Genomic DNA, 104,278 nt, shown 5'->3' on the forward strand with positions numbered 1-104,278 from the left:
TCACGCGGATAATAACAACTGATCTCTATTTCCTAAAGAGATCAGTGGTAACGAACACGAGTAGGCCAACATGCACACCTTGAGATAATTAATTGACCCATTGATTTATCGATGCATTGGTTAATTAATTTAATCATGATTGATTGACGACGCTCTTTTTATCATCTTTAAAATATCATTTTGCTCTGCTTCACGTGGCAGTGTATATAATATCGATGAGAGTAGGCCCTACATCTTTCTGTTGTATAAATCTTCTCCATAATCATATACGCATAATGACATGAACATACAACACTCCATATCTTTCTTTTTTTTTCTGGAAATTGACATTGTGACCATTTTCTCAGATGCACAATTCCGATTGTTTTTGTTGTTGTTTTTTTGTTTGTAAATAGCTTACCAAAGGCTTTCCCCATCCTTGTTTTGCTCACAAGCTAGCCACTATTTTTGCTTTAAAATAACCATATTTTGATTTTCTCATATAGATCTAGGTCTAATATGCTTCTTTGTTTGATATGAGTAATTTGGGTAATAGGATCTTTGATTGACAATTTTGGACAAGTTAAAAGTTAGTCTGAAAAGAATAGCAGGTCCTAAATTATGACAACGGTGTAAGTTTCATCAAAGTCGGATAAAAATTAAGGAAGTTAAATATATGAAATTCTGCGAAGTTTCGCTAATTTTCACAAGGCAGTTCCTGGACAGTCATAGATATGCAAATAATGACATCGCCTCACATCTTGCAATTAAGTACTTGATTATGTAAAATCTTGAAAATTCCTTTTTTCATTTTGTTCAAACGCAATTATGTCACAGTCTCATATCTTAAGGTTATCTGACTGATCATTACTTTGAAGTTATTTATCCAGGAATAACATATGTTTCATACTTTTACAGCAGGGTTTTTTTGTTCACCTGTAATTAATAACAAATTTTGTGAGATGATATCATCGTCATAATCATCATCACCATCTTTTAAATATGATCTGATTTTTTAATTATTTACAAAATCTATCACTAAAATTAATTAAGATTAATGTTTTATAGATATAACATCATGAAATCGTAAAATTGTCTTGATCTTTTATAATGGTTGCAAAAGAACCGGAATATCCAAAAATTCATTTTCTCTTAAAAACAAGCAATTATTGCTGAGTGGCTCCACCCATTCATTAACTCTCGTCTTGTTACAATCCTCTATCTTTTTATCTTCATGGTATACCACGTATCAGCTTCTCTCACTCCCCCCCCCCCCCTTTCTCTCTCTCTCTCTCTCCCTCTCCTCCTTCTCTCTTACTGCATGGCGCGACTTATAGTGTAGGGATTTGTGGTGTTTAAAAATTGTTTCAGGTTTGTTATAGGTTTCCATAATATTTTTTATTTTAGTTTGTTTTGTAATTCCTCTTCTTATATATTACTGTATATACGCCTATATCAATCATATATTGTTGTGTTATATGGGGGGGGGGGATGCACCCTATAAAAGCATTGCTTTTTAGCTTTCCTCCCCATTTCTAGCATGTCCGTTTATACTTACAATATTGAGTAAACTTATCTTTTATCATGCATTTTGATATATATGACTTATTCGATTTCTGTGAAATATCTATATGTTTCTGCTGGAAATGAAAAATTAATTAATTAATTAATTAATTAATTAATCGATTAATTCATTAATTAGAATGTACATAGACCTTTATAACTGTTCGATAACTGTTTTGAAAACATTTATAACCAATCTGTAACATTTTCTCAACATCCTCATTTGTAATCCATTTTTGATATAATTTTCACTGTAAGATTCTGCACTTTCTTTTCAGACTAACTTTTATAGACTGGTCCGGATTAAGATATTTTGAAGACGCTCTTGTGATGGACTATCGAATAGTATAATTATACCTGCATCGATGTGTTCCGGAACAGACACCGCAGCGGCACGTATAGTCAGCTGTTCGTCACGCTCCAAAAAGCTATTTTATGTTATAGACCTACATGGACTTCAATAGGTCTTCGTTGGTTTCAGTTTTGTTTTTCCTTTCCTCAGAACTCAAAAGGGTTTCGGTCACATGAATTTCAAGGTTCCTACAGGCCTATAAATTAATTACATGCTAACTTTTGTTCCCATCATTCCTGTTCTATTCTATATTTCGTCCATTTTTTGTTTGTTTCTTTGATTATTCTTTTTTTTTTCAAACCAATAGTATCTGTTTATTCTGCGATAGAGACACAATGGACCAGTTATCCTTCATTGAGTAATCATTGGCGGGCTCATTCTGTTAATTGGAGTTTAATCTATTTCATTAAACTTAACGTAGAATGAAATTTCATTTGCCGCTTGATGTGCATATTACTGTCGTGTGTGTGTGTGTGTGTGTGTGTGTGTGTGTGTGTGTGTGTGTGTGTGTGTGAGTGTTTTTGATATGTGTCACGTGGAAGCAGAAGACTTGTGTATAAGCCCCATGTTAAATGTTTCAGGTGAACACTCATGCCGCGGAGGAAGCGGAGGAGCTGGGGAGGGTGTCGGAGCCTCGGAGAGGTATCCCCTCCCTCACTGACGAGGGAGCTTTGCATTCTTAAAAGTGAAATCTAATAATCTGGTTACTCACTTTTTCTTGTAAATGAATATGCAAGAAAAATTAAGATGAAAGGACAAGTCACGGTAGGCCTAACTATTATGGAATCTATCAACTCTTCTTTTCGTGTCTGCGTTTTCGCTGTGTAGGCCTATTACGGAAACGGACAGAAGGGGGGGGGGGAGGTGGGTGGGATGGGGTATAATCCCCCTCACAGACGAGGGGGATTTTGCAGTTTTAGAAGTGAAATTCAAAGATCTGGTGCACTTTTAGTGGAATATTTGGAAAGTTGTCAATCAAAAAGAAATATATTCGAGGACAAGTAAAATAGCTAATGTGGTATATTTATCACCTCTTTTTCTGTGTCTGCGTCTTCATAGTCTACGGAGATAGACCATATTGGAGGGGTGGGAGGGCCGGGTAGCCTATCTCCCTCCCACACGAGGGGGATTTTGCATTTTCAGAAGTGAAACCATGCATGCACAACGATTTTGGTGGAATATTCTGAAAACTGTTTTCGTGTCTGCGTTTTCGCTGTGTGTATACGGAGATAGACGTGTGAGAGGAGGTGGGAGTGGGTATCCCCATCCTAGGAGAGGGACGGGAATTTTGCATTTTTAAAAGTGAAATCCAGCGTTCGATCTGGTGAACACTTTTTGGGGGAACATTTACAAAATTGTCAATCCAAAAGTGAGAAAAAAATAACATTCGAGGACAATTAAAATATAGCTAATGTATCTATGATCTCTCTTTCTGGGTCTGTGCTTTCACTGTGTGTATATAGGTCCTATATATAGCTGTGCCCGGCGCCACGTTTTCAAAAGTGGGGGAGGGGGGCACTTCCGGGTTTCGTGGGCTAACAAGCAAAAAAACAAAAAAACAAACAAACAAACAAACAAAACAAAACAAAACAAAACAAAACAAAACAAAACAAAGCAAAACAAACCAAACAAAGCCTTACCGCCCTCACACTTGAAGGTTTCTATCTATTTCTTTCTAAAGTGCCACTTACGCACTTTCGGGGTTAAAAAGGGTGGGGGGCAAAGTGGTGACACCTTATAGGGCCCGTTGCATAAAAGTTACTATTATGGTAACTTTGCCATCCAATGGTGACTATACATGGCAACAATACTCAACAGCCAATCAAATTCCATGGAAGTTACCATTGGATGGCAAAGTTACCATAATAGTAACTTTTATGCAATGGGCCCCGTGGGCCCTTATGTATTCCTTAGGTGCAAAAAAGTGGGGTGGGGTGGGGGCCTACCACTTTTCACTCAAAAAGTGAAATCCAAATACAGTGCACCACATCGAAGGCATGAACGGGCACCATGTGAAAGCCTTAACAATAAAGGAAAGTAAATGTGCTGGGCCCTGTTTTATCAAGCGAGACTTGATTGATCCTGAAATCAATCATATTGCCCACTTAAAATCGAGTATAACTTTCGATCAAATCTCTGTTTTATGAAAAGACCACTAGCTGGTTTCGATGGAGGTATACATAGATCAGTGGAAGAGAACTGATTTCAACTCATACTCATACTAATAATTGATCGTCGTGACTCATATTGATCATTAGCAGGGCCGGCGGAGCGTTTTCAAAAGTGTGGGGGCCCACTTCCGGGTTTCATGAGCTAACAAGCAACAAAGGTCCTCAGCCCATCTCTCCCCTTCCACTTCCGGGTTTCTTCAGCTGACAAGCAAAAAAAAAAAAAAAAAAAAAAAAGGTCCCCAGCTCAAAAGAAAACAAAAACAAAGGTTAAAGGTAAGTCTTCTGTGGAAAAACATAACCTTACCACGCTCACACTTCAAGATCTCTATCTATTTCTATTTAGTGCCACTTACGTACTTCCGGGTTAAAAAAGAAAAGTGTGGGGGCCCAAAATGATGACACCTTATGCATTTCTTTGTATGGTGCACAAAAAGTGTGGGGACCCGAGCCCCCACGGCCCCCGCGGTTCCGCCGCCCATGACTAGGCTATGTTAGCGGACGTAGTAGATCGTAAAGTATTGAGCGAGGCCTATGGACTTTTGATTGATTGGGGATCATATAGATAATATATTTTTATTGTTGTTTCAGCTAATTTGTGATTTCATTTAAAAGTTAGTTTTTATACAGTTATAGACTTAGATGGTCTGATTGGGGATCTTTTTATTAATTTCATTATTAATTCTTTTTCTTTCTTTCTTTTTTGTTTGTCTTTTTTTTTATATGAAACAATGTCATGCCATTTTATTATCCATACCCTTGGAATTGTGATTGTACTCGTGAAGTTCGATACGTGGAAGATTGCGTAAGAATTTTCAATATTGCTGACTAACAACGAGACTGCATGCAGACGTACTAGACACCCTGCAACCGGCCGCCGGCCACCACCAAGCACTGCACTGTGGTGTAGATGGGGCGGATCAATCGCAAAAGACCGCGCGCATGAAGCCAAAGATCGTCGTCGGACTGATGTTTGCAGACAGAATACTACTGATTCTGTGAAAGAGATTATATTCTTCATGCTGAAAAGCTGAGCCGTGGTCAAGCAGATTATGTAAGTTTAGAGTTTGATATTTAAATAACGGGAACATGTGTGTTGCATAACATGTAATTGCATGAACTGTGTTTGCCGGCTTTCGTTCGATATATTAGTCCCACATGTTACTTATTTTGTAAGTGATGTAACCGCGGTCATGACGTACACTACTAGGTGGGATCAGCTGGCCGGCAGTATTTAGTGCAATACAATGTAGTGTGTGTGGGTGGACACGAGCTCGTCGAAGCCGTATTTCTCAGACACATCAAACAGATCCTACATATGCAGCTCATCGTTTCCCTCTCGACTCTGTAAACATGCCTCTCGAAACGTTAAAACGGAAAATGATGAAGAAGCAGCAGCAACTATTATCACAATCCGACTCAGAGTCATGTGGCGACTGCTTAACTTGTCTTTGAAAAGTAAATTAGTGTGGCTGTGGTTTCGGCTCACAAATGAGAAACTAAAAAAGTGTGAACATGGAGAACATTGCTAATGTTGTATGTAGAAGTAGTTTTAAAAGAACAGTATTTTTTACTTCTAATTGTAGTTAATGTTATTCTTAAATCTTTAATGTTATTAGTGCAGACCGTATGACCGTATTAAACGAACTTGTTAATTCAATTGTTTGTGTTACAATAGCGTCAATACAACATTACAAGGTACTAACCGCACCAGCGACCCCAACACATTGTCTGCCGACAAGTTACAGCTGCAGTGCCCCATGCCGGGGTTAACAAGATACATGTAGGCCCAAGGCCTAGTTTAAGATAAAATCAGGAAAGACAATGAGATTTGTTTGCTGTGAGTGTGACTGTGAGTGCTAATTTTGTAATTTTGTAATTGCCTTGGTACATTTTGTATTCTAATGCTGATTATTTCCCTCAGGACTCAGTCATATCTAATTCAGTTTGATCAATGATGGCTGTTTTTTTTCCCTGCCGTCATTAAGGCCAAGTAAAAAAAGAAACCAGTTTCTCGTCCTCGCGCGCATCGATTTTGGCCGCCGCGTCGATTTTTTTACTATTTACTATTTTCAAAATGGCGCTGAAAATACCAAGAAATTCATAATTCTCGTCTCAGCCCGCTCCCCGCCCGCATCGATTTTCAGTTGCCGCATCGACTTTTTTGATATTTTACTATTTTTTCGGTCGCCGAAAAAAAAAAATCGACAATTCACCTACCAATCGTGATGTCTCATTTCTAATTACGCCTTGCGTCCTCTACTTTATAGCTGTAGTACAGCTGTAGCTTCTGTAGTGCGTATGTAATAACGCATGCATTTCACACTGCGAGCTCGGAAAGAAGGAATGACCCACATAGCAGTTGAACTGTAATTGGATGGGCGCGGGCGGGCGCGGCCTGGGCTGTGATGTACAGCGCACTCGGTACGTCGTGGTGTAGACAGGACGTTGAGCACCTTCTGTACATTTTTCTCGTGCTGTTGCCCGCTTCATGTGCTGCTAGATTGATTGCGCAATGTAACCACATACTAGTCATAGAGGAGACCAGCCAGCCAGCATAGCATGCGCGCGTTCTGGAGCTGGAAAAAAAAAATCGTGGAGTGCAGTGATGGAGAGAACCGATCTCAAGCGCACGTGTGCACAGCGAACGGCTTTAATACCAGGGCCCCGTTTTATCAAAAGATAAAATCAATTTTAATTTTCCTTACTACACAGTCTGCCATAGACTTACAGTTGAAATCGACTTCATAATCAATTCTAACTCTTCATAAAACGGGGCCCAGAGCTGCCAACCTTTGGAAGCACAAATTAGTACTCAGCAGCTCCAAAATTCGTATTTTTCCACCAGAATTCGTATTTTTTCAATCTCCCTCTTTTTGCTATTTTGAATTAAACTCGTCGACTTATGAGGCCTACAGGCTCTAAACATAACGTTATGACACATGCCGAAGCATCGAGCTGGTCACCAGCACGATAAAGATGCCAAACTACGCAATGTTCAGCGTTGATTGATTGCTTTCTCGCAATGAATGTGTACAAGTGCAAGTATGTACCTCCAAAAACTTGCTGGGATGATTATGGAAGCTTCCACTATCTAGCAGGGGACGTGGAACGCTTTCATCTTCTCAAGAGAGCTTCTTTGTGAGCGGATGCGATACCGGTACTCTGTTCCGTGTTTCCAATTATCGTTTACTATGAAAACATAATCACGCGTTGTTTTCAGGCTTTTTTCATTTTATTGGATTTTAAACATCAGTCTTTTCCGAAGTATTCCAATTCCTTTTCCCCTGACTGGAATCGGAAAGTCTGCTATAACGATGATCGCAAAATGCCGCGCTGTGTGTGGAAGCGCCGATGTGCAAACACGTGGCTTCACTTTCAAGTTTAAAGGAATGCGCCATGTGCTCCTGCCTATAATAGTCCATGGGCCAAGACCCGAAAAATGGGTTGTTGGTACCATTTGAGGTGGCACAACCTTTTTGGTGTCATTTTGTTTGTCGGGCATAGATATACTTATCAAGCTATGATAGCATTTCCAAATGAGTAGCTTAGTCATAATAAATGAATTTTTAACCAATTTGGTCTCGTATTTATATCCCTATACTTCTGAATCGAAACTAAACCGATATACAAAGAAGAGCACTGCCTTCTGTATGTCCACAGGTGTTCTGTTGTAAACGCGGTGCGCTTAGTCTTTATTCAAGGCAGCGAAGGGAATATCCAAAGGGTTATGATGTCCACAGCTGTCACGCGGTGCGCTTAGTTCTTTATCTAGACCAATGTACCGTTATCATATCTAAAGTTCCTCATAAAAGGGATTATCTATACTGTTTTTATACCACCCTATCAACAAATACATCAGTTTTAAACAAAAATCACTCTGTTCATTTACAATGTTATTTATTATAATGTATTGTAGTGTACCGGTACATTGTTTTTGCATTATCTTTCATTGTTGGAGGGAAATAAAGCGACATTGGCGTGGTATCAGCGTTTTCACCGTAGCGTTTTCACCGAAAAATGATAAATAATTGAAAGATACGGTAAAAATCACGAGGAATTGCTTTTGTTGTTGTTGTTGTTCTTAGATAAAAGCATATACACTGTATCATACGCTTTGGACATTCCCTTCGCCGTCTAGAATAAAGACTAAGCGCTGTGGACATCATAACCTTTGGATATTCCCTTCGCTGCCTTGTATAAAGACTAAGCGCACCGCGTTTACAACAGAACACCTGTGAACATACCACAGAGCTGCATTTTACAGCTCTATGGAACATACAGAAGACAGTGCTCTTCTTTGTATGGCGGTTAGTTTCGATTCAGAAGTATAGGGATATAACAACGAGACCAAATTGGTTAAAAATTCATTTACTATGACTAAGCTACTCATTTGGAAATGCTATCATAGCTTGATAAGCATATCTATGCCCGACAAACAAAATGACACCAAAAAGGTGTTGCCACCTCAGATGGTACCAATATCTGGCCTGGCCCATGGACTATAAGAGGTTACTGCAAGTTCGATGAATCGAATGCGCCGTAGCTGAGCTGAGCTGAATGGCTTAAGTACGGTAAACATGCAGTTTACGTTCGATACGAAGAAATCATTACGTCTTTCACGAGGGAAAAACACACAAAACAAACAAACAAACAATATACACCCACAAACGAATGTTGATAGCCAAAACTTTGAAAAGTAATAAGCAGTTTTGATGAGCGTGAACTGAAATTGTCATTACACGTTGAGTTTTGCTGTTTATATCACTGCTGCTTCTTGGTAGCACTGTAATGATGGCCATGGAAGAAATGAAGGGAGAATGTGACTTACCTGCGCAGGTACATGTTTTACTACATTTATGTAGTTTTGGTATACAATCATTCATCATCCAAATGATGAGTGATTATCAAATGTCTTTTTAGAACATGAAGAAACATCTTTAAATGTTTAATGCTATAATGCCATATCAGTATCATTTTGACATCCATCTGCAATTGTACAAGCCAGTTTGCAGTTGAATGTGCTACAATTGTACTGTGAAGAACTATACATACCAGCTGTGTGGACTCAAAAAGTCACAAACACAAATGATAAATAAAGCAGTGTTTTGAATATCATGGAATTAATTTCAGTCGTACATTTGTTGAAAGACATGTTTTATACCTGTTTCAATTAATAGCACAATACATCAGAATTGCAAGTACACTGGTATCAGAAATGCCAGCATTAAGATGGTCATTTTCCCTTGACATCTGTAGTGGAAAGAAAAAGCAAATGTATTTCTGCATGCATGAAGTTTCGTTTCAAGTATGGTAGGCCTACATATATCTATTTGTTTGAAAATGCACAGAGTGCAGGCAAGACATACACTTGGGACCTGGTCTCTCATAACACAGCTACCAGAGTGATATTTCATTTCATAAATTGGATATAGAAAATAGTAAACCCCTCTCTCGTTACCTTTCTCAGAATTACCGGACGAGAAACACATATTACTTACATTTTGACAATCCTCGAAAAAATAGTAAGATATCAAATAGTAAAGACCTCCCTCATCGCCTTGCTCAAAAAACCCGGACGAGAAACTGCTTTCTTTTTTTACTTGGCCTAAGCATTTTTAACTAAATGTAATGAAAATATGTGTAATGATTTTGAATCTCACCTGGTGAACATTATAATTTTCAGGTTGGCATACATTACAATTGTTGATATGTCAATGTGCCACATTTACTTATATTGTCACAAGATGTAAGTCGTGAGACTTGCCTATCATGCAGATTATGGGAACGTAAGGCATTATGCAAGTCACAATTCCTTGCTTTGTGCTTTGTCGAATTATTGAAGTATTGTCTTCTCTCAGGCCTGGCCGTGTAGAATATACGGTAGCTGTGATATCAAAAGAAGAGGAAGGCAGGGCATTACAAAACATTTTTGCCCACATTGTCTGAATGGTCACAAGGTTTGTTAGTTTTCCTTTTCCATCTGACAAGATGGCTGGAAGCCATATTCAGCTTATTCAAAGAGCTCAAAGGCTTGACATCATTACACGTCATAGACAGAACTGCAGCCCCCTCTCATTTCTGTCAGCACCTGTTGTGTATCTTAGAGTTTTGAAAATTTATCAAAATCTGTGTGCAAGTAACAAAATGGTGGAAATGGTTACTAGATATCTCATGTTTATGGGATTTTCGTTTTATTTTGTCAACATTTTCCCACTAGTTTTTCTTCTCCACTCCCTGTCTGTTTATGTGCAGCATATTGTGTCGTCATTCTTTGTACTAATTGTGAAATAGTGCAAAGCAGTCTTATGAGTCCTTTTTTCCGGGGGGGTGGCTTTAAGTGTATTTTCACAGAGCGTCCTCTCTTTATAGTAATGGGGTTCGCTTTAGTATGCTATTGAGAGTGGTACAAAGTTTAAGTACATAGCCGATACTGCCAGTGAAGTAGGGTCAATGCACTATCAGGTATTTGTTTCAACAAAATGTCCACATGAATTATGTGTACAAGTGTGTGTGTGTGTGTGTGTGTGTGTGTGAGGGAGAGAGAGTACAGTAATACACTGTACATAATGTATATAATATTGCTATAAACAAGTACAAGTGTATGTGTTTGTGTGTGTTTCATGTGAATGTGTAAGCATGTGTATTTGAGTGTAAGTTTGAAATGAGTGCGTGAGTGCATGCATGTGCACACGTACATGTACAATTTTTGTTTTATGACTGAATTGACAGGATAATGTGCAAAGATGTTTGTTCAGAAAACCTTCACGCAGACAATGTCCACATACAGTGGACTTTGATAAGAAGCACACACAGATTAGCTGACCTGATGATGTCATCAACTCAGCTCTTCCATTGATTTGAGCTAAAAATGCATCAGTGCATTCATGTCTTTGGATGTTATTTCAGTAACTACCGGTACTAACCCTTTTCCTTTGAAAAATTAGAATTGGTAGGTACAATATGTAAAAGCCTGTTGTAATAAAAAAAAAAAAGTAAAATCTTCAACTCCTGTAAAAGTGGAAATTTTCGCGGTGTTGAAATTTTCGCGCATTTTGTGCAACCAGAAACTAGCGCGAAAATAAAAGCACGCAAATATTTTTGCATGCCATATGTTCCAGTGGTTGATGTGTTGATTCCGCAAAATTAAAATCACGCTAAAATCTTCTCACCCGGCCAAGCGCGAAAAATTAGTCGCGCAAAAATATCCACTTTTACAGTATCTTGTTTTGGGTGTGCTTTGAATGAAATTACTGTCATTTACTATTTCTTTGAACTCTTAACAGTATTTGTAGCTGAGTTAAATGTGGTGTAGAATTGTATTCAAAACCCTTTATGTGCCAATGGGCATTTAGCCTAACTTGTCATTTTTTTTTCATCGGCATTTTGTAATGTGCCCAAAATTAACCTAATTTTACAGTTAGCACTTCAACCCACTCCTGAAAGTATAGTAATTCCATGCAGGGCTGCCAATACTGGAAACTAGTTGAGAGTGAGACTCCCATAGGCCAATGCTATAATTTAGGAGTCAAAATGAGTGAGATCAATAGAAATGCATGCAAATGAAATAAAGTTTAAGAGTGAGAAAGGACCAAAATGCGTGAGTCCCACGCTCAATGCTTGAGAGTTGGCAGCCCTGGTAATGTGCCACAGTCAAACAAGAAGGCCATAGTTACACAGTAGGGATTAGGTGGATTATGTAATCTCTATTTATAGACAGTTTGTTTGCAGACATCTGTTTCAATCAGTGAAGAAAGTACTGAGAGTGTGTGACATACCATTTGGCTAACAAAGCACAGTAAGGGTTAGAGATGTTGTAACTTCAAATGTGTTACATCCTGTTATGTTGTTGTTTTTTAACAATGGATGAAATAGATTCTTGTAAAGGAAGGAATTTTGAGTGATTATGTATGTTCAATGAACAATGATGTGTACAGTAGTAGTACTTATCCTGTAGTTATTGCAAGTCCTTCATGTTCTACTAGCAGTCTTTTTTGAGTAGTCACTGTCTACTGTAAGTTTCATCCTTTCATAATTCAAGTGCTTGAATCTAGCATGCAAGCATTACCATTGATGAATCAACAATAGAGTCTAGCATTCACTTGAAAGCGAAGCATTTAATTTGTTTAATGAGGTATAGAGATGCACTTGCTGACTTTAATGTCCCCACAAGGGGAGTTCCTGTATTCTGTCAATTTTGTTTTGCTTCTAAAGAGGGACCCGACACCCACAAAAATAAAGAAAAAAACACACACATTTTATCGCCATTAAAATGTCCACTGCCTCCTTGCTCGCTTCCGGCTCTCTTTCTCATGTCAACATCCATCCTTATTCTGTCTGTTTAATCACTTATTGTACCATGGTGCATGGTAAAGGTACCATGTATGGGTCTTGAAGAATTGGTGAAAGCTATGGTACCAGTTTCTTCCCCTCTGTGTGCAGCAAGTGAACACACATAGCACAAGTTGTTGTAACTGTAAAATGTGTGACATTCTTATCATCTTAGTATATCTGTATCTTGAAGGATTTGTTGTTGTTGTTGTTGCAATGATTATCATCTTGTCATTGCTCAAATGGTACCTCTGAATTTTAGTGCTTTTTATCTTTTCTTCAAAATCAACTCTAAAGTAGACCTGGTTAAATCAATAAAATCTGCACTAGGTGAAAAATGTATTTTAAAAATGTATCACTTTGAGGGAGAAAGGTGATATTTACTCTTAAATGTGCACTAATAGCAGAATTTGTTTATACAGTCAAGATTCTGCAGATGAAACAAATAATTATGTGTGAACAAAGAGGGGCTCATATGAAAAAAAAAAATCATTCTTCGTAATGGAATTCTGGGAATGAATAGTAAAGAATGTGAAAGAAATAAAATCGGTAGAAATGGGGCGTCTCGATGTAGTGGATTGATTAAAACTAGCAACTAGGGTATGTTTGCCTGGAATTAACACTATGTTGAAGAAGGAATCTGTCCATTAACCCATGAATAATCAGCTGCAAAGGCTGTAACCCAGGACATCAAGAATCTTGGGAGGTTTATATTCATTCTTTTAAGGCCCCGTCACACTACAGCGAATGTCCAACGAATTTCCAATAAATTTGAAAATTTGAAGATATGTTCACATCTGTTGGTAATACTAGAATAGTTTGTAACATGCTTGGTGTTCTTTGTATTCATCAGCTATTTGTCGGGATTTGCAGAAATATGCTGGAGCTGATTTTTTTATTAAACATGTCCAAAATCTCCAGCGTATCTCTGCGAATCCCTACGAATAGTTAATGAATTCAAAGAACGTAAGACATGCAAACTGTCTTCACATTTTCGAATTCGTTGGGCTTTCGCTTGGCATTCGTTGGGCATTCGCTGTAGTGTGACGGGCCCTTATAGATGTTGTGTGAAAGGTTCTCTGTCAATTGGTCAATTACTGCCACAATTTGGTTGCTGGTTGAGCAGTCACACAAGCTTGGATTCAGCAAATCCAAAGATCAAATGAAAAGTGGAAGTTGTTGAGTGATTGATAGAAAGTAGAAATTATGGTGGATGTCTCTGACCCTTAAAACTTTTACGACTAAAAACAATGACTTGACAACATGAAAGAATTCATTGTGGCTTTTTGATGTACTCATACTTCTTCCTCTTTTTTCTCTCCTTTTGTATTTATGATGCTTCAATTAATCTTCCATTGATGTTGTTATTCTAGAGGGGCCCACATTCTACAAGCTCTGTCTTTTTAGTTGGTCTCTCCATTTTTTCACACTTTAAGCAAAGTTATACATGTACTTTATTTCGATCTCTTCTGTTTTTTTTTAAATTATAATGTATATTACTATAAGGTCCTCCTCAATTGTTTTACATTCTTTTCGATACATAAGGTTCTGTTTACCTTATTCTCTGTTGTCAAAAGAAGTGTAACTTATGTTTTGTCGAAAAATGAAATAAACTTTGAATTGAATTGAATTGAATAAGAATAGAGTAGTTAAATGATGACTCATGAAACTTTCCATTGTGTGTTAGAAGATGGAGAGATTTTTATGTGGTATTAGTTTGGATGAAGGAGGATGAATCTGGTACTTTTGTGGTGTTTTTGACTGCACGGAATCACAATATATGATCGCGACGTGAAATTTCTGCAAATGGGAGCCAATGGCCTTTTTCGCAGCATAAAATTTTGCGAGTTGTCTCCAACATTCAATGCATAATACAAAGTATAGTATAGACAAGATCTTTAGCGTGCATTTTAATTTGGCGAATCTTGGCTCTCGCGAAATTTGCGAAATTAAAGTGCACATGAACATTCCTTGTTTTACAGTCTACAGTATTACATATGTTGTATGTCTTTTGTATCTTTACCAGAGATTATCACGACACGACAGCGGCATGGCGAAGGTCCGCTATTCTATGCCATTCTGGCGCTTCAGCACTCTCATGCGCTTTTTCCTGCTCATCGACGGGACAACATGCCTGGTACTCTGGCTTACAGGTGAGTGAGTGGAAACTCTGTGGCAAAGGAGATGTTGAACCGATAGTGAACTGAATAATGGTGACATTATCATAATCATTCCTAAATAAATGAATGTTCCTCATCGCAACATTAAAGTAACCCCAAGCTAATGTTTAAAGCAAGAACCCAGTCGGTCTTCGGGTGTGGAAAAGAAATGGAGTAGTTTCAAATATTCATAAGGAGTGTACTATCTCATTTCAGCCTTTGCTAAATCAAATGTTCCTGGTGAAATTTATCCTAAGGTAATCTACGGCAATTGAAAACTGAATCCTATAGTGGTCTTGTTGGACCCTATCTGTTCAAATGTGCAGTAGTTCAATTCCTTTCCATCTTCACATGAGAGCTTTTAAGTTCAGGAAATGCACTTGATTTTACAGATGGCTAATAAATGTCTCCCGTATATAAAATGGTAAGAAATGTATAATGTCACAGCTCTCATTTCATTGTAAGGTGAGATATATTTGTTGTAGTATGACTGGAAGACCTTCTATTTAATTAAAAGAAAATCTGAAAGGAATATCTTTCTTTTCACACTGCAAAACCAAAATGCAGAATGTTGGAAAAAAATTGACATACAATCTGTGTTGTCTTGATGGCGATTTTGATGTCTAGCAGAAATGTGGTAGAAGAGTAGAAGGCTGACGAAAGAGAGCCGTGAACTTTAAGCTCATTACCCGATGCAATCCACAAAAGGTCTTGCACATCAGTGCTGTTAGTTTGTGCAATGTATGTTTAATCATTTCATGGTCTGTGTGGTGGTGCACGTGTTTGTCATGCACATCAGCTCTAGCTATACCGGCGCAAGGTGTGTTTGCCGAAGAGAGCTTTTTGTGTACCTGCTGTCTGTACAACGTACAGTTTCTGCACAGCAATGGTGTCCCCTTTTGGTGTAGTTTTGCCCATCAAGGCATAATTTGCATTAATCTGTTTTATCAATGTTAATAGTGAGTGTGAGATATATGCAAGCTAATATACAATCTGCCTGTCAAGCTACTGTATACGCTGAATCTTTCGTGAGGTTTTTATTTTAGTGAATTTCACAAGTTGGGTGCTATTTGTGAATTTAAAGGCATGCAAAAATATTAACTCTGCTCCCAACATGAATGTAAAATGCACTCATACATTTCTCAGTTCAGTAATGTGCTCCACAATCGTGAATTTAACCACTCGCGAAATTGTCGGAAAGTCCTGATTTGCGAAAAATTAGACATGCTAAATGTGTGGCGTATACAGTAAAACACAGGTTTGTAAAAGCTGGTTTACAAGGAAATATACTTTCAGAAAGATCCTCCTGATTGGAAAAACAACAACAACAACAAAACAAGCAAAATCTATTGACATGAAGTAATGTGACATAAAGTTCGCATGTTTTGCTTTTACTTGTTAAAGTAGAGATCGGTGGATTTAATGTAATATCTGCTGTTTACATTGTGAAATGACCTGGAAGAGTATGTTCAGTCAATGGGTTTGTGAGGGCCATTAAAATCATAATCAGAACCGTAAAGATTTGGAGGGGTTGGGTTCTACGAGCACTCATTGAGTACATAATAACTACATGGTATACTTAAGGCTTCAGTTATATCGAACATAAGATAATATTTCCCTATGGATTATTTATGCCACTTGAATGAGTTCATGTTTACCTGTTGCAATAGAGAGAGAGTAGACTTATCTAATCACATGAATTATCCATTTTGACTAGAGTCCCTTTTCACCTTCTACAAGTACCGGACTTTGATACCGTCCCAAAGTTCCTATATAAAGATTGGATTATGCAGAATAGATTCAAATTGTTCAGCTTGATAGTAGTTATCATGTATATTTACATGTTTAAGTAGGATTATCTGGTGACATATATTATGAACCAGTTCCTTCATACAGTACTAGCTCCAAAAGCAACTCAAAATCTAATCTGAAATATATAAAGACAGCCTGCTCATGGTATCAAGTTCCTATTAATCAGTAGGTGCATTCACAATAATGGTGAAATACTGCAGTATTTCATACAGTAATTCCTTCTGTGAATGCAACACCACAAAATACACCATGAAATACATTGCAAAATACTGTGGTATTTCGGGTGGTTACTTAAACTTCGTATGACATACGGTTGTGAGATTTGAGTGGGAACTGAATCATACATGCACCCGATGATATGTTTCATTTCTTGTGTTTATACCCAACACGCTTTCAGGCTTCTCCCTGTAAGAGATACACATGTGTGGTGCTAAAATCGTTAATGAGAATGGTACTAATATAATTACCATCATGGTATTCTGCCCATTAACCAGTACCATATGGGAACCTGGTGGCCTGTGTATTAACCCGTTCCTTCCGCAATTCTCTGAGTGCCTTTAATGCCCCCAAACGAGATTCTTTTCGCCCGTGGACAGAGAGGCACACAGGTTGGTAATCCAGCTGTGTGAAGGCAGTCAAACGGTTCATTGTGTCCCCCTTTCTACGGTCAACTACATGTGCCCGTGAACAATGGAAATATCGATCGGGTGCGAGGTATGAATAGAGCTTGCGCTGATGAGCTCTCAGAATCTTTTGTTCTACACAAAACCAGGTACCTTAATGAGGTGACTGGGGTCAGCGAACCCGCATTTTCTAACTGGTCTCAGCCTTGATCATTATGTACATGTTCATACGAGTTTACAGCAGAACAAGCAAAAAACTAAATCAGGAAAAGGTACATAATACTGTAAATCCCCCCTTTTTTAAACAGCAGGAGAACAAATCCTGATAGAATAAACTCTGATCTTTTTATCAAACCCACTTTTCTGAGCATTTTAACACAAAGAAACATGAATTTAGGCCACTGAAGCAGGCACCCTTGTCTTCATTTTGGGAACCTGGTAAACCAGGTTCCCGTATATCAGTTGCCCCCACGGGAACCTGGTAAACCAGGTTCCCGTAAAGAACGGGTTAAGTCTATGGAGATTTCAGAATTCAGTATGGAACGGGTTAAAGTGATGCCAACAAATTACTGTATAGTTTATAATACTACAGTAATTTCAATGAGAATGCACTTAGCACTACAGAACAGAATGAAAATGGAGTGTAGTTTTACATTCCTAGTGAATTAAAGTGATGACTGTTGAATGGGATGAATCACATGTAGAGTGCCAAAATGAATGAAGAATCAAAGACCATGTCTATCACAACTGTTTGACATCCCGACTGGTCGAAATGGCAGGAGGACACACTGCCTACCTGGAGTCCGAGGTGGTGCACTGGACGATCCTGGGGTCAGCCTTTGAGCTGGCCTGTCTGTCCCTGGTCCGGATGTTGCTCCTCTTCTACGCCTTCACCCAGATGGAGGACTACGCCCTGGCCATGCTTGAGCAACCCTTCAATGCCTCGCTGACCGCCTGGAAGCGCTGGACGCACATCTTTACCATCGTCTTCAGTCTTCTTGGTTTGGCCTATTCTGCCACCAAGGTCAGCAGCCACAATTTGTGCCAGTCAGATCTTTTATTTTTCACTCCATTTCACTTCTTTTCCTTGTATTTCTGTTCATTTGTTTTTATGTTGTTTACTTTCATTTTGTTTCAATTTACCTCACTTCATTTCATTTCATATTTCATTTCAGTTCAGTTCACATCACTTCATTTCATTTCATTGTGTTTTCTTTTTTATTTCAATTAATTGCTTTTTCAATTTCATTTTCATTTCAATCCATTTTCATATTGCATTTCATTTAAACACTATTTCATTCAATTTTTTTTTTTGTCATTTCATTTCATCTTCACAGTTCTAAAATAGAGAAACACCAATATGCTGATGCCACACAGCCGAATACACAAGTTGAACATAGAAATATAAATCATGCAAAACAGGAAAAAGAAATGAGGGATAAACATGGGATGTGTGAGAAGATCTTGATGTCTGATAAGCCTGTTTCTCCCATTTTCTCAACAATCTCCCCAGATGTTTTTTTTTTCGCCTGAATTCCCTGTTTGCTTGTTATTCCATCTTTATTTTCAATTTGTGAGATCAAACACCCCTGATACTGTAAATCATTTATCTGAATATTGTTTTAGAGACTTTAGTATGTTTCCAAGGAACACACCTGTTTGCCTACAGAGGATGCCAGTGAAAAGAGTTGTTTCATGTAGCTCCAACCAACCATAGCGTTTATATAACAGAAATGAAAATTAACCATGCATGTCATTTTGTACCAAAATATACATTTAGTATGTTATGGTATGAATGCATATAGTAATCTGAATCTAAACATCCAATCAAACCAAATGTCAAATCTGCAAATTAGCAACATATATAATGTTTAAAAGGACTTGTGTTATAGCTAGGGAGTTTTTTGACAGGTCAAAGTCATTAAAGGGACCATACCTGATCTTGTTGCTGTTTGCAGGGAGGGCTTGTACTCAATGCCATCCTGAACTTTACGGACTACACGCCGATGCACATCACCTACAACGTGCTGGTCATCGCATCCGTCGTCTTCACGCTGGTCGAGCTCATTGCCTCGCTGGCCGCGCCCCACTTCATGCGCCGCCTCCAGCTCATCCGCATCGAGCACCAGATCGACGAGGAGGAGGAAAAGGAGAAGGCGCCCAAACCGAAGGCCGACCTGGCCCGTGTGCTTGCCCTCGCCAAACCGGTAGGCAGAAAAGAGATTAGGCTTCTGGCCTCACGTTGCAGTGCAAAACAAATTGTGGCAGACAAAGTCTTGATGCGAGTCTAAGCCAATATCTTTTCTCGTCCTTGTCCTTGCCCTTGACCTATTCACCAATGTCAATCATTGTCACAAAAAAAGTTTCAAAAATTAAACGAACACTAACATGAACACTGCAGCACCCTGATTAGCACACGACATCCTGGGATTATTGCTACAAGTAAAAATTGACAATGCAATTGTTATTAAGCTGTTGAACACAAGAGCTGTATTCTGAATCTAAAATTTAGTTGGTCTCTTCCATCATTTCTGTCAATAAAAAAACAAATGTTGCTCATAATGACAGTGTATTCATACATCCAGTAGTTTTGCTTTTGTGATGGTAAAGTGGGCCACCCATTTTCTGGTATGAATTATATGTGGTTGGAATAACAATTGGACACACAGAATATTTGCCCTTCATGATGACATCTTACATTGCTCTTTCTCATTGTGTAGGAAACTGGTATTATCACTCTGGGCTTGGTAGCACTGATTGGATCCAGTGCATCGACCATGGCTGCTCCTCTCTTTTTCGGCAAAGTGGTGGACCAGGCCCTAAAAGCATCCAGCATGAGTAAGAATCTCCGAAAAACTGTGTGTGTGTGTGTGCTCACCGTGGGTACAATGTGGGGCCCGGTGCACGAACATGTACCAACAAACTCGGGACACTTTAAAAAGCGGGGACCGAATTTCCGTTCCCAAAATTGTTTATTTTTATTTTTGATGGCAGAGTGATCAATATGTGTCCCTCTTCACTATAATCAATTTTTGAGCTGGTCCTTGAATTGATGCCTGGATACATATGTGCGTGTGTGTGTGTTTGTGTGTGTTTGTCCAGAACTCTGTATCTTTGTTTATTTCCTTCTTAAACTGAATAGCATTAGCTTCTTTTACTTCATAAAAATAACTTGTTTCTATATTCAGTTTATATCACACAAAATACATCAATATGTTGTTTGAGTTTGTATTTGTGATGTAAATGAGGAAGAGAGGTTTGCGATAACACCATGTGTACAAGTTTTATGTAGCACATGGGTGTGTTCGAGCACTCTAAAGCGAACCAATGCAAACTGAACCAACATGTACCATACTGAACTGTGCCAGATTTGGAGCATTTTAGTGCTCTGTTGAGAAAGTGTGCCTCATGAGTTGTTCTTAGAGGGAGTCACCCATTTTGTACCAAAAGGGTCATTCTCCTGGCGCGCTTCAACTATTTACAGATGTCCCGAACAAAGAGAATAAATTCTTTGCATTATGATGTATGTGTATGTTACGCACATTCTTCACACGTGAACTTTGGGTACGCTTTTGGTATCCTTGTGGAGCACATCGGGAAGTGGTCCACGTTTGGCTCAGTTCAGTACAGTACAGTATGCTTTAGGAACGTTCAAGCGCCCCTCTGGTACGGATACGGTACAGTACAGTTCACTTTAGGAGAGCGCTCGAATGCACCCCATGAAAGCAATGTTGTTTTGAGAAAGAACCTTAGATAGAGGAGAGGAAAGAAGGGAAAACACATAGGGAGTGTGTAAGGAAGGCGAATAGTGATGGTAGCAGAGCAATGGTGAGCTGGAAGTTAAAGTTGTGCTGAGGGAAACGGGAGGATAGGAGACGGAGCTTGTAACAGAGAATAGAGTGAGGATCAGGTATAGGGTTTAGAAACCAGTGAGTGGAGAATGATGAACCAGAAAGGAGGAAGGAGGAGGTTAGAAAATCATGGATATAAGAGATAGAAGTGGTGAAGATGTGAAAATACATCTAATTGGACAATCTGTTTAAAGAGATAGTTTTTATTTACCATTTGCAGATGAAACAAATCCCCAGCATTAGTGCTTCAAAATAGTTCTAAAATGTGAGTTAGGGATAGAAACAACCAATGCAAAAATTTGCACCGGTGTAATCTACGTTAAGTATTGTTGAATATCCAAAATGTGAACAGTAGTTATTATAAAAAATTTTCCAGACTAAACCATCTACAGTTATGGTATAATGAGAAAAACATTGATATCTCCTTATTTTGTAGGTTTTATTGCAAATTTTGTATATGATAGGATGTTTTGTGATACAACTGGCCTACACATATGCATCAAATGTGATAACTCAAAAATTTTTAAAATCACTGCTCCCAAAGGTAAACTGTACCTTTAACAGCTATTATTTTTTATGCCTCCGCCACGAAGTGGTGCCGGAGGCATTATGTTTTCGGGTTGTCCGTCCGTCCGTCCGTCCGTCCGTCCGTCCGTAATGAATTTTGTGGACAAGGTAACTATCAAAAGCTGTTGAGGTATCCTAATGAAACTTGGCATGTATGTGTATTAGGAGGTGAAGTTGTGCCTATCAACTTTTGGGTGCACGTGCTCAAGGTCAAAGGTCAAAAGGTCATGGTCAAATACATAAAATATCACTATTTCCACCATATCTATGCAATGCCTGAAGATATTTTCTTGAAACTTAGTGCATACATGTATTACCCAATTTAGATTCTCTGGTGAAAGTTTGGGTCATGAGGTCAAAGGTCAAAGGTCAAAAGGTCGAGTGAAAGTATTGAAACTTCTTTTTTTTTCTCTGTAAATTGGAAAATTGTTCAAGGTATCTTCATGGAACATAGTATATACATGTACTGACTGGCAGTGATTATCTAGAGAATGTAGGGTTCATGGGGTCAAAGGTCAGGGGTCAAAGGTCAAGTGCAACACTTCAAAATTTTACTATTTCCCTCATGTTCATGCAATGCCAGCAGGATTATTATTTTTTTTTTACACTTGGTGTATGCATGTGTAACCTAATAGAAATTCTCTGGAGAGTCTTTTTTTTTCTTTCCTTTTTTTCGCTCAAAGGTCAAAAGGTCAAAGATCAAGTGAAAGTGCTGAACTAACTTTTTCCTCCATATCTCGGAAGTGGCTCAATTTATCGTGAAATTTACTGCATATTTATGCATGTTCTACCTGAAAGTGATTATCTTATGAATTTTAGGGTCAAAGGCCAGATGAACATGGTAACAATTTACTATTCAGTACAGAAATTGCACTTTTTCTCCATACCGGTACCATGAAAATTACTCAATGCATAAATGTATGAATGGGTCAAAGTCAAGTTAAAGTCCTTAAATCCCCAAATACATGCTCTCCTATTCATCCAATTAAATCAAGGTCAAGGCAGGTGAACATTCAACACATTTGTGACAAACTTGTCATTTCAATATTTTGCCAGTTTTGTGAAAATGTAATCACACATTGTCCACATGTACTATCTAGACCTATTAGGAGAATCATGCATTATGGCGGAGGCATACCAGTCGCCATAGCGACATTTCTAGTTTTGTTTGTTTGTATGTTTGTTTTGGTCAAATCCATGTGCCCTTATTGGTAGAGAAGATCCATAGGTGAATAATGTATAGAAAATGGAAAGAGAATGCTGCCGATATTTGAGTCTTGACATTTTACTTAACTCCTTCAAAAGGTAGGAGGGATCATGTTACCCCAATATTTTGAATAGCTATTAGGGGATGTGGACTGTTCGTGAAGGAAGTGAAATGATAATCACACTGGTATTTTTATACCCACCAGGCCTTTGCATGTACCTATCTAGTGTACAGGGCAACTCAAGAATGCTTTGTTCCAGCTAAATTGTGTGAAGAGATGGATTGAAAATAGGAAATGAACTAACAAAGAATGATATACATGGGACCAAAGAAAGTGTTTGCCTCACTTACTCTGACAGATGAAGTCAATAGGATGGTGCTCATTCTGTTCCTCATCTTTGCCGGGGGCGCTGTCTGCTCCATGATCCGCTCCTGGGCGTTCACCCTCGCCGGGATGCGAGTCGTCTGCCGCCTCCGCACAAACCTCTTCAGTGCCATCATCCGGCAAGAGGTGGCGTTCTTCGACACGAACCGGACCGGCGAGCTGACCAATCGCCTCTCGTCGGACACACAAGTCGTGCAGAATGCTGTCACGGTAGGTTCACATCACACAGACCCCAGATGCAATCTGTAGAATGAAGCATGCAGTATACTGCCTAGCATCTGTTGTGAATTATCTGTTAAATTTGAAATGGTACACCAATTTCCATTACATAAAGTTGGTTATGGTAAATCAGCCATTAGTTGATGCAAACTTGCTAGAGATTACATGAGAACTAAAGCCTAACCCAAATATATGTATGTGGGGCAATGTAATTATTGTGTTGCCACGCATTAGATTTCTTAGCACATTGGCTAGATGTGTGTGTTGCATAATGCCTTCTTTCAGCCTTTTTTGTTAGATGCAAGGGTCATCTTGCAGTAAGAAGCATTTTGATATTGCAACTGAATTAAATGTTGTAAAAAAGAATGAATTATATCTGCCCATCACTGAACGATGTACCGTATTCAAATCTATCCTCCATTTTTGGACGAAATTCACAGGTGAACATCTCGATGCTGGTGCGTTACAGTTTCCAAATCATCGGCTCTATCGCCATCATGTTCAGTCAGAGTGCAGCTCTTACGGGAGTGCTGCTCTCTGTAGTACCTATCATAGCAATTGGTGCAGTGCAATATGGTGAGTGCTTCTTCTTACCTTTTAATACAACCTCACAAGTACTTCTGTTGTTGTTTTCACCATGCAGATTGGCATTTCCACAGTAAAAGGGTAATTTTCTGGGATGTAGCTGTATCTATGCCAAAATGGAAAATTTTGGGTAAATGTATGTAACGCTGGACAGAAATCTATGTGCTAACATTGTTTTTCAACTGAATGGCCTAGTATTCATTAAAAAAGATAATAACAGCTCTAAAATTTTATTGAACGTTGTGTTTTGTGCCATTTTTAGACTTAATGGTGAACATATGTAACATGGACAGATCATGAGTTGATTTGAAGTGATATGCAACATATATATACACAACATAATGTATACATACCTGAGAAGAAGAAGAAGGAAAGAAGAAGAAAATAAATGTATCTATGCATGAAATGCAAAAACAAACAAACAGATGTTACAAATTTGTGCCTTGGCAGGGCGGTACGTGCAGCGTTTTCGAAAGAAGTTCCAGGATGCACTCGGTGATGCAGGAACAGCTGCCGAAGAGGCCATCTCTAGTATCCGTACGGTTCGATCCTTCAGCGGTGAGAGCAAGGCAAACTCCACCTATGGAAAGGAGATTGACAGCAGCTACTACTATGGCAAGAGTATTGCCATCGCCTCGGGGGTCTTCAACGGAATCGTTGGAATTGTCATGCAGGTGGGTTACACAAGAGGATGTATTGAAATGAGAGGATGAGGAAGGAAGGAAAGGTGAGCATGAGGGAAGGAGAGAACATGAATAATGGTGAACAAGGAAAGGAACGACAGAGAAAAGGTTAGAATGAGGAAGGAGAAATGAAAAGAGAGAATGAGGAAAGGAGAGAATGAGGAAAGGAGTGAACAAGGAAAGGTAAGAACGAGGAAAGAAAAGAATGAGGAAAGGAGAGAAAGAGGAAAGGAATGAACAAGGAAAGGAGAGAACAAGGAAAGGATTGAACGAGGAAAGGAGAGAACAAGGAAAGGAATGAACAAGGAAAGGAATGTATGAGGAAGGAAAAAATGAGGAAAGAAGAGAACAAGTAAAGGAGAGAATGAGTAAAGGAGAGAACAAGGAAAGAGAATGATGAAAGAGATGAATCAAAAAGTAAGGAGAAAAATTGCTACACATGCAGAGAAGGTAGTGAGATTGAGACAGAGAGAGAGGGGGGGAGAGAAAGCGGTAGAGAAGATGAGAATGAATAAGGGGTAGTTAATGGGAGGAAGAGAAACAGAAGGAGTGAAAATCTGATATATGCTTTGATTTGAAGATTGTTAAAGAGTTAAAAGTGAAAAAGACAGGTATATCAATAGAATTCCGGAATATGACTCAAGTGCCCATACAAGCAAGGTTCAGATGCCCAAAATCATCAAATGGTAATTGTGTAGTCGCTGCCATACCCATCCTGGCTTATGAAACTACAGTAGATGTCTTACAGAGATCATTGAGTACCTTATTGTTAAAAACTGAACTGTAAGAAAGATAAAGAAATGTTCCCTCTCTACAGTGCGTATCAAAAAAAAGGTAATCCAACTTTGGAGGGCTACTATTTCATTATTATCAGCTATTGAGAACACACTGCTATTTGTGAGGAAAGGGGAACTCTTCCTCTTTCCATTGATACCTATTTATGATGATAAATGTCATGCATGACTGAGCACATGAACTTTAAAGACAACAATGACAAATTGCACTTTTTCCAAGTTTGCGTGTTATTGTGAAGGAACAATGCATGTCTCACGACATGGATGAGATGTGTCAATGAAAGTGGCCAAAGAGGCCAGCCTGTACGAATGCAGATTTGTGTTTAGGGTTTGTGTTTAGGGTTTTTTCCTAACCTTTTATGGTTCATAACCTTTAAGATGGCCACCTGTAGGATAACTAAAGTCACTCCCACAGTGGTCAACCCACACAATCCATTTTCTCTGTTCATATTCAACACATAGCTTGCAGCGACAAACCATGTCTTAAATATGAAGAGAAAAAAATGGATAATGGTTTAGCCTTTATGGGAAGGACCAAGTTTACAACAACGTGGCCATGTTGAAGGCTATGAACCATAAATGGTTATTAACACGAACCTGCAGTCATGCAGGCTGGCCTGATGATTCGACCACCTCCATTGACAGATCTCATCCATGCAGTGAGATATGCATTGTTCCTTCACAGTAACATGCAAACTTGGAAAACGTGCAATTTGTCATCGTTGTCTTTAAAGTTCATGTGCTCAGTCATGCATGATATTTGTCAACATGAATAGGTACAATTTATATCAATGGAAAGAGGAAGAGTTCCCCTTTCCTCTCAACCAACATTGTACTCTCCATAGCTGATAATTATAAGATGGTAGCCCTCCAAAGTTGGATTACCTTTTTTTTGATACGCACTGTAGTACTAACCAAAATTTGTAACTGATTGACAAATTGCCCTACATCGATGTAAATAAGCGCTGACTTGATCAGTCAGTTGCAATGAAAACATCTCGATGGAAGAATTTCATGAATTTGAATAACCAAAATTTTCTAAACAAGAGATACTTCCTGTTTTGTGAAATATATTTTCCTAGGATGGTGAGAGTTTTCAGATTTTTTGAATTCTGTATTCTCTTTCTCTGAACCCCTTTAAATTGATCCTTATGTTCCAAAAATATTATTACAAGATTGTTGTATATAATATGTTGTTTCTTGTTGTAAGTTATGGGATTACTATCAAACCAAATGCAATGACCATTTGTATCTATGGCCGTGACCATAAGTATCTTTGCATTAGAATATAAAACATCATATATTATTTATATGTTGAGTAGTATTTCCACATTCTGCTAAATAGAATATGTATATTATGTAAGTAGGTTTCCTGGGTTGTCACGTGTTCAAGCATTTGTTTATAATGATAGTCCTTCTTCCGCATAATTTCTCAGGTAATTATTTGGAAATTTGGTAATACGATATATATATATCTTGTTAATGGAATTAGTCTACACATTTATTTTCCCTCTTTGAATCATGTTTATTGTAATCTCTATAGTGATGTTTTATGTGATATTACTGAAAAGAATCTTGATTTATGCATTGAAATTATGTTGGAAGAAAAATAAATCAAATCAAATCAAATTGTTTCGTTCCTGCTTGATCCCGGCAGGGAGCCATTGCTTTGGTCCTGTGGTACGGAGGGAAGCTGGTCTTCATGAACAAGTCTGATCCATCTCAGGGCATCTCCGTGGGACAACTTACCTGTAAGAATCTGTACCATCATGATTCCCAGCAATTAAGGTGCTAGACTGGTACAGCCAAAATTGCACCTTTCGTAGAAGTGAACACGAATAATGAGGGTACTATCATGTGTTATAATTGCAGGGCTAAAACATAAATTCACCGTCTTACTCTAGGTATATTAAAGGCAATCGGTCGTCGCAGGCGATTCGCAGCTCAGTAGAAAAGCACGACAAGCTGCTCCTCCCGTTATTGTACCCCCGTACGTACCGAATGCCGAACACGACGCTACGCAGCGCACCAGCGAAAACCAGATGGGGCACGAGAGCCGTGCGAGCCGTCCACTGTAATTTCAACATGGACGCCCGAATACCTACCGAATGGGGCCGAATGGGTGCACGCACAAAACCGCACAACAGCCATGTGCATGAAAATCTCTCCTACGGGTTCCCGTCGCGACACAACAGTAGAGCTGTGTGGTGTACGTACGTACGTATCTGGCTGCAGTCTCTGTTTATTTGCACTATGGTGCCAATTTCAGCAATCTAAGCAATAATATTTTAAAATGTCTGAAAATATTATATAACAATATTTTAAATCATTCATATATTACGTTGTTTAATATTTGGTATTTATAAATATGCTTTGATGAAGAAATATTAAAACTCTAAACTTCATGTATAGCAAGTTGCAATGCTCATGGCCATATGGTGGGTTGTTTTGATCTCATTGGCAATTGTCTGCTGCGTCAGCTGTGTTACAGTATGTTGGGCCGGATCGGAACATAACAAAGTTGGTATAAAGTCGTCGGTACCGGTATGTCAATATCAATAATGTGTGTGCAGGGCTCGTACGCGTCATGGAATTTCTGGAAAGTCAGGGAATTTCAAAATACTTTTTCCAGAAGCAAAAAGTCAGGGAAAGTCAGGGAATCCATCTATTTCTTCTGGAAAGTCAGGGAAAATCATTTTTTCAAGATATTTGTTAAAATGATATTTGATTTCTCTTATCAACAAAGGAAGAATAGTTTGTCAAATTTGTGGTTTCTCGTATTAAGACCGTTTTCGTAACAAACTCCACGCACATTGGTGTCTAATTGCGTCTTTCATGGGCATGTGCACGTGTACTTGTGTGTATGACTATCGACTGGCAGTGATGTAAGGTGCCGTGGTGCCTTTGTGTACACATATGTACATACGTGACATGAGCGCTGCTGATGATGTGATTGGCATTATTTTAAATTGCGTGCATGATCGAAGCGTCAGTCATCTAATACAGGGCTCGACACTAAGGGTGGGATTTCACGGAGCACGCGAACGATTTGCGAAGGACGCGAATGGCAAAATCCAGCATTCGTATTTTAGTCTGCAAAAGATCGCCAAACGAACGTGAGGGTTCGGAAGCGTCGTCAATTGTTCGCGAATGTCGTTTTTACTTCGGCGAGAATTTCAAAAAAGTTTGAAATTTTGGCGAACCTTTTCCACACACTTGGTCGTGATTTGCTCGTGAATTGTTCTCGAAAGTGTCTTTAAAGCCTCGTCATATGCGCAAGATCTTCGCAAGACACGCGCGATGTTCGCAAAATGTTCGTGAAACCCCAAACAGACTCCGAAACTTTGGAGAATGTCTCGCGTATGTTACGCGAAATCTGCGAAGTTTTTCCGATCATTTTACGACGTAATCGCAAACTGTTTGCATACCTTTTGAGATATTCTCGCGAACGTTTAGCGCACGTTTGGGGGATATATTACCTATACGTTTTCTACAAATAAAAGTCGTAGCATACATCTAAACATCAAACAATTATTAACAACTACAGTAACAAAAGAAATTAAAGACTAGCAAAGAGAAAGAAATGTTTGATATACAAAAAAAAATCGCAGAATACACTTAATATTAATCTAAAGTATGCAAAATTTCCTTTAAACTATAGAGATTATGTGTTGGAGGAATTGCTAAAAAAAAATCAAATGCTTTACTACTTGTAGTGGAGATAGGTCCTAGGGGAAAAAAATGTAGGCAAGCACAGGATAGAAAAATGAGAGAAAAAGAAAGGAGAAATAGAGGAAAGAAAAAAAAATCAACTCAAGACAGCTTCCACCTCTCCTTGGGTACATTTCCTCCCATGATTATTGAAAAATTTTTGTTGTTCGCATTTCCGTCGCGTGTTCTTCGTGAACGTAACATGCTGTACTTAAGCAATGATACACACGACATTCGCACAAACGTCGTGGAAACTTCGCACAAATTGCGCAAGAATAGTTTTCGGCTTCATTGTCGGAACGCATTCGGAGAAAAACTTTTCCGAATGTTGGATTTTGTCATTCGCGTCGTTCGCAAATCGTTCGCGTGCTCCGTGAAATCCCACCCTAACGGTGGCCCGGTAGCCCGTGGCCACAAAAAACGCACATCGGGCCACCAAAAAAAAAAAAGTTGGAGGATTGCCTTTACTTTTGGAAATGGACAGCGGTAACAATCGGCTCCGTAAGATGCTAAAATAAATGTCAGATGTTTGCTTTTAATTTTGGAAATGAATAACGGTAATATTCGACTCGGTATGATACTTAAATAAACGTCAGATGTCTGCTTATACTTTTGGAAATGAATAACGGAAATATTCAGCTCCGTAGGGAGCTAAAATTAATGTCAGATATTTGATTTTGCGTTCGGAAATGAATACGGATAACATTCGGCTCGGGAAGATGCTGAAATAAATGTCGAATGTTTGCTCTGACGTTCGGAAATGAATACTAATAATATTCAACTCCGTACGATGATAGAATAAATGCCGTATGTTTGCTTTTACGTTCGAAAGTAAATAGCAATAACATTCAGCTCCGGAAGATGCTAAAGTAAATGTCGAATGATCCCTGTGACGTTCGGAAATGAATAACAATAATATTCAACTCCGTACGATGATTAAATAAATGTTGGATGTTTGCTTTTACTTTCAAAAGTAAATAGCAATAACATTCGGCTCCGGAAGATGCTAAAATAACTGTCAGATGATTGCTTTTTCGTTCGGAAGTGAATAGCAGTAATATTCTGCTTCATACGATGCTAAAATAAATGTCGGATATTTACTATTATATTTCGAAATTAATAACAGTAATATTCAGCTGCATTTGATGGTAAAGTAATTGTCTGATGTCTGCCTTGACGTTCAAAAATGAAAAACAGTAACATTCGGCTCCGTACGATGCTGAAATAATTGTCAGATGATTCATTTCACTTTCGGAAGTGGACAGCAATAACATTCGGCTCCGTACGATAATAAAATAAATGTTAGATGTTTGCTTTCAAATTTGGAAATGAATAACGGTAATATTCTGCTCCGTACGATGCTAAAATAAATAATAGATTGTTGCTTTTACATTTGGAAATGATTAACGGTATCAATCGGCTCAGTTAGATGCTAGAATGAATAGCGGATGCTTGCTTTCACGTTCGGAAATGAATAAGGATAACATTCAGCTCCGTAAGATGCTAAAATGAATGTCAGTTGTTTGCTTTTAATTTTGGAAATTAATAACGGTAATATTCAACTCCGTATGATACTTAAATAAACGTCGGATGTCTGCTTGTACTTTTGGAAATGAATAACGGTAATATTCAGCTCCGTATGGGGAGCTAAAATTAATGTCAGATATTTGATTTTGCGTTCGGAAATGGATAAGGATAACATTCGGCTCCGGAAGATGCTGAAATAAATGTCGAATGTTTGCTTTGACGTTCGGAAATGAATACTAATAATATTCAACTCCGTACGATGATAAAATAAATGCCGGATGTTTGCTTTTGCGTTCGAAAGTAAATTGCACTGAAATTCAGCTCCGGAAGATGCTAAAGTAAATGTCGAATGATCCCTTTGACGTTCGGAAACGAATAACAATAATATTCAACTCCGTACAATGATTATGTCTGATGTTTGCTTTTATAATGTTCGAATGTAAATAGCAATAACATTCAGCTCCGGAAGATGCTGAAATAAATGTCGGATATTTGCTTTGACGTTCGGAAATGAATTAAAATAATATTCAACTCCGTACGATGGTAAAATAAATGCCGGATGTTCGCTTTCATGTTCGAAAGTAAATAGCAATAACATTCAGTTCCGGAAGATGCTAAAATAAATGTCGAATGATCCCTTTGACGTTCGGAAATGAATAACAATAATATTCAACTCCGTACGATGATTAAATAAATGTCGGATGTTTGCTTTTACGTTCGAAAGTAAATAGCAATAGAATTCAGCTCCGGAAGATGCTAAAGTAAATGTCGAATGATCCCTTTGACGTTCGGAAATGAATAACAATAATATTCAACTCCCTACGATGATTAAATAAATGTCGGATGTTTGCTTTTACTTTCAAAAGTAAATAGCAATAACATTCGGCTCCGGAAGATGCTAAAATAACTGTCAGATGATTGCTTTTACGTTCGGAAGTGAATAGCAGTAATATTCTGCTTCATACGATGCTAAAATAAATGTCGGATATTTGCTATTATATTTCCAAATTAATAACAGTAACTTTCATCTGCGTTTGATGGTAAAGTAAATGTCTGATGTCTGCCTTGACGTTCAAAAATGAAAAACAGTAACATTCGGCTCCGTACGATGCTGAAATAATTGTCAGATGATTCATTTCACTTTCGGAAGTGGGCAGCAATAACATTCGGCTCCGTACGACAATAAAATAAATGTCGGATGTTTGCTTTTAAATTTGGAAATGAATAACGGTAATATCCTGCTCCGTACGATGCTAAAATAAATAACAGATTGTTGCTTTTACATTTGGAAATGATTAACGGTATCAATCGGCTCAGTTAGATGCTAGAATAAATAGCGGATGCTTGCTTTCACGTTCGGAAATGAATAAGGATAACATTCAGCTCCGTAAGATGCTAAAATGAATGTCAGTTGTTTGCTTTTACTTTTGAAAATGATTAACGGTAACATTCGGCTCCGTAAGGTGTTAAAATACTAGTAAATGTTGAATGATTGCTTTCACAATCAGAAATGAGTAACGGTAACTTTCGGCTCTTTACAATGCCAAAACAAGTATCGGATGTTTAGAAATGTCTGTAAATGCTCCCACTTTATCATTTCAAACGTAAGTTTTGACCACCTACATGTAAATAGGCATCAACTTTTATGATAACTCTATTCATTTATTTTAGACATGGGTACCTGTATCACGTCAGTAATGCTTAATATTTATTTTTCTATGTTTAGTAGGACCGATTTAGTTTTTCTTGTGTTTTTCTTGGTTTTTTTTTGGCCACCAGATTTTACTTTCGGGCCACCAAAAAATAGAAATCAATGATTTCGGTGGCCGGATCGGGCCACCAAAAATAGAAGTTAGTGTGGCGCCCTGTCTAATAACACGAATGTATGATTACTTTTGGATTGAGATAGTGCTTTGATTTTGATATAGAATTTGAATTAAAGCATTTTACCACAGAATATTGACAACACAATCATTTCAATGTAAATAATAATCATCTTCCCTCTCCTTTATACTTGAGGATGTTAAGGCTTAGATAATTGTGCGTACATTTATTATTGAACTTGATCAACTGCATTATCGATATCCAAGAAAAAAACTAGAATTGTGAAATTCTATGTACAAATTCAAAGGAGAGTTGTCCTCTTGTGATATCACATATTCTGGCATAGTTCTGTCCAAAGAGGGCAACATACACACTTTTGCATAATTCTTGTTAACAGGTTATCCAAATTTGCTCAACATTTTACTGTTGGGTTTCTAAAATTGTTTTCTACTCACCTAATCCACGTTGTTGTTTGGGGGAAATTCCCCTTTAAGGTGCTTCCTTCAGAACAAAGCATAAGTGTGTATTACCGAATATACACACTTGTTTTGTGTTTTGCTTCCTAGTATTATGATGATGTATTTTTACACACTTTAGAATAAGATGTGTACATCGTGTAAAATAGTCATGGAAATTTACATTTTCTGCTCTGGAAAGTCATGGAAAGTCAGGGAATTTTGAAAATGTGGAAGCGTATGAACCCTGTGTGTGGTATGCGTGTACTGTTTCGGATTAGCCTTGGCTTTGGTTTAGTAATGAAACCTCACAATGGAGATCAAAACAGCCGTCCAACTCGAGTAAAACGTATCTACTTGTTTGACGCTATCGACGAGTGGAGAACGCAGAGAGACGTGTTCTTAGCATGCTTAGGACAGGGAGGTTTCCTCTCACCTCCCTGCTTAGGACAAGTACAGTAAGAGACCAGTGGCAGAGGGGGAAGCTTCAGCGTCAGCGTGCCGATGAAAAATTTGCTTTCCACTTGCTGGAGTTGCATGAACAGTTTTGCAGGAATTTAGAATGTGCAAATTCGTGTTACGGCATGCACGGTGGAATTGTAATGCCACGGCTTACGCCAATCAAGCAACCCCAGCTGACCAAGTCAACAACTTCAAGGAATCCAGATCCAGATGATGTGTAAGTAACGTTAGAAGTCTATTACATGAATCAATGATTGAAGTGGAATGACTTTTTCTAATCTATCTTTAACTGCTAGGGCCTTTGCGTTTCATCGACAAGTAGGCCTATTTTTCTATGTATAATTCCGCGAAAAACTTCTCTAAGTTCTCATTTATGTCAAATTATGATAACGCCGTAATCGAAATGACATTTGCTGGGTCAGTTTATCGCTTCTTAAAAACTGACCCAGCAGTAGGCAGCAAATGTCATTAGTCAGGGAATCGCAAGTAGTGGTAAGTTTTTTGTCATCACAGTATTGAGAATTTAAAGTATTTCATGTGCAAATGTAGAATCTAGATAGATACAGAGAGGTCACTTTCCTGAGCAGCTAGCGTCAACAATCCAGGTTAAATTTGCATAGCCAGATTTCATGGCTGCGATTCAAATACTGTTTGTCCCCATTGATTTAACTGTATAGCAAAGTCTCCTCTTTCATCATATTTAGGGGCCCTACATTTTAAGTTTGGTTAAGGAATTTCGATAAAGATTGTAATTTTCATAAGCTTGGCAAAAGTTTCAGGCATCTATGTTGCATTTATAGTCAAACTTCCAATGCATTTGGTCCAATAATTTGAAACCAAATTCAAGTGATCCAGTGAAGTGTACATCTTTTCATGTGAATTTCTACAAGTATGTTGAAATGTAAATTCTGAAGAAAAAAATTGATCCTTTACAGTTGAAATTCGTTAAAGTTTGGTTACACCGACAGTGTCAGGTCAGTGGTAGTAACTACAGAGTTACAGTAGTGTACGTACAATACCCTTGTACGTGAAAGTTACAGTTTTATTTACCTTCACATCTTCATATAGGAGTGTCTAATAGGGATGTTGATTGGTGTGGAAGTTGTTGATGAACAACAGTTCATAAGAATCCATTGTTTTAATTCTAATACAGATATTGGTCATAGGTCAAGGGGCAATATGAACCTATCAGTTTGTAACATGCTAATATGTACAGGTATGAGCTTCATCAAGTACGATTAATTGGTATCCGTGGCACATCCCTTATTTGTTGATCAAAGGTACGCCTCTGATTGGTATTTTAATCAGTGTTTGGTAGAAAGCTAACCCATTACAATGGCTTTGCGATGTTACACTGAGTTGACTATGGACAAAGGTCTACTGTCCGCGATTTTCATTAATTTGTAGGGCATTTTTCACACATAACCTCAAATACTGATACCTGTGATAGGTTTATTTATAATGGTTATCCTTCACACTGTATTGTTGAGACAATAGTGTTCTGTTTGTTTGTGTAAGAGGGAGATAGACAATAATTTCTTTATGCTCCTGTCTGAAGAAGGCATTACATCTTATTTGTCATGTACTTATCTATGAGTTTTAATGTTCACTTTGTGTGTGTGTGTGTCTTTTTTTTTTTGAAGATTATTCACACCAGGCTAAGCTGACAGAACTATAACTGTGAGTTTACCTAGTCAAATGAAAGGGTTTCGGCATTGCTTCTTACATGTAGTATATTCCAGGCAGGTGATACAACGCTCACCTTCTTCATATTAGTTAGTAAAACAATGAAGAGTGCAAAAATACTGCATAAATGTGCAGTGCAACTGTGGCCGTTGGCCGTTGGCCCTGCACGGGCACAGTCGCTTCCCCGTCCTGAATTTATGTACACAAGCCAGGGCAAGTACATGATACAGGCAGGGTCTCCGACCCAATCGTCCGCGTTCAGAATAGACAACTCGGCGGTAATATCCGCTACCCATGACGATGTGTCATCATCCATGATGGCCACCCTATCTATTATAATGTGGTCTGCACTCACTAATCTGATCTGATCTGATGATTACAGTATAGTTGACGAGTGACGACGATCGACGATGCGATGAAGAGAATGCGTAGTCGTACGAAGTATACGCAGCTAGCTACTAGCTCATGCGAACATCACTCACATTACACAAAACGTACTGTCCCGCGCTCAGCAAGCGATCGCGAGCAATCGAGATACTATAGCGCGATACATTGCTTTAGGGATGTCTTGCGCACACACACATTTCGCTTCGTAGCAACTTCGGAAGTGAGTTTACGTGCTGCCGCCCGCGGCTGAAATATGTCCATGTATCCTCGCGACTGGGTGTCTTTAAAGGAAGAGGTTCTTTGTCAGTAGTTTTGTGTGATCAATGATTGGTGATCAGTGATGAAGGTGATATGCTCCAGCATTTATTACCTCTGCCAAGGGAGGAGATTATGTTTTCATGGGCATTTGTTTGTTTGTTTGTTTGTTTGTTTTTCGTCTGTGTGCAAAATAACTAAAAAAGTTAGCGACGGATTTGAATGAAACTTGCAGGAAAAGTCGATAATGACACATGGAACAGATGATTAAATTCTGACAATGATTCAGGAATTTTGATGGTTTTTTGAAGGATCATCATTTTGTACCTTTTGGCATGCAAGGTCAACGAACTTGGGAGTTCGGGCTGCATGTACTGGAGGTTTACATACGCGCACTACAGTGCGTGCTCTGCTGGGGCAAGTCTGAAGGCTGATGACGTAAACAAAAGGCTTCTTGGGAAATTGCATGCGTGTCGGTGTAGTGGTGGAAATGAGCTGCTGGCTTGGCAGAGGACTGATTTTGAAAGTGATGATGGTCATGATGAAGAGGATGATAAATTATGAAGCAAAAATGATTACTAACACAGTTTAATATTTTTGCACCCGCTCCTATCCTCTGCAGCATTCATGCTGTACACCCTGAATGTTGCCATGGCGTTTGCTTTCCTCTCCGCCCTCTACGGAGACTTCATGCAGGCCGTGGGCGCCTCCATCCGCATCTTCGAGCTCATGGACCGCCTGCCGGAGATCAGCAACGAGGGCGGCGACCAGCTGATGGACTTCTCGGGCGAACTCAGCATGGAGGGAGTCAGCTTCACCTACCCGTCACGGCCGGACAATGCCGTCCTCACGGTGAGCTGGGTTTGTCATACGGGAATCTGATCTCTGTGTCTGTGACGATCTGGGGGGTGTTTCAGCAATGTTTGTCAGCGCTGACAACTTGAATCACCATAGTAACAGTCAGTGATCAGAGCATCTCAGCCAATCAAAACCAAGGATTTTGCTGAAATTGTCAGCGCTGACAAACGTTGATGAAACACCCCCAGAGCTTGATTACCTGTCGTGATGGCCATCTCATTGTGCCACTAACGTCGTTTCTTTAGTCATTAGTAATCATTAATGAGTAGGGGCAGTGATTTTCCGTTTCAAAAAATTGCCTTTTCCGTTTCAGAAAATCATGAATTCCGTTTCAACATGGTGAAAAAACGGAAATTCCGTTTTCCCATATGAATTGTACATACAAAAAATGCAAATTCCGTTTACATGTATTTGCATGCAAAAATGAACAAAAATTAAATGATTGCTATTTGAAGTTTGTATACCTGTGTAATCGTGTATACATTCATACATGTTATGCATAGTGTATACCTGATGATTTCCAACCTCTGTACCACACACCCATGAAGACAAATGAAATGAAACATCAGTATTATTATTTCGACTGTCAAAACATGCATGTCTTGTGCAGGGCTCTCACTTAACTTTTTTCCTTGGTTGCCAGCTGGGCAACCTATAGACTTTTTTTAGGTTGCCAAATGGCGGTTTAGGTTGCCACAGTGATAATGTTCGAAGAGTATTGCATAATGTGTAAATCTGCAAGGTTAATTTTGGCGATGATAAAGAGGGCTGTTTACACTGCTGTTTACACGACTGTTTACACTGCTGTCTACAAATAAGAAAAAAATAGAGTGAAATAAGTCTCTGAGTCTCAACTAGTGACTTTATGCTAGTCAAGTGTTTTTATTCCTTTAGAAGCTGCAAACAGAATACATGATAATCAGTTTAATAAGCAGTGTTGATAAAAACTTCAGCACTAAAAGAACGATCAATCTACCTATATCTTTCTTCAGTCAATGCATTGTAATCCAGTTAATCATGCCGTGGGACAGTACATATTTGTGTATCACTATCAAAGCCTGGCCTGCAGTATCAACAACTGTCATTATGTCCTCTTTCTTGACTTGCTAGTCAAGTGACTTACAGTGTACTACTGTCTAGTCAAGTCTTTTTATTCCTTCAGAAGGTCTAAACAGATAAAAGATTTCAGCACTAAAGGAACAATCAATTTATCTTTCTTTAGTCAATAATCCAGACAAGAAACTAGCACTCATTTCACTCTGATCTTTCCCCATTCTGGCCTCGGTCCCCCCCCCCCCCCCACCCAAACCAAACCAAAAAAAAAAACCAAAACAAAACAAAACCCGAGGAAAACACACACAAATTGCAACACAACAAAAACCTCTCCCCTACACCTTCCCGATATCCGTGTTTCTGTCAGTCGAAACGACATGCTCAAATACAAGAATAAAACAACAGTAGATATTGATTGAAACTCAACACCCATTCATGCCAGCCAGGCCAGGCTGCCATGTAACTTCAAAGCACATTCCGACAGCTGGCTGGTTGGCAGAAGAATTTGCGCGCGCGTGTCAATTTCTCGACTGGAGTGAGGGCCTGGGAACAGCCCCTTTCCCTGTTCATCTCCAACACCCCAGACAGTTCACGACCTCCAAGAATGCGCCAGTACGCGCGGTTTCTTCTGTTGATTGGTCTCTCTCTCTCTCCACCCTCTCTCTCCACCCCTCCCCATTCCCCAGTCTGGCACCTTGGTATCGTGGGAATTTTCTTTTTTCTGTGAATCATGCACTGTACTCTATTCTACACAGTCATGTGGAGCAGGCAGGCATAGCAAGTCACCACTCCACTCACCTGCTGACAGCTTACCGCGAGCAGAAAACAGTTAGACAGTTAGACAGTTTCTTCTGTTGCCGCTACTTTTACTGCCAAAATACTGGCTTTATCATCACACATTATTCGGCGAGACACACATTGTGTTTTGGAATATATATGTAAATGGACTTTCTTCTATGGTTATGATTGTTGGTGTTGGATTGAGTAAGTGTTCGACAGTTATTGAAATCGTGACATCGCTAGATCTAATGCCGTTAGACATCGCTAGAACTTGCAACTAACACAACTTGGCTTAGAAACTCAGTTTCCGCAGTCTGTGAATATCGTGGACATGTAATAATGATTAATTCACAGCTTCTGTTGGATTTATTTTTACTTTTATGTGTTTTATTTTGTTGAAAAGTGATTTTCCGTGATTTTCCGTGTGGAATATTTTTTTCCGTTTCAAAAGGCCGTTTCCGCGTTTTCCGTCCGTTTTCCGCGATCGCGGAAAATCACTGTCCCTAAATGAGTAACAGATTGATAGTCATACCATTTTACCCGTACCACTTCACATATTTGTGAATCATGCTGTTTTGCGTACAGTAAAATTTACACCGCATGTACTGTATGTTACAGCTATTTACAGACTCTTTAAAGTGGTAATGATTTCCTCAGGCAGATATGTGACTTTATTGCAACTGATTTACAAACTGCCCTTCATTGACGAAAGTGAGCACCAATTATTCAGTGTTTTTGTATTAGCCATGATAAAAAATCATTGTCATACATGGCACAAACTAGATCACTGAATAATCAGCGATCATTTACATCAATGAAGGGCAATTTGTCAATCAGTTGCAATAAAAACTACTTGACGCAAGAATTCAATAATTCAATAATTCAAAGATATTTGACTTGTCAGCAATAATTCTTATTAGGGAAGAATTTGGAAAGCACTGGCGCGTCGTAATCGACTTTTTAGCCAATACCAAGTACACTGGGCTATCTGTCAAACTTACTACGTCATGTGATGCTTTGAAAACATACTTGCAGTATTTGTGTAGTGTTTCCCACTTTAAATGTTCATCTATCGATGTGTTACAATAATGTTTATGTTTGTGATATGTTAATATACATAAATGAATTATGAGTGCAAATATATTAATTGTTGCTCTGCATCTGAATCTGGTTTGTTTCACAGGATGTGACCTTTGCGGTGCAGCCAGGTCAGATGGTAGCCCTGGTTGGTCCGTCGGGGGGTGGAAAATCCACCATCGTCAATCTCTTGGAGAGATTCTATGTGCCAAACTCTGGAGAAGTCAAGCTAAGTAAGTTTCCTGGTATTCACACTTACATGTTATGTCACTTATCAGTTTTCACAGAGGTCCTATTTTGTCAATTATGAAAAAATGTTTTACATTATATAAACTTGTATATTTCATCCCTTTCTTACTTCTACAAATAGTAGGTAAATATGAAAGATGAAGGTAAATTTGGTTACTTCTTTTTTGTCGAAATTAAGAGGATTTGATACGTCAGCTGCTAGATATTTTGACTGTAAGGGTAATGTTGTGATGCAATGACATTTAAAGGTACACACCAACCATTGAGATGTGCAAATGATGATGGTTACCTTTGAGGCCCTTTTCTTTTGTTTGGATTTTGGGCGGCTGTTATTTCTTCAGCTGCTAAGATATATTTTGTCATTAAGGGTAATATTATGATGTCATAACATTTAAAGGTACGCACCACTCATTGAGATGTAAAAATGAAGAAGGCTAACTTCAAGGCTTTTTACTCTCTCTCTATTCTCCTCCTCCTCTCTCTCAGGTGGCGTCGATCTTGCCAGTCTGGATCCCAAGTGGTTCCGACAGAAGATTTCCATCGTCAGCCAGGAACCGGTCCTCTTTGCCTGCTCCATCAAGGACAACATCTCATACGGGAGGGACGCCACTGATGAAGAGGTAAGAGAGAGAGAACTCTATTACCTTACTCGGCTGTGATCAAGTTCTGAGACAAAGGTCAAAGGGAACCTGTACTATGGTGTAAAATGCAATTTTTAGCCATAACTGCTGCTATCACTGTCTAATGCTGGTATTTGATAAAAATGATCTATCATTCATCATCCATCTTTGGTAGGTTTTGTCCCCGATACCGGGGGTGGCCAGACTTACCTCACTCTACCAGCAACCGCTCTCACACCTTCTCTCCACCTTGCTCGATTTGGGGCATCCTCCTTCCTCAAGCTAACCTTCCCAAGCTCCTCCTCCTCCTCCTTTACCTGTCTCTTCCAACGTCTTCTTTGGTCGTCCTTAACCAAAGAAGAAATGAATAAGAATAAGGTGTCAAGCAGTCACAGAAATCTAGCTGAAATTTTAATTTCCCACCCTTGACTTCCACTAGGAAAAATCAGTGAGTGTTGTGTGGTGTGTTTGGATAGAAGCAAAATGTGATATATTTTTTCTTCACTTGCCTATTGCCTATGAAACAACATTAGTGTTAGATTTAGTGTATTTTATTTCTGTAAAACTGCTGTGGAATGGATCAATGTTGTAATGAAAGCACATTTTGCGGTGTTTCCCCCAGATCTACGAGGCGGCCAAGATGGCAAACGCTCACGAGTTCATCACCTCCTTCGAGGAGGGCTACGACACCCTGGTGGGAGAGAGAGGGGTGAGGCTTTCTGGGGGCCAGAAGCAGAGAGTAGCCATTGCAAGAGCCCTCCTCATGGACCCAACCGTCCTCCTTTTGGATGAGGTAAGAGGGGAAAGATGATGAGGGGGGAGGGGCATGTTCACTCTTCATCTTAATCTCACATTAATCACACTTTCTGCACTTCATAAAATGAGCATGTACAAGCTCCCTTGATCTCAAATAGAATCACATGGATGATATACATGTAAGTTTATATAAGAGACAGAATGAGCATGTTCACACCACGTCAGATCATGCCTTGTACTGTATTACACAATATTTTCACGGCATTAAATTTTCACGAATTGGAGCCGACGGCCTTTTCCGCGACATGAAATTTTCGTGAGTTGCCTCTGACATTCAATGCATATAGTGTAGACAAGAACTTTCACGTGCATTTTAATTTCGTGAATCCTGGCTCTTGGGAAATTCACGAAACTAAAATGCACGCGAACATTCTTCATTTTAAAGCATGTGACATGAAAGTAATATTGCATAGGAATGAACATTCCATTTCCATGATGAAATTGCTCAGGATATCAGCGAGTTGGAGTGGAAATACATGACATATAAAAATAGATGAATGAATAAATAAATATTAGTTCAGTGCCTGTCTTGTTGTCTTCTATCCCACAGGCGACCAGTGCCTTGGATGCAGAGAGTGAACACCTGGTGCAGGAGGCTATAGACAGGGCCATGGTGGGACGGACAGTGCTGGTCATTGCACACAGGTTGTCTACTGTCAAACACGCATCACAGGTAGGCATGGCAGTTAGACGTATCTGTTTTTTGGTAGAAGCAAGTTGTGGTCATTAGACAAGACATTCATTGGTTTAAACAAAAAAATTATATTTGTATTTTTGTTGGTTACCTCAATTCTAAAAACACATGGGCAGAGTGTTTGAATGCCCTTGGTCAAGTCATCTCTGTATATCTCTCATTTCTTTCTATATTTCCCTGTTTCTGTATATCTGCCCATCTCTCCATCTATCTACAGTGTACTTACCCATTTATCTATCTCTCCATCTGTCTATCTGATTACTTATATATCCATTCACCTCTCTATCAAGTATGTTAATAAATCTATCTATCTGTATATCTTTATATCTATTTATGTGTTTACCCATCTAAACTAACTTCCTTGTTATCTTTCCATTTGTGTCTCTATTCCTCACAACTATTACATCTTCCTCTCCATTTCATTATATGTTTATCAGTCCCTATCTATTACTGTATAAATGTTGTTACTTCTACCATTTTCCACGTATCCCCAACCTTTTTTCCCCAGATGTCATAACTACTTGTAGAAAAGTTGATGAATCATGAAAGGTAGATTAAGATCATTCAATAAATAGTGAAGACAACAAAAAGGAGAAAAAAGGAGACTTATTGTGACATGTGTAATAAGTAATTTTTCAGTTTTACCTGATCATGTATTTGTGTTTTTATTTTCTCCTTTTTGTCCCTGTAGGTGATTGTGATCAACAAGGGCAAGATAGCTGAGAGGGGGACACACGAGGAGCTACTGAACAAGGGAGGGGTCTACAAGAAGTTGGTCCTGCGGCAGCTGAGCGCCGGAGGGGGCGCGGCCGGGTCCGCCACCGGTCCTCAGAATCTGGGCACCATCAACGGGGAGATGGACGACATCGAGGAGAACGGGGAGGATGACGATCTTGACATCAACGACGACGACGATGTGGCCTTAATTCAGTGATTTCAGTGAGAATGATGACGGGTATATGAGCATCGATGATGATGATGATGATGATGATGATGATGATTATACCAATGATGATGATAGTGGAGATGATGATGTGAGTGATTACATGATCTCGAGATAGTGATAATGATGATGATGAAGAAAATGAATGTTAATACTCTTTATGATGATGATGATGATGATGATGATGATGATGAAGTTGAGTGAAAGAACATAAGAGAATGATCATGGTTGTACTAATAATCAACATCAATCTAATGATCAGTGTGATGACGATGCAATTAAATGTGTAAATGAGCTTTCGTCTTTGCAGACCAGTATGAGAAAAATGAATGAAAATTGTGTAGTAGCTATAAAGCTGCCTGTAGTTATGCAATGTTGATGGAAAGAAGTGAAATTAATGCTATTAGGGTATTTGACATAGTTTTGATGTATATGTTTGCCATATTATACTGTGGTTGATATGTATTTCTTCCTTCAGAAACCTGTGTATGCTTTTTTTTGGTAATTCGCTTTGGGAAATGGCACTTGATGTCTGCGTTCGTAAAAAAGTGGAAATATAATTTGATGTCTTGTCACGTATGAATCTCCCATTGATTGAATAGAGTTTGTGGCAGATGCAGGTCCGTGAAGTTGTCATGAATGGTCCTGCAGGGTGAAATCCAGGTTAAAATGATGGGTGACTCGAACTTGAACCGACCCTGGTAAACTCCCGAGTGCCCCTTGGAATTCCTAGGTGATGCTGCAGTGTGAAAGACATCATGGGTAAACTCCCACCTGACAAGCGAAGTTGAAGGACAAGTCCACCTTCATAGACATGTGGGTTGAGTGAATGCAGCAATATTAGTAGAACACATCAGTGAGAGTTTGAGAAAAATTGGACAATCCGTTCAAAAATTACGAATATTTGAAGTGTCTGCTCAGTCACTGCTGGATGAGAAGACTACTACAGCTGATGATGTCACATGCGTACAACAGTATATAAAGGAAAATATAAAGAGAATTTCACAAAATGTTACTTATTGAAAAAAGTGCACATTTCCTTGACTTGTCACTGACGTATGTTAAGGGTAATATTATTCCCCCTGCCTTCTGAAAGAGGGAAGTCAAGCATTCTCATATTATGCGAGAAAAGTGAAAATATGTTGAATTTTCTTTATATTTTCTTAATATCGTTGTACGCATGTGACATCATCAGCTGTAGTAGTCTTCTCATCCAGCAGTGACTGAGCAGAAACTTCAAAAATTCATAACTTTTCAACGGATTGTCCGATTTTCCTCAAACTCTCACTGATGTGTTCTACTAATATTGCTGCATTCACTCAATAGACATGTCTATGAAGGTGAACTTGTCCTTTAAGTATACCAACAACGTCTTGCGAGCTGTTTCACGCATGAGCCATAAGGTGTGCTTGCACTCCACTGCAGAAGAGCAGATGAGATAAATCCATTTGCTAGTTTGACAGAAATTCCTTGTTGATGTTCCATGTATGATTCCCCATTGAAACTCCCAGGTGATCCCCATGTGGCTGGTGTGAAAGGGGTATTAGATACCTCTTCATATCCTGACCAGAGAATGTGATACTCTCCCTCATTCGGTTATGATTTCTACCCGTTGAGTTGCTTGTAACACAGTGGTATTCTCCTGATCAATTTTTGGAATCCTCCCGATTTTGATGTATAAATGTTGGCAGTCTTGTATCAAACCACCCCTCCGCACGTATATGCTCTAACAATCTGTTGTGTGTCACGATGAATAGATCATCTAAATTTCCAGCATTCATTATGCAGAAAAAGACAAAATTCTAAAAAGAAAATGCAAGTTTGGAGAGAGTTTGGTATATTTGCAATGGCCTTGAATAAACCTTATTTGCCTCTTACAAAAAAGAGAACACACATACACACAAATCTCTCATGTCTGTATTTGTATTGTAGTTGTAAAAATTGTTGATATTTAATTCCAGGAGTTTCTAATGAGAAACAAGCCAATATGAGGAATAATGACATGTTCAGAGATTATTTAGAAGTCGATACATTCCTTTTGTGATTTGGCAATCAGCTACACTCTTGTCAAAGTGGTGTATGAAGTGTCTATTAGACTGCATTCCTGCAAGGAATTTTACAGTAAATGCCACTCTGAGCATGCATCAACATAAGCCACAATACTTTTTGAAACTTCGAAGCTAGAATAGGTAAATAATGGTCAGTTTTGTCATATGTGAGAGAGGTTAAATTGATGTTCAAAAAAGGAAAATGAAAATGCATGAGAATTATGCTTTCTTGTGTATGAAATGTGTTCATTTTGTACAATGATAGTTAATTTAGCCTATGCTTCCTACGTTTACTGTAATTGTTATATTGTTTAAAGTGTGTACTCGTATTCACTGAATGTTAATAGAACCTTGTCTCTCTGCTCCTTTGCTGTTTTATCTGTAAGTATGAAGATCGTATGTATCTTTTTAAGTGTACAAATGAATATTTCTCTGATTTGAAAAAATAAGTGTAATTGTAGCTCATTGCTCATGTAGGGTAGCCTCTATGTTTAGTGGAAAGGAAACAGCCTTGTTGTTTTTTGATGATCTGTTGTATTTTGGAGAAGCTAATGTTGAAAGAAGTGGACTGGAATTCATGAAATTCTGGATGGCACTGTCACCAAAATGTGGCAGTTACTACTAGTAAATGATTATCACCAATAATATATCTTTGGTATTGATAACACTTCCGTGTTGATTATGTTTATGTATATAAAAATCCCTGAACACTTCACATAATCTTCACAGGAATTAATTAATGTTTGCCATGATTGTAGGTCTGTCATTTTTTTTAAAAATGATAATTTATTCATTTTAAAGATCATGATGAAGATGAGGGCATTAATGTTCTGTCAGATTGTTGTATCTGGCCAAGCTGTTTAAGAAGATGGATGTAAGGTAATAAATACTGTAATAGTGGACATTTTTACGTCAGCAGTTTTTTGTGCTTGACCGGGCAAGACCAACATATGAAATATCATTACATATAACAAGCAAAAAGTGTTTTAATTTAGGATTTAGTGAGTTCTGATTTGACCATGAGATCAACCCAGACTGGGTGATCCTAAATATCACAGCTTTGCCGTGATTGATTAAAATCTATTCAGTGCCTGTTTGCCTTATGCACTCTTTTGTGTATTTGCAGAGGAAAGAGATAGGTAGAGAGAGAGAAAGAGAGGGAGAGAGAGATGTGGAAATAGAGAGGGAGATGAAATATATCCTTGCTCTGATATTATCAGTTGCAGGTTTGGACAAATTTTCAGAAACTTTATCAAATACTTGCAATATTGATATTCTTGCAGCACAGAGAGTTAGAAATTATGGGTTGGTTTTATCTTTGTGTTTTTCGTTTTTCTAGGTACATGATTGAAGCTGTAGAGTAACAATGTGAAATCCTCTGTCATTAGCAATTCTTGATGTGACATGTGGTGATTCTATGCAATATGCAAATTATGTCCAAAGTTTAAAGACTGCTGCCGCTAACTGCCCACATCTCTTGCTGTTAGACACAAACCATAGCTTGCCAGTGCACATATTCTAGCTGTCGGGAGAGTTCACAGACATTTACTAATATTCACATCATGTGCAGTGACGTTTGATGCACATTGCACGTAACTCAGCAAAGATTGTGATCATTTCTCAATCCAAACAGACCAGGGCGTGAGTGAAAACATTTCCGCAAAGTTTCGTATGTGTCAATTTGCAGTGCAAAGGAATTGGTCATTGCACTATGTAATTTTTCTTTTATTTGCCGTCAAATGTGATGCCACCCTACTGAAGTTTGCACTTTACTAGATTCCCGAACGCATCATTATTGTAATTCATTACAGCTGCAAGGAGTTGAATATGATATCTTTAAATTATAATTTTATTTATTCACTAGCATAGATGAATGATAATTGCAAACTGTTATAAAAAACTGTTATAAATGAAGTTGCATATTGCTTCAAATGGATTTATCACTATCAGGTGTCAATTGGACATAATTTTCTGTCTATGTTTAGTATGTTTGCTCATCCTTGCATGGTACATGGTAGGTTGTTCTTGTGAAACCGAGTTCCTGATCTGCATAGGTTTGTCTATGCTGGTAAATGAAATTGTAAAGTCATTCAAATAGATGTTCCTATCACTGTCAGGTGTCAATTGTACCAATTTTTTCTGTCCATGTTTAAATGCGTTTGCTTATGCCTTGCATGGAACGTTGAAGGCTGTTCTTCTGGAGCCCAGTTCCTATTCTGCAAATCTCAAGTAAATCAACTCGTCATGTCTTGGGCTAATTATGCTACAGATGTTAAGCTTTTTGTCATCATCAAATTGGCAACTTTGAATCTTACTGTGTATCCAGCATTGATGAAAAGACTACTAGTAGATGGAACTGTCAAAATCACTGATCTCTGTGAGAAAGTGCCTGGATATCTCAGTGGCCCACTCAGTGCATCACTACCAATGAAACCACATAGAGTCTGCTTAAAAGATAGAGCCCCAAACCATAGAAATTTGGTTTCTTGGGACTAGAAAGGTCAAACTGCCATGGTTGGGGAGAAAATAAGTGGAAAAATAAACCTGCAAACCCTGCCTGTTTTTAATTCTGTGCAAATGAAACCAAAGTAATGTATCCGCTGGCTGCGTAAAAACATATTGCAATGAAAGTAGTTAGCTTTGTGAATGTTGCCCAGAAAATTGAATGTTTATTTGTGCCGTGTCGGAAATGTAAAATGCATTTGTGTACATTGTGCGCCATCTTCATTCATGCATTTTTGTGTTTTAAATCAGATATTTGTGTAGATGATTAAGCAAGAATTGGTCATGTTAATACTCAGGTGAATAATGTCTGTAGCATTTTGATGGGTAAAATTGTATCACATACTTTTTGTTTATCTTGATATTGGGTCAGAAATGGTAGAATCTGCAGGGTTTGGTGAAGGGTTCTACTGTTTAAGCTGATATCTTCGCGTACAGATATTTTCATGAATGAGGAGGTCACGGACATTTTCACATTGTGCATAGTGACATTTTTACATGTTGTAGAATTTGCGATTCAACAGTGATTCACAAAATACGCCATACGTGAAATAACATCTCATACTGTGTTCCAGGTTGGAAAATGTTCAGGGAGATGATGTTGCTGTGTGTTAGCTTATACCCCCTTGCTTTGTATGGAATGTGTTTGATTTATGCATAATACTGGTATCATTTACTTGAAGAAATAGATGCCACAAGAATATATTAAATGTGTTGAGTTGAAAGGTCAGTGTTGTGGTGTGATTGTAATCATAATTTGTCATTGATAATTTATGGCCAATGGGTAGTAGCTCTATGCTGTTGCATTTTATGGATTAAATCATATGTATATTTATCGATATAAAAGATGTTCAAATTTTAATAGATAAAGAAAGAATAAATTACAACTTTTTTTCCACTCTCTGTTTGGAATTTGCTCATTCTTTGTGATCTTGCTCTAAATGATATACTGTAAATGCCAAACATTTCGCGAGGTTTTGAATTTTGCGAATTTTGCGAGTCAGGTGCTTTTCGCAGACTTAAAGATACGCGAAAATAATGACTCTGATCCCAATATGAATGGGATGAACACGTATACATTTCTCCGTTCAGTACAGTACTCCACGATCGCAAGTTTAACTACTCGCGAAATTTTCGGGAAGTTCCAATTCGCGAAAATTTAGACTCGCTAAATATATGGCATATACAGTAATACAATTGTATTGCACAAATAAGGGCTGTTGCTTGTTTGTGTGTGTGTGTGTGTGTGTGACCATTGGACAGCAATGTATTAGCCAACTTGAAGATGACAACTCAAATGTGCAACGTGGATGACTGGATAGAAATAAGTCATCAATTCAATAAATCACATATTTCTGTACATAATAAAGTGAAAGCAGTATAATTATACAGCCTTTTGTATCATGAAAGTTAATTTTTACAAAGTGAAGATGTCATCGTCACAATGACAATTGCTTAGAATTCCATAACTCTCCAAATTTATGTCCAATTACACTGAAACTTCTACCACTCTGATTTCTGTCGATCTTGACAGAACTGAGGAGAATGCATCAGCTTCAGCAATAATCAACTTCTGATTGTAACAGAGGAATAACCCACACAAGACTATGAATGTGAATTGGGACTTTTTGTATTCATTGACTCAGCCGATTATTCAACATAAATGTGTCGTCGACGTATGCAGAGTTGACTGTTCAATGTAGGTTCCTGTGGACACAATGTAGCAAATTCAAATTTTGAGAAGTGATGTGCTGGCTGTAGCATGGTTGAAACCAGACTAAGGGTGGCAATGACATCTTCACCTCGTAAATATTAACTTACATGATGCAAAAGAATGAAATGAATAATTCCTATCAAACGATTGCAGTGTTGCAGTAAGTTATAGTGACTTGTAAGGGACAGTGGATTGTAGTGGCTAAATTACTTACCAAAACAAATTTCCCCCTTTTTAGCTCACCTGAGCCAAAGGCTCAAGTGAGCTATTGCGATCGCCCTTCGTCCGGCGTCCGTCGTGCGTCGTGCGTCGTGCGTAAACTTTTTACATTTTCATCTTCTTCTTGAAAACCCCAAGACCGATTTTCATCAAACTTGGCAGGTAGCATCCCTAGGGGGTTAGGAACTCAATTTGTTAAAATGGGCACCATGCCCCACCCAGGGGGCCCCCAGGGGGGCCCAAACCCCCAAAATTAAGGAATCTGTAAAAATCTTCTTCTCTAGAACCAGAAGTGATAGAGCTAAGTTAATACTATGAGTTAGTACATTGATGACTGTAGTTTCAAGTTTGTTCATGGCAAAATTAGGGGTGCCCCCCTTGGGACCCAGGGGAGGGGGGTGGGGAGGGGTTCTAATGGGGCCTAAATTGTACATTTTCATCTTCTTCTTGAGAACCCCATTACCCATTTTCACCAAACTTGGCAGGTAGCATCCCTAGGGGGTTAGGAACTCAATTTGTTAAAATGGGCACCATGCCCCACCCAGGGGGCCCCCAGGGGGCCCAAACGCCCCAAACTTAAGGAATCTGTAAAAATCTTCTTCTCCAGAACCAGAAGTGATAGAGCTAAGTTAATACTATGAGTTTGTACATTGATAACTGTAGTTTCAAGTTTGTTCATGGCAGAATCAGGGGTGCCCCCCTTGGGACCCAGGGGAGGGGGGTGAGGAGGGGTCCTAATGGGGCCTAAATTGTACATTTTTATCTTCTTCTTGAGAACCCCATTACCCATTTTCACCAAACTTGGCAGGTAGCATCCCTAGGGAGTTAGGATTCCAATTTCTTAAAATGGGCACCATTCCCCACCCAGGGGGCCCCAGGGGGGCCCCAAACCCCCAAAATGAAGGAATCTTTAAAAATCTTCTCTAGAATCAGAAGTTATAGAGGTAAGATAATACTATGAGTGAGTACATTAATGACTGTATTTTCAAGTTTGTTCATAGGAGATCAAGGGGTGCCCCTCTTGGGGGCAGGGGGGGTTGGTTGGGAAGGTCCAAATGGGGACCTGAATTGTACATTTTCATCTTCTTCCTGAAAACCTCATGATGTATTTTCATCAAACTTGGCAGGTAGCATCCCTAGGGGGTCAGGATCTCAATTTATAAAAATGGGCACCATGCCCCACCCAGAGGGCCCCAGGGGGCCCCAATCCCCCCCCCCCCCCCAAATTAAGGAATCTTAAAAAATTTGGGCCCTTATTGTACAGTTTCATCTTCTACTTGAGAATGCCTGGTCAAATTTTGGTAGAGCTGTGAATAATTTAGATTAGTGACTGCGTGAAAGGTGAACTTGCGATACTCAGGTGAGCGCTAGACCCGCGGGTCTCTTGTTCTATTTGAACAGTCCAATGTTTATCCTAAAGTTGTAGGGTAACGTTATCATTTATTGATACATTTTATTTGCAAATGTAGTCGTAACAGACATCATTTTTTCATGAAAATGTGAAACTTCAATGAAATTTCATATGTTCCTCATTTCATATGAGATTACACTGAAACTTCATGTCTTTTGTGTATGTGTGTGTGCATGTGTGAGCATGTGTGTGTGTTCGAACTTTATTTGAACGACAAATCTAATGTGGAGAAAAGTGTAACAAATCACACATCAACTCACTGCAACCAAGTAAGATCACAACACTAATGATGATTGGATATACAATGTTCATCTCGACACATCATTATATTCTTTATTCACAGTTTTCCAGATATAACAAATCCAGTAATTGTGTGCAATTTTTACATTTTTTTTTTCAGCTGTGTAACTTGACACACCATGTGTTAGACCCGCTCACCCCGAAGAGACCAAAACTACTTTATGCAAGAACCGAAGCTGTGTGCCCAGCAAAACCTGGCTTTACACATCTCTGTCACACCAATAAACAGGAAGCCATCTGGGCCAACATCTGTGTATCTTCTCTGATTCATCAGAATACTAAATACGCCATATATCTCGCAGGTTTTCTATTTTTGAGGAATTTTGCGAGTCGCGTGCCCTTTGCAAGTTTAACGACACACAAAAATATTAGCTCTCATCCCAACATGAATGTGACGTGCACGCATACATTTCGGCGTTCATTACGGTACTCCACGATTGTGAATTTATCCACTTGCAAATTTTTTGTCAGAAAGTCCCGATGTGCTAAAAAGAATCAGACTTGCTAGATATATGGCGTATACAGTATGCTGCTAATATTGGACATTCACTCTTGACTACCGATCTCTATGGGTTACTAACAAGATTCCACTATCACCCGTGGGCCGTATACTTACAACTGATCACATGACAGCTATCACATGATACTTCAACTGATCATATGACAGCCATCACATGATACTTACAACTGATCACATGACAGCTATCACATGATACTTCAACTGATCACATGACAGCCATCACATGATACTTACAACTGATCACATGACAGCCATCACATGATACTTACAACTGATCACATGATGCCATGTAGGTACTGCTCTAACTAATCAATCACCCACATCTCTCTTATGCTGCACCCAGTCCCATATAAACAGAAAACAGCAGTTAAAAATTCAGTACTGTATTTTCCCAGATAGTAGATAAGAACTTTAAAGTAAGGGAGTACTAAAAGATGAAGAAAAAACAATCTTACAAGGTATGAATCCTTCATGAGCAATCACAAGGAAAAAAAAACCCAAACAAACCTTAATCAACTATAGAAATCAAAGCATTGTTTTCACACGCACTTCAAAGTAATAAGTACTTAATTTGTATAATTATTTCATGCAGAACTGTCCTTTCTAATAGATGACCAATAAATAGCATTTATATAGATTATCTATAAATAGTCACATCAAATACTGGATTAAAGAACAAATGAGAAATCTATGAACTATGCATGGCAACATATTGTGGCCTAGCTAAGGTGTGTTCTGTTTATTCTTATTACGAGCAGAAACAAGCCTTTAAACATCAATGAAATTCTTCACTCAAAATTCACATTAGTAAAAGCTGAAGAAGGTAAAGTGAACATAGGTAGGAAAGGAAGACATGCAGGTGAATTCATTCCTGGCAACACATTACAGGCTGGCAGATGAACAACAAGTTTCTTAGGCTGCGTTCACATAGAAGTATAGACCGATTCTGTGACGCGCTATGTGTATTTTTGGCATGGGCAACACCGACCATTACTGCGGTGTCTTAGCCGACCCCCCCTCCCCTCTCCCCCACCCCCTTCTGCGCACGGAATGAAAAACTGATGCATGGTTGTTTTAGCCAATAGGCGTCTCGTACTGAGTGCGCGAATGCTTGCTTAGTGCGCGAACCTTTGTTACAAGTGCGCGATAAACATGTTGCCTGGGGGTGGGGGAGAGGAGGGGGGGGGGTCGGCTAAGACACCGCAAAATGAGCTCATGGCTGCGCCCAGTGCCACAAATTGTCTGCTGCCCTCAACGAACCCGAATCGGTCTATACTATTCGGGTATTCGGTGCTCGTTTTCAAGGGCACGCGAATAGCTTGAATCAAACGATAGGATTTCCTCACACCGGTTCACAGAAGAGGGCACTATTCGAAAGTACCGAATAGCTGCGAATAGCATAGCATAGTGGGAATCGAGCTTGTACGATTTTCTTGCAGCATATACCGTCTCTCGTTTATGAAATAATGACAATTTTGGTCTGGATTTGCCCTTCAGCAAAAATAAGCACGTAGACTGACATTATGATGCAGTTTAGAAATTGTTAATAAGATTTGCTGGTATGTAGGAGGAAGAAATCCTCACTGCATGGGATGGGGAGTTGATGGTGCGGGTGATGGTGTACTGGGTGCCCGAGTAGCGAATAGCGAGCAGCGAATAGCGAATAGCAAATAGCGAATACCGTATACTTCTATATGAACGCAGCCTTAGGAATAGACATGTGCGTAATATCTGTAGCAACAACTTTCCTTATTTAACACATGGTGCTACATCACAGGCTTGTCATCCTGTCAAGAGACACAAATATTGCAGACTTCAAATCTAAACCTTAAAAGAATTAAACGCCATTTTATCTCCAATCATCTTAGTTATTGCCACACAAATCCTCACAATGTCATGCAAATAAAAAAAAATGCTCGCCATTGATCTACTTGTATTTACTATTCAAAATAAATTTTCTTATGTACTGCCATCACAGAAGCAATTATTAAAGCAAGTATCAAAGCATCATGATTTCGGAATGCATAGATGAATTAGCACAGCACAAATTGAAAGCGAAAAGCCAGATGCGCAATTTACAAATACGGAAGAAACGATCAGCATTGACTGATACACAAGAAATTTTTCATGCGTATATTCTCTGTCAGAAAACAGCACAGTCATACATTCTCATAAATCGTCTATTTGATCAGAATTTGTACAAATGGACTCTTTTTCTGTCATGTCAAGTTGCCACTACATTCTCTGAAAACAAACTGCATGCATGATTTTCTTTTTAGTGTTCATCAATAGTCTCTACTCACACTTTCCCCATCTGTCGAGTCATTGCTGAAATGTCAACTAAAGAAAATTTCTGAACTTGAGTCTGTTTACAAAAGCATTAAAAAAGAAATAATATGTTCTTCACGCAAGGAAGATCACAGACAACAACATCCAAGGTTATTTTCCAACACCATTAACCCGTTGAGGACGGGCTGATTTTGCTACAACACGCATTTCCAATGAATAGACCCCTGCCCAAGTATACCCGGGACTCGTCCTCAATGGGTTAAGACAAACACGTCATTAAGAATGAAAGCAAGAGATTATTATGCGGAGGAGTGAAGATATGGGGTATAAGTCTTCTTCAATTTGCCTCCCTCTATGAAAATGAAATTTGTAAGATCGCAACTGCTGATCTACATTTTAACAAACATGTCGGAAAAAGGAACCAGCGGGACTTGAACCTGTCATCTACTGCTTTCCAGGCAGTGACAATACCACCAGGCTGTCCCTGGATGCCGGCAATGACATGATGAACTCGGAACAAATACCCAAGCTCTGAAATTCCCGCATTGTTATGCTAAAAATGCAGATGAGCAGTTGTGATCTCACAAATTTCATTTTTGTACTGAGGGCAGACAAATTGAGAGAGAGAGAGAGAAAGAAAAAACACTTATACCTCATGTCATCAAGAAGTTGGGAATTTCATTTTCCTGTAATGTACAGGAGCACATTACTCATGTACTCTAAATATCCTCATTTTATAAGTTTCAAAGACATTCATTTACAAAAGAAAAAATGTGACAAGTCCAATTAATGGCAAATAAGTCTGACAGACACTAAACAAATCAAAGATGAATAGATAAATAATTAAATAATTGATTAAAAAAATATATGTGATAAAAAGAAATACATACACTTGTATCTATCTACTATAGTATGAGACAACTGCTATCAAGTACAAATGACCGTATAAGTCATTGTTGCTACTTTATACGAAATATCAGAACTTTTCAATACCAAGCATGTCATGAACTGGAGAAGTATTAATTGGACTTTATGAGTGGAAACAAAATACCAAACCATGCCAGGATTGAGATAAAAGAAACAGATAAAACTGAATGAATACTGCAAACATGAGGACACAAACACAACTCAAAATGAGGAAACTTAATTTTTTTTTTCACCTCACATCACCAGCTTATCCGTACCATGGTCTGCTTTCATAGGCTATTACAAATTTTATACCGGAAAGGGTAAAATAAACTATACGTCAATCTACTGAGAAAAAGTAAATAACCCAGAAAGAAAATAAATATCAGATAGGCTTTCAGCATCTATATCCCTTACTCATAAAGGCACTTTCATATCTCGATACTGGTGAAAACAAACAATAAATCTAAAATGAATCTAAAGTGCAAGACCTATTGCACAAACAAAACTCAAAGTTATTTTTAAGTGGTGGATGTTTTGATTCCATGGAAACAGAAAGCAAGAGAGATAATTTGATTCTGCAAAGGGAGGCAATTTTGCACTTTCAAATGATCTCATAAGTTACAAATAGCATTTTCACGGACTACCTACAAATACAGCGTAGCAAAAACTATGACATAAATCAAGGTGAAATAAAAAAAACCATCAAAACCATGTACATGTAAGGTGAATGATTACATCTAGTTTAAAATGCAAATATGACATGAGGACAATAGTAGCAGAGATTGCTACAAGATACAGAGAAAGAAAAAAAACAACAACCACCCAACAATCTTCATTATAAAAGTAAGATGTGAAAATTTAAACAATGTTGTGAAATTTTTGGTGTCAATATTTTGAGTAAAGTTAGCTCCAAATAGTTGGTAATTTTAATGTCTCATAATCTTGACTGCATGGACTACCAAAAATTATAGCATAAGGTTGAAAATCTGTAAATGTTGAATATCACTACCTATATGTTGTTTTCCTGTTTGTTTGTGGTGGCACAAATGAAACACCTAACTTCATATCTCCCTTTCTGCATCTCTCTTTTCATGAATGATAAAACTTGGGTCCCTTTGCAAAATATGAAAAACTACAGACTACACTTTATGATAAAAACTAATCAATCAGCATTGAATGATATAAAGCAGATTGCTACAAGTGTAGGTTCACTCAGTGTATAAAGATTTGTTTTTCAGAAAGACACTCATTTTTCAGTTACAAAGATTACAAAATTCTTTCTTTGTATGTCAGTGAACTTAATTGAAATAAATCAAAGAAAATAGAAACGTAAACTGCTTATTGCGTAGCTTGAATTTGCAAATGTCTGAAGTGCAACTTCAGTAGTACTCTAGTCTATTATAAAACTAAAGCAGTGTTCTGAGACACTTTTATACCGACATCTTCCCAACCAAAGCATTATATTCATTCAGGCTAATGAGACAGATAAACCCCTAAAATCCCCTAAAATTCAAACAATGAAAGGTGAAATGGCAACCCTAGGACAGAGACTTACACTTGATTTAGATTGCATTATGTAATACACACTCATCCCAAATGCCCGATTTAAACAGAAGAGGAAAAAAATACTAATAGGATAAAGAGAATTGAAGAAAAAAATATACAGGTACCCCACTGCTAACAAACATGCAACTCTAGTGGACAACATTAACAACTATTTTAATAATATAACTGTACTATATCTTTAGTATATGTACTGTACATCACATTTTAGTACTGCCACGTAGTTTCTATACCCTTACACAAACTGGTCCTAGATGACAAATGACATAAGATTCAGTCTAACGTCATCTTATGAACACGTTGCTGCTGTTACAAGCACCTGATGCTGTAGTGAGGTTGACTATCGTCACACTCGGGGTAGAGTTGATGAGTCCTTTTTCAAACAGTTCGGAGCATCGCCATCACAGTCCACTTAAATAGCACTTACACTTGTCACATTTTCACCTCCCAAGCAATAGAGACATTTTTATCACGATAAAAATGAGCACGCTGCACTCCTGCGGCCCTCTTGGGACTGGGCGGGACTGGGACCTTGCGATGGACGTCCCTGACAATGTATTCCACAAGTCGGCAATGGTAATGACAACAGTTGCAAGCTCTCACGAGAAGCGTAAGTTTGTCGAGCGATCGCAGAATCACAATCATCCATTCCAGCAGCATGGGATTGCAGAGGCCGTGTCGAGCCAAACCGCTTGGGCATCTCGCGGCATATGGGAAAGCATCGCTTCCGGTCCTTGTCGCAGCATCACAGTCCAAAGGGTGGTAATCGAGATTCCAGATGATGGGAAACTTCCTCACTGTAGCGCAAATTTGTGCAAATGGTTTTGCCAACAACGAAAAAGAAAACATTTGTGAAAATTGATCCCTCTCTTCCCTGCTTTGAAGGAAACGGCTAATCCAGAAGGAAGAGAAGATGGAGAAGATTAAGTTGCCATGGTGATTTGAGAGGTTGACCCCCAGAGTTTGTAGACCCACTCGGTTGCCGTGGGTTACGGAGGGTCGGGGTTTCCTCCTCTCCAAAGCACCGACGGTAGCTGAGAGGAACTTGACCAGCAAGCGGTGAGCGAGGGCTCTCATCTCCAGGGCCATTCAGTTGCAGCAGGCTGCCTTTTTCCTCTTGCTCGACGACCGGCCGTCCACGTCATCTGGCTTCAACTCTAAATTGGCAACACACAAAATGACAGATGGAGAGAAGTGGGGTTTTCTTTGTGTTTTGTTCATCTCGGGTTTTATTGCATAAGACTTTGCAGGAAAATGTGAACAAAGTCCAATCAAGATTCCTCTCCTTTGACATTTCAGAACTGAGTAAGAGAGGATGAAAGATAATTGCTGTGAATATTAATCCACTGTTGATGTTTTTCTTTTACAAGGAACAAGTGGCTTTTGCTTGCCATGATAAACCATGGGCAAATTGTCAATTCCAAACGTCTAATTTGGCGAATGGAGAGGAAATTTTAATTTGGCGAATGGAGATATGGAACGTGTCTCCAACAGTTGAATTCAATCCATAGCAGTGTTGCCAAGAAACTAACCATGTCATACTCATCATTGCATTGGTAAATTAAATCCTGAAACCATGCAATGTTACATTCTGACTCCTCATTCAAGGGATAATTGGACTTCGTGGGTTCTGTGTGCAAATAGGCAGAGCCACGAGGGGCATACTATTCTTGCTGATTAGCACAGGTTTGATGAAACTGTCAAACTGACAAGGCAACTCGGTCCCTTTAATTCTCAGAGTATCTCGATGGCTGCTATACTGTACTGTTGCATTGCTGCACCTGAGTGGGTTTGTGTGACACTATAGTTTTCAAATTTCATCCTACATTTTTTCATTTTCATTTTCATTTTTAATCTAATCTTATTTCATTTGATATTACCTATTACTATCTTCTTCTTTTTTTTTTCTCTCTCTCAATTAAACAGCTTGGTAAATTGGGGCCAACTGACTTTCTATCCACACATATCACTTGGTGTAACAGCAGAGACTTTGACTGGGGAACGTAAAAGGGATATTTTGAGGGAAACTCAATTTTTAACAAAACCAGCAACAGTGCGCTCGAGCTTAGATGCCAAAGGAAAACTGAAAATATTCATAGACTGCATTTTCCTTGTTGCACATTCCATATTCCATAAAAGAAAAAATATACGAGAAGCCATAGGAAACACAAAAAAACTCACTTATCCTGTTGTTGCTGCTGTCTTCAATGGCAATCTGTCTGCTGGCTGACTTTGCATCCATGTCGTCCAGAACTTTGAGCACCGACGAGTTGAAGGTTATTGCTGCCAGCCGATTAAAGAACTCCTCCACATTCAATCCTACAGTATGGTGGGAGAGGACAGACATTCATAAACATTTCAGACCCTCGCTGTACCTCAGATTTGCTGATCAGAGAGTGTGCTGCAGAACTTACTGTCACAGCTAATCAAAAGAAGGTTACAGTGTTAAGAGTTACCTCAAATAAGTTTAGGCTCTCTGTAGAAATCCTATCAAAATGTGTGTCAAAGCTCTAGTTACCTTCCAGTAATGGACATAATATACGATCATGGAGATGACGACGATGATGGTAATGATGATGAATGATGACTATGATGATGGTGCTGGTAATGGTGATGATGATGATGGTGATGATGATGGTAATGATGATGGTGGTGGTGGTAATGAATATAATGATGATGATGATGAGAGTGATGAAGGTGATGACGATGATGATGATGGTGGTGATGATGGTGATGATGATACTGATGACGATGATGATAGTGAAGTGATGAGGATGGTGAAGATTGTGATTGTAGTGGTAGTAGAGAATACAATGATGATTATGACTGTAATTTTGATTATGGTGGTGCTAAAATGATGGTGATGACAACATCGACTGTAAAGGTGATAGCATTGATGATGATAAAGGGAAAAAAATGATTATAGTGATGATGAAAACAGGAAAATACAAGACAATGCTGATGGTTGGGGAGAAGATGACATGGCAGATGATTATAAGATGAACATTTTAATACCAGTGATGAGAATATCGGTAGCGGTGTACAGTAATTCATGATGGTGATGAAGAGTACGATAATGATTATGATGATGAAGACTTTAGGTACAAGATAATTAACCATCTCTGTGCCAGGGACTTTGGACAGCATGTACAATGCAAAGAGGATTTTCTGTGCCAATCAGCATTCAAAGCACACAGAGGGTTAAAGAGCTGCCCCGCCCACTTTGCGCTGCTCACCTGAGAGAGATGACACCGACCAGTATTCTGCCTTGATCTCCTCGGCAACCTGCATCGCTGCCGTCTCCACTTGCTCTATTTCCTTTGGTGTCTCCTGCCGGTGAAATTCAAAGAGGAGTTTCTTTCAACACCACAGAAATGGGTAAATCAATAATCTGTTTTTATACACCAGTTTGGGTAGTGCGAAGGGTTGGTGGTAACAGTAAAACTAAGCCCCGATATGATACATTTGCTAACACCCATTCTCTCACATCATTGCATTTTGTGGAAATGACACTGCAACGTTTCTTCATGCTGATGTATCAGTTTGCACTTACGAAACATAACTAGGCAGTAATGAAGTATGCTTCAAGTAATACCCTTTCTATGCAGAATCTTGAAAGCGTGTGCAATTGTTGAAATGAGCATTTTATGTCCCTTTAACCCATTGAAAGCGAGCTAATGAATCTTTCTATAACGCACATTTCCCACAGACACCTGCCTGAGTACACTCAAGACTAGTCTTTAGTGGGTTAACTTTAAATAGTGTGTATCATGACAGAATACCGACCTTCAGTCTGAGTTTATTACCTACCCATGCAAAGTTTATCGCCACTAGTACAGTGACAAAACACACAGGTGCCCTTGATGCACTAAACTTTACAATGTACTTCATGATGAATGAACTTTTATCACAGACCATGACCATGGAGTTTCTCCTTCCCAAATGTTAATCTTGAAAGCTGTCATCAAACTGAAATGTCCATTGCATATCACGCAAACATTGAATGTCAGATGTAATACATTAAAGTCTACAGTGTGTCTCTAAAAAAAGTAAACCCAACTTCAACAGCAAATTTTCAGAAAACTATAAAATATTTGCACATTATTTTTTCATGGTAAGATAGTCCAATAAGTCCTCTATCCAATGATACCACGTAGATTATGTAATTCTCATGCATGACTGAGCATGATTCTGTGCCCCTCATAGCAGTCATTATTTGTATACTAATGACCAGTCATTAGCAAATTTATGTATTAGACAAAATAAATACCTGGTCATGTGTATGCTCTCAACCAATCATTTGATTTAGATCTGCTTCATTAATCTATAATAGACATCATCAATGATTGAATCAGAGAGGCTTTTATGTTCTTTTGATAGGACGCAAAGAATTTTTTTTTTTTGAAAGGCGCTTCCTGCAGAATCAGGGAGACTTGACAGATCAGAGTATGGCACACTCACGCAAAGATCCCTCTTTGTGCCGACGAGGAAAATGTGAGGGTCGTGTTTGTTTTCCAGCAATGCCTCCTGGTGCCAGCGCTTGACGTGGTCTAACGTGTAGGCCTCCTTCATGTCAAATACTATCACCACAACTGCAGTCAAGATAGAGAGAAAAGAAATTCAATAAACAAGGCAAAGGACTGCTCAACATTGATACAAGATGTGTCTTGCGCATTTACAAAGTATGTCGGTCACAGGTGCCAAATTTCAAGGCAAATGCTCAAAAACTGAGGGAGTTAGCTCAATCCACAATACATTTGTATGTTTTGTATGATTTTCTTTCATACTGTTGCCATGGTAGTGCACTGTTTGACATTGATGAATGATATACATGGATCTTGCTCATCTACACACTACAGCAGTCTAAATTTGAAGTCAAATGTTCAATAATTGTGAGAGGAAGCCTATTCTACAATATTTTCATATGGTGTAGCAAAAGAAATATGCTGCTACCATGGCAACACATTGGCTAACCTTGACAGAAAACGTGTCTTGCACATCGAAATATCATTGTGGGCATGCGTGTGCCAATTTCAAGTCAATTGCCCCAAAACTGAAATCAAGAGTAGTTTGAGAAGGCAAAATTTTGCAAGAGTGACATACCAACCAACCAACCAACCACATAGTGATTTCTATACTACACCCTCTTTACACAATTTGTGTGGTCGAGGATACAAAGATAGTAATCAATCATCACTTTCGCTTTCTCTGGGCATCAAGACCAAGCAGAAGTACCATCTGGTGCCATCCACTGGATAAAACATGGACAACTTCAAGGACGATAAGTTTCACCCATGTGGCACTACACAATGTTAATGAACTTTCTGAGAAAACGAGCTAATCATTTGAAGAGACATACACTGTACAGTACAGCTGTATTCTCGGTAGGGTTTGAATGCTCTTCATTTTACAGAGTGCCCATGTGGTGATGTCACAATCTTTTGTTATAGCTCAGTGCTGGTTACAAACAATTGAAGGCATTGTTTACCATTTGCAGATGAAACAAAAACCCAGTGGTAGTGCTTCAAAAGAGTTCAAGAGTGTGAGTTAGAAACAACCAATGTAGAAATTTGAATCAGTATAATTAATGTTCAGTATTGTTAAACATACAAAATATGAACAATAGTTATAATAAAGATGTTTGTAGACTAAACCGTCTACAATTATGGTTTATTGGGAGAAATAGTGATATCTCCATATAAATTAGGCTTTATTGCAAAAATTTTACACGGTAGGATGTTTTGTGATACAATTGACCTACACATATGCATCAAATGTGATATTTCAAACATTTTTTAAATCACTGCTCCCAATGGTAAGCAGTACCTTTAAGTTTTCCTTGCATGGGGTTTCAGGCAGTGGGTTGGACCATGATACTAGCATGGTTAGCAACTACTGTGTTCACAGACATTCTGGACTACACAAAGTCGTTTACAAGCAATTTCAACGGAGGTGAAAGGCTACGACTTCGCGCTTCTGTACATTACAAATACATCGATGACCACTTTACCCCATCAAGCCCCAAGACAATTTCACTGATCACTACATTGGCAACTCTGAATTTTACTGCATATCTCTCAAAAGATTAACGTATGGATCTGGCCAGTTTAATAGTAATTCCAATAAAACTGCACAAATTCAGAAAGAAATTGACAAAACTTGTTATCTACAAATGCCAAAGACTCCAACTCTCCCGCTTTCGACAGGAGATCTCCCGCCGAAAGCCCATTTTTGCAGAATCTCCCGTTCTCCCGCTTGAGATTTGATTTCTCCCGCTTGAAATGATATCTTACTTAATTTCATTGCACATTGAAAAATAAGCCTTAGAAAGCGTGAGAGAGCATCTAGAACCCTAGACCGCAAGGAACTTCGCGCTCATGACGTGCCCTTCGCGCACATCAAGTTGAAGTCTCCCGTTTGCTAGGGGTTTCGGGCGGGAGAATCTCCAGATCAGAAGGTTCTTGGGGTTGGAGTCTCTGAAATGCACTAACTGGAACTCGACAAAAACTGATTATTCTATTTTCTCACATGTGAAGAGCTACAATGTGTTTAGGTATAATAATGGTTCAAATATAATTCATATAAAAGATATATATACAAATAACACAATGATTTTGGTCAGTGGGTTACCTTCATCAACCTCCTCCTTGTGATCATGGCCCATGCTACTGGTTTATGTACTAGCAATCTGTGACACTTTTGGCATTGGTCTCTTGGGCCCGAATTCACGAAGGTGGTACAAATGAAACCATGGTTTAAACCATGGAGCGCCACCATGGAGCGCCAAGTGTCGCACAGAATATTTCGTTACGAAAATGGTCATTTCGTCGATGAAATGATTATTTTGTAACAAAATGACAACACTTTGTAACTAAATGAACATTTCGTCCACAAAGTGATAATTTTATTAACGAAACGGTCATTTTGTCGACGAAATGACCAATTTCGTAACAAAATATTCTGTGCGACACTTGGCACTCCATGGTTTTTGTCCATGGTTTAAACCATGGTTTCATTTGTACCACCTTCGTGAATTCGGGCCCGTGTGTCTCCACTGCAGCTCATAAGACATATTCCAGCCCTCTCATTAAAGGTAAAACATACAAACCCTGTAGTTCTGGTAAGGGTTTGAGAACCTGTCTTGCACCATTTCATATTTGCTTGCAATATATCTAAAGGGTTTACCAAGAAACTTACCTGGCCAGGATGATGAGCAGTTTTGGAGTATTTTGAGATTAAAAGTATAGAATGATAAAAGTTGGTATACCCACTTTTATTCCATGGATGATCCAGGCTAACTCAGACTCGGGGACAACTCCACCCTATTTCAGACAATCTACATGCAGTTCGTGATCGCTGTATTTCATACATAGGTGAACATTCATTTCGTATGCGCACCAAATAGAACCTCTTTGATGCATGCGTTGTATCAACTCAGCCCCTGACTGTGACCAGCCAGAACGCCAAGCACTCCCATAGTACACCTGTACAATTCAGAGGGACAACTCGGTCCCTCGTCAAAGCGAGTCCGAGTTGTCCCGGAGCCCGAGTTAGCCTGACCCCGATCGGGTAAGTTCTGAGATTGTGACTCCAGTGAACCTTTTTGGTTTATAATATTTCGCATTCTTGTCGTTACCCAACGAATATTTTGTTATTATACAGCGTTATTCCACACATATCTTAGGCAAACAAGTACATTTTGGAGCAAAATTTGACAGTTCTGCAGGTCTAGGAGAACTATGTTTTACCTTCAGTGTGTAGAATGCTGTATACAGGCACTTTACTTTTGATGCTATTATGGACTATGTCATGCAACCCATAAAGAGAAACATGAGAAAGCAACGAAGAGCATAAAAATACACCATGAAAGCTCAAATCAGCCAACAGGAAAGCCAATGTGAGTAATGGCATTTAAAGATGATTCCACAGCGGAAATTTTTCCTTGAAATTTGATATCAAGTGCTGCAAAATAAAAACAATTAAGCACTGTCTCAAATTTGTTAGGAACAGTCACTTGTGCATATAAGTGTACATTAGGAAGTGTGTGAATAAGTGTAAAAATTCAAACAAAATCCTGAAAGATACAATCCCAAAGACAGCGTAACATTTAAGCCAGGGTATGGGTATGTGTGACAAATTACATTATTTGTTTTTCCTCATTAAATGAACATTTTGATCAGTATTTGTAATTCAACTTCCAAACGGTAACTTCTAAACTATAACTTTCCCAGCAACCACATCTGTCTTCTCTTTATGTGCTATGAAATACTGAAATAGAACCTTGCATATTTTTCTGGTATCTTCCCTCCTCTACAAAATGCATGATTTTGTAGTTTGAAATATAACTAAAGATGGCAATAGAACTGAGTCAACTGACTGAAAATAAAAAATATTGCTAAAGGGCAATGCCTTCACTAATGTTTCTAACTGTTACTTTAATGCACACACACAAAAACCCAAATAGATTGCTTAAAATGCATTGAATAATTTCAACTTTGTCTCAGAAACTAAAATGACCCGGTGTACCTGTGCATACATGTATACTAAACTTTGTATGAGTGTGACTATATGTGACCCGCGACAACGGTTTCAGGCAAAAGTCGCAAGAGCAAATTCCCTCCTGACGGGGTACAAAGATTTTGACCATTATTTTTGTCGATTTAGGGTTTTTGCAGAAATCGAATCTTTGATATGTTTTCTACATATACACTAAATTTCAGAGCATAAGACTAAGGTTTTCCTATCGAAAATGGAATTTTAAGCACTATGTTGGATCGCACTCGTCAGTTTTGAGCTTCTTTCGAACGCCGCGCCAATATCCCCAGCGTTGCTACGGCACAGGGTTGCGCATGCTATTGGCTGGTGCGTCGCATACATTTACATAATTCGGCCTTCGGAGACACCAGTTGCAGCGTTTGGGGAATGCTTTGTCCACGCGCGCACGATTACATGCTCCATTGTTCTTGGCTATAGTGGTTTTTACGCTCGCTCTGTAGTGCATGCTCTTCGTTTGGCTTTCTATCCAAACTATTCTACCGCAATGTTCGACAACGGAAGTGAAACAAAAATCATGTAGCATGACATAATCGTGTGAAAAGAAAACTAGTTATTCTCAGGTTTGTCTACTTGCACATGTAGTAAAAATTATGACAGCAGACTGACTCAATGGAAGGTAGATGAGAGGAAAGGAGCAGTCACATGTGACTAATTATATTCATACTACACGTCAAGATCGCATCAAACTAATGAGTCGTGTTTGTTTGTGTGTTTGTTTTAATTTCAGTAACACCATGAACAAAGCAATATATGAATGTCTTGTAAAAGCAAAACAAACAGGAAGCGTTACCCTTGCGAGCACAAAGACAACTTTAGACAAGTCAACCACAATGAAAACGCGATTTGTAAATGTGTGGATTTGACACAGCTCCAGTTACATGCACACGGTCATGGCGTGTGGATGCCATTGCGTAATGCGTGCACCATACACATGTTCATGTACACCATACGTGCAATTATCGTATTCGCCATCTTGAAAGACGTACTGTAAACAAACCCGAGCGAAACGCATTGTTTTTCGGCTCCATACGCTGAGCTCCGAGGAAGGTGCCCGGGAAATTTGACTCTCTCAGTGAGCCAATCAGAACGCGATACGGTTGCTAAAGGTGGAGCTTAACATCGATTGGCACCATTGTACGGATGGGTGATTCTCCCCTCGCATCGCCGCTCAGACATTGTCTTTGAGAAAGAGGTGAATCTTCAAAGCCTGTTTTCTCGCAATTTTGTCAGGCTAACAACTTAAAAAGTGCATTTTATTTCTCTTTCTATGCCCACTTATGGTGCCGGAGAATACAAGTGTTTTATATCAATGCAAAGCTTAGGTAATGGGCAATGTGATTCAGTGAAAAAATGAATTTTCAAAATTCCCGACTTTTGCCTGAAACCGTTGTCGCCGGTCACATATATCCTATAAAAGCAGTAACTACAGCAGCAAGCAGAAATCATGAAAGATAATTCTCGCTATCGCCAATGACGTAAAAAGTACCCGGATGTTGATTTAAGCGTTATTTACGGTGCATTATGGGATAGTCCGGTAGCAAAGTCACTTCCGTTCGTACGCGCGTGATACGTGACTAATGCTATTTACACACACAACCGACTGTATTCTACATGTACTTCCGGTTTTCTCGACTTGAATTACAGCTTATGATTTGAAATTTCTCCATTCTTAAGAAATTGCTGTTAATACGACTATTGGTTGCTGCTGCGAAGCTGCCATGTGTTGTTCGCACGACAATAAATGAAAAAAATCTGCAGAAATAGGACCCTTACTGGCATGCGAGACGTGACGTGGCCGCGTGGGTGAAGTTTGCGGGTGACTCCACAGCGCAGTACGTGCACGCGCGACTTACTAGTAGTGGTAGTAGCACTAGGTAGTAGGTCTAGTGCCTACGTACATTGTACGGTACTTACTTGGAAGAAGTTGCTTCGGAGACAGGATAAATTCGAGATCACTGTTCGTTCCCGATTGTGTTCGCGACATTTCGACAGAGAACAAATTAAAAATAGATGGGCATTCTATGACGATATACTGTATATCCAGGTGGGTGAATATTTTCCAGCATATTTTCAGCGTATGCAGAGATGACTGATCTGTGATGTGCACATCGATCGCATGATCAAGCAGTACGCTGTACCGGTATGTGTTAGCTTATGCGCTGCGTGCAGTAGTGGTGCATGCTAATGCAAGGCCGCCCGGCCGCCGGCGCCGGCGGGGACTACAGTGTACGAGTATGACAGGCCTGGCCACTCGCTGGCTCGGGCGGTACAGCGGCCTACTGTACTAGTACCCGTGGTCGGCGCGGCGCTATAGGTAAGGTACACGTACGCGCACGCTAGCGTTGTGCAAATTATGCCCAGCGCCGGAAGTGCCCTTGCTACCAAGTGCACTAAATCTTGACGAAAAAGCCACATCCGGGTACTTTTTACGTCATTGGCGATAGCGAGAATTAGCTGTTGCTATGATGTTATAATGCTAGTGTATAATTACAAAATTTCAGCAAGGCCAAGAACATGGAAGAAAATGTGATACCTATGTATGATAATATATTCTGCATGATGCATCAATATTCTACCAGCTTATGGTACTCTTGAGTATGCTATCGTTATAACTGACAATTTCATTAAATTTTCCTAAGTTTCTGAGTGATTGCTCTACTCACCATGTGCACCTCTGTAATAAGCTGCTGCTATACATTTAAATCTTTCTTGACCAGCCGTGTCCCATCTGTGAAGGGGTGTTGGAGAAAAATGAAGAAACTTGACATTGATATATCAGATTAAGAAAATTAGCAAAGTATCATTCTCAAGTTCAAAGCTAAATGATCGGCGGTAGTACACAGTGTAGTACCGCCCATCATTTAGCTTTGAACTCGAGAATGATCTACACTGCAATTTTTCCAAAATAACGTGATAATTCCATGATTTGGCCTGTGTATCACAGCCTACAGATGGTTGCGTACTGTGTGTATGACCACTCATACAGTGTATACAAAGTACACAGTATATCTGTAATATCATCTTCTTTAATATGTGTTGAATTGGCATCATGTATGTGTCAATAGACAGTCATGCGCTATTAACTATAGAGTCTTGAATGGGGGAACTTTATCATATCGAGTGGTGCATACTCTCTCATGCGCTATTCTCAACTATTCAATATGCACTCCTGGCATTGAGCACTACCTATATGATTCCACTTAAGCTCTACCTTTGCTAAGAATATTAAGATGAAATTGCCCCTGAAACTTCACTGGGGCTAATTATGGCTGCGTAAAGTGTAAAATCTAATATATGCAGTATCGTAAGTCTACTACTCATCGACTGCCTATTTTTAGATTGACCACCCTCGTGCCATGGCTTTCTAGTGTATAAAATCAAAAGTACGCGTGGGACGGGGCGCAATATGCTGCAACATTCGAACATGAATACAAATCAAGAGAAATTGGGGGATACAGGTAAATAACCTGAGGCCACAGGAGGAAAAAGAATTGACAAAAATCCTCATTAGTAATACACATAATTATTGTTAACGTGTCTTTGCCATTCACTTGTATTCTTTATCAATGGGAGAATGGGCGGACGATAAAATGATGAGCTTACGAGTCAACAAAATGAGCCTGGGATATAAATCTGAGGTATTTCCTGCCTTGAGTGAAATTAAATTAAGGTGAAATTGAGGGATATTTTCAAAGATACAAACCAGGGTATTTAAAGGACAAGTTCACCTTCATAGACATGTGGATTGAGTGAATGCAACAATATTAGTGGAACACATGAGTGAAAGTTTGAGGAAAATTTGACAATCCGTTCAAAAGTTATAAATATTTTAAGTATCTGCGCAGTCACTGCTGGAAGAGACTACTACATGTACAGTGTATGATGTCACATGCGTACAACCATATAATGAAAATAAAAAGAGAATTTCACAAAACTTTACTTTTTGATGCACATTTCTTCGACTTGCTACTGACGTATGTTAAGGGTAATATTATTCCCCCTGCCTTCTGAAAGAGAGAAGTCGAGTGTTCTTTTGTTATGCGAGAAAAATGGAAATATGTTGAATTTTCATTATTCTTTCTTTATATCGTTGTACTCATGTGACATCACAAGCTACAGTAGTCTTTTCGTCCAGCCGTGACTGAGCAGAAACTTCAAAAATTCATAACTTTTTAACGGATTGTCCGATTTTGCTCAAACTCTCACTGATGTGTTCTACTAACATTGCTGCATTCACTCAACCCACATGTCTATGAAGGTGAACTTGTCCCTTAATATACTGTAGGTCTCATGCCACATACATTACATGAAGTCAACAGTATATCTTAGGGCGCATTCGAGCGCTCTCCTACATTGTACAGTGTATCGTATAGTAACCACACAAGAGTAGCGTGTAAACGCTCCCAAAGTGTACTATACCGTATTGTTCCAACAGTGGACCACTTCCCAATGTGTTCAAAATGCATACCATACCGTACCGTTCTATGCCAGAGAGTGCTTGAACGCAAGGTGGTCCAAAAGCGTACCGTACCAGCTGTTGGCGTGAGAAGAATGCGCGTAACATGTACTTCATCCTAAATACAAAGAGTTGACTCTCTTTGTTCGTGATACCTGTATGTAGCGTATATAAAGCGTGCCAGGTGCATGACCCTGTAGCTACAAAACTGCACCCCTCTAACTTTAGTCCAAAAATAACTCATGAGGTACGCTTTTTCCACAGAGCACGTGAACACTCCCAATCTGGCACGTGTACGCTACTGTACGGTACAGTTCGGTTCACTTTTTGAGCATTTGAACGCAGCCTTTACACCATAGAAATCTGGACAAACATACTTTCATATAGCTTCTGTCTAATGTCCAAAAGAATGCATGATGGAGGCATTAAAGAGCTTGAAAAAGACAATATCTATCATACTCAAAAGAAAAAAAAGAATGTGTGGGCCACATTTACCGACAAAAACCATGAAATTACACTGGATAGAATTTATACTGTACTTGTTTCCACAAGGTCAATTACCGGTACCTGAAACGTGACCTTCATGATACCTTGTACCTGCAAAGGTACTTGATTATAATCATTAGCCATAATGCCATTTAATGACAATGAATGAAATTAGTCTGTGAGCCAGACCCTGCCACTATCTACCCAAGTGAACTATATACCCGAGTGAAATGTAGATTGACCAAATGTGAAGCACTATCATTTGTAGCACTCTTGCCATTGGCATTCAAGGCGGGATGGACTACAGCTCTGTTTGCAACAACAATGAAAAACAAAACAGAACCGGGTATTGCGACAGTGGCAATGCAACCTTGATATTCAAGTTATTGATTAAAACAAGTGTACAAGGAATTAGCTGCCTGAATTTAAGACTAATCGAAGTATGTAGTTGGATCATATGGGTTTCTGTGCGTGATATAAACCAAGTGTGTAGAACACTGCAATGTCCATGGTATACATGTAATTATAGTAAGGTCTAAACTAACACAATTAAAATATTAAACAATAGATAAATGGGAAGTTATACTACATTGTATGGATATTTAAAGACAAGGTCTAGAGTGCTATTTAGTTTTATACAACATTTTATGCAATAACAAGCACTACAGTATGTAACTTTATGCAGCACTGTACACTGCACTGCGTATGTCTACAGTGTTTAATGTCAGAATTATTGCATTTTTGAAATCTTTGTTTAACCATTAAAACTATTATCATTAGTACTATTATCATGACCAATATCATTATTACTAATATCATCCTTATGGTCATTATTCCGGTAAATAGAATTGTTACCTCCGCCAAGGGAGGAGGTTATGTTTTCGTTACTGTTGGTTTGTTTGTTTGTTAGTTAGTTAGTTAGTTACATGTACATGTAGTTTGTTTGTTTGTCCACGTGCAAAATAACTCAAAAAGTTGTGTGCAGATTTGGATGAAACTTGCAAGAAAGGTTGGAAATGACACAAGAAACAGATGATTAACTTTTGGTAGTGATCCGGAAATTTTTATGGATTTTATGAAGGATTTTCGATATTTTGCCACATAGGGTCAATGAACTTGGAAGTTCAAGCTACGCATTTTTGAAGTTTTCATGCACGCACTAAAGTGCATGCTCTAGTTTCTGCTGGGGCGAGGCGCGTCGCGCATCAGAGGGTTTATGATGTAACAACGGCTTCTATATTGGGAAATCAGGCAATTTTCAATGGGTGGAAATCACTGATCTCTATTGAAGAGCAAGATATCGGTGGAAGGTAACTGCTTGGCAGAGGTCTGTGCTCTCAGAGTGCTTTTCTAGTTATCATTTTAATTCATTCCTGCATCAACTTTAATCCCTCTTGGTGCCTTCTCTCTCCCAGGGCTGAGCGTGTGGCAAGAACTCAGGTTGTGCAAATTCACACAGACCAGTCACATGTTTCATGATTACAATTTAGGATAAACAGGGTCTCCATAATCAGTGCTATATTAAACCAGAGGCAGGCTTCTTTTTTGTTGTTGGTTTGCTTCCTAATTTTGATAAGGAAGAGCCTTATTTCTGCACTTTCTGCATACTGTACTACTTGATAATATGTTACAACAAAATATCATTGTCAAAAAAAAAACAAAAAAAAAAACACAGCAGGGATAGACAACTGTAATAAAGTACATATATGGCAATCAATAATCACCATAAAACAAACAAAAAAATGTATTGAAAAAACTTGAATAGCACTTGTAATGAAGTATCACGGAAGAACATAGAAATCGGGATAAAGAGCAACTAGATAGAAAATGCAGATGACCACCATGCTAGGCACTGCTTGAAGAAATGGCCAGCATTATTTGATAGTAATGTATGAAAGGGCTGTGTGAATCAGAAATGCTGCTTGAGGTTGGAAGTGTAGTTCAAGCTTGCCCACTGCTAGTTGATAAACCAGTCACCATCTAAAACCACAGGCCTCTTAATCCTAGTGAACACTACAGTACGTATGAATATACGTTTTATATGGTCAGAGTTTGTTGATAGTACAGGAGGTCCGTTTATTATGGGCACTGTTCTTTCCTTGAACAGAGGATACATGCTTATGTAAATTTTTGAGGGTCATGGTTTGTTTGTTTGTTTGTTTTTGTTTTTGTTTGCAAATAGACACAAGCATGCTGAAAGTGTTGGCTCTGTTTTTGTTAAATGCTCCTAGCTGCTATGCAAATGACATGGAAGTCAAGACCAGAGACTCCAACCCCAAGCACCTTCTGATCTGGAGATTCTCCCGCCTGAAACCCCTAGCAAATGGGAGACTCCAAGTTTATGTGTGCGAAGTTCCTAGGGTTATAGATGCTCTCTGGTGCTATCTAAGGCTTATTTTTGCAACATACGATAGCAATAAGTAAGAAATCCTTTCCAACGGGAGACATTGAGCCAGGGGGGGAGAAATTAAATCTCAAACAGGAGAACGGGAGATTTTGCAAAAATGGGTTTTCGGCGGGAGATCTCCCGTTGAAAACAGGAGAGTTGGAGTCTCTGCAAGACTGAATTCTTTTTTTTTTTACTAGAAATAAAAAATCATTCACAAGTCTGCTTTGTTTTGTTGACAGAATGGTCATTGACAGTTTGGGTGTGTCCAGAACTCCCAAGAACAAGGCACACTTCAGTCCTATTCATAAGACAACTGGCAGCACTCTGTCCATAAAGGCTTATCTTTTTTCGTTGAAACCTTATCATTAGACTACATAATGGACGATGTATTCAGAGACCTGACGAAGGAGCAGCAGCAGCGATGAGGGTTTCTAATGACTTAAGAGCCCCTGCTTTAATGCAGCAATCACAGAACCTCTCCCTGATGGGATCAGCTTACTGTTAGAGTCAAATTAAATCTGAGAAAAAAATATCAATATAATGCAGGCTTGAGAAACATTATCAGACAATGGAATCCCCTCTCATCTCACCATGCTGCATTGATTTTGCAAAAGCGGCTCGGTACAATGGCAGAGAACCTTAGTGCACCATCCCGCTGAACAATGAGGCAATGTTTCCATACATATTAACTCTTTGCATACCAGGGTATAAACCCTGTGCGTGCCACATTATTCTGAGACCAAAACATACAAGCGCTTAAAATATTTCTGTTTTTCAAAGCACTGTAATTCTTTACAGATTGTTGAAGCTTTTATGCTGGAAATGCTGTCCAGCAAAATTGAAAATTGCGGAGAAACTGCAAGCTTTGCTGTGGTATACTATGAAAAAGCTATGGATGTTTTTCTTGCAAAATGGCCAGTATTCTAGTAGCAAATGGGCTCCTGCCTGATTGCTATTCTAAGCAAATTATACGTGAAGTACATGTAGGCAAGTCGTGGACTGAGTTGGGCCAGCGAACATGGTACACACAGAGTTAAGAGAGCTTTGCCCAAATAACCCTGAGGGATATCAACATAATAGGCAGACAATGGGTGACAGGCGGAGGAGGAAACGACCAAGGGAAAAATACAAATTTCTCTGACTGGCAAACTTCCCTTATTCCCCTACACTGGTTCCTCTTTCATCTCTCAGACACTATTAATGTTTTCCCCATCTAGTGACTGCCGTCTTTACAGAAACAAATAAACCCCCCCCCCCCAAAAAAAAAGAAGAAGTTTATTTCCAATTTTTAGACTTGCTGTCAGAAAGCCTTCATGTAAGCACAGAGAGTAAAAAGGATAATATTACAGGACAATTGTGCAGGACATGATGATTGTATTTTGTTCGTGTTTTGTATTATGTTTTGTCTCACTGTATATTTATACCTGTAAATCAGATGCAATTCAGCCATTCAGCTGCAAAGTTTGATGAGCAATAAACCATTCATTCATTCATTCATTCATTCATTCATTCATTTATTCATTCATTCACTCACTCATTCATTCATTCATTCATTCATTCATTCATTCATTCAATAGTTCAAGAAAGAAGAATGTTGTACTGTTTGTTAAAAGAGGAAAGGATTATATGCAATACAGTCTATAAGCTTGTGACAGGTTCTCAGAGGCATGTACAACTGTATAATAATCAATCAATATTCATAATATCACAGAAGGATGACTATAATTCTAGACTTGGCAATAAAAACTAAAACAAAAAAAATATTAATATATTATTGCATACATGATCATCTGAGAAAAAAAAAACACCAGATGTGTTAAGCATTATAATTGCACTTCACACAATTGGTCCTGAAATATGTCATTACCGACATATTTCTGGTCATTGTGCACCGTCATTTTGTGATCGAACTTTGCACTTTGTTTTTAACTGAGAGCTGAGGTTTAAAGCCTCTATACAGTATGTCAATATCACAGGATCGATCACACATTTTACAGTATGTATACGGGTCATATTAAAGTTTGACTATGAAACTGTATTTGGCAATGGGCAAAAGAATTTGTTTTATTGGTGCGCTTGTAATGTGTAGAGTGCATCGGAACTGAATTCACAGTGACATAGGGCAATTTAGAATGTCACTTAAAATGTAAATTTGTCCTTGGTGATAAGTCATCATATATGCTTGACACTTGTCATTTCTTGTTGAATGCTGTGACAAAAAAAAAAGAGAAAATGAAATGAATGTGCTCCCAGATTAGCAGAATACATACAACTGTGTATCAACTACAAATGATGATCATAATGTGGGTAGTATAGCATGATAAGGTACAATTAAACAACTAATTATCACTGTGTTTGAATCATCTTTCTGCTGATGCATATCACATACAATGAAGTAGCCATAAAGATTGCTAATATGAGTACAGATCTCCAAACCTGGCCTGTTCTGTAAACACTTGACTGATGGTATGTAATTTATGCAAAGCTGTGTGTGCATTACAGCTTTCAAGAGAGTATCTCGTTACTATTAATCAGTAATGAAGGGAATACATAAAGAGAGTTTTGACAAATAAAGTGGATCAGCTCAACGAGTTTCTCTTTACAGTACATGACTGAACAAGAGTCTTTTGTCTTGGATGCACTCATGCACGTAAGTGGCAATACTACTTGTCATGGGATTGTGAAAAAGGGAGAATGAAATATTGTACAACATCCACAGTCACTGTTTAAGACAATGGAAAAGGTGCTGGATTGAAAAGTGTGAAACACCACCTTTTGATGTCTGCTATATGGTTCACGACATAAATAGAAGTATTCATTGTATCAAAGGCTATGCCACACATCAACATTCTTGAAATCAGCATTTTTTTTATTGCCAGAATTCAGTAGCTATTACATGTTGCAAGCTCAATGTCACAAGGTCCCAGCACTTTTTCCTATCTGACCTTTTTGGCTGATCGTAGACTTTGCTGGTAATTTCAATAATCAAGTTCAGCTTAGAATGTTTATTTACTTGTAGTTGAGCACTGCAATATGCCATACTCATTATTGCCCTTCATATTGCCTGCATTAATTAGGTACTTGTAGCCTCCATTCTCTGGTTTTGTAATGTATAATTTTAAGACACTGCCCTGACTTTTGACATTCTCTGACGAAAAAAAAAAAAGTAAAATAAGAAAAATTTTTGTGTGCTCTGCAAGTCAATGGTATCTGTATTGTACATACATTTTGTAAGCGAGAGAGAAAAAGTGTGTTCGTTTTCACCATATGTTTACATTACATGCAGCACTAACGTGTCACACGTTTTGACCACATCCACTGTAAATGGTCACATGTGATTGCAGCTTGCAGCATGCACAGTTAATAGATTTATGATTTTATTAAGGTACTAGTTACCAGTTTTCCTTTGCTTTTATATGAAAAATGTGATGCAACTTACATAACAAGCACTGCTTAAAAATAGCCTCCTTTGTTGCACTTTCTATGTCACTATATCTCAGTCTCTAATCATCTGCTGTCTCAATGAAATATTGTATTGCACAAATTTGTCTGTTTCCTTTTGTCATTGTTTTTATCGTTGCCATTGTTGCGTGCACTTGTATCATACTATGTCCCAGTTGTCTACTGTTTGCACTTTTGAAATATGGGAGTCAAACAAAACAAAAATCAATAAATAACCATTAGATGTGGCTCAAGATTGAGAGAATATACTCTGTTCAGGCCAAGAAAAGTCAGCCACCAATATCTGTACAATAGGTACAACGTATGTATATAGTAAATAGCGACATGGCAGAATTATATCTGGACCTCTGACACTCGACCTTTCAAGAGATTTTCGCAGCAGTTGATAGAGAGCAAATTCTGCCCTTTACACTTACAATTTGTAAATCATTCGTAACTGTAATGATTTTTCTCTTGGCCAGAGCCACAAAGGTATTGTATACAAATATACCAGGCCTGAGAGGCTCTGGTTGAAACTATGCGCATGAGGTGACTTCAGTAGCACTATTTTCTGAGGGGCGCAGCCCCGAAGAAAATAGTGCTACTGAAGTCACCGAAGGCACATAGTTTCAACCGGTGCCTCGAAAAATTGGCCTGGTATATTTGTTTTATATCCCTCCCAATGAATTTAAGAGTATTCGACTGCTGGTATTCTGTAATTTACCTCTTTTTTAAGGGCATCTTGCTTTACTTTTCAAGAAGATTGACTAGTCATTCACGCTCGGGAAAGCAGCTCAGCAGGAGGGCAGCGCGTACGCGTACTATGAAGAGACAACTGCGCGCTCAGCCGCTGAAGTGTACTCGGTGCATTGCTGTAAACATGCACAAACTGCAAACTCACTACGCGCTTCATACATGCAATACGCCTATCCGATCTGTCAACAAGTACGTTCGGTTGCCAGTGCGGTGATGTGCGTGCTCGAGCTGATCAACGATGTGACTGTGAGCTGCAGTTGATTGTGTTTTCTGTCGTCTTTCTACCTAGCTGTCATGTCTGTACATGAATATGGACTATCATTTCCTGTTAAAATGCAAGTATACATCGTAAATTTGGGTAGCATTCAGTAACAGCGTATAAGGTTAGATTATAGGCACTGGAAAAATTCTAGCAATTAAAGCATCGAGTGCCACTGTAAATTCGTGTGATTCGTACGGTGTTCTAACGTAAACAGTGAACAAGTTAGACTCTAACTTACTCGTTAGACACTCTAAAAAATAATTATTAGGAATGAGATTACGGGAAATAGGGCCTACTGTTGGACAGGTAGAACTAACGTTAGGCTTAACTAGCGCTAACGTTAGAGCAGGCCTACTATCTACTGCAGTTTCGTTTGTCAACATCTTTTGGGTGGGTCGCTCGAGTTTAATACTAAATAGTGAACTGCGAGACCAACTTTCAAACGGCAAAGCATGAACTCCCCAAAGGCCTACGGTACGTCGAAGAACCGTACCCTAGCTTGCTTATTGTTGTCTAATTATAGATCTACGATATCGCCTACTCTGTTGTAACGTAGAATGAGGGCTTTATAAGAGTCTGAGTCTGAGTCTCTCTAAAGTAACCCGTGTCGCATTGAGTGTATGCGTGCCTTATGGTTCTCGCGAAGTGCAGTGATCTAAGGCGCCGCGATACCCATTCATTTGTACATGAAATCTCTCGCGAAGCGAAGGTGCTGCGATACCCATTCATTTACACGTGAAATATTTCGCGTCGCGACGCGAAGCAAAAAAGGCGCGAAAATCACCAGCGTGGTATAGTTTTTACCATTTCCCTAGGGAGTATAGTCTTTTTCGCGCACTTGTATGGTAGAATTATGTTTTGTTGTTTACAGTGCTCTCGACCAATCAGAGGACGAGATGCATTTTGTGAGGGATATAATATAAAATATACTCTGAGACAAACAGACAAACAGACAGACAGACAGACAGACAGACAGACAGACAGACAGACATTGCATGGTTAGAGATTTGACTCTGTGAAAGGAAATGGTGCCCATCATATTGAAAAGTATCAGTACCACCTGTTTGGAGGGCAACAACAATTGTATAAACATCATCAAAGCTACAATAAGACAATCCTAATGTGGCTTTTGAATGCAGTTTGATGTGGATTCCCCTTTTGCCACCATCATTCTAGATACAAACAATTTCTTTATATGCTACCTGAGCATTCTTCATCACCAGATACTGTAAAACGAGGAATTTTCGTGTGCATTTTAATTTCGCGAATTTCGCGAGTGCCAAAATTCGCGAAAGCTTTTGTCTACACTACATGCATTGAATGCCAGTACCGATTCGCGAAAATTTCGTGCCACGAAAAAGGCTGTCGGCTCCAATTCGCGAAAATTTCATGCCGCGAATATATCATGTTTTACAGTACACTGGGTGATATGCAAAGGTCGTCTGGAGGTCAAAGTTCATAAACTTACAGTAGGAGATTCCTCTTTGTTGTTGTCACTCCAGACATACAAGGTATGTAAATCAACACACAGAGGAGCATGTATGATACAAGATGCACTGGGTGATGCAAAGGTTACCTACAAGTTCATAGTTCACAAACTTACAGTTGGAGATTGAACGGCACGCCCAGGATGTCGAACCGCTCCACCTCAAAGTCGACGCCGATGGTGGCCTTGTAGTCTCTGTCAAAGACCTCGTGGCAGAAGCGGTTGACGAGACACGTCTTGCCCACCGACACGTCGCCAACCACAATCACCTTGGACACCTGCAAGCTGAAAGCGAAAGTGAATAGATTGGGTTTATTAACATCTCTTTTCTTTCTTTCCTTTTTTTTTTTTTTTTTGCCTCAGGGTAACACTGCATGTCGTAAACAACACTCGTGACATGGCGTCACCGGTTTGAATTGTTTTTGTTTTTCTGGTAGCTTAACATGTACAGTGGTACTTCATGTTAAGGTTGACTTTGAAAAAAATCTTTTTGATTAATGACACAAAAGGAAATTTAAAGATAATTTGTGCGCAGGTCGGTGGCAGACTCATCGTATTTGCATACATGTGTGTGATCGCCTAGCTGGCAGACACACATTTTTTATGCTCCTGATTTTGCAGTTGAATTACGTGTTATTCTTGAGTGGCGAAGGACCCTTTATGAACAGCTTGTGGAGTAGTGTTTCTAGAAGCAGCTGGACGATTTTCGAGCTACATTTCCATTAAACCCAGAATATATTAGCTCCGGATTCTTTTTCATCTATCTGGCTTGGGAGCACACTGCAGACATATTGGATCCATGTACAAGCACTCTCTACATGTACTGGTGAAAGCAGAGGATTAACCTTTGTCTGGGTTCAGATAAGTGAGCACACATCAGTTCATTGCCCAGCTGAACTTGAATAGGACCACCAGTGCTACAATGGTTGGGTGAGCACACATCAATTCATTGCCCAGTTGAACTTGAATAGGACCACCAGTGCTACAATGGTTGGGTTGAGGTTAATCCTTCCCCTCCTTTTGCTATCACTTGCAAACCTTGACTCTTCAAGTCTGCTGTGTACCAGCTGTTCACACAGCTATGGCGGGCGAAGATACATATCATTATCAAGGATGGATAGATGTCACATTAAGTTTGTGGGACATGGTATACATTACTATCCAAACTCAACAGCCACCTTTCGGACTCAGCTCCTGGTTTGTGGTGATATCCAACCAAACCCTGGCCCAAATGTAGGAAAAAGAATCCAGTACTCGGTGGATCAACTTTTGAAGTTAAAACCTAGTCCTGCTGCAAATAAGAAACTTTCTGAAGATACCTGGAAGAATGTAAAAGCTCTGGGCATCAACAATAAACCTTTATCACATCGCGGCAAGCGTGGTGGTATTAGAAAGCGAACACACCGTATCCAGGTTGTTATTACAGATAGGTTGCCAATAATGGAACACATACGGTTCTACAGAATGAAAGATATCAGGCGAACACCTGGCAATATCAAAATCCTCACTAGAACTCCCTTAGCTTACAAGGATAAGCAAACAGTGAAACTAGCGGTATGGAATGCCAGATCCATGAAAGCTAGAGGACGTGCTACGGCAATATGTGATTTTGTGATCAATGAGAAAATAGATATCTATGCACTAACTGAGACGTGGTTAACAGATTCCTTTCGTGATGATTGTACTCTCGCAAATATCAGTCAGACACTTCCAAACTATGAGTTTCATCACGTTCCTCGAACAAGTACTACTGGTGGCGGTGTTGGCATCCTCTTACATCGGGGATTCGATCTCAAGTTCAACGACCGCAGCCAAACACACTCATTTGAATACATGGATGTTTCCATCTCATCATCAAACTCCCCCTCTCACACCATCCGCTTGCTGGTGATATACCGTCCTCCTTACAGCCGGAAGAGGGTGAGAAGCAGACCTGCTGATTTTCTTGATGAGTTCACATCTTTCCTTCAGAGCCTACATAGAGCTTCACAAAAGATAGTTTTGGTTGGAGACTTCAATTTCCATATGGATGTTAAAGATAATCAGGATAGTTCTGCATTCAATGAGGTCCTAGATCTTTTCAGCCTCAAGAACCATGTGACTTTTCCAACCCATTCGTCAGGCCATGCGCTTGACCTCATTATATCTGGCCTAGATGTTAACATCGTTGAAGGGCTTGAGAACCACTTTCATTTACCTTCAGATCATGCAGCGGTTACCTGTACCTTACGTCTTGGTCGACCTCGAGAGGTCAGGAAACATGTTCGTTCCCGCAACTTGAAAAACATTGACTACAATATATTTCAGCAGGATCTGTCAACAGAAATCAAGGGGGAATTACCGAATGACATTGATCTCTTAGTTCATCTTTATAACACATCTCTGAAAAGTGTGTTGGATAAGCATGCACCAATGAAAGACAGGCATGTTGTTCTTCGTCCAAATGCTCCTTATTACAATGACTCCCTCCGTCTCGCAAAACAACAGAGGCGCCGCTGTGAACGGCGTATGCTAAAGTCCAAAACTGAGATTGATCGGCAGATTTACAGGGCAGAATGTAAACAGTATTACCATAAATTAGCTGACACTGAGTCATCCTATTTCCGCGATAAGATAGACTTTTGTGATACACGAAAGTTATATCAGACGGTGGAAACGTTAACTACAGTGAAATCAAACGTCCTGCCAAAGCACACATGTGCAGAATCATTAGCCAATGAATTTGCCAATTTTTTCCACCACAAGATTTCCAAACTTACGCTTGAAGTGAAGAAAACACAAGGAGGTGATCATGATTTGGTACAACTCAATGAAGTATGTCATTCGTCCCTGACTGAATTTGAACGTTTAGACGAGGATGGTGTTATGAAGTTGATCAAGTCATCATCATCTGCAACATCCTCCTCTTTAGATCCTATGCCAACCACGGTGATCAAGAAGTGTGCCCCAGTGTTACTACCATTCTTGACAACGACTATTAACACTAGTCTTAATTCTGGATTTTTCCCCTTGTCACTCAAGAAGGCAGTTGTGACACCACTTCGCAAGAAAAATGATGTTTCTGCAGACGAATTGTCAAACTATCGTCCAATTGCAAACCTCTGTTTCATAGGGAAGTTAATTGAGAAAGCTGTAGTTCAACAAATACAGGAATACCTATCGGCAAACAATCTGCACAACCCGTTTCAGGCAGCCTACAAGTCACACAACAGTGTGGAAACTGCTCTGCTCAAAGTTCAGAATGACATTCTGGTTTCTTTGGATGAAAAAAATGAAGTCTTGCTGGTCCTGTTAGATTTCAGTGCAGCATTTGACTTAATTGATCACAAGACCTTGCTGAACCGTTTAAAATATCTGTATGGCATCGATGGGACTGTACTGAATTGGATATCATCGTACCTTTCCCAACGTTCACATGTTGTGAAGGTTAACGATTCTCTGTCCCAACCAATCGATGATAAGTGTGGGGTGCCTCAGGGCTCGATTATCGGACCGTTGCTCTATACATTATACAGCTCTCCAATAACAGCAATTATCAAATCTCATGGTCTAGAGACAATGTTGTACGCTGACGATACCCAAATGTATCTAACTTTCAGACCACAACATCTACAGAGTGCCATAAGCAGGATCAATGACTGTCTTGCTGATGTTCTTTCATGGACTCACAAAAACTGTTTGAAAATCAATCCACAGAAGACTGAACTAATTCACTTCTCGTCGAGATTTAATCCTGCGTCTTCACCAGCATGTATTGTAGTGGATGGACTGGATGTACATGAAACAACCAAAGCACGCAACTTGGGTGTACACATGGATCAACACCTTCAATTGAAAGAACATGTTAAAATCATGACTCAATCTGCAATGTGTGCATTAAAGAGAATAGGGAAAATACGAAATTATTTGTGCGAAAAAACTACTGAAAAGTTAATCCATGCATTTGTTTCTTCTAGAATTGATTTTTGTAATTCCCTTCTATTTGGCCTGCCCGAAAAAGACATAAGAAAACTCCAAATTGTTCAAAATTGCGCCGCCCGACTTGTGATGCGAGCAAAAGGAAGAGATCCCATAACACCCTTGTTGTCACACTTGCATTGGTTGCCTGTAGATAAGAGAATCATGTTTAAGATCCTTGCATTATGTCATAAAACATTGATAAATAAGTCCCCAACATATTTGTCTGACATGATCATTGAATATATTCCACAAAGAAATCTACGATCTTCTAGCCAGAATTTATTAGTTATACCAGCAACCAAAACATGTTCATATGGGGATCGGGCTTTTCAGTTAGCAGCACCTGTACTCTGGAACAAATTACCGAGTCAACTTAGGGCCATCACATGTACTCACACTTTCCTCAAGTCCTTAAAAACATATTTGTTTTGTTATTAAATGATTATGATAAGTTGTATTTTGTATGTTTAATTATATTGTTTTGTTAAAATTATGTAAGTTGTAGTTTATGGTACTCTACCCATTTGTGTAAAGCGCATAGAGATTCCAGGAATATTATGCGCTATATAAGCAGCTATTATTATTATTATTATACATTGTATTGGGTTGCCACAAATATCAGTATTTCAAGAAAAGCATGGAACTCAAATTTCCATAACTTTCTTATCAAAGTCCAATTTTGAAAAAAAAAAATCTAGTATTCTGATTCATTCTACTCCATTTATTGAATTTACTTTGAAGATGGGGTAGAACTGCTCTTAAACAATCTGTCTGAGCAGGGACAGTATACTTGTACAATAGTGATATGCTGTACCAGTATGTGGTACATGTACCTTTCATCCGATACTCTTCAGACAGAGCTATAGATCCATAAGTTCTGGTACTGTAAACGTCAATATTTTCGCGCGATTAATTTTTCGCGCTGAGCGGCTCGAAAACATATTCGCGGGTTCTTAAATTCGCGCTCCGTAGCGGGTTCATACACAGTCGCTGTTTTCATCCAGCGATGCCAGCGTATGAAAAGCGACATAGCGAGCGGCGCGAGTGTGAGTACAAGCGCTCAACTACGTAGTACACTGTACATGTATTTTACTCGATAAGTGTACTGTAGTACTAGTACTGTAGTCGCGGAAATGTAGCACACCAATCGGCCGTGGGCTCGGTGCGTGCGATGCGTGCGATGATACTGCTATATGCGTAAACATGTCTGTACTACGTAGCAGTATCATCGACGAAGCGCACGCAATTCAGGCTGTTCAAAATGTGCATAGAAAATTGTGAAGATATATTCGCGTATTTTTGAATTCGCGCTAGCCGAACGTAGCGCGAAATCCGCGAAAATTAATGTACCGCGAAAATTTCCACGTTTACAGTATTACAAAGAAAAGGAGCGAAACACCTGCCATCGCAACAGGTAGATATCAGTCCCACACTGTGATAGAATTTTCTTTTTTTTCCCCAGAACAGACCAACAAGCTTGCACGTACACACTCTGTGTACAATACCATTCACTACTCCACTCCTACCAGGGAGGTTTTGCTCGCATACAGTCTACATCTGTGATCTAGATGTGACTAAACAAGCATTATACTCACATACACCTGTACACTATTAACATACAGTGTACATTCCTCGGATTCCTGAGCATTCAATTTTCCCAGGTTCCAGTGAAAATCAAATACATAAATTTCTTTTTCATTTGTATTTTTATTGTTTTCCTCTGGTCCAGCATATCCCATGAATTCATCTCCACACACCCAAGCAAGAACATCTGTGTACAGTTTAAAGTGAAAACACAGCATTGAACGTACAAGTGTACATTGCATCATTACGGAGGTACAGTAGGTGTTTGGTGGGGATGGCACAAATGGAAAAATGGTTCATTCATTGTTTACAAAGTCAATAGCAAGAATTGTGACCTTTATCACATACAAGTGTACCTGTGTTAGTTTCAATGCATTTCAGTCGTCACCTAATACTCGTGTAAACAGGATGAAAAATGAAATTGGCAAGCTACAATTGTCCCTTATGATGTACAGGTCATTTCTATCTGGACTGATGCTGAAGAACTTTGACCCACTGCTAATGAGAAGCAGCTGTACTACAACTATGTACGTAACATGCCTATAGATGGCAAATTACAAGATTTTGGCAGTAACACCTTTGGACAGATCCATGCCTTTTTAGAAGCATACATGTAATATAAAGTTGACATCCCTGCAGGAGTTACATTTTCCCCTAAAGATGCAACACTGAGAAAAAAATATAATATGTACATATGAAGAGTTTGTTTGCAAAAACCAATAAGTCCATTTTTGAAGATTTTGAAGTACGGTCTTTGTCATAAAGTACAAAATAATACCTTTTAAATGATAAGGACATTGGTCACTACATATAAAGGTACATTTTTGAAGTTATGGTCAAATATAAAGCAAGAATTTTCTTATTATTCTCTCTTTTTTCTTGACCTTTAATCGCAAATATTTCCATTTGGCAAATACAGACTTATCGGGTTTTTTGCGAACAAACTCTTCATATATATATCTTGAGGGGAAAATATAAATTCCCAAAGGGCCTGTCAATTGTTAAATTCCAACTGTACACAAGAAAATGTTTGTTTTATTACAACTGTATATGGTCTGCATACATACTGTATACACACCACCGTTTACAACACATTTTATTCCATCAACCGTAGCCCTGTTGGTAGCCAGTCAAATTCAGAAATTATATCACTTGACTTTACTGCTGAGCAATATAACGATTTTGATCCTCGCTGCATTAGTCATGTGATTGCATGACAATCTACAACTTTGTACATGGCCAATCACTGACCAGTATTCATGCAGACCAGTCAATAATCATAACACTGATAGGGAAGAGACTATGACCTTTAGGGCCTACTCTGTAAAAACATGGCCAGTGCCAAGATTGGCATTCTATAGCCATAAAATGTCACAAACAGTCAAGTGATGGAAGAAAATCAAGATCAGAATTATCACGATGTATCACTTGACTGTAAGATACAAAATAATACATCAATTTATGAAGCACAAAACCTTACAGACAGCATGGAAGAATTCTATATTACGTCTAGATAGGTTTTGTGTTTTATAGATTGATATACTTCAGTGTATTATTGAATTACATGTATGTTATCTTACGGTCAAGTTATATCATGCACCATAGTAATTTGATGCTTAATGTGCTGTTTGAATCAAAATCAATGCTTTTGTTCTTCAATTGTATGAGAACACTGACAAACACGGTCTGTGTGTGTGTTTGTAGACTGCAAATGTCTCGTGTAGCTGGCTATCAGATTATATAGTCCATGAAATGGTGCTAAATGTGCAACCAGCCAACAAGGAAACATAGTGTATTCACGGTCACACATTTTTCACAGCACTTCCTTTTGTGCACAATGTTGCCCATTTTGTAGGGAAAGGTTTCCCTGATCTATTGTGTATAATCTGAGTCAGCATTTATCATTATTCAGTATCAAAATAATGTAATTACACAACAGTGCAAATTGTGTGTAAACCTGTATGGGAGGTATGCTTGTTTGTACCAGCAATTCCAGTCAAAGCTATGGTGTGTGTCTGTGTGTGTGTGTGTGTGGGGGGGGGGTGGGGGGTTACTCTGAAGGATGATGGAGAATAGGGGTTAGGTATGGTACAAATTTTATAATACACATAGGTATACAGAGGACATTAAAGTGCAGGATAGCATTATACACTATAGATACTGTCTGTACCACAGTGTAGTGTGTACAAGCAGGAGTATGGTATAGTGTAGGGGTATGGTAGCACAGGGTATTATTAACCCATTGAGGATAGTTTGATTTTGCTACAACACACATTTCCCATAGACACCTGCCCGAGTATACTCGGGACTCGTCCTCAACGGGATAAAATGAAGAGTTGGAGGATGGTGCAGGGTTGCATTTTCCATGGTTAAGTGCCAGGGGCATGGTGTAATATAGAGTGTGGAACCAGTCTACAGTGTAGGAGGACAACAAAAAGAAGGAGAATGGTAGCAGACTATCATGGTGTACAGGGTAGTGTAGGGGTATGGGGCAGTGTAGGGTGTCATGGTATCAGTGTACAGTGTAGAAGGCCAACAAAGAGTAGGTGGATAACATCATGAAGTAAAGTACAGATATGGTGTAGGGCAGGTGTAGGGCTGGTGCATGGTATAATGGAGGAATGGGTTGTAGAGCAAGAGGAAGAGTGTTATCCAGATCTTTGCATCCTGGTGCTGATTTACAGTCTGAAAAACATATCAACGAATTCTGAAAGAGGTTGGTCAGATAAATAGAGCTGGGTCTTATGGTAACATACAAAAAACAGATGTACTGCTCAAACTTGTCACATTAATTCATAAATGAAATGTTATCAGTAGTGTCTACCTTTTTTATGGATTGTCAGTATAAGCAGTTAATGGTGTCATTTACTCAGTGTGGTATAAGAGACTAAAATTTAGCTTTATATTGCAGCCTAAAAACAGTGCTAATGAATACCGGTATACAATATTTCAGTGCATATATATGACAAGAGATTAAAGTTGGGTCTGGACCATTGCCAGTGCATTATGCTATGTGTACAATGCCACATCTCTATGGAAAACAATAACAATAACAACAACAACAACAACAACAACAACAACAACAACAACAACAAAGGACTCGCAAAATGTTGCCTTCAAGTGTAACATTTGCAATTTCTGAATGGTCAAAATGTTAAACATTTCTATAAAACACGTACACAAATTGATAATATCCTTTGTCCAAGTAGTGTGGACAATGCCTAGTCCACTTCAAATGTAGTTGGAGACTACACATGATGTGCATGGGGGCATTACACTATGGGAATTTGGGCAACTGTGTCAACTTCTGCAAACACAATCTACAATGTACACTGTACTAGTATGTTGTATTGGCAGAAAAGCTGTCTTCTGTGCAGCTGGCTGCAATGGCATGTCATCTAAAAGATGTGCTGGAAAATTTCCACTTGTAAGGAATCTGCAAACGGGAAACTCCCTCCTTTAAAAGAATTGGTTGATAAGCACTGCAACTGATCACTCGCAATGTTTGAGAGTAGCTCACTTTCAACTGGGGATGCAAAAGCTATCAAATCTCCCATTATAAGGATGAAAATATTTTAGAATAACCCATCAAGTCTTAAATGGATAATTGTGCTACACAAATCATCATTTAGTCTAAGTACTAAATTGGCAACTCTGCAAATTTGAGTATCAACTATTAGCGAGAGACTTGATGGGACAGGTCAAATTCAATAAACCTGCACAAAATCAGACACACACACACACAAATGCTGACTTGAAAGAGAAATCAATTTTGATCTTCCAGAAAGTGTTACCAGTCTATAATATACATGTAAATCTAACAATTTATAGCCTCTTGACAAATCTGCAAAAAAAAAAAAGAAAGAAAGAAAAAAAAAAAAAAAGACGGTATGTGACCAAAGTAGAGTTCAAATGAAATTGGAGCCCTCATTCTTCTTTGGGAAATACTGATACCATGACAGTGAATACACACGATAAACACAGCATCAAATGGTTGAAACAAAAAAGTGGCATCTTGGACTTGACCGGTGAAATTACCACTGCAACATTATTGCCAAGTGATAACAACAGTATTTAAAGGGAAGCAGTCCTGAGATTTTCACTGTACTGATAATTAAGAAGAGTTAAAAATATAACCTTTCACCAATTTATACGCGTGGACATCAAAAATTGTCTCCGTACGTGATTTTTAAAAAATAATTCCTGCAAGCGATCATGTAAGAGCCTGCCAAAAGGTGCAACGTCATTGATGCCCTACTCTCAAGTTGACAGTCGTGCCTCAGAAAACCAATTTAAGTGTTCAAAATGATCATATCTGATTTTTTCATAAAATGTAACAATATGTGGTTTTATTATTTCAAACAAAATATTTCAAGCTTATAACATACAATTAATATAAAAATAAATAGTAAACATGTATTTATAAATAACTAGGGATGACGAGCAGAACACTGCTGGAAAGAGTTGTGCATCGATGACGTATGACTCTCCGCCACTTTGCTCATTTGCAGAGTCACACTTTTTTAACCAAAATGTACGAGCTTATTTGGTGATTTCAAAGTTTGTTTTTGATGAAAGTAGTTCATTGGAGGTACCAACAACAACATATCTTTTTTTTAATTTTATGAGGACTGCATCCCTTTAACTGTTTTCATGAAGTCACTCCTCTCTCGGAACTGGTTAACTCCCCCTCCCTCCCCCCCCCCCCCCCCCCCCAAATGTATTCCTTTCCTCAATTAAAGACATCTTTTAGGCTATTGTATGCAAAAGTTTTACCACCTCTGGACCGGAACTTTATACAAATACCAGTGATATAATTTACAAAAGAGTTGCCAAGTGGTAACAGCAAATTGCATTTCTTTAATACTGAATATTTCATATGATCACAGAACTCTTCCATTCCCTACAAATGGTTTCTACATTGTACAGTACTTCCAAAATGTCTTCCTAAATGTGAGTTTCAGAGCATCTTCTGGGAATGTGAACATTACAAGCCCATTCATACACATATTATCCTTACTTTTTATCATCATCTTTCTTTTTATGGCATTCATTAGTATCAGCAATAAATCATCTTTGTATCACATGAACTATTGACTACTGCTGCCTAGATATCAATGTTCTGTACTAATGTTCTGTATACATGTACATGTAGTACATGATATGAGACATTAATGTTCTCTGAGTATAACAACCACTTTCAACCAAATGAGGTACACATATATATCGAACACTGCTTGCTTAAAATTCAGATGAAAGAGGAGATAATGAAACAAGGAGTTCAATTTTCTTCTGACAGTGAACATGGGCTCCCATTTCACTAAATACAAATCATACAGTGAGTAGCTGGTACACAGTGTAAACCTGAGCATACCCATATAAATGGACAGTATTCATCATACGGTGTACACCGCTCAGAAGAATTCAATGTAGAGTTACTTTATACCGAATGGAAAACACACTTCAAAGTCTACATACAGAAAACAAAACAAAATAAAACAAAACAAAACAATACAGAATTTATAAACAAATAACATTTTTTCTGCTTTGTTTGTCTCTCGAATCAATTGTAAATTAAAGATTTGTCAAAATGTGACAAATGCAACCACAAGAAGATTGATGGTCAGTGATAGTCATGTAGAATTCTAGACATTTTGAATTAAAATCTACAGTCAAAAGGAAGATCACTGTGTGATGTTTACAACACAGACTTCTATGCAGATCCAACTCAAACCCATGAACCCATCCTGAATGACCTACAACAACAAGCTTGTCACCGAAACATAATATTTAATGAAAACAGCCACCAAACAATGCCATATCATGTTACACTTGACCCTGTGTTGATTTCATTTGAAAGGCATGCAAAGATGACAATGCACCAGGCACTTGCAGCTCTGTGTTGGCACATTCCTTCCATCTCAGCCCCAAGGAGCGACCTTCTTCATCTTATCTCCTCACGACATCAGAAAACAGGTACATCAATAAAAAGGCAGGGAATGGAAATAAAAACAACAAATAACATTCCCTTCCTGTCACTGTCAGATCTGTCACACACATCACACTGGGGTGTCGTGTTATTTATCTACCGAGTCACTGCAGGTTGATGTTTTGGTATGGGGGGGGGGGGGGGGGGGGAGGGGCAGGGTTGCAGTTTGGCAAAAACAATCTTTTTTCGTTCACACAGAAGCAAATCATCGGTGTAAGATCTTGCCCCCTAAATTACAATGTGCATCCAGATGATACCTAAATCCTAAAAAGAACTTTCGAGTGACAGTCCCACTCGATGATAAAACTGAGAACCGAAAGAAATACATACAATGTACATGTATACATACAAAATTTATATTGTATTTGTAAGCTCATGGTGCCACAATACTTTACAGTATACAACACACTGGAGGTTGACTTGGAATCTGATGGGGATGGGGTTCACAAGAGGTCACACTAACTTTCCAGTTTGTTGATTATTGTGTCCACACGATATTCTCCATCAGAACAGAACTCAGCCACAAGCTTCTTTTTTCATTGTTGTCATTGTTTTATTGAGTGCAAAACTTGAACAAAACATTTTAGTAAGGCTGCGTTTATCTAAAAACTTTCTGAGGCAGAATCACGATCCTAAATGCGTTTGAGGCATTTTCAGGGGTTAGATAAACGCAATCGTGTTTTCAAACGCATTCAGGGATGCCGTTTTGAAACGCCTTTCAAAGGGCGTTTGAAACACGTTTGAGACCATGATCGCCGTTCTGTGAGTAGATAAACGCAATGCTGTTTTGAAACGCGTTTATGTCTCTTGGTCAAATCCCAGCTGTTTCCGGTTGTGCTCTCTACCCATTATTTGCGTGTGACTGAGGAGACATGTTTGGTGGTATGCAGTTGACCTTTACTTCCCGGGTCAAACACCGCAAAGCAGCTGCACAGTGACACCACTCAAATCGCGATTGTATGATGGTTAGATAAACGCGGCTCCCCGAGAATCGTGTTTCAAACCACGTTTGCAAACACCGTTCCAAACGCGTTTTGAAACATGATTTTCTCTCTCAAGTTAGATAAATGCAGCCTAAGTAAAAAAGATACTGCATTGAAACATACATTTGTGATGTACAATGTATAAAGTTGTACATAATAAGATATCGGTGTGCACAATGCCTGTACAAAAACAATAAAAATTGTGACATTTTGGTGTAAGTTGCTGAGCTACCAAGCCAAACTCTCTTGAAACACAGCCAGAAAATCTCAAAGCTGGGGTGCGACATATCTGAAACTTTGCAAAGATTTTAGTAAAATGTAACAGTCTTTACACTTTAATCTTTAATAATCAAATGTTTAAGCAGCATCCAGAACAAAAGCTTTCTATTCATCCCCCCTAAAACAAATATTGAAGTTAAAGTCATTCACATTTAAACAACATCAAAAATTACTTCGAAAAAATAAAATGCTATCAAATCAGAAGGAAGAAAATTCTATGTAATAGCAAAGTCACATCTTCAGTAATATGTACAGGTCCATATTGTAAAGGGACAACCTAGCGAGCAAATCCATGATTTTGATAGCTGCCCGTGTATCATTCCTATTTAATGATGTGGTTTGTTGTTCCAATTAGATTCCAAATCAGCTATTCTAAATTGATCCTTGCTCACTGTTCTTGTGGACACAACACAACTACACAGACACATTGAGTTTTCTGCAGAGACATACATTGTAATGTTCATTTCCTAGATCTCACACCTATTTCATGGTGGATACTTTTGGGTTCTATATCATTCTGCCATCAAGACTTTTCTTTTGAGATGCAAAATTTATCTGTGTCTCTTTGTTGTTTTTTAACCCATTTAAGTTCTAGAAAACCTTTATTTTTTTTTGGGGGGGGGATGGTGGTGGTGATGGTTTGGTGCTGCATTTTTACATAACTTTTGTAATTCATTGTTTGGAATTCATGAGGGAGAGTATATCTTTCCTTGATATTTTCTCTTTTTTTTGTGTGTGATATGCACTGTTGTTTTGGTTGCAGAAGTTTCAGACTCCTGTTAATCGCTTTTAAAACCGATGCTTAAATTGGTAATCCATGCTGTGATGATCCAAGTACCTCTTCCTTTCTCAAATTTATCTAGATTTTAGAAATTTCTTCCTGATTTTGAACAGATCTTGTGAATTCAACCAGTTCCATCTCACCTTCGTGCAAAATGTCATCTTGGGATAGGCATTCAAAAGGCAGAGTTGCCAATTTAATGAGAATGAGAAGATCAATTCTGCGGCAAACTATGAACTCTGACCTGGGGGCACTTCATGAAGCGTCTAGGTCAGATATTTTTCTGACAAACTGTTACAAGCTACTGAAATCCTTGCATCTGAGTGGCTGAGAGCAAATTGGTCAGACAACTTTGTCGCACAAAATGCTTCATAAAATGCCCCCCAGGACTTGATGAGTCGATTGAGATCTTTTAGCCATCACGTCACCAAGTTCTGTACTATGACGAAAGCAAAGGACAACTTACAAAATGCATCTCTTGGATCTCTTCACTGACCAGTGCAACTTACCCGACCGTTCCAGTCTTGTTGGCAAGACAAGCGTCTCTCACTCTCGAGTCAAAATCTGTCTCCTCATAAGGTGTCGTCTGTCTGTATGACTGTGGAAATGTCAGAGAAACAATACACAGCAAAACATTTGGTACATGATTTCTTGAAAGTCTAGGAAATATTTGGCAGACAGAAAGATCCGTCTGTCTGGAGGAGTCTTATTTTTTTGACGTTATCACTCTCCTGACTGAGGGGATTCGTGAAGCCAGACGCAGTCTCCGTGGAACAAATCCCCGACGGCCAGATACAGACCGATCTTTCGGTCAAACATTTGGGTGTTATTTAGGGAAGGGTGTCCAGGTAATCCCTAGCCTAGGTGCATCCCAACCAAAAATTATGCCTCCCCCATCAAATAAAGCTGTCAAGACAAGTGTCATCCCTTATCAGGGGTAATAAAGCCAGGTACATTGTAAATCTATGATGCAATAATTATGGATGCATACAACTGCTAATATGACTTCATAAATACTCAAACTTTCCACAACTTCCAAGACTTCTAAACAAGTGATTGTGAAGTGTGAATGTAGTTTACTGGGTGATGTACTAAAATAGACTAAATTTATGAACTCACACAATCAGCTGAGCTGAGCCTGTGCTAGCTCACATACCTGCTGTTGAGTTGCTTGAATTGTGACGGTGTGTATTTAATAACCTAGTCTCCTAGTAAACAGTCAGACAGTGTTTTCTGTGTGTAAAAAAAAGGAAGATCTAGTAGAAGTTTAATAGAACTCTACTTACCTGGGGAAACTTGGTTATAATCCGATCCCTGGCTGCTGCATGACTGATTCTCATGTTGACTTCCGACTCCTTAATTAGATCTAGGTCTAGTCTAGATCTATCATCTACGAACAGAAATCACTTTCACAAACAGAACGAACGGCGGCCTTCTAACAATGGTTCTAATATTAAAGGTAAAATTACTAACGTTAAATCTAACAATAAGTTAGTATTTCTTTCAGCTTGGTGTTGTGTTTTTTGTAGGCCTAACGTCACGCGTATAAACTGGAAACAGAGCTAGCGAACGAACGAACGAACTGCACAGCCCAGCGCGCTAGCGATTAGCGTAGATTACACTCCGCTACGGATGCCCCGAAGGATGCGGCGTCTCATATCCTGCTTGCCGATGCGATACGTGCACTTTTGACAATCGGTGAGTTTACAGACACAGCTCAGCTCAGTAGGTGATTCGAAGTTAGCTATCAATCTCGTTTTGCTGAAATATTCTATAGGCAAAACGGCAGAAGTACAAACGGCGACGTGATCCCGTATCCGTAAAGCTTTCCTCCCAGCTACTGTAATTTACTAGTACCGGTACTTCCTACTAATTTTTCCCCAAGTCCATGAAGGTGTACACACACTGCAGACTGACAGTTGTCAAGTAAGTGTGCGTATACCGACCGACCACCGGTGGTATAAGTACCGCGGTATCGGTATACATGTGCCGTGTGTGGGACCACTAACGTTAGTTCAGTGCTTCACGTAGTGTGTGTGGGACCGACTCGACTGTGATCACACCTTCATTTTCACATCCTTCGATGTCTTTCTTGAGCTCTTTTTTTCGTGCTTTGACTTCTGACCGCGCGTTCGCACTCATCAACTATCCTTGCGCTGTGAATCTGTGAGAATTACTACGTAAATTTTACGCGCGCGCAGCGCAATTATATTCATCTAGATTTGTAAATAATTGTGACTAAAACATCACATTTAAAATTCAATATTCATCATAAATCTATACCATATAATATTTCTAGGATATGTATATATATTTTTACAAATTTATTGCAAGTTACGTAAAGATTTATTTTTGAGTAATATAATGTCTGCATAATAAAGTATCGACTTTCTTTTTAGTCGTCCTCTTACAAGCAACATGGCTCCGAAGGCGAGATCTGAGGGTAAAATGACAGATAAAAAGCTTGTATCGGTTACATTTTGGTGTACTCTTGATCACTTTCCCCCAAAGTATATTTCTTTTTATAAACATGTAGGCAATACCTGGTATTCATGTGATTTGATTGATGCAAAAAGAAGAAATGTCAGAGTGAAATACCACGCGTGCTCGTGCTCGGAACGTGTACTGTAGGCCTAGCTGGGTACATGTACTGTAGTGTATGTAAATTGAAACATTAGGCAGTGGTATATGATCGTATGGTGCTGGTGCATAGCTGTAATCATGTAATGGCCTGCCGCCTGGTTCCCTAAGAGTTCTAGATACAATGCCATCAATGGATGAAAAAATAAGGTGAAAGTGAAATGATGTGGAAAGTAGACCCTAACACTAACACATCAGCAGAAACAATCGTAAGAAAATATTATATATAGATGCATCTAGACCATATCTAAGTTGTCCAAAAAAAAAAAAAAAGAAATGTGAGGTTATTTTCATTGTCATGCCTGATGTTGGTGCCCCAGTGCAGTGTGAACTGTAGTAAGAAGCACTAGTAATCTGTAAAATGTATGCTGTTGATACAGTCACATGTGTATATGTCATTATGTGTGTTACTGTTGCTTGTGATATAGATCTACCAATGTGTGGTTGCGCATGCATGGATGGTAAGGACACATGCACACCTGGGCTGTGTGTGTGTGTGTGTGTGTGTGTGAGTGCATAGTGGTTGTACTATGAGTAGTATTACTATTAGAACCTACGGAAAAAAAAAAATTATTTCTACTCGTGCTTGATGCGTGTGTGTGAATGAAATTCATCAGGCACCATCACTTCAAAGTTCAAAGTGGTGAGCTGCAACACTGCAGTCTAAGACTTAAGAGTGCAGGTCTGATTTTTCAACTTTATCAACATGATAACCCCCCTAAAAAACAAAAAAACTAAACAAAAACTAAACAAAACAAAAGAACAACCAAAAAAAAAAACCAACCAAAAAATGACAACAAAACAAAAGCACAAACAAAACAAGAATGGGTTAACATACATAGTAATTTTAAAAGCACAAAATGTTTGTTTCATCAGAAGTAATTAAGTATATTGTCTATACTGTGCTTGTGTAATGCTGTTTGCACTTTTAGCATCCCCATGTGTTTTTCTGGCTGAACAGACGAATATAATACAATCTATTAAGTATAAGATATCATGTCCTTTTTTTCTTCTTCTTAGAGCTGTAGCTTTTCAAAATTCAGTGTGAAGATGACTTGTCCCGTGCTTGGCTTAATATGCCGTTAGTGTATCCCAAAGTAAGTTAGAAACAAGGTTACTTCATGAGAAAGACAAAAGTATGCTGTCTGTGATGTAATTTGTTTTCTTACACCTTAAAAAGTATTTTTATGGTTCCATACCATCAGCATCTGTAGACCGTCATGTATGATTAGGGGTTTCTCTGTAAGTGAAAAGACTGTGTTTTCAGGAGCCTTGCTGTTGGGAAAGCTATCATACTGAAATGTTTTTAACTGCCATGCTTCATGAAGTGCATTAGTTCATTTGGTCTCATTCTAATATCACTCCCCTCTTGTACTCTTGAATCCAACAGCTCAGCGAAAGGCTGGAAAGAAAGGCCCTGCTCAGAGGGAACCGGCGGCAAAGGTTGAGGCCCGGGCAGAAGCCAAGGCCAAGGCCAAGGCTAAGGCAGATGCCATCAAGGTAAGCATGATAACAAAAGGTAGTAGCTAGTAGTAGATTGATGATCAAAAGTTATTCTTTTGAGTTATATCCATATACTGGTCATTACTAGATAGGCAGGCTACAACAGTTCATGATGTCACAGAAGTGCAACAATGTAGAAAAATGTAAAAAGAATTTTGCACATTTATTTATGTTTTTGCCTAATTGAGAGAACTTGACTTATCTCCTTCAGGGCCAGCAGTGACTAATAGTAATATTACCCTTAAATTATATCAGTAACAAGTTGAAGGAATTTGTATCTATTATGAAAATGTAACACCATATATATATATGGTATATATATATATATATATATATATATATATATATAATTTTTTCTCTTTTTTTTAAACAGAATTCTCTTTACATTTTCTTTAATATCGTTCATTTATGTCATCACATGATGTCGTTGCCTTCCTGAAAGCTTGTGGGTTTAAGCAATACTTTGGAATTCTTTGGGTCTTAATCGCTCATCAAAATTTTCTTAATCTTCATACTGATGTTTTCTGCTTATTATTTTGCATTCGTTAAGTTCACACATGTTTGAGTTCAATTATGTTAGCATGAACAGCCATACTCATAATTAGTGAATAGTGTTTTAGAGGTTGTGTAAGACGGTAATCATTTGCTAGCAAGATTACTGGTTAACTCATTTTGCCGAGTGATGGACCAACTGCGGCTCCACCCAACCCCCGTATTATTCTGAAGTGTTTGGTCGTACAAACTTCCAAATGAGAGTACAACAGTGAAGAATTCCAACAATGGATTTATAATTTCTTTTTTGTTAAGTTATGTATAAATTATGTGTAAGATATCAGGAATTGTCATGAAGCTTAGCATTTACTTCATATAACCTTTGGTTTTAAAGTGTATATAGCAAACTGCGTTTATCTCAGATGTTGCATAAGACTGTAGTCCTTTAAAGAGGATGCTAAGCTGATATTATGTCCCAAGGAATCGACACTTGATAATACAAAAAAAGTCAGACTGAGCAAAAGCAGACATGTTCTACTGAGTGTAGTGATTTGACCAGTGATTTGACATTGATGTGGTGTCATGATGGATCCAAACAGACCTCGGTTGTAACACGCTGAATGAAATGAACAAAGGTATGAAACTGTGTTCCCCAAAGATCTTTGAGGAGCTCCTTGGACCTGACTAGTTGTTGTCCTTCCCTTCTTCCAGGCAAAGAAGGCTGTCCTGCGTGGAACCCATTCCACCCGCAAGAGCAAGATCCGCAAGAGGGTGACGTTCCACCGCCCCAAGACTCTGAAAACCGCACGCCACCCCAAATACCCCAAGAAGAGCAGCCCCAGGCGGCCAAGGTAAACAACAAGTGATGCCCATTGGCAAGCATCAGTGATGGAGAACTAGCAGTAGCTGCATTATGCCTGAGATGAAATCTTCAAATTTCCTTTTTCAGTTGATGGGTACTCTCTCATTCTGCAGTAGACCCTAAATGTTTGGATTGTCCCATTGGTGATGTGAAAAATTGCATGCAATGTGAATTTCAGGCATGACAGCATATGGTCAAATATTCTTTCCCTGCAATACATTTCTTGAGCACAACCATTTGCAAACAATGGCTGATAAGACAGTGGTACAGGTGGTTGCATTAGAAATAGAGAACCATGACAATAGAGTGATAAATAAGTATTACCGTACTTCAGTATTCATTTGAGAAGCAAAGTTCACTAATTTCCACTTTGGAGGCAATTTCCATTACATTTGTGTTTGGGAAGGAAGTAATTTACTGTGTTTATATTTGAGTTGCAAACAATGATCACCAGAGAATATATGGTATGTACACCGTGTAACATGGTCCCGTCAAAATGGTATGTTTTACAAAAATCAAGTTGTTTATTGATCATTTGTTTATTCATTTTGTGCTGTCTTTCTCATTTCCTGAGTGATTTGTTGTAGCTCAGATGCATGTTACTGCAGTTTCCAATGTTAATTACATTTATGGTCTTTTTTGTGTGCTTATGATGTAAAAAATATTATGGTAGTGCTGAAATTTGCAGTGTTTTTTTGTGGTCTCTTTTATTTGGTAATAGGTTGGACCAGTACAGCGCCATCAAGTTCCCCCTCACCACAGAGAGCGCTATGAAGAAAATTGAGGAGAACAACACCCTGGTGTTCATCGTTGCTCTGAAAGCGAACAAGTTCCAGATCAAGACGGCAGTCAAGAAGCTCTACGACATCGACGTCGCCAAGGTCAACACCCTCATCAGGTAAAGATGCTGCTGCTTCATCTTGGTCCAATTTCCCAGACCTTGTTTGTTGTTTATTGTTTGTGTAATATGTTTATATTGTGTTCATGTGGTATTACTGAATTTAAATCACTTTACCCTTGGGTAGAGACAATATTTTGCAGTCCAGTGGTAAATAGCTGCATGCAGTAGTTTCGATGAAGTTCCATTTCTCTCTCATCCTTATGAATTGGATGCCTTTTTTTAGTTTGGACAGTTTGCAAATACCAGATATACTGTATTCATCTAATTTGTAATTATTAAATGTCATCACTATCATCATAATTAATGCCATTTGCCATGTACACGCCCTTCTTGTCTGAAGCAATGGCAACATGTGTGTGTATAGATTGTGATTGCATAACAGGTGCATTTCATCAGTGACAGTGACAAGGTAAAGGCTCAGTGGTCACATCTTGTACAACCTCAGCAAAGAGTGACCAAATTTATTGGACACATATATGGGACTACCTCGGCATGTATACATCTTGCGTGGACAGTCCGCTCATGAACATGGAAAATATTCCTGCCCTAGTTCAGGGCACATTTGATCAGCATTGAAATTCTGGTACACTGCACTCCCATTGTAACGAACATGGTTATAATGTAATTCTTGCTACAACAAAGTAAAAATTCAGCTCCCAAAATTATCATAACTACTCAATACATATCTTTGCATACTTTACTGTTCGGCTATAATGAAATCCGATGTAACGAAAGAAAAAAACGGTGGTCCGGAGGACTTTGCTATAATGGGAGTGCACTGTAGTGACAAGTTGCTCATGTTGGCTACACTTATCTGTTTGCCCTATTTTTGACCGTTCCACAGGCCTGATGGACAGAAGAAGGCCTACGTCAGACTAGCCCCGGACTACGATGCCCTTGATGTTGCAAACAAGGTAAGAAAGGGTGGAGTTGACAGGAAGCCAGCTGTGTTAACATCTCATGGTATGACCCTCAAATGTATATTTTATGATTGAAATTGTCTTTGGTTGTGATATTGCTTTGTTCATATGAAACAAATCAAGGACATTCTTTAATTTCTAGAGGAGTGACTTTGTTTTGGTACGATCATCTGTCTCCTCTCCAGCCATAGATAAGTGTAACTGGGAAATCAGTTCCAATATTTGTCACATTCTTGCTAGCTGCTTCTTGCTCATACTCATTTTTAAAAGGAGATGACAACATAATTGACAGCTTTTCATTAGTAACGCATGAATACATATTAGTTGTCATCGAAATGAAGTAAAGCAAGGTCGCTCTTAATTGACTTGTACCACCAAAAATTGTATCTCTGAGTAATATGCAAGGTATATGGCAAAGGATACACCATGATGAGAATATTAATAATTCGACTTTGTAATGTTTTCTTGTGCATCTTCTGTTTCCACAGATCGGCATTATATAAACATCTCTTCACTGGTCAGCACACGAGAGGGTATAAAGCCATGCAGGTCATCATGCTGTGAATAAATAGCGTAAAATGTCACATATCCGGCTCCTGTGTGTCGTACATATCTACGGAGTACCAGTCTCCCATGGTGATTGGGTTTGATTTGAATTGTAAGTGAGGTTGGTTGAACCAAGCTACACCACTTGGGCAAGTGTAAAGACTTTATTGTTTTCTTTCTCAACACTCTGTTTGTGTGCATGTGTGTGCTGATAGGTTATGTATGTATGTATGCATGTATGTGTGTATATATGTTTTGGGTGTATGTATGTATGTATTTATTTGTTCAGTCTTATTTCACCAGGGTAGCCCCATCAGTAGACAGGTACAGTTCTTCCTGGGGGCCCTGCACTTACAATCATAGCAGATATAAAACAGTAACATTTACACTAAGTACAACATACGTGGACAGGTTCCACTGAACCCCATACATACAATCACACAATAACTATACACGGACATTTATAAACATACTAATCAAACAAACGATAATACCATGGTGGGCCTACGTATCTATTATTACCAAAAAAGTTAACCATAAGTTTCATTAAAAAATAATTATGTCACCATGGCAACACATCATCCCACAATAACAAAGAGATTTGTTCTGCACATCTGAGGCTCACATGTATGGATATACAGCTTTTGTGCGTTTGGGTGAGCATGCTTTTGTGGAAGAATGGCATTCAGTGGCTCATGTCTGATATGTGACTGCCTTGCTCAAAACTCACAAAAAGTCACAATTAGGATTGTCTGTAGTGGGCCAAAAAAGTCATTTGGGTTAACCTATTCAAATTTGAAAAAAGTTATTGTACTTGAGAGATTAATCTCTTCTCTACCTACTGTCAAAATTTGGCTGCCTAAAACAAATCAAAATAGAGATGTAAGCAGTTTTCCTGGACCATATATTTTCGGACAGGCGCTGCTTTTGCTATGATTATCATTGATGTTTCTGCACAGCACATCTGAGTGGCCCTACTCTTTAAAGGGATGGTATAGTATTGGTTGAGATGAGGATTGGGCTTTTAACTTTTTTTCAAGATACCAAGAAACCACTTATGAAATAGCACAGAGCATACCATTCTAGGCGGAATTCAAAATGTATTTTATGAAAATCGGTTGTGGAGTGGCTGAGACATCCAAAAACATAAAGCAATCCTAATAAAAGGTGGGTCCCACCTCTTATTAGGATTGCTCTGTTTTGTATATCTCGGCCACTGGAAAACCAATTTTCATCAAATAAATATTGAATTCCTCTTGGAATTGCACGTACATACTCTTTCTAAAAGAGTTTTCTCACTATCTCACCAAGAAATGTTTGAAACGTGAAGTTCGGTCGTAACCAAAACTATGCGATCCCTTTAAATCCTCCTTTCTCCCTTTTCTGTGAAACTGCACCTCCTAAGCCTTTCTTATTTCACTCACTTTTTGAATGGGTGAGGATGGTCCAATTTTAACAAATTGCATATCATTTTAAAGCTTGGAGCTTACTCTTTTAAACTAAATATGTTTGAAAGAAGTGAAAATTCATTTTCACCTATTTTTTCTGGGTTTTGAGCCGAGTGTTCTCATGTGCTTAATGGTGGTACACAATGATATGGGACATATGACTTGTTGATCATGTGCGCATTGATCGACTAGCGATATTCACAGACACAATGCACTTGGCAAGAATGAAACTTTGTATCTTGTTTGAGATTCCAAGCAGTCTTCAGAAAAGCATTACTCCCATTCACTGCGAGAGAACGCAGACAAGCAGAATTGTGAGTTGTTCGCTAGGCTACAACTTTTGTAGGGCTGAGGCGAAGATGAGAGGAAGTCTTTTTATGTGTACAATAGTATATACAGTACTTGCTTAGAGAGAGAGAGAGAGATGTAGATAAGAACTTGTACCATGAAGAGTTTGATAAACAGACATGAAAATGAGGCATGTGTGTTGGACTGTTGGTATGCTTGTTTGAAGAGATGTGGTGGCATAAAAAGAGAAAGAAATTGCGCAAGCAACAATGAAAAGCATTGGAGATTGACCCAACAGCATTTCTCTTGTTACAGTGATGCTAGATTAACAGAGTTACTTTGTATTTGAGGGAATGTCACAGAATTTTTCTCAAATTGCAAATATCGATGCAAAACACAAATGTAACAAATTTGAAGTCATTTTGGAGAAAAGTCTTTAATTTTCATCATTCTTTCCAGCAAGAAGACACAATATCATACATAAAATTAATGATCATTTTCCCAGCATCAGCTGGTTTAAGATGATATGAACCACTGCAACTTCAAAAGAAATAACATATTGGCATCCTTACAATACATGAAAATGTTTGAATACAGCAATAATTAGAAGATTTGAATGCAGCATAATATATTACACTTTGGCAACTGTACTTGCGCATCTCTAGCTACATTTTCAGTCACATTCTTGACATTGAAAACAACTACTGCATGTAGTATGTTTGTATTCCTATATCAATAAATACGCGTCAAGCACCATATACGAATTTGCAAGATTTGATGCAGCAAAACTATGGACTACTATAGTACATGTATGTCTAGAGAGGAGTTATATACATATACTTCATACAGTACTTGCTTTCATCGATAACTGCAAAACTCTACCTGAGGTTTAGTGAAGACTTAACAAGTACAGTTATAACAGTAATTAGTGCCGATCATATTGATTAAAAAAAAAGGACATGAATTTGAAATAAAATGTAAAAGACATAGGAAATCAGAAGGTATTTGAGATTGAAACACACATGGATTCGAACACCTAAGAAAATGAGCAGTATTGAAATCAGCTGACGAGGCTTGAAAGGCACAGCTGCCATATCTTTACAGTGATGTCACGTGCAAATGATGTAAATTAACCACCAAGATAATTTTGTGAGCACGCATATATTAATGTCTGCAGCAAGCGCAATTCTGAAAATGATTTCAATGAACTTCTTTCTCTCCCCCACATTTGGTAGATGTGTGAAGTTTTCTTAAAGGACAAGTTCACCTTTATTGACATGTGGGTTGAGTGAATGCAGCAATATTAGTAGAACACATCAGTGAGAGTTTGAGCAAAATCGGACAATCCGTTAAAAAGTTATGAATTTTTGAAGTTTTTGCTCAGTCACGGCTGGATGAAAAGACTACTATAGCTTGTGATGTCACATGAGTACAACGATATAAAGAAAGAATAAAGAGAATTCAACATATTTTCACTTTTCTCGCATAACAAAAGAACACTTGACTTCTCTTCTTCAGAAGGTGGGGGGAATAATATTACCCTTAACATATGTCAGTAACAAGTCGAAGAAATGTGCACTTCATTCAAAAGTTAAGTTTTGTGAAATTCTCTTTTTATTTTCTTTATATCGTTGTATGCATATAACATCATACACTGTAGTAGTCTTCTCATCCAGCAGTGACTGCACACATACTTTAAAAATTCATAACTTATGAACGGATTGTCCGATTTCCCCCAAACTTTCACTGATGTGTTCTACTAATATTGTTGCATTCACACAATCCACATGTATATGAAGGTGGACTTGTCCTTTAAACTTAATCCGTCCAGTTTATTGACATTCAGCTTTCCTGACAGCTATATGTGCCAAAATGTCAAATACAGGACTGTTGACTACATACTACCACATGTTACATACATTATTTGATTTTCATGGAAATTCATGTGCCAAACATCAACAAATGCAGCTAGGATACCTTGAGAAGAGAAAGCCATCGTACGCTCATATCATGGCTATTATTACAGAAAGCTAGTAGGCCTACATGTACAACATTTACAATAGACTTGTCATACATAACACTGAAAGAAAGATTCTTGATATAACTTAGTACTCTGCTTTACTAGTCCAGAAGTTATAACAACTTCTGCGTATTTCACTTTTTGCAGCCCTGGTTTTAACGGAATCTCGATCTTACATTATTTTTTCCTGTGAATACGTTTGCTATACAGTATTGACTTTACTGCACTCACTGGAACATAATGAGAGTTTGTGCCTAGAAAATTGAAAACTAATGTGCATGAAATATAGAACACATTTGAATACATTAAGCAAAATAACCCTTGGTACTGAGTTGTTACTACGTATTGCATTAAAACGCAGCAGGACATTTACAGTGAAATATACCATTCACTTCAAAAAAATGCAAGCATATAGCAATAAATATTGATCAGCAAGATTTAACGATACACAAAAATATGGATTGCCAATTGTCTTTGGTCAGCAGCATAAAACATGAGAAAATACAACAGCGTGCCAACACCACATTTCAATCATTTTGAAAGTTCCCTTTACCGTAGAAACATATTCTGCGTGCTGTCATAAAGTTATCATGCAATCATTTGAGGTATATAGGCGTACATATGGATCTATTTAAAATGTACAAGTAATTATGAAATAACACACTTAAGGAAGTATTGCTTGCCATCAAAGTACATAATGATAAAAAATTTGACGCAAAGCATATATTTTCTTTTTCACCAAAACTACATGCATTACGAGAATAGTAACTTATGAACACTCTACTGGACTACAGATGTATATTTAAAGGTTTCGGGTTTGGACTATCACAAGTTGCGGAGGATGGATAACTTTACTAATGTCTGACCAAGTAATGTGCATTATTTGTTTTATAAAATGGTGACATGAATTAAAGTCCACGGCAGCCATTTTTGCAAGATTCCCACCAATCGGCCAGCACCAGCTCCGAGCTCACTGAACCGCGAGTACAAACAATTGCAATGCATTCATACATGTACAGAAGTCTCATTAACACAGCTGAGCGCAGATGAGCGGTGGTACCGTTCATTAGTACACTACTGCCCGGTGAAAAGTAAATTGA

The 104,278-nt window shown here is 38.7% G+C and overlaps 3 protein-coding genes across 3 annotated transcripts; 2 read left to right on the top strand and 1 right to left on the bottom strand.

Moving 5' to 3' along the window:
* Window positions 1–5,033: 5,033 nt before the first annotated feature.
* LOC139735741 (uncharacterized) lies at window positions 5,034–43,504 on the top strand. The gene is made up of 15 exons (XM_071646490.1): window positions 5,034–5,116; window positions 14,420–14,546; window positions 17,767–18,011; window positions 18,946–19,194; window positions 19,708–19,825; window positions 22,972–23,207; window positions 23,657–23,792; window positions 24,252–24,475; window positions 26,936–27,029; window positions 36,208–36,437; window positions 39,460–39,586; window positions 40,089–40,222; window positions 40,845–41,015; window positions 41,589–41,711; window positions 42,424–43,504. The coding sequence occupies exons 2-15, from the start codon at window positions 14,444–14,446 to the stop codon at window positions 42,664–42,666; spliced, it is 2,433 nt and encodes an 810-aa protein (XP_071502591.1). The 5' UTR covers window positions 5,034–5,116; window positions 14,420–14,443; the 3' UTR covers window positions 42,667–43,504.
* A 13,735-nt stretch (window positions 43,505–57,239) lies between these two features.
* On the bottom strand, window positions 57,240–93,702 carry LOC139735751 (ras-related protein Rab-34-like). Its single transcript, XM_071646502.1, has 8 exons — window positions 92,845–93,702; window positions 92,068–92,156; window positions 78,100–78,267; window positions 67,370–67,434; window positions 60,612–60,742; window positions 59,387–59,480; window positions 58,332–58,469; window positions 57,240–57,307 (listed from the first exon to the last, which is right to left on the bottom strand). Exons 1-8 carry the CDS (start codon window positions 92,896–92,898, stop codon window positions 57,240–57,242), a joined length of 807 nt encoding a protein of 268 aa, XP_071502603.1. The 5' UTR covers window positions 92,899–93,702.
* Window positions 93,703–93,955: 253 nt separating this feature from the next.
* Window positions 93,956–99,460, top strand: LOC139735780 (large ribosomal subunit protein uL23-like). Its single transcript, XM_071646531.1, has 6 exons — window positions 93,956–94,001; window positions 95,589–95,698; window positions 96,905–97,044; window positions 97,777–97,953; window positions 98,801–98,870; window positions 99,365–99,460. Exons 1-6 carry the CDS (start codon window positions 93,977–93,979, stop codon window positions 99,377–99,379), a joined length of 537 nt encoding a protein of 178 aa, XP_071502632.1. The 5' UTR covers window positions 93,956–93,976; the 3' UTR covers window positions 99,380–99,460.
* Window positions 99,461–104,278: the final 4,818 nt, after the last annotated feature.

Source organism: Diadema antillarum, unplaced genomic scaffold (assembly GCF_040938485.1).
Source record: "Diadema antillarum isolate AM-2024a unplaced genomic scaffold, OU_Dant_1.0 seq00000597_RagTag, whole genome shotgun sequence".
Lineage (NCBI taxonomy): Eukaryota > Metazoa > Echinodermata > Echinoidea > Diadematoida > Diadematidae > Diadema > Diadema antillarum.

What these genes read in the sequence shown, in the direction of transcription:
- LOC139735741 (XM_071646490.1), top strand. Translation starts at nt 14,444, where the DNA reads ATGGCGAAGGTCCGCTATTCTATGCCATTCTGGCGCTTCAGCACTCTC. An exon ending in CCTGGTACTCTGGCTTACAG is followed by an intron (nt 14,547 to 17,766) that starts GTGAGTGAGTGG and finishes TCGAAATGGCAG; the next exon opens with GAGGACACACTGCCTACCTG. An exon ending in CCTAAAAGCATCCAGCATGA is followed by an intron (nt 19,826 to 22,971) that starts GTAAGAATCTCC and finishes TTACTCTGACAG; the next exon opens with ATGAAGTCAATAGGATGGTG.
- LOC139735751 (XM_071646502.1), bottom strand. Translation starts at nt 92,898, where the DNA reads ATGAGAATCAGTCATGCAGCAGCCAGGGATCGGATTATAACCAAGTTT. An exon ending in AACAAGACTGGAACGGTCGG is followed by an intron (nt 78,268 to 92,067) that starts GTAAGTTGCACT and finishes TTTCGCTTTCAG; the next exon opens with CTTGCAGGTGTCCAAGGTGA. An exon ending in CAGCAGCAACAACAGGATAA is followed by an intron (nt 57,308 to 58,331) that starts GTGAGTTTTTTT and finishes TTGCCAATTTAG; the next exon opens with AGTTGAAGCCAGATGACGTG.
- LOC139735780 (XM_071646531.1), top strand. Translation starts at nt 93,977, where the DNA reads ATGGCTCCGAAGGCGAGATCTGAGG. An exon ending in CTAAGGCAGATGCCATCAAG is followed by an intron (nt 95,699 to 96,904) that starts GTAAGCATGATA and finishes CCCTTCTTCCAG; the next exon opens with GCAAAGAAGGCTGTCCTGCG. An exon ending in AGCAGCCCCAGGCGGCCAAG is followed by an intron (nt 97,045 to 97,776) that starts GTAAACAACAAG and finishes ATTTGGTAATAG; the next exon opens with GTTGGACCAGTACAGCGCCA.